The sequence below is a fragment of the Lynx canadensis genome, chromosome A2, assembly GCF_007474595.2.
Source record: "Lynx canadensis isolate LIC74 chromosome A2, mLynCan4.pri.v2, whole genome shotgun sequence".
Lineage (NCBI taxonomy): Eukaryota > Metazoa > Chordata > Mammalia > Carnivora > Felidae > Lynx > Lynx canadensis.
Genome location: NC_044304.2, coordinates 10,591,147 through 10,733,677, shown reverse-complemented (window position 1 = coordinate 10,733,677; position 142,531 = coordinate 10,591,147). Strand labels below are relative to the sequence as shown.

The 142,531-nt window shown below is 41.1% G+C and overlaps 8 protein-coding genes and 4 pseudogenes across 8 annotated transcripts; 6 read left to right on the top strand and 6 right to left on the bottom strand.

The window, feature by feature from the left end:
* Positions 1-11,623: 11,623 nt before the first annotated feature.
* LOC115505282 (putative olfactory receptor 7A2) lies at positions 11,624-12,565 on the bottom strand. Its single transcript, XM_030302800.1, has one exon. The coding sequence runs from the start codon at positions 12,554-12,556 to the stop codon at positions 11,624-11,626; it is 933 nt and encodes a 310-aa protein (XP_030158660.1). The 5' UTR covers positions 12,557-12,565.
* An 8,483-nt stretch (positions 12,566-21,048) lies between these two features.
* LOC115505304 lies at positions 21,049-21,278 on the top strand (annotated as a pseudogene).
* A 1,920-nt stretch (positions 21,279-23,198) lies between these two features.
* Positions 23,199-24,068, bottom strand: LOC115527803 (olfactory receptor 7A17-like). The gene is made up of 2 exons (XM_030335641.1): positions 23,714-24,068; positions 23,199-23,428 (listed from the first exon to the last, which is right to left on the bottom strand). The coding sequence occupies exons 1-2, from the start codon at positions 24,066-24,068 to the stop codon at positions 23,199-23,201; spliced, it is 585 nt and encodes a 194-aa protein (XP_030191501.1).
* Positions 24,069-41,113: 17,045 nt separating this feature from the next.
* LOC115527798 (olfactory receptor 7A17-like) lies at positions 41,114-42,124 on the bottom strand. The gene has a single exon (XM_030335631.1). The coding sequence runs from the start codon at positions 42,095-42,097 to the stop codon at positions 41,114-41,116; it is 984 nt and encodes a 327-aa protein (XP_030191491.1). The 5' UTR covers positions 42,098-42,124.
* An 11,263-nt stretch (positions 42,125-53,387) lies between these two features.
* LOC115505259 (olfactory receptor 7A17-like) lies at positions 53,388-54,372 on the bottom strand. The gene has a single exon (XM_030302764.1). It carries the CDS (start codon positions 54,318-54,320, stop codon positions 53,388-53,390), a length of 933 nt encoding a protein of 310 aa, XP_030158624.1. The 5' UTR covers positions 54,321-54,372.
* A 13,487-nt stretch (positions 54,373-67,859) lies between these two features.
* Positions 67,860-68,829, top strand: LOC115527793 (olfactory receptor 7C1-like). Its single transcript, XM_030335618.1, is given in 2 exon segments — positions 67,860-68,165; positions 68,167-68,829. Coding segments are annotated over 2 exon segments (966 nt in total). The 5' UTR covers positions 67,860-67,862.
* A 10,613-nt stretch (positions 68,830-79,442) lies between these two features.
* On the top strand, positions 79,443-80,375 carry LOC115505221 (olfactory receptor-like protein OLF4). Its single transcript, XM_030302681.1, has one exon. It carries the CDS (start codon positions 79,443-79,445, stop codon positions 80,373-80,375), a length of 933 nt encoding a protein of 310 aa, XP_030158541.1.
* An 18,638-nt stretch (positions 80,376-99,013) lies between these two features.
* On the top strand, positions 99,014-99,944 carry LOC115527789 (olfactory receptor-like protein OLF4). The gene is given in 2 exon segments (XM_030335611.1): positions 99,014-99,363; positions 99,365-99,944. Coding segments are annotated over 2 exon segments (930 nt in total).
* Positions 99,945-108,426: 8,482 nt separating this feature from the next.
* LOC115505253 lies at positions 108,427-109,423 on the bottom strand (annotated as a pseudogene).
* Positions 109,424-120,024: 10,601 nt separating this feature from the next.
* LOC115505297 lies at positions 120,025-120,254 on the top strand (annotated as a pseudogene).
* A 1,494-nt stretch (positions 120,255-121,748) lies between these two features.
* On the bottom strand, positions 121,749-122,680 carry LOC115527781 (annotated as a pseudogene).
* A 15,446-nt stretch (positions 122,681-138,126) lies between these two features.
* LOC115505217 (olfactory receptor-like protein OLF4) lies at positions 138,127-139,059 on the top strand. Its single transcript, XM_030302669.1, has one exon. It carries the CDS (start codon positions 138,127-138,129, stop codon positions 139,057-139,059), a length of 933 nt encoding a protein of 310 aa, XP_030158529.1.
* Positions 139,060-142,531: the final 3,472 nt, after the last annotated feature.

Here is a 142,531-nt window from a genome sequence, read left to right as displayed (position 1 = left end):
CTAGCTATGTTTGCCCTAAGATACCGTGGGGCAGTGAGTTCGTGACTTTTTACATGTTGTCTTGCCTAGGCCAGATCTTGGTAGAAGGGATAGGGGAGCGTTTTGCAACCTAAGTTATCCATTTAGCAAGCAGGCGAAGTTATGGAAGCGAGATAGGGCAGTTAGTAATTTCCTATAACCCTAATAGGGAGCTACATAAGCTTTTATCTCAATTATTCATGAAAGGTGAGTTTAAGCCAAACTTATATACAATAAGCTTTCTGATATCTTATAAGTTGACCTATTACAGGTATTTGGGCAAATTGTGCAACAAGGTGATATTGGAACACAGACCTTGATAAGACAGAGAGGTAGATGTGGGAGTATGGGGGAAATGTGCCCAGCAGAGGGAATGGCCAGTGCAAAGGCCCTGAGGAATGTACTTGTTTCAAGTGTTCAAATCAAAAAGGGAAGCCGGCGCTACAAGGGGAATGAGCCTGAGGGACACTGATGACAGATGCTGTCAGACATGTGATGAAGGAAGTGACCTCTCTGCTACTACTGTGACCTTAAGGCACAGGGCCGTTCTTGTCCACACTACCTCTCCCTCTGTATTCAGCATGCTGCAAAGCCATCCCATGAATTGACACAGATCCCCATCTTGGTGCCTGCTCTTGACTGAGTTCTGGCCCCTGTATTGTGTCACCTTGAGATTGGGAGTCCTGGCCCCTGCTGTGAGGACTGCTCACCCTCTACAAGTCACACACACACAGGACACCGTGGTCTTCTGGGTTGTGTAATCCCTGTCTTTACATCCCCCGCCATCCAGGTTACGCTGGGAATGGATACAACCCAAATAGACCAGATCAGCGATCTTTCCCCTGAAAAATGTAGAAGTGGTTCCTGGAAGTGTTAATTCCTAAGCCTCCCATGGGCAAATGAGGTTGAAGCTCCATGTTGGGATAGCCATCTCCTGTTGTGTATTTCACAAACTTATGTTTAATAAGTGGAAAGACAGAGGGATGGTGAATGAAATGGATGAGGCAGAGCGTGGAGAATAAGCTTAGGAGTTCCCTGAGCTTGCACCGATGAGTTAACAAGGCATAAAGAAAGAGAAGCCACAGGATGAAGGCATCCAACATTAGGTAAACAGGGCAAAGGTCCCAGTATAGGACAAAAGTATCGGAACAGGAAATCTCAGGATAGAAGCATCCAAAATGAGGTAAAAAGTTTAGGTATTCAGGGCAGAAACACCCCCCAACTGAATACAATAGCAGAAAGCTGCTTTCCCAGGAAGGAAGGACTAAAATTAGGTAAATGGATAAACAGGGCTGTAGACCTCAGCAAGGGGAAGTTGCCCCAAGGGGAGCTAATTAGCAAAAGAAAGGTGCCTTGTAGACCCTAAGGTAGCCTGCTCTGTCTGGCTTGCGCCCTAGGCCAGTTTAGGTAAACAGAGGTGGCACCTCATGTCTGTTGTAAACAACCATCTGCCTGGCACCAGGATTTGTTTTGCATTGACCCAAACCCCTAACACCACACGTCTTCAAACCCCAGCTTCCCCCACGCCCATGAGTTAATGTTGACGGTTCCATTGTCTCTGTGCCCACCCATCACACCTGTAAGCCTCCTGATCCTAATGAAACAGAGCAAGGACCCTTACTCGGGTCTCTTGTCTCCTCCTGGACATTTGCCTCTCTTGCATTACAATCCTGTGTCCCCTCTCTTGCTAGACAAGACCCAGAGTCTAGGACAACAGAACAAGGATGCAGTAAGCTCAGGGGGTCCCCGAGGGATTGTGACAAACAGTAACCTCCCTCGCTTCTGGAAGCTTTGCACCCGACCACCTCCCCCGATGCCCAGCAAAAACTATGTGAGAACACATTTAACTGCCCCCAAAGACGAAAGTGCTGATATCTTCCTAATGTCAAACACCTTACATATGGCGGGGCCAAGGGAAAAAATGAGCAAGGGGATAAGCCAACACTTCACAAAAGGAAGTGCACGTGATTGGATGCAAGTTGCGCAGTTACAAGGTCAATCACGGAAGACTTCGCTTTCACGTGCCTCTTGCATCATTACTTGGGCAATTTGTTTTCATGGGGGCTGACAGCAGGTGAGGGCAGCCCTGTTATCCCTTTCTCTTTTTAATGTTTTTTTTCTTTCAGAGAGAGAGAGGGAGCACAAGCAGGGGAGGGAGAGAGGGAGAGAGAGCAAGCACACAAGCAGGGGAGGGACAGAGAGAGTCCCAAGCAGGCACCATGCTGTCAGCACAGAGCCCAACAAGGGGCTGGATCTCACGAACAGTGAGATCTGAGCTGAGCCAAAATCAAGAAGAGATCTCTTAACCCACTGAGCCACCCAGGCGCTCATCTCCCATCCCTATGTGATGTCCTCTTGTCGATACTCTTGGACTCTGGGTATTGGTCTCTTTTTCACAAACCCAAGGGGCACCTGGAATCCTCATTCTATATGTCAGCCAGTGGACAGAGGCTTCCCCAGACCATGCTCTGTAAATGCTCCCGACACCATGACAGTCCAGTTTTGTACCAAATAACTTGTTTCATATGATTATGCTTGACCGCATGATGCCATCCGTATATTTATATTATTGTTCTCTGTCCTTGGTGCTACACAGAAACATACGCTAGCGAAGGGATTTCACCTTCTTTGTTCACTTTTGTTTTTGTCACAAATGTATGTCACTATGTGGTTAATATGAAAAACCCAAGGATATGAAAAATTATAGAATGAAAAAAATAAAGGGATGATGCAACCACGTTAAAATGAGTAGTTTGAAAACAACTGTCCACAGCAAAAGTATGTGAAACATAAAAACTAACTGAAATTGGCTATAGAAAAGAAATTATTAAGGATATCAACATGGATTCATAATTAAATTGTCAATGGCCTACACATGAAAAAATATATATAATGTTCCTAGAATGCTTAGTTTTTATTTGTTAAATGAGTCAGAAATTAGGTCTCAATGTATAAGGACATTGACCATATGGCAAGGTTTTATTTCGGTTTAGTTGGAAAAGGTTGAATTGCTATATAACAGCTAGAATAAATGAATATCTAAACCAGTGCTGGCAGCAATGGATATCTATCTGGAAGAATATGCAACTGGCCCCCTCCTCAGACACTTCACAAAAATTCAGAGGGATTATGACCTCAGTGTAAGTGTAACCATATAATATAGCAGAACATCAAGGAAACTACATATAACATTCACAGGTGAGCAAAACCACTAAATAAAGCCATAATCTCAGAAGTAAGAAGATAGATTTACTTAAATAAAATTAAAAATTTTTATGATCAAAATATGTTGCAAAAATCAATTGAGAAACAATGATCTCAGGAAATCATTTGAAATGCGGTAATGTTTTAAAAAGAGAGAGAGAGGGGCGCCTGGGTGGCGCAGTCGGTTGGGCGTCCGACTTCAGCCAGGTCACGATCTCGCGGTCCGTGAGTTCGAGCCCCACGTCAGGCTCTGGGCTGATGGCTCAGAGCCTGGAGCCTGTTTCGGATTCTGTGTCTCCCTCTCTCTCTGCCCCTCCCCCGTTCATGCTCTGTCTCTCTCTGTCCCAAAAATAAATAAACGTTGAAAAGGGAGAGAGAGAGAGAGAGAGAGACAGAGAGAGAGAGAGAGAGAGAGAGAGAATAACCTATGGGCATATAATAATAATAAAACCAATCAGACGGTCATCAAACATATGACCTTGGCTGAAACTGAGGGATAGTTTAAGGAAAATAACAAGAACTGTCTCCTTCACCCAGCAGCCTGGAAAAAAACTTACAGGGCTGTTACGTTGTTTGTGGTTGAAACTTTCAAAAAGGAGCCAAAGGGTTATTCTGAATTTGTTGGCCTAAGAGTAAGTGTTACAAGGTTGAAGGCAGAACCTGAAAGCAGCTGTATTACAGATACTGACATTCTGTCACCAGGAGCTTCCCAGTCTCTGCACCCATCCTGCCCAGAGCCTGCCCTGTGGTGGGGAGCGTCCTGTGCCCTGTAAGATGTTCAGAGCATCCCTGACCTCTGTGCACCCCTCTCCAGCGTGACAGACAAAGTGTCTCCAGACATTGATCAATGTCCCCCGGGGGACAAAATTACACCTGATTAGAACCACACATTGAATTTAACAATCTCAACATAGTTTTTCTAGCATGCCCATAATAGCAATTGAATGAAAAAGAATAAGAAAGCTCTTCAAGAGTGTGAATGGCACTCCCTCTGAAACTGACACAGCCAGTGAATAAATACATGAATTACTTAATTAAGCAAACAAACACAGTGACCACTTGCTCTGGGCTACGTTGGATTGGCTCTCAAGTGGTGACAGTTAATGATCTTGGCTTCCATTCTCTCTGACCCTCTCACCCACGGTCCACTGCGCTGTTGGACTCACCTGGCTGGGATGTCTGACGGGAAGGTCTCCTTGTGGAAGCCTGAATGCCTCCCTGGATAGCAGATGATAGGGACTAAAGCTCTGCCCTCACCCGAGACAGCAGGAGGCAGTGAAGCATCAGTCCTCAGCCAGAACTAGGATTCAGAACAAACAGAAAAGCATGCCCCTTCCTGTGCAAGGTTGCACGGGCTGACAGACAGGAGCCCAGGAGGTATTTACAGCTCCCTGTTGTCTGCTCATTAGGTATATGTTCCCTCTTCTTACTCCAGCACAGTTCCCAAGCGGAACACTTTTGCACACATAGGAAATTTCTCTAATGAACCATGTTCCCAAGAGACCAGTTTAGAAGTAGTGAATCCTCAGGGACACCAGGGTGGCTCAGTCGGTTGGGCGTCAGACTTTAGCTCAGGTCATGGTCTTGTGGTTTGTGAGTTCGAGCCCTGCGTTGGGTCTGTGCTGGCAGCTTGGAGTCTGGAGCCTGCTTCAGATTCTGTGTCTCCCTCTCTCTCTGCTCCTTCCCCACTCTCAGTGTCTGTCTCTCAAAACTAAACATTAAAAAAAAGTAGGGAATCCAGTTGGATGGGCTTGTTTTTGTTTTTGTTTTTGTTTTACTCCTTTTCCTTCAGCTTGCCTCCCTCCTGGTGAGTAAATCTCCCAGCACCTTATCTCAGCTCCCAGTTACGGTTTCCTCCAGGTCTGAGTCTGAGGGATCCTGCCTGGACTAGGTCTCTTTATCTTCAAAGCATTGACTTGCGGTGGGGACCCAGCTATCTCCAGACGTGTTTACTCTTCTCTTAAATGAGGTGGAGAACTCGGTTCTTCTGATAATAAACCTTGGGCACTATGCACATTGGGTTCAAGATACATTTGCCGTTACTATTAGGACTTTCTTACTTTATCTCAAGCTAAAAGCTGTCACTTAGTCCCACTTATAAAGGCCTTGTTAATTATAAGAGGTATACTTAGGTCTTTGCACATGCTATCACCTGTATCGAGCATTTACAGGGAATGTTTAATTCAATGTTCTGTGAACGTGTCGTCCCTGAGAAACTCCATTTCTAAACTCCATTCTCCAGGCGGGAATGTGCTCGGCGGCATCTAGTGATCTGCCCGAAGTCAGTGCTCGAGGATGTGGGCCTTGAGTGGGATTCTGTCGGGATGCTTCTGGTTCTCAAGCTTGGGGGCAGTGGTTCTCGACCAGAAATGAATTTTCCCCCGGGGATGTCTGGTGACGTCTGAAGGGATGCTGCTAAACACCTCGTCCACAAGAAGCAGCCTCCAAAAATAGGCTTAAACTGTCCCAAAGGTCTGGTGCAACAAGTGAGAAAACCTATTCCAGACCAGCCCTTCTCCAACCTCACATGGTCTACAAATGTTTATGAATCCACACGGATCCTGCTGCAAATGCAGCATCTGAGTGATAGTCCCCGGGTGGCCCAGAGCTTCTGCGTTTTTGACAAGCTCTCACTTGTTATTTATGTGCAAGGTCCAGTCCGTGTACCACTCTTTGGTTAGCAAGGGTGTGATCCTGTGTTAGAGACAGATGTAGGTAGTTTTAGAGATCTCCTATACAAAAAATCATCGTTGCATGTAATTTGGAGGGAATAGTGTATCCCTCCTTCTGGAGGCTGTGTCAATTCTGTGTTTGCTTCTTTTATAGGCAGGCACTAGTGTGGCACAAAATAATACACCCGGGTTTTGTTTTTTTCATGTATATTATTTTGTAATAGTTTTAGTACAGTTGACACACAAGGTTACAACAGTGGGAGGTGCGGGCTTCCAGTTATGGGACGAATAAGCCATGGGAATAAAAGGCCCAGCATAAGGAATGCGGTCAATTTATTGTAATGGTGCAGCCCGGGGACAGACAGTAGCTGCTCTCATGGTGACAGAGCATAATGTATAAACTAGTCAAATCACCTGAAAACAATACACTTTTGAAAAAGACTTTTTAGAAGACAGAGGAGGAGCCTCCCAAGCAGGTCCACATCCTAATCAGTGCTTACGAACATGGCATTTTCTAGAGCTCAGGGAATCAAGGTAGGCGATTGAACAGGGCTGCCAATCAGCTGCCATTCAGATACAACGATTAGCTGTGATTGTCCAGGTGGCACTAAGGTAGTCACGACAGTCCTCCAAATGTTGAGGAGGGAGTCAAAAGAGTTGGTGTCAGAGAGACTTTGAAACTGCTACCCTGTCGGCTCTGAAGGTGGAGGGAGAGCCATGACCAAAGAATGCAGGTGACTGGCGACAGAGACTGGAAATGGAAAGGAAACAGATTCTCCCCTGAGCCTCCAGTAAGAAGTCAACCCTGCAGACTTCCTGCTATTAGCCCGATGAGACTCCTTCCGAGCTCTGACTCCAGAACTGTAAGGGTGTGTATGTTTTAAGCAGCTAGTGTGGAGATATTTTACAGCAGCGGTAGGAATCTCATACTGGCACAGTCAATAAAATTATTTGAGACAACCAAATTTAAGCCTCTTGATTCACTCATTAGCTTCCCTTGGTTAAGGCCAATTTACATTTTAACAACCCACAATACGAGGTAAGCGATGAACCATGGGGATCTACCCCCAAAACCAAGAGCACACTTTACACACTGTATGTTAGCCAATTTGACAACAAATTATATTTTAAAGACCCCACAATATGTAGAAAAAAAATTAAAACAGTTTGGAGATATTCTGCCCAGTAGGTGGTAGAGTGAATTCCTGTGTGCATAAATGTGATGTGCTCTGACTATAATGTCCTTGAGGCAACAAAATAGGAAGGGAACTCGTGATCAAAATTACGGTCACTGGCATCTTTTTTATCCATTCATCAGTCAATGGATATTTGGGCTCTTTCCATAGTTTGGCTATTGTTGATAGTGCTGCTATAAACATTGGGGTACAGGTGCTCTTTAATGGATAAAGAAGATGTAATATATCCTTACAATGAAATATTAGTCAGCAATCAAAAAGAATGAGATCTTTTTGCAACAACATGTATGGAACTCAATGGTATTATACTCAGTGAAATAAGTCAGTCAGAGAAAGACAAATGTCATGGTTTTGCTCATATGTGGAATTTAAGAAACAAAACAGGTGAACACAGGGGAATGGAAGGAAAAATAAGATAAAAACGGAGAGAGGCAAACCATAAGAGACTCTTAAATAAAGAGAACAAATTGAGGGGTGCTGGAGAGGAGGTGTGTGTGTGTGTGGGGGGGGAATGGGCTAAATGGGTGAAGGGCATTAAGGAGGGCACTTGGGAAGAACACTGGGTGTCATGGCAAGCAACGAATCACTGGGCTCTACGCCTAAAACCCATAGTAAACTGTATGTGAGCTAACTTAATTTAAATACATAAATTTAAAAACAAAAGTTAAGTTCACTCATTGTAATTTAACGTTTTGTGTCTTTATCTCTGCTTCTTTTTATTTTAGGTTGATTCAACCATTCGTTCTTCCTCTCCAGTGCTATCCTCTCCAACTTTTTCTCAAGTCTCCTTTCAACGCAAAGATGAAATCATAAATCATCTGTGTGTGTACACATTATAAGAAAGAAAAATGTGTGCAAACACACACACACATAAGACACAACCACTACACTTGAATGGTTTCCTTGGAGTAAAAAATGTATATCCATGCATTTCATTCTTTCCTTACATTTCACTGGAAGTTATGTTGAGCATCCACTCTGCCTTCAGAAATAAGGAAAGAGAGGCTTAGGGAGTTTATAATCTTAAGAATTACCTAACAAAGCAGTTAAAGCTTAAATTATACACAAATGGAAACTTGCACTATGTGCTATGAATTTTCGTGTAGCTCATTTAATTCATCAAACTGTACCCTTTAAATATGTGGTGTATTGTGTGTAATTATACTCTGATTAATTAACTGGGAACATATCTATGGTGCAGGCTAAGGGTTGGATAGAGAGCACAGATAGATGATTCTCCTTTACAGGTTTGGGAGATAGCTCTTCTAACAGGGAAGGAAAACCAATGTTACATACGGGTGTAGGAATACTGGGATTCAATGCAAAGAATTCACATGATAATTCATTTTATTTAGAAATAGAAGAATACCCTGCACATAGAAATGTAGTAATAAGACCACAAATTGGCTGAGACAGTAGAGCACTACAACCACACACAGCATCATGGATGAGCCTTAGAAACACAACAGAGAGATTCGTACCAGACCACAGACACATGAGGAGCCCAGCAGAGATAAGAAATGCTTCCCGGAGGTCCTGGGTGGCTCAGTCCCTTAAACGTCTGACTTTGGCTCAGATCATCATCTCACGGCTTGAGGGTTCAAGCCCTGTATCAGGCTCTGTGCTGACAGCTCAGAGCCTGGAGCCTGCTTCAGATTCTGTGTCTCTGCCCCTCCCCCACTTGTGCTCTGTCTCTCTGTCTCTCAAAAATAAATAAATGTTAAAAAGAAAAAGAAAGAAATGCTTCCCGATATGATCCCGTTTGATGCTAAAGTTATCATCGATGAGGAGAACAAAAGCAAGAGAAATTTAGCTAAACATCAGTGTCCTTACAACTTGCAGCCCACTGACAAATCCCTGAGTCCAGGAACTCGAGGCTGCATTAATGTTAATGTTTTATTAGACAAGAAAAGCAACCTTATCTTGACAAGAGCCAAACCTCCATGGCCCCGTAAACCTCACTTTCAGCATAAAGGAATTCCTTAGAAACGTGCTATCTCTACTCCCCTCCTCCATAAACTTAAAAGTATATGATCAGTCATTCTTTACAATCCCAGTGTAGCTCTTTCTGCCCATGGGTCCTATCTCCAAGCTCTAATAAACGTACCTTTTTGCATCATAAAAAGTCTCAAGGGGCGCCTGGGTGGCGCAGTCGGTTAAGCGTCCGACTTCAGCCAGGTCACGATCTCGCGGTCCGTGAGTTCGAGCCCCGCGTCAGGCTCTGGGCTGATGGCTCGGAGCCTGGAGCCTGTTTCCGGTTCTGTGTCTCCCTGTCTCTCTGCCCCTCCCCCGTTCACGCTCTGTCTCTCTCTGTCCCAAAAATAAATAAAAACGTTGAGAAAAAAAAAAAATTTAAAAAAGTCTCAAGAATTCTTTCTTCACCATTGTGCTCGGCATCCCCACATCATTATGATATCCCATTTGATAAGAACAGCCTGTTTGTTATACAGCAACACCTGGTTGACACAATCACCCCAGCAAACAGACTTGAGGTGATCAGACATGTGCTGCTTTTTATTTGTGGCATATGGTCCGACAATTGAGGAGAGTGGTTGTCATCCTTCTGTGGTTCAAGTCTATTTCCCGTGATTTGATGAACAAGTGACTATATGTAGGCTCCCCTCAAGGTAACGGGGAGAGTTTGTAGGACATGCACGTTTGTGCAGAAGACCTGGGGACCCTGAACCACATGCCAGCAGGACATCCAGCTCTCCTATGAAGCATCCTCTGGTCATGCAGGTGGGAGAGATTTCAGAGCAAGACAGAGGTACGAAATGGATGGGGCTGATACTGTTCCTTTGCCAAGCCTTAGCATTTGTGACAAAAATTAAGAAAAGCGAGTTATTTTATGTATAATACCAGGAAGTGTCATATTAACAGGTAGCACTGGAAGTTCTCAAGTAGAAACAGGAAGAAAATTCCCTGATAAAGCATAGAAGACACTGAGCAATCCTTCACCTCAAAAACTAAGTCCCTTCAGCTGTGGACACAAATGTTCTATGCTTCAATAAGTAGATGCACAGGATCAACTGTTGAAAGAAAGAAAGGAAGGAAGGAAGGAAGGAAGGAAGGAAGGAAGGAAGGAAGGAAGGAAGAAAGAAAAAAGGAAAGAAAAAAAAGAAAGAAAGAAAGAAAGAAACTTGTGTAGTAACAGATAGTGTTTTGAAATTTTGCCTCCTCATATTTATGGTCGTCCCAACACTAAGAATATATCCAGTTGATGAACTTATTTAAGTTTGTCTTTCCATATAGACTCCACTGGGAGATACATTATGCTGAACAAGTTTTGTCTTGGGCTATGGTAGGCTTCCTGGACACCGCGCTGAATAACAGAGAAAAAACAGGAGACCGATTAGTAAATACAGTAGCATGTTTTTTAGAGTAAGTGCCTGACATTAAGCTTTTGATTATAATGTAAATGCCTGAAATTAAGCTTTGCATTTCTGGGGCATCCATTTGAAAACAGCCATGTTGAACAAACATATTGTCAGGTGTATGACACAATTACCAAATTAGCACTTGGACCGCCCCAGCCAGGAAGTTCCTGTTGACAAAGCCCTGGGTAACTAATATAACTGCCCTTGAGTGACCTTGCTTTTCCCCTTCAGCTGCTGAAATCTGCTCCTATAAAACTGTCCAGTAAGGTGTGAACCCGCAACCCCCTAGCCACTCTGGCCATGGTCCTCAATAAATCAGATCCCTCAGCGGTGCTCCCAGTGTCTGTCAATCTCTGTCTCCCTTTCTCAGACCTCTCCAAATGGCCTTTGGTCATCCCATGTGCCCTCCGGGATCTGTGAGTAACAGGCATTGCTTTTTTAGAGTTCTCTGATGGTGGTGCCGAGGTGTGTCTTCTGATCACAATAAGAACCCGAGGGCCAGTGAGTCACAGCATAAGCTCTGGGAATGTCCACAAGCACATGGGCATGGGTGAGTGCCGGGGCTTTCCTAGCCAGAGCATTGTGGTGTCAATAGCCAGAGGCTTAAAGGGAACACTGTTAGAGTCCATGTCATCAGTAGGAATGGTTAGGTTGTGATGTAAAAAGATTGACAGACACAAGGTGAAAACTTTGGTTTGTATGTTCATCTACGATAAAATTATGGAGAGGGCTTAGGGGCCAAGTGTAGCTTTTTTTCATATGAAGACTATAACTCGTGATTATGTTCTTGGAAAATCTAGGGGAGATATACTTCTCGTGGGGTAAGTCATTTGAAAAGAAATTATTTTTAAGAAATCCAACTTGTCCCATTAGATACAGAAATTTCCAGGCATTTATGTTCTAAGGCTGGGGAAAACATTGGGGACATATGAAAATGGACAAAGGGGAAACTATGTCAGACAGAGCAGAAGCTTGATAAAGTGAGTTCCTTAAATGTATAGAGAAGTTGAAAGCAAACAAGAGGAAATTCCAGGAGAAAAACAGAAGGAGCAGATTCTCCTGCCAAAGTCTATTCAAGGAAGAGCAGTTCTTGGTTCTGAGGCTCTGCCCTGCAATCATGGACACGTCTCCAACCCCAAGACGGTTCAGTTGGCCATTACATCACTTGAACCCCAACAATTCTTTTCAGAGCACTCTTTATGTCTCTGTTCCTCAGGCTGTAGATGAAGGGGTTCAGCATGGGCGTGACCACCGTGTACATCACTGAGGCTGTGGCACTTGAGTGGGAGCTCTGGGTAGCAGCAGAGCTAAGGTACACGCCAAGCATCGTACAGTAAAATAAACACACGACTGACAGGTGAGATGCACAGGTGGAAAACGTTTTGAACTTGCCCTTAGCTGATGCAATCCCACGTATAGAGGAAACTATCTTGGAATAAGAGTAAAGGATCCCAGCAAAAGGACCACCACCCAGCAGGACAGCTGCAAGATACATCACCACATTATTAAGAAAGGTGTCAGAACAGGCAAGCTGGAGCATCTCATTGAGTTCACAGAAAAAGTGGGGAATTTCTACCTGTGTACAGAACGACAGCCGCAACATCATTAAACTCTGTAACAGGGAATTCAGGACACACATGATCCAGGACACCAGAACCAACAGCCCACAAAGCTGGGGGTTCATGATGATCGTGTAGTGGAGGGGGTGGCAGATGGCCACAAACCTGTCATAGGCCATCACACTCAGGAGGAAGATGTCCAACACACCAAAGAGTATGAGAAAATAAATCTGTGTGATACAGCCTGCATAGGTTATGACTTTGCTCTGAGTCCGGATGTTCACCAGCATCTTTGGGATGGTGGTGGAGGTGAAGCAAATGTCTACAAAGGACAGGTTGGCCAGGAAGAAGTACATGGGGGTGTGGAGGCAGGAGTCAGAGCTGACAGCCAGGATGATGAGCAGGTTCCCAAACACAGTGATCAGGTACATGGAGAGGAAAAGCCCAAATATGAGGGGCTGCAGTTCTGGGTCTTCTGAAAATCCCATAAGAAGAAATTGTGAAGTTACTGTATCATTTCCTGGGTCCATGTGGTGGAGGTGACTACCAATAAAGGGGAAAATAACATGACAAAACTTCACATGGGCCTGGCCCACATTGTTCAAATGCTACCATGTATTTCCAGTCAATAAAATAATTTCAATATTTTGTGAATGGACCTGGGCCCCTTGAGGGGATCACCGTTTCCTCTCTGATTAGTAATTTTCATCCCAACATCAGTTGTTCCCCCAATGGCCAGATATCATAGAGTTAATAAGAAATTATTTCATGCATTTGAGGAATATATGGAGTGTCAACCATGCTGTCAGCATTTTCTTTTTTTTTTTTTTTTTTAAATTTTTTTTTTCAACGTTTATTTATTTTTGGGACAGAGAGAGACAGAGAATGAACGGGGGAGGGGCAGAGAGAGAGGGAGACACAGAATCGGAAACAGGCTCCAGGCTCTGAGCCATCAGCCCAGAGCCCGACGCGGGGCTCGAACTCACGGACCGCGAGATCGTGACCTGGCTGAAGTCGGACGCTTAACCGACTGCGCCACCCAGGCGCCCCATCATTTTCAAGTCGTAAGGTAGAGGGTGTTGAAGAGGAATGGTACCTTCAATTCAATGATGGTGACTGGATATACACACATATAGAAATGAGATAATTCTGAGATAGGAACAGAGGCTATGAAGAAAATGAAGGCAGGTGAAAAGAGAGAGTGGATGCAGTGTTATGTTGGTTGTTCGGTCAAGATTGGCTAAGTAGGTGACATTTAAGCAGAGACTTGAAGGAAGAAAAAAAACATCCTGGAAAGTGGAAAAGGGTCAGCCAGTGCAAAGGCCCTGAGGAGGCATTATTTTTTTTTTCCAGAAAATCAAGGCTCAGAAGGAAGCCAGTGTGTTGAGGGGAATGGACAAGAGGTAATTGTTGTGAATTTCATGAAGACATGTGGCCTCACAGCTGGTTAAGGTTCAAGACACAGGGAGCTCCTTGCCCACACTATGTACCTTTTGCACTTTATTCATCTGGTTACTGTAGTGTCCTGTCCGTGGAACATCTCTCCTCAGTATCACACCCAACATCCTGAGAAAACACTTCAGGGGCGGTCACATTGAAGGAGGTTGGAATTTTTAACAGGTAGCAAAGGGGCACTTTCTAATTTTGCTGTCAGAATTGTGAAGTGTTATAACACCCTGGGAGACTGTGCAGACATTTACAAATATTAAAATACATGGGGCACCTGGATGGCTCAGTCGGTTAAGGGTCTGACTTCAGCTCAGGTCATGATCTCACGGTCCGTGGGTTTGAGTCCCGTATTGGGCTCTGAGCTGACAGCTCAGAGCCTGCAGCCTGCTTCAGATTCTGTGTTCCCTCTCTCTCTGACCCTCCCCTACTAACGTTCTGTCTCTCTCAAATAAACATTAAAAAAATACAGATATTCTTAGGGCACCTGGCTGGATCAGTTAGTGGAACTCAAAAGTCTTGAGCTTGGGGTTGTAAGTTCAAGTCCCATGTTGGGTGTAGAGATTACTTAAAAAATAGTACTTGTTGGGATGAGCACTGGGTGTTGTATGTAAGCCAATTTGGCAATAAATTATATTCATAAAAAAGATAATAGTAACAATATGGCAGCCATTAGACTTTTAAAAAATTAAAAAGATAGTGTCTTAAAAAATACACATATTCTTTAACTCATGATTTCTCAGTCTCTGCAGTGTGGATATTCCGGACCAGATCCTTCTCTGTAGTGGGGTGTATCCTGTGCATTGTAGGACGTTTAGAGCATCCCTGGCCTCCGTGCACCCCTCCCCAGTGTGACAGCCCAAAATGTCTCTGAACATTGCTCGTTATCCCCTGGAGGACAAAAAACCCTTTGGTTAAGAAACATAGTTTATCCATTTTAAAATATTTTGTAACATTGATATAATAGTAATTTAATGAGAAAAAATATGTGACACTATCAAAAGTGTAAATGGCACAGCCACACCATGAAATGTCCTGCAGGTGTTGAAATCATGAATCGGGGGCACCTGGGTGGCTCAGTCGGTTGAGCGTCCGACTTCGGCTGAGGTGTGAGTTTGAGCCCGTGTCGTGCTCTGGGCTGATGGCTCAGAGCCAGGAGCCTGCTTCCGATTCTGTGTCTCCCTCTCTCTCTGCCCCTCTCCCGTTCATGCTCTGTCTCTCTCTGTCTCAAAAATAAATAAACGTTTTAAAAAAAAAATCATGAATCAGGCGCACCAGGCTGGCTCGGTCGGCAGAGTGTGCAAGGTGTATGTGTGCATCACATAGAAAAATTTCAAAAGAAATGAAGACTTTTGAAAGAAACAGAAAGAGTGAAAATGCACTTTGGGTAAGCAGAATGGCTCAAAACCACTGCATGAAACAAAATTGAGGGAAGACCCTAAACCAACTTCTGAAGAAAGCGAGTTAAAATGATCTAAATTAGATGGCCAAGGACTTGGGATAAAAGAGTATGAAAAAGTCTTTTCACGTGGAGAGAAAGCGATATCTAAAGTTTTAATTTTATCTCACATAAACATATGTGGACCAATCATGTTTATGGAGGGTAAAAGTGATTCATCAAATATAAAAAAAATGCCTTCCAAGTGATGTACTTTCAATTTTGGAAATGGATCCAATAATAAAGGGCCAAAAAGAACAATAGAGGAATACAGAGTTGTGAAAACTAGTTGGAAATATGTAGAAAGGGTATTTTAAGAGCATAAGTATGCAGAAAGACATTTACTGTCATTTTTGTGGAAAGCAGCTCTTCACAAGTGAAGAATGTTAAGGTGACAGTATACTTCTTTCAGAAAAAAAGAAAAAAAAAGAAAAAGAAAAAAAAAAGCAGCGGAGAGAGTATATTATGACTAAGTCACAGAGTTTACCACACAAAATTTACACACTCTCACACATTCTTCACAAGTAATTCTACACATCATAAAAAAGCAAAATGTCAAGGAGCCAAGTTGGTGAAAAAAATGGCAATTTTTTGTTTGAAAGAATGGAATAAAAACCAGGAATAAAACCACTCTGACCCCACTATGCAAACAGCAAGGATTCCCACAGACAATTTTCAATAGAGAAAGTGAGTGGCTAGCTAACCCAGAATATATTCGGACTCATAGGTATTGAGCTAATTGTAAAGGAAGCTCTTTAGCATATCCCTTTTCACACAATTCATTTAAATTTTTTTCTTTTTTAAAAAAGTATTTGTTTATTTTGATAGAGAGATAGACACAGAGAGAGAGAGAGATTGAGAGAGAGAGAGAGAGAGCTAGTGAGCACAAGCAGGGAATGGGCAGAGAGAGAGAGAAGGACAGAGAGGGGCTCTGTCAGGGCAGAGTCCAACTATGGGACTTCAATCCTATGACACCTGAGATCACGACCTGAGCCAAAATCAGGTCAGACACTCAACTGACTGAGCCACCCAGGTGCCCCTAAAAATTTTCATTTGAATACTCAAGAGACAGAAGGTGCTGTGATATGCCTGCTTCATGTAGGCATGATGTACCCCTTTTGCAGGATGTACTTGGGAGAATTCTTTCATCTAGATTTTTCTCATCAGTACGGAAATGTAATCTAATATGTCCTACCTTAAAAATGAAAAGACATGTCCTCACTCAGTGTATGTCCCTCCACAGCTCATACTTGACTTTTCTACTCTGGTTAATTGCAAAGATCCTTGGTCTTAGGTTCTACTTTTATGTTTCCCATGCCCGGTCTGGGTGGGTTTCCATTATTATCATTTAGTTGTTAATGTTGAACCTTGCATTTCTGAGTTTAATATTTACTTCTATTTATAGCATCATAAATACAACAATCAATCAATTTACTAATCAAGCCAGCAAACAACTACAGCAAAGTCTCAGCTCTGGCCAGGCTAGATTGGCTCTCAGGTGACCTCAGGAAAATGTTCTTGACTTTCATTCTCTTGACCTTCTCCTGCAGTACTTACTGGGATGTAAAACTCATCTAGATGGGGTCTCTGAGAGGAGGGTCTCTACATGCAACTCAAAACAGCTACCTCATTGGATGGTGGAGGATGAAGCTCTGTCCCAGACGCGACAGCAGGGATGGGTCAAACTTCCGTGTCCCATCCAGACTTAGGACTGCAAAAGAAACGACCATGTCTTGTCCAGCCCGAGGTTGTACACACTGTGGGGCTGCAACTGAGGAGGTATTTGCAGCCTCTTAATTCTGCTCATTAGGCACATTTCACTGTTGTTTCTCTCACCTTTAGGCACATGATTCCCCTGTGGGACACCTATGTGGACAGAGGTAATTATTCCTGTTGAATTTCTGTTCCTAGGAGACCAGGCGATAAGCCATCTGAAACCAGTCTTTCTTACTCTTTTTCTATCACTTCTTCTGCCTTTCAGAGATCTAAACTCCCAGCACCTTATCCCAATCCACAGTGAACATTTTCTCCTGTTGAAGACTGAGAAATAGGTCTTAACTAAGGTCTCTTGGATTCTTCAAAGCATTGATTGTGGTGGAGACACAGCCCCTGACATCTCTAGCAAGTAACTTTTCCTCTTTTCAACAGAGATGTTAAGTTTGTTCCTTTGATACAAAACCTCAGGCACTACACCCATGGGCTTCATGACAATTTTTCCCAAACAATTAGGGATTTCACACTTATATCACAAGTTCAGAGCCAGTACTTAAAATGCCATTATAAAATGTTTGTTTATTGTAAGAGATATATTCAGATCTTTTTATACACTATAATCTGGATTCAGAAGCTTCTAGGAATTGTCTGATTTAATTTTTATAAAAGTCTATTCTGTGAGGAAGTACTATTGTGAACTCCATTCCCCATGGGGAAATGGGGCTTGAAGAATTTAGTGATCTTCTCAAGGTTATGGTTGCAGAAAGGGGTTGGTGTTGATTGGATTCTGTCAGGGTGCTCCATTTTTCAAACTCTGTCCCATATTTCCCAGCCAGAGATGAGTTTTCCCCCTGGGCCTATTTGACAATGTCTGAGGGATGCTGCTAAACACCTGTGGTGAGCAGGACAGCTCCCAACACAAATAATCATCCTGCCTCAAAGGCCAAATTGAGAATGTGTGAAAACCTACTCTAGCCCAGCACTTCTGCAACTTCAAGGTGCGTATGAATCACCTAGGATCCTAGTTTAAATGCAGATTCTGATTTTGCAGGTGATGGTGGGCCCAGGATATGGTGTATCTAACAAGCTCCTGAATGATATTGGTACTGTAGGTCCTGGTCCGTGGACCACTCTTTGAGTAGCAAGGCTGCGGTCCTGGGATAGAGCAAGGTGCAGGTGGTTGTAGGTCTTCTTCATGAAATAAATTGTGTTTGTATAAAATTTGGAATGACAAGTGTATCTGGTCATTCTAGGCGCTGTGATAAATTCCGTGTTTGTTTCTTTTATATAAGGGCCGTCAAATGACACCAAATAAAATACTTTGGAAAAGACTTTCTAGCAGGCAGAATGAGAGCCTCCTGAAGTTGTCCACATTCCAATCCTTGGAAACTTTGAATAAGTTATTTTTTAGAGTAAAGGGGGAGAATAGAGTAGCAAATAGAGCAAGACTGGTAATGAGCTGACCTTAAACTAAGATTGACCAAGATTATGCAGGTGGAGCTAACATAATCACCATGGTCCTCCAAACACAGGAGAGGGAGGCAAAATAGTTGGGTCAGAGAGAGATGTGAGGATGCCATTTTGCTGGCTTTGAAGATGGAGAAAGGGCAATGAGCCAAAGGATGCTTGTTGTCCCTAAAAACCACAATAGGAAAGAAAACAGTCTCTCCTCGAGCATCCATGAAGGAACCAGGCTCTGCAGACATCTTGATTTTAGCTCGTGGAGACTTATTTCAGGCTTCTGACCTCTAAACTGTAAGATAATAAGTTTGTGTCTTTTGAGCCTCTAGTGTGTTATTTGTTAGAGCAGAAGTAAGAATGTAATATAGATATTCATGTAATAAAATTGTTTTGGAGGAAAGTGAATTTCATTCTCCCAGTTAATTCATTTTTATTCTCTTGGGTGAGGGAATTTCGTGTTGAAATCCAACCTTAACTGGAGGGAAAAAAGTCAATTTGGAGCTTCTGCTTCATTGCTTAAATGGAATGGAAAAAGTGAACTCCCCATTGGTAAAATATAAACATGACTCACTCACACATTCACTCACTCACTCACTCACTCACTCATTCACTCATTCACTCTATCTATCCATGCATCTATTTATTTATTTTAAACATAATTTCTATGTCCAATGTGATGTTTGAACTCATGACCCTGAGATAAGGAGTCACATGTCAAGGCACCAAGTTGACTCATCCATGAATCACGTGACTCTTGATCTCAAAGTTGTGAGATCAAGCCTTACGTTGTGTGTAGAGATTACTTAAAAATAAAATCTTATAAAAACGAGGTACATACCCCACAAACTGAACCAACCAGGCACCCCTCAACTTTAGTCTTAAATATGAATTCTCACTTTGAGACCTTTGTGCTTTAAGATAAGAAAAAGTAATTCATTACTAAAATTAAGTTCATCTATTCTAGTTAAAATTTTTTTTAATGTTTATTTATTTTCGAGAGAGAGAGAGAGCAAGTATGATCAGGGGAGGGGCAGAGGGAGAGAGGGAGACACAGAATCTGAAGCAGGCTCCAGGTTTGGAGCTGACAGCACAGAGCCTGATGTGGGGCTTGAACCCATGAACTGTGAGATCATGACCTGAGCTGAAGTCAGACCCTTAACCGACTGAGCCACCCAGATACCCCTCATCCATCTACTTTAAATTTTGTCTAAATTTCTACATTGTTTTAATTCCATGCTAATTCAAACATTCACTGTTTTGATTTCTATCCTCTCCAAATGTCCTTTCAATATAAAAGATAGGGTTATTGTGTCTGTGTCATATATACATGTATAAGAGTGTATTTGTATGAAGTAATGTACAAATGCATACATACGTACAGGTACATACACTCCCTACCTATGAAAGACTTGTTGGACGCACCAAATATTTCCAGATACTTATTTATTACTAACAACATCTACTTGAATTGGGTTTATAAACCCACGTCACCATCAGAAAGAAGAAAACAGAGGTTTCAGGTTGATGACAGTTTTTACAATTATGTAACAGAGCTTTAAACGTTTGGGCACTTTCTTAAATATATTTAAAAGGACTTATTCAGTATGTACTCTTAATTTTTGTATGATTCATTTAATTCAGAAAATTTTGCATTTGGTTATTATTTTTTTTGTGTTAAAAATGTTTACATTTTAGTTTGAAAGAGAGAGAGCAGGGGAGGGGCAAAGAGAGGAGACAGAAGATTTCAAGCAGGCTCTGTGCTGTCAGCACAGAACCCAATGCAATGTTAGGCTCGATCCCATGACCATGAGATCATGACCTGAGCCGAAATCAACAGCTGGTTACTTAACTGACTGAGCCACCTAGGTGTCCCCAGAAATTGCTGCATTTAAGTATGTTTAATTTATTGTATGTCATTGTATTTCAACAAATTATGAGAAAAAATCTGTTATAACCAATAAATGAATTCAGCAGGGCGCAAAGTCAACATACAAAAATTGGTTGCATTTCTGTACACTAATAACAAATGACCACAAAGAGAAATTAAGAAAACAATCCCATTTACTACTGCATCCACAAGAATAAAATATCTAAGAATAAACTTAACCAAGGAGGGAAAACACCTGTACACTGAAAAGTATATGACATTGCTGAAAGAAATTAAAGAAGACACACATAAATGAAAGGATAGGCCCTGTTCATTGATTGGAAAACTTACTACTGTTAAAATTTCCATATACCCACATTCATCTGTGGATTCAGTACAACCCCTGTCAAAATTCCAACATCACTTTTTAGAGAAATAGGACAAACACTTGTAAAATTTGTATGGAATCACGAAAGACCCCTAATATCGAAGCAAACTTGAAACAGAAGAGCAAAGCTGGAGGCATCATGGTCCCTGATTTCAAACTATATTACAAAGCTATGGTAACCAAAACAGAATGATATTGGCATAAAAAAAACACAGATCAGTGGAATAGAATAGAGAGCCCAGAAACAAACCCACATATATATCATTAATTTGTTTACGGCAAAGGAGGCAAGAATATTCAATAAGGAAAGAACAGGCTCTTCAGCAAATGGTGTTGGATAAACTGGAGAGCCTCATGCAAAAGAACGAAACTGGACCACTGTCTTACACCACAGGCAAAAAGTAACTCAAAATGGACTGAAGACTTAAATGTAAGACCTGAAGCCATAAAGCTCCTAGAAGAAAACATATTGGTCTTGGTAATGATCTTTAGGATTTGACATCAAAAGCAAGAGAACAAAAGCAAGAATAAACAGGGTCTACATCAAACTAAAAACTTGTGCTGGCACAGGAAACCATCAGCAAAATGGAAAGAAAACCTCCTGAATGGCAGAGAATATTTGCAAATCATATATCTGATAAGAGGTAACTATCCCAAGTATATAAAGAACTCAATAGCAAAGAACAAACAGGGAGCCTATCTCAGCAAGATGGCACCACCCATGCTGTTGTGTCCCTTCTCCAAGTTGCTGGATCTGGTCAGGCTCTTAAATGGCTCTTTAATACCATCAAAGTTCTATGTTCAGGAGCTGCCACAGGACAGACCTGACTGGCTGAAAGTTGGACTGACCTTGGGCACCTCCACCTCTTGTGGATCTATCTGATCAAACAACATAATAAAGATGTTTTAGAGTATAAAAGAAGATGTAGGTTGGAATAAGTGATTGAAACACTAGTACAATATACTCCGTATAGTGATGGCACCAGTCCTTTTGGATTCATCAACCTGTTGAGTTGTGAACACTAGAGAAAATGTTGCATGTGGACGAATATCCAATTAGCATTTGTGAATGAAGAATAATGAAGTGAAAAAATAAAAACAAAAACAAACAACCTGATTAAAAAAATGGGGAGAAGATCTGAATAGAAATTTTTCCTATGAAGACATACAGATGGCCAACAGGTACATGAAAAGATGCTGAACATCACTAATCCCCAGGGAAATAAAAATCAAAACTACAATAAGATATCAACCTCATGCCTCTTAGAATGGATAGTATCAAAAAAACAAGAAACAACAAGTGTTGTTGCGGCTGTGGAGAAGAGGAATCTCTCATGCCCTGTTGGTGGGAATGTAAACTGGTGCAGCCACTCTGGAAAACAGTGTGGAGGTTCCTTGAAAACTTAAAAATAGAACTACCATGTGATTGAGCGATTCTACTTCTGAGCATTTATCTGAAGAAAACAAAAACACAAATTTGAAAAGATATACACACCCCCATTTCATTGCAACATGGTTTACAATAGCCAAGACATGGAAACAAGCTACATGTTCATTGGTGGATGAATGGATAAAGAAAGTGTGCGGTAATGGGTAACGTATGGAAGTGTCACTAGACTGTATGCCTGAAAATAATATAACACTCTGTTAACTATACTGGAATTAAAATAAAAAAGAAACTAGAATAGAAATTGTGATACACACACACACACACACACATATTATTCAGCCATAAAAATTAGTGAAATCTTGGACAACTGATGGACCTTGAGGGTATTATGCTAAGTGAAATAAGTCAGACAGAAGAAGATAAATACCATATGATCTCACTTACATGTGGGATCTTAAAAATAAGACAAAACCAAATCAAGCTTATGGATACACAGAACCCATTGGTAGTAGCTTGAGGTGGGTGGTATCCTGGGGAGTGGATGAAAAGGGCACAAGAGTCACAAGGTACAAATTTCTAGGTATAAAATGAATAAGTCAAGGGGATGTCATTACAACCTGGTGACTATAGTCAACAAACTATTATATATTTGACAGTAGCTAGAAGAGGGGATCTTGAAAATGTTCATGATGAAAATAAGTTTGTAAGTAAATACTGTGATAGATGTTAACTGAGTTTATTGTGATCACTTTGCAATATATACAAATATTGAATGATTACATTGTACACCTGCAACTAATACAATGTGATGTCAATTACACTTTAACAAGATCAACAACAACAACAATGATGATGATGAGGGACAGTGCATCCATAACATTGGCGCAGGTATGAATCACAAGTATCACGGACCCAGATGTGTACTGAGGGCATTCTTAGCCTGTGGCATCATTGTCAATACATTGAGGCTTACGGGGACAATGATAAAACCAACGTTATCAGGAAGAGTGGTTAAGGAGTAAACAAGACTGATGACAGAGCCAAAGTGAAAATCGTGACTTCCTATTTTCCTCTATGGTGAAATTACATAAACGGCCTTAGATGCCAAGTGTAGTTTTATCCATCTGAATAAAACAACTCAGGATTGATTATTCCTTCAGGAAGTCTAGACAAATTGTACTTGGCATGATATATGTCATTTATGAAGTAACCGTTTTTCAGAAATCAAAGTTGTCCTGTAAAAGACACGGAAATTTTCAAATATGTCCAATCCAAAGTCAGAACTGTGGGAAGGTATGAAAATGGACCAAGGGAAAAACTTGTATGTGTCTTAGAGCAGAAAGCTTAGTAAACTGAGTTTTCTGAAATTGTATAGAGAAGCTGACTTCTAAGAAATGGAAATTTCAGGAAATACATAAGAGCAAATTCTGTGTCACAATGATCAAAGAATCATGGCTTTGACCCTGCAATCAAGGGCATTTCTTCACCAGCAGGACGATGGTCCCTTTTGTCCCTGCCATCCTGAAGGATCTCCTCAGAGCCCCCTTTATGTCTTTGTTCCTCAGGCTGTAGATGAAGGGGTTCAGCATGGGCGTGACCACCGTGTACATCACCGAGGCTGTGGCACTTGAGTGGAAGTTCTGGGTAGCAGAGGAGATAAGGTACCCTTCCAGGACCGTGCAATAAAATAAGGAGACAACTGAGAGGTGAGACGCACAGGTGGAAAATGCTTTATACTTGCCCTGAGCTGATGGGATTCTACGTAGAGAGGAAATAATCTTAGAGTAAGAGTAAAGGATCCCAACAAGGGGACCACCGGCCAGCAACACAGTTGAAATATACATCACTGTGTCGTTCAGAAAGGTATCAGAACAGGCAAGCTGGGTCATCTGATTGAGTTCACAGAAAAAGTGAGGGATTTCTGAGTTTGTACAGAAGGACAATCGCAGCACCATTAAGCTTTGTAACAAGGAATTCAGGACACTCGTGATCCAGGACACCAGAGCCAGCAGTCCACAGAGCCGGGGGTTCATGATGACTGTGTAGCGCAGGGGGTGACAGATGGCCACGAAGCGGTCATAGGCCATCACGGCCAGGAGAAAGTTGTCCCAGCCTGCAAAGAGTGTGGAAAAATAGATCTGGCTGATGCATCCTGTATAGGTTATAATTTTAGTCTGTGTCTGTATATTTACCAACATCTTTGGGATGATGGTAGAGGTGATACAAATGTCCACAAAGGACAGGATGGAGAGAAAGAAATACATAGGCGTGTGGAGGTGGGAGGCAGAGCTGACAGCCAGGATGATGAGCAGGTTTCCAAAGACACTGATCAAGTACATGGAGAAGAAAAGTCCAAATATGAGGGGCTGTAATTCTGGTTCATTTGATAATCCCAGAAGAAAAAATTCTGAAATTTGGGTATCATTGTTTGGTCCCATGTGGTGGTGGTGGTGGTGGTGGTGGTGGTGACTAGAAATCAGGGAAAAAAGATTAATGTTGGGGCGCCTGGGTGGCGCAGTCGGTTAAGCGTCCGACTTCAGCCAGGTCACGGTCTCGCGGTCCGTGAGTTCGAGCCCCGCGTCGGGCTCTGGGCTGACCGCTCAGAGCCTGGAGCCTGTTTCCCATTCTGTGTCTCCCTCTCTCTCTGCCCCTCCCCCGTTCATGCTCTGTCTCTCTCTGTCCGAAAAATAAATAAACGTTGAAAAAAAAAAAATTAAAAAAAAAAAAAAAAAAAAAAAGATTAATGTTAGCACAACCAGACACTAGTAACAGGGCAAAAAGGCTATAAATACAATGACATGTGGGAAAACAATCAGGCATAAAAGAAAGCGATGGGGTGTTTTCTTTACAGGGAGTTCAGAAAGATCTACGCACAAGGTGACATTTGAAGAGAGACCTCATTGAGAGAGACCATGTGGTTATCAGGCTTTTCCCACCTCCAGCTACAGTATTTAGGAAAGAAAGGGTATTAGTGAGGCTCTCGACATCAAGTTATCATTACTCTAAAGAAGATAGAAAAATATCCAAATTCCAATTGGTAAGATTCCTATGAACGTGTAAATGTGGCATTCTATTTTAATATGACCATTCTGTCCTGAATTTAGAGAAGTATAAAAAAGCTCAAAAGGAGACAGAGGAAAGGAAGAGGGGGCAGAGAGATCTCATAAGCCCAGGTGGTCCCTGAGAGATCTTGATGACGAAAAATCTTCCTTGGTTCTCGCTGCTTTGTAACCCTATCAATAGCCACTTGATGTCCAAGATAACTAATAAAGCAGCAAAAACCAATTTCTCTCAGAGAGAGATGAGTGATATACTGATGGTGTCAAGACACCTTTACGTATGAACATCCACTTGAAATTTGAATAAAAGGAATAAATCCCCAATGGACAATAGGAAATATACAGCATACAAATTAGTGGGGATTTATCAAGGTGAAATGGTGACAAACTTTCCTAAGTGATATTAGATGCACAATTTTGGAATCGGTAAATGAGCTTTGAATCTTGGATCTATCACGTTGGATTCAAACATTAGCTGTTTGAATTTGGGGAGACAACTAGTTCATTCTAAAATGTTGATATTCTCACTGAAATAGTGGGAGTACTGGTATCTGTCCTCTTAACGTGGTTGACAGATTGAGTGACTATAAATAAAAAGTTCAGCATAGATCTTTCCTGTTAGCATATGAATGGTTATTCTCTTTGTTCAGTTGTGTGTGTATGCATGTGTGTGTGTGTGTGTGCATCCACGTGGATTTGCATGTTTGCATGTGCACACATGTTTGATCATAATTCAAAGGCATGTCTATTGTGGACACTAAAAAAAATTGGAATCCACTGCTATAATGGGAAAAATAGAAGGCCATTGTCTGCTCATGTGGGAAAAAAGCAGTGTGAATGGAGAGCCCATTATAGGAGCCAGGTTGTTGAGAGAAAATGTAGTGAGTGTGGGTGCTGATGTTAAGTCAGACTCCAGGGAGCCCGGGCTGATGACTCCACTTGCCTCGTCATGGTATCCACCTCAGGCCCCTGACCTGATTGTTATTAATGTACCTATTCCCTGTCTATTTGACCACGCTTGTTTTTATGTGTCCCAACAGTGGATGTGGCTGGCCCTTTCCTCACTTTCCTTGGTGGTATTCTTTCTTTTGTTATCTCGGGATAACAACAATAAAACAACAATAAAAATACTCAGATCCCGGTACAGAAAAGCAACATACTTGCCCCAAAATTTGCATATAGGAAGTAAGTAGCTAACAAAGTCTAAAATCTATTCAGCCTCCTTGGTAATAAAATAATGGCTAAAATGTTCCTTGGCATAGCCCTTCATGCGTAGTAAGTCTATATTTTTTTTTCTGTTGAATATCAATGGGAGAGTTGATACTGTGATTATATGTCTCACAACCTGCTGTCACAAGGGAGTATTTACCTTCAGGAGCACATATCCTTCTGACAAATTCAGAACAAGCCAAATGCACCCCAAATGAAAAAAATTGTAAAATGCTCCCACTCCATGCTCATATCTCCAAGCCTATACTCCGTTTTGCTACCTTCGTAGCTACAAAACTCCTTGGATATGTTTTCATTTCGCTGGAACCACTTTATACCCCTCCCCCCATTCCTTCCTCAGTCTCATCCAACTGGACTTCTGCTCTCACCACTCATTGTCAACAACGATCCCTGTATTGCTGAGTCCAATGAACACTTATTTTTAAAAATCTTTTAAGTATAAAACATAAAAAGTAAAAATACAACAAAAATTAAAAAAGGGGGCTTCTGGGTGGCTCAGTTGGTTGAGTGCCCAACTCTTGGTTTCAGCTCAGATCATCAACTCAACAGTTTGTGAGTCAAGTCCTGTGTTGGCTCCACACTGACAAGTGTGGAGCCTGGTGGGAATTTTCTCTCTCTCTCTCTCTCTCTCTGCCCCTCCCTGGCTCACTCTCTCTGTATTTATCTCAAAATATATAAATAAATTTAAAAATTTTTAAAAATAAATTAAGTAAATTATTTTCAAATTTCGTAGTCAACCTAGTAAAGAAAAATCTCTCGGCTCTGGGACATGCTGGTTAGGCTCTCAGGTGACCTCAGGGAAAGGTCTCAGGTTCCATTCTCTCTGACGCTTTCCTGAAATACCTGCTGAGCTCTTGGACTCAAGAGTCTATAAGAAGAGCATCTCTGATTGGAGGTCTGGAATTTTCCCTGGATGGTAGATGATGGAAACCAAGGCTCTGTTCCCAGACAGGACAGCAGGAAGGAGTGAAGCATTGGTCCCCCAGCCAGACTTAGGAATCCGAGAGCAACAACCATGTCCTGTCCTGCACAAGGAGCACCATGGTTAGGACGGCAGAGGAGATATTTACAGCTCCCTGTGTCTGCTCATTAAGCGCTGTTTCCATTGTTAGTCCCACGCTGGAGCACCTTGTTTCCCTCTGGGCCACTGGTCTGGACAGAAAAGAATTTTTTTTCCTACTAATTCTCTGCTCCCAGGAGACCAGATTAGAAGTCAGGTGAATCTGGCTTTTGTTATTTCTTCTCCATGCTCTTGCCGGCCTTCCAGAGATCTAACCTCCTTACACCTTACCCCAATTTTGAGTTAACGTTTTTCTCCAAATCTAAGACTGAGGGACCTGCCTAACCAGGTCTCATGGACCTCCAAAGTATTGTCTTATGGCAGAGATGACTTCCCGGTTTCTCTAGAAAATTGCTATTCTCCTCTCAATAAGAGAGAGAGAGGTATGTTAATGTGCAATAAGCAAATGGGTACTGTGCTCTTGTGTTCATGATGTTTTTGACTAACCAATGAAGTGATTCATGCTGGTGACACAAATTGAGAGCTGCCATTTGGTGCTCCATGTAAAAAGTTTGTTAATTATATGATATATTTAGATTTTTTTATGCACCATACACTGAGCTCAGGAACCTATGGGGATTCCTTATTTCATTTTTACAAAATCCACTCTTCTTAAAAAAAAATTAGATTTTTTTTAGTTCACATACAGTGTAATACTGGTTTCAGGAATAGAATTTGGTGATTCTTCACTTACGTAAAACACCCACTGCTTATCTCAAAGCATCCTGCTTTATCCCTGTCACCCATCTAGCCCATCCCCCACTTTCTTCCCTCCTTCATCCCTCATTTGTTCTCTATAGTTAAGATTCTCTTCTGGTTTGTTTCCCTCTCTTCTCTCCCCAACCCAAATGTGGGTGGAGCTAGAATGCATTATGCTGAGCAAAATAAGCCAATCAGAGAAAGACAAATACTGTATCATTTCACTCATGTGGGATTAAAGAAAAGTCCACTCTTATTAAAGTACAGTTGTAAAAGTGGGGCCCAGAAGTGTGGAATGAGCTACCCAGAGCTATGAACTAGGGCAGAAAGATCTTTGACTGGAAATCCACAAAGATATTTCCAGTTCTCAAGCGCTAGGTCAGTGGCCCTCAACCAAGGGCGATTTTGCTTTCAGACAACACTTGACAAGATAAGGGAGAAATTTTTGGTTGTCATAACTAGGGAGATCCCACTGGCGTCTAGTGGGTTCAGGCCAGGGATGCTGCCCCATGTCATACAATGCACAGGACGGCCCCCACCACAGAGAATTATCTAGCACAGTGTCAACAGTGGAGAAGTTGAGAAACACCACTCTAGACCAGAACTTCTCCAACATTAATGTATTTATGAATCACTTGGGGATCCTGTTCAAATCTGGACTCTGATTTGGTGGGACATGGGTGGGGCTCAGAGATCCTGTAATTGTAACCATTTCTCAGTAGGTACTGATGCCACCCATCTGGTCTGTGGACCCATCTTTGAGTAGTAAGGCTGTGGTTCAGTGTTTGAGTCAGGGGTAGGTATTTTTAGACCTTTCCTACCAAGAACTGGAGCTCTACCTCAGGTCTGAGGTTAGGTGGTCCAATGATGGACTCAGTAGGTGAGCCTGTGCATGCTCAAGTTTATATGTGTCTCTTGAGTATTTCCCTCATGAGCTGTGCTGCCTTTGGGGAGGGATGACACCAGATAGAAGAGATACACAGGGCAAGGTATGGGGAGAGGGTGTAGAGCTTCCATTCCTTCTCCAGGCATGCCACTCTACCTGTCTCCATGTGTTCACCAACCTGAAAACTCTCTGAACCCTCCTTTTGGGTTTTATGGAAGCTTCATGATGTAGACACAACTGATTATATCATTGGCTATTGCTGCTTAGATTCAGTCTCCAGAGACTCTCCCATCCCTAGAGGTCAGGGGGTGGCATGTGAAGTTCATCTTCTAATCATATGATTAGTCCTCCTGGCAAGCAGCCCCTCTCCTTAGATGTTTTCCCAAAGCCACTCCATTATCCTGACAGAAGACATCTTTCTTTTAAAGTTTATTTATTTATTTTGATGGAGAGAGAGAGAGAGAGAGAGAGAGAAAGAGAGAGAGAAAACATCCTCATGTTAGAGGGGCAGGGGCAGAAAGGGAGAGGGCAAGGGAGAATCCCAAGCAAGCTCCACACTGTCAGAGCAGAACCCGATGTGAGGTTCCAACTCTTGAATGGTGAGATCTTGACCTGAGTCAAAATTATGAGTTGATGCTTCACTGACTGAGCCACCCAGGTGCCCCTCTGATGGAAGACGACTTTATAACTCTCATCACATGATATTGGAAGAATTTTAGGAGCTATGGATCAGAAATGGGGATGTAGACCATATATATGTATATATATACACATATATATTTTTTTTAATTTAAATCCGAGTTAGTCGACATATAGTATAAAAATGATCAGAAATAGAATTTAATGATTCATTACTTATATAGAACCCCAGGGCTCATCCCAGCATTGCCCTCCTTAATGCTCACCACCCATTGAGCCCATTGCATCACTCATCACCCCACCAGCAACCCTGTTTGTTCTCTGTATTTAAGACGGTCTTTAGTTTTGTCTTGCTCTCTGTTTTTATCTCATTTTTGCTTCCTTTCCCCTATGTTCACTCATTCCATATGAGTGAAGTTATATATTTGTCTTTCTCTGACTGACTTATTTTGCTTAGGATAATACCCTCTAGTTCCATCCACATTGTTGTAACTGGCAAGATTTCGTCCTTTTTGATTGACGAGTAATATTCCATTGTATATATACACCACATCTTTTTTTATCCATTCATCAGTCAGTGGGCATTTGGGCTCTTTCCATACTTTGGCTATTGTTGATAGTGTTGCTACAAACATTGGGGAGTGTGTGCCCCTGGCACTTTTGAACCCTTTGGATAAATGCCTAGTTGTGCAATTGCTGGGTCATAGGGTAGTTCTATTTTTAATTTTTTGAGGAATCTCCATCCTGTTTTCCAGAGGGGTTGCACCAGTTTGCATTCCCACCAGCAGTGCAAAAGTATTCCTCTTTCTCCACATCGTGGCCAACAACTGTTGTTGTCTGAGTTGTTAATGTTAGCCATTCTGACAGGTGTAAGGTGGTATCTCATTGTGGTTTTTATTTGTATTTCCCTGATGATGAGTGATGTTGAGAATTTTTTTCATGTGTCTGTTAGCCATCTGGATGTCTTCTTTGGAGGAGCGTCTATTCATGTCTTTTGCCCATCTCTTCACTGGATTATTTGTTTTTTGGGTGTCGAGTTTGATAAGTTCTTTATAGATTTTGGATACTAGCCCTTTATCTCATACGTCGTTTGCAAATATCTTCTCCCATTCCATCGGTTCCCTTTTAGTTTTGTTGTTTCCTTCACTGTGCAGAAGTTTTTTTATCTTGATGGGGTCCCAATAGTTCATTTTTTCTTTTGTTTCCCTTGCCTCCAGAGACATGTCAAGTAAGAAGTCGCTGCGGCTGAGGTCAAAGAGATTGTTGCTTGTTTTCTCCTCTATGACTTTGATGGCTTCCTGTCTTGTGTTTAGGTCTTTCATCCATTTTGAATTTATTAATGTGTATGGTGTAAGAAAGTGATACATGTTCATTCTTCTGCATGTCACTGTAGAGTTTTCCCAACCCCATTTGCTGAAGAGTCTCTCTTTTTTCCAATGGATATTCTTTCCTGCTTTGTCAAAGATTAGTTGGCCATACATTTTTGGGGCCATTTCTGGGTTCTCTGTTCTGTTCCATTGATCTATGTGTCTGTGTTTGTGCCAGAACCATACTGTCTTGATGATTATAGCTTTGTAATACAGCTTGAAGCCTGAAATTGTGATGCCTCCAGCTTTGATTTCCTTTTTCAGGATTGCTTTGGCTATTTGGGGTCTTTTCTGGTTCCATACAAATTTTAGAATGGTTTGTTCTAGGGCCACCTGGGCGGCTTAGTTGGTTAAGTATCTGACCTCGACTCAGGTCATGATCTTGCAGTTCATGGGTTTGAGCCCCACATTAGGCTCTGTGCTGACAGCTCAGAGCCTGGAGCCTGCTTCAGATTCTGTTTCTCTCTCTCTCTCTCTCTCTCTCTCTCTCTCTCTCTCTCTCACACACACACACACACACACACACACACACACACACACACTGTCTCTCTTTCAAAAATAAATAAACATTAAAAAAGGATTGTTTGTTTAACTCTATGAAGAATGCTGGTGCTATTTTGATTTGGATTGCATTGAATTTATAGATTGCTTTGGGTAGAATTGATATTTTAACAATATTTGTTCTTCCAATTCAGAGGCATGCAATTTTTTCAGGTTTTTTTTTTTTTTTGTGCCTTATTCAATTTCTTTCATAAGCTTTCTATAGTTTTCAGTGTATAGATTTTTTACTTCTTTGGTTAGGTTTATTCCTAGGTATTTTATGGTTTTTGGTGAAATTGTAAATGGGATCAATTCTTGATTTCTCTTTCTTTGGCTTTATTATTGGTGTATAGAAATGCAACTGATTTCTGTACATTGATTTTACATCCTGCGACTTTGCCGAATTCATGTATCAGTTCTAGCAGTATTTGGATTTTCCACATGGAGTATCATGTCATCTGGGAAGAGTGAAAGTTTGACTTCCTCCATGCCCATCTGGATGCCTTTTATTTCTTTGTGTTGTCTGATTGCTGAGGCTAGGACTTCCAACACTATTTTGAATAACAATGATGAGAGTGGACATCTCTGTCATGTTCCTGGTTGAGGGGGAAAGCTCTAAGTTTTTCCCCATTGAGGATGTTATTAGCAGGGAGTCTTTCCTGTATGGCCTTTATGATATTGAGGCATGATCCTTCTATCCCTACTTTCTTGAGGGTTTTTAACAAGAAAAATGCTGTAGTTTGTCAAATCTTTTTTTCTGCATCTATTGATAGGATTATGTTTTTTATCCTTTCTTTTATTAATGTGATGTAACACATTGATTGATTTGTGGATATTGAAGCAGCCCCGCATCCCAGGAATAAATCCTACTTGATCGTGGTGAATAATTCTTTTAATGCATAGTTGGATCCGGTTTGGTAGTATCTTGTTGATAATTTTTTCATTGATGTTCATCATGGAAATTGGTCTCTAGTTCTCCTTTTTAGTGGGGTCTTTGTCTGATTTTGGAATTAAGGTAATGCTGGCTTCATAGAAAGAGTTTGGAAGTTTTCCTTCCATTTCTATTTCTTGGAGCAACTTCAAAGGAATAGGTGGTAACTCTTCTTTAAATGTTTCATAGAATTCCCCTGGATAGCCATCTGGCCACGGACTCTTGTTTGTTAGTATATTTGTGATTACTGATTCAGTTTCTCTACTGGTTATGGGTGTGTTCAAATTTTCTATTTTTTCCTGTTTCAGATTTGGTAGTTTATATATTTCTAGGAATTTATCCATTTCTTCCAGATTTCCCAATTTGTTGGCATATAATTTCTCCTAATATTCTCTTATTATTGTTTGTATTTCAGCAGTATTGGTTGTGATCTCTCCTCTTTAATTCATGATTTTATTTATTTGGGTCCTTCCCTTTTTCTTTTTGATCAATCTGGTTAGGGGTTTATCCATTTTATTAATTCTTTCAAAGAACCAGCTCCTAGTTTCATTAATCTGTTCTACTGGTATTTTGATTTCTATGTCATTGATTTCTGCTCTAATCTTTATTATTTCCCTTCTTCTTCTGGTTTTGGGCTTTATTGGCTGTTTTTTTCTTCCCAGCTCTTTTAGGTATAAGGTTAGATTGTGTATTTGAGACCTTTCTTCCTTCTTTAGGAAGGCCTGGATTGCTATATACTTCTCTCTTATGACTGCCTTTGCTTCATCCCAGAGATTTTGGTCTGTGGTGTTTTCATTTTCATTGACTTTCATGTACTTTTTAATTTCCTCTTTAATTTCTTGGTTAATCCATTCATTCTTTAGTAGGATGTTCTTTCATCTCCAAGTATTCACGGTCTTTCCAAATTTTTTTCTTGTGGTTGATTTCGAGTTTCATAGCATTGTGGCATGAAAATATGCAATGTATGATCTGGATCTTTTTGTACTTGTTGAGGGCTGATTTGTGTCCTAGTATGTGACCTATTCAGGAGAATAGGTGTGTACTTGAGAAAAATGTGTATTCTGCTGCTCTAGAATGAAATGTTCTGAATATATCTGTTAAGCCCATCAGGTCCAGTGTGTCATTCAAAGCTATTGTTTCCTTGTTGATTTTCTGCTTACATGACCTGTCCATTGTTGTTATTGGGGTGTTGAAGTCCCCTACTATTATGGTATTCTTATCAATGAGTTTCTGTATGTTTGTGATGAACTGGTTTATACATTTGGGTGTCCACGATGGGGGCATAAATAGTTACAATCGTTAGATCTTCTAGGTGGACAGACCCCTTAATTATGGTATAATGCCTTTTTTTCAACTCTTGTTACAGTCTTTATTTTAAAATCTAGTTTGTCTCATGGAAGTATTGCTGCTTCAGCTTTCTTTTGACAGTCATTGGCATCATAGATTGTTCTCCATCCCCTTACTTTCAATCTGCAGGTGTCTTTAGGTCTAAAATGGGTCATTTGTGAGCATCATAAAGAGGGACCTTGCTTTCTTATCCATTCTGATACCCTATGTCTTTTGAATGGAGCATTTAGTCCATTGACATTTAGAGTGAGTACTGAAAGATATGAATTTAGTACCATGTGTTGCCTGTAGAGTTGGTGTTTCTGGTGATGTTCTCTGGTCCTTTCTAGTCTGTGTTGTTTTTGGTCTTTTTTTGTTTTGTTTTGTCTTTCTCCAGTCAAGGAGTCCCCCTTAAAGTTTCTTTCAGGGCTGATTTAGTGGTCATAAACTCCTTTGGTTTCTGTTTTTCTGGGAAACTCTTCATCTCTCCTATTTTCTTTTTTTAATTTTTTTTTCAACGTTTATTTATTTTTGCGACAGAGAGAGACAGAGCATGAACGGGGGAGGGGCAGAGAGAGAGGGAGACACAGAATCGGAAACAGGCTCCAGGCTCTGAGCCATCAGCCCAGAGCCCGACGCGGGGCTTGAACTCACGGACCGCGAGATCGTGACCTGGCTGAAGTCGGACGCTTAACCGACTGCGCCACCCAGGCGCCCCATCTCTCCTATTTTCAATGACAGCCTTGCTGAATAAAGAATTCTTGGCTGCATAGTTTTCCAATTCAGCACATCAAATATATCCTGCCATTCCTTTATGGACTGCCAAATTTCTGTGCATAGGCCTGATGTGAACCTGATCGGTCTTCCCTTATAGGTTAAGGACTTTTTCCCCTTGCTGCTTTTCTTTTCTGTGTATTCTGCAAATTAGACTATGGTATGCCTTGTTGATGGTCGGTTTTTGTTGAATCTAATGGGAATTCTCTAAGCCTCTTGGATTTTGATGTCTGTGTCTTTCCCCAGGTTAGGTAAGTTTTCCATTATAATTTGGTCACATAAACCTTCTGTCATTTTTCTCTCTCTTCATCTTTTGGGATTCCTGTGATTCGGATGTTATTCTCTTGTAATAAGTCACTGAGTCTTGTATTGTGATCTTTTGCCTTTGTTTCTCTCTTTTTTTCTGCTTCATTATTCTCCATAATTTTATCTTCTAAATAGCTGATTCCCACTTCTGCTTCATCCATCCTTGCCATCGTGGCATCCTTTTGAGATTACTTCTCATTATAGCTTTTAAAATTTTAGCCTGTCTAGATTTTGTTTCTTTTATCTCCACAGAAAAGGATTCTCTGGTGTCTTCTATGCTTTTTCCAACACCAACTAGTATTCTTATTGTGGTTCTAGATTGTAGTTCAGACATCTTTCTTATATCTGTATTGATTAAGTCCCTGGCTATCATTTCTTCCTGTTTTTTGTTTTGCGATGAATTCCTTCATTTTGGAGGTAGAAAAAAATTAAAAGATTAAAATGAAAAAATAAAAACAAAACAAAAAATCAAATAAAGAAAGTTAGATCCTAGTGTGTTTTGGTTTGCTTATTGAAATAAGCTTGATAGAATAGAGATAAGTGGGAAAGGAAGTGGAAAAAAAGGTAAGAAAAATGAAAAAATTAAAAACATTTATGTAATAGAATAGAATAAAGAAACGGAAATAGAATAAAAATTTTAAAAATAAAAAATAAAGTAAAAAATAATTTCCTTTCTTTATCCAAGTTATAGTTAGAAAAGAAAGAATAAAAAAACCAATTTAAACAAAAACAGAAACAAAGAAAATGAACAAATAAATGAACCAGCAAACAGAATGAAACCCAAATGGGGTTTCACCTAGTTTCCCCTAGAACTGAAACTAGGAAGTACTCTATAGTCTGTACACTAAGCAGGTGGAGTGACTGGGGGATGGGCTTGGAGGGTGCAGTTGGCAGAGCTTTTTGTAATGGCTTTGTTCTCCATTAGGTTGTGATGCTTGGCTTATTGTGGTGGATCCAGGTGTGAGAGATGGAAATTGTTTCCACCTGCTTCCCTAGTTTCTGTGGCAGGAACTTCGTGCTCTCATCCACCTGCGATCAAGAACCTCTCCTTTCTCAGGCCTCTGCCCACTCCTCCTCTCTACCCTGTCCCTGTCCAAGCTGCCTGCCTGTCAGGCAGCATCTCCCTCCAGAGTTTTGTCTCAGTTGGGGTTGTGTTTCAAAACTTCACACTTTAGAGACCCTTGTGCCTTTGACCCACTCTGACTCTCTGGGGGAGGATCTCACTGAACAATGACTGCGTGCTGGTTTGTCTCACAAAATGTTCATGTGACTGTGCAGTGATAGAGTTTCAGAGATTTTGGCAAAACACAACACACAGCCGGTGCCAGATGTCACTGCACTCTGGCGTCTTTGTCCCAGTACCAGCAAATGTGGCTGCTCTCCAGGTTCTGCTGGGACCTTTGCCTATGGGGAGGCCGTATGGCCTCTACCAAATGCACTCCAAGCAGGGGGATGACTTCTTCCTGTGTGTGACACCCCTCAGGCCCACTCCTGATCCTGGGGATTCATCTTGCTTCCTCACCAGAGCACCCTCAGACACTGAGCTCCAAAACTTCAGACTCTGCACTCCACTGTATACAGAATCCTGATGGTACCCAAACCCTCTCTTTTCTTTGTGTCAATAGTTCGATTGTCCATTCCCCTGAAAGTGTTTTCACTCTCTCTCTCTCTCTTTCTTTCCAGCTGCTTTTCTTGCACCATCCTGATATGCTGTTCTCTTCCCCTTTCCCTTTTTCTCTCTGTCTTCTCCCTGCAAATGGTTCCCTACCCTCTGCAGCTTTTTTTCTTCCCCGGTTCACCTCTCTGCCCCACGCACCTGCTGAGTTCTGTGGCTCAAGTCATGCAGACTGTTGTGTTAATCATCGGATCCATTTCCTAGGTGTTCAAAATGGTTTCGTGCTGATTTAGCTGCGTTTCAGGGATGAGACAAGCTCAGGGTCTCCATGCTGCTCTGCCATCTTAACTCCTCTCCCCAAATATATATTTTTATTACAAATCCTAAGACCACAGTTATAAATGTAATACTGGATGAATCCTTAATTGGATTTCTCTCATGATACTTCCAGTTCTCAAACCTCAGCACCATGGTTTTCAATCAGGCATGATTTTGCCTCTGTGGATATTTGGCCGTGTCTTAAGGGATGCTGTCAAACCTCTATAACCCAAAGGACAGCACCCAGCACAAATATTTACCCAGCTCCAAATGTCAACAGTGAGTAGGTGAAAAATACGGCTCTATCTTCATTGTGTGTACAAACCACCAAAGTTTGTAGTTAAAATGCCCTGACCTGATTCATCAGGTCTCCGGGATTCCAGGGAGTTTGTCCTTCTACAAACAACCAGGTGGTGATGATATTGCATGTTCTGATCTATGGACCACAGGTAGAGAGCAAGTCTGTGCTCCTGTGTTAGAGTCACATGTAGGTAGTTTTAGGTCTTCTCCACCAAGAATCTTCTGTGTTTGTCATTTTGAAAGAAAAATTGTTTTCTTTTAATATTTATCTTTATTTTGAGAGAGAGAGAGAGAGAGAGAGAGAGAGATTCTAGGCTGTCATCATAGAGACAGCTGTTGGGCTTGATTTCACTAACCATGAGATCATGACCTGAGCCAAGGTCAAGAGTTGGACAGTTAACTGACTGAGCCATCCAGGTGCCCCTGAAAGAAATGTTTTTCACACAATTCTATAGGGGTTGATGAATTCTATGGTCAATGAGTGACATCAATTATTTTATATTTGAAAAAAACACTTTGTAGGCTTCCAAAGGTGTCCCAATCCAAAGAACTTTTGAAAATACTTGTTTACAGAGCAAGGGGAATGTGGCCAGTAGATGGCATAAAGCTGCTAATCACTGATCTTTATATAAAAAAGATTGGCCTGGATTATCTGGATGGAACTAGTGTAATCACAGGTGTCCTCTAAATGTGGGAGGGGGAGGACAAAGATTTGGAATCAGAGAGACATTTTCAGACTCTACGCTGTTGGCTTTGACGTTGGAAGAAGGGCCATAAGACAAGAAATGCAGGTAGCCACTAAAAAGGGAAAAAGGAAATGGAGTGAATTCTTCTCTAGAGTGTCCAGAAGGATCACAGCCCTGCAGAGCTCTTGATATTAGCCCAATGAGACCCATTTCAGGCTTCTGACCTTCCACAAACTTTGGATAAATCTTTGTGTTAAGCCACGAGTGTGATCATTTGTTTCTGCAGCAACAGGAATTGATTACAGACATTTGTTTGGAAAAATATTGCTTGTAGGAACAGAGTTTGAGCATTTCAGCTCATTCAGTGAACTTTCCCTAGGGTCAAGGCATTTGGTATGGACATCCCACATTAAATGGAAAGAGAAAACTAGTTTTAGTTTGGAGATATATTGCCTCATTCGCTGGACAGTGATATCCCACTGCATAAATGTAAACGTGGTTTTGACTCGGAGGCCTTTGAAAATTTGAGATTGAAAACATTTCCCTATTAAAATTAAGGCCTTTCACTCTACTTTAAACTTTTGTGTCAAAATTCTACATTCTTTCTATTTTATGTTGATTCGAATGTTTATTCTTTTCATTTTTATCCCCTCCAACTTTCAGGTTTTCTTTCAACATAACAGATGGGATTTCAATAACTCTCTTATGTCTACTCGTATGTGTGTGGATACATTTATTTGACAGAAACATGTATACAAATGTACACACACATATACATACTCAGACTCCTAACCTTGAACATTTTCTTTGGACTCGACAAAGTGCTTCTACATGTTTCATTTATTTCTGACACCACCTGCCTGAAGTTAGGGTTCATTGCCCCACATTCCCTTCAGAAATAGGGAAATTGAGGCTCAGGGTGATGAAATGTTAACAATAACATGACAAAGCAGTTAAAACTTACTGTGCATCTTTTTGAATTATACCCAAAGGGAGTCATGTAGTATATAATCTTTTTTTTTTAACATTTCACCTTTTATTAAGGCAAGTGTGTGCAAATAATTTCATACAACCAGATCTCTTCATGAACTTTCAGCTTAAAACGTTTTTACAAAAAAAAGGTGTTTTATAAAAGTTTAAATTTTATTTGAATCCAAGTTAGTTAACATATAGGGTGATAATGATTTCAGGAGTGGAATTTAGTGATTCATCACTTATATATAACACCCAGTGCTCATCTGAACATGTGCCCTCCTTTATGCCCATCATTCATTTAGTCCACCCCCCCACCCACCTCCCCTCCAGCAACCCTCAGTTTGTTCTCTGTATTTAAGAATCTCTTATGGTTTGCCTCCTTCTCTCTTTTTATCTTCTTTTTCCTTCATTTCCCTTATGTTCATCTGTTTTGTTTCTTAAATTCTACATATGCGGAACCATAGGATATTTGTTTTCTTCTGAATTATTTTGCTTAGCATGGTACTTTCTGGTTCTGTCCATGTGTTGCAACTGGCAATATTTCATTCCTTTTGATCGCTGAGTAATATTCAATTATATATATATATATATATACACACACACACATATATACACACATATATGTATATATATAAGCATATATATATACATATAAACATATATATGTGTATATATATGTGTATATATATATATACACACACACACACATACGACACATCATCTTTATTCATTAAACAGTTGATGGACATTTGGGCTCTTTCCATAATTTGGCTATGGTTGGTAGTGCTGCTATGAACATTGGGATGCATGTGCCCCTTTTAATTAGCATTTTTGTGTCCTCTGGATAAATACCTCGTAGTGCCATTGCTGGGTTGTAGGGTAGCTCCAGTTCTTATTTTTGAGGAATCTTCATCTTATTTTCCAGAGTGGCTGCACCAGTTTGCATTCTCACTAGCAGTGCAAAAGCATGCCCCTTTCCAGGAAATCTCTTTCAAGAAGGCTTTGGGAGACACCTGGGTGGCTCAATCAGTTGAGCGTCCAACTCTAGCTTAGGTCATGATCTGACGGTTTGTGAGTTCGAGCCCCACATCGGGCTCTGTGCTGACAGCTCAGAGCCTGGAGCCTGCTTCGGATTCTGTGTCTCTTTCTCTCTCTCTCTCTGCCCCTCCCCTGCTTGCGCTGTCCCCCAAATAAATAGATATTAAAAAAAGAGAAGGTTTGGGATCACCACTGTCACCTCTCCTATATTGAAATGCAACTGGACTCAATTCCATGAAACTTTCATCTCCTTCATAAATAGTATGTTGCTCTTCTGTTCCATCTCCTGGTCCTACTTGGCACTCATCAAGTGGGTTGTGGGATGCCCCTCAGGAGGGCATCTGCAACAAGGACAAAGTGTGAGCAGTGGCACAGAGGCCAGGGTGTCCCCTTTCTGTGTCCTTCGCTGCAGGAGTCTCACCCCTTGCCCTGCAGAGACAGTCCCATGTTTCCCTATAAACTTAATTTTTGTATGCCTCCTGTAATTCAGGAAATTGTATACATTAAGTATATGCAGCTTATCATATTCAATTGTACTCCAGTGAATCATAGTTTTAGGGGAGACATGGACATTTTCAGGAAGAAACAGGAACACAAGGAAATAGGAAACATAAGTATGCAAATGATATTTGGCCCCAGTGATAGACCCCCGACACATGGATGCCAGTCTCACATCATCAATAAGCAAATGTGTAGCAGGAAAACATTCGTTCGCATAGTAACAGATGCATGACTGAAATTTTGCTTCATCTCTGACTCTGTGGCCATATTATGCCAAATTATTTCTTGGAATTTGTGTTTCCATGTAGACTACACCTGGAGACATGTATCTGATTATCACTTTTGCTAGTGATTACGTGAAAACTGAATAAGAAAACAGTATCCTAAGGAGGAGAATAAAGCCCAATGACTTGTTATAAAACACACCATAGGTTAAAGTCTACATTTTCAGGAAGAACAGATATCTAAAGGAATGATGGACACAGAAGTGGTGAGTTGTGCTTTCAGACTTTCGTCTCATGGAATTTTATGATTTGGTCCAAATGTGTTTTTTTCCATCGTGTAGTACAACTCATGATTATTTTTTAGTAAAACAAAAGAAAAATTGCTCAGGATGATATATTTCATTTAAGAAGAGGGTATTCTTTTTTTTTTTTTTCAACGTTTTTTATTTTTATTTTTGGGACAGAGAGAGACAGAGCATGAACGGGGGAGGGGCAGAGAGAGAGGGAGACACAGAATCGGAAACAGGCTCCAGGCTCTGAGCCATCAGCCCAGAGCCCGACGCGGGGCTCAAACTCACGGACCGCGAGATCGTGACCTGGCTGAAGTCGGACGCTTAACCGACTGCGCCACCCAGGCGCCCCTAAGAAGAGGGTATTCTTAACAAATCTATAGAATCTCACAGAATAAATGGGAATTTCCAATATCGTCCAAAATTGGGAATGAATTCAGAAGAGTAGGAAAACAACTAAGGGAAACACTATTAAACACCAGAGTGCAGAAAGGGTAATACAGTATGTTACCTAAAGTGTACAGAGAAGTTGATGTTGAAGAAAGAGATGTTCCAGGAAATCAATAGAAGTAGCAACTTCTACTTCCACAATCTGATCAAAGAATTGCCATTTCTGGCTCTCAAGCTTTGAGTTCTGCCATCAGGTGCAATTGCCCCAGGGCAATTGGTCCTTTCATAGTTTCCTTTCCAAAGGATTTTTTCAGAGCCCTCTTTATGTCTCTGTTCCTCAGGCTGTAGATGAAGGGGTTCAGCATGGGCGTGACCACCGTGTACATCACCGAGGCCGTGGCACCCGAGTAGGAGCTCTGGGTAGCAGTGGAGCTAAGGTACACACCTAGGCTTGTACAGTAAAATAAGAAGACCACAGAAAGGTGGGATGCACAGGTGGAAAATGCTTTATACTTGCCCTGAGTTGATGAGATGCCACATATGGAAGAAACTATCTTAGAGTAAGAGTAAAGGATCCCAGCAAGGGGGCCCCCACCCAGCAACCCAGCTCCAAAATACATCACCATGTCATTAAGAAAGGTGTCAGAACAGGCAAGTTGGACCACCTGTTTAATTTCACAGAAGAAGTGAGGGATTTCCAAGTCTGTACAGAAGGACAGTCGCAGCACCACTGAGGTTTGTAACAAGGAATGCAGGACACTCATGATCCAAGACACCAAAACCAGCAGCCCACAGAGCCGGGGGTTCATGCTGACCGTGTAGTGCAGGGGGTGACAGATGGCCAAAAATCGGTCATAGGCCATCACGGTCAGGATGTAGTTGTCCAATCCCGCGAAGAGTAGGAAAAAATACATCTGTGTGATGCAGTTCTCATAGGTTATGTGTTTGCTCTGTGTCTGGATGTTCCAAAGCATCTTCGGGACAGTGGTGGACGTGAAGCAGATGTCCACAAAGGACAGGTTGGCCAGGAAGAAGTACATGGGGGTGTGGAGGCAGGAGTCAGAGCTGACGGCCAGGATGATGAGCAGGTTCCCAAACACAGTGATCAGGTACATGGAGAGGAAAAGCCCAAATATGAGGGGCTGGAATGCTGGTTCCTCTGAAAATCCCAGAAGAAGAAATTCTGAAATGGCTGTAAGGTTCCTTGGCTCCATGTGTTGGAGATTACTACCAGGATACAGAGAAATAAATCACTAATTTTCACACAAGCTAGTAACCTAGCGTGAGAACTACCATTTATACTTTAGAGTCAGGAAATACGTTTCTTTTAAAAAATTTTTAAATATATTTTATCCTCAAATTGGTTTCCATACAGCACCCAGCGCTCATCCCAACAGGCGCCCTCCTCAATGCCCATCACCCACTTTCCCCTCTCTCCCACCCCTATCAACCCTGAGTTTGTTCTCTGTATTTAAGAGTCTCTTATGGTTTGCCTCCCTCCCTTTCTGTTTGTAACTACCCCCCCCCCCCCGCCTTCCCCTATCCCATGGTCTTCTGTTAAGTTTCTCAAGATCCACATATGAGTGAAAACAATATAGGTATATGGTCTCAACCCCATTAGGGCATCTCTAGCACCATTTCTTATTAAAAATTCCATTTCTACTCTCAATCGGCTCCTTGAGCATAATGTATGGTCTTGTTTTATGGAGAATATTTTTTACCCCTTTAAAGAGTACATACTGTTTATTGATCACATTCAAGGCACTGTATATGCAATGAATATAGGGTGCTGAAAAACAAAATTCCTTATCATCCTAGAATGGGGAAAGAATGATAAGCAAATAAAAATAATCAAATAACACATCAGATGGTGACAGGGGCTGTGAAGAAAAGGATGACATTTGAACAGGACCTCGAGGGAGATAGGAAGGAAGTTGAGGTGATCTCAGAAAGTGTGTGCCCAGCAGGGGCAAAGGTCTGTGCAAAGGGCCTGAGGAAGGGGCTTGTTTCAGAAAATCATGTGTCAAAAGAAAGCCAGGTGTCAAGGGGAAAGAGCCAGAAGGAGTGGGGTGAGAGGTGGTGGCAGTGTGTGTTGAGGAATGGAGAGGCTAGCCCACAACAGCTGACACTTAAAGACAGAGCAAATCCCTCACTTATGAGTTTTTTGAAGGACTTTATTAATTTTGTTATAAAAGTGTCTTGTGAGTTGAAATGGACATCCCCATTAATAACTTCTGTTGACTGAGTTCTGGCCCCTGTCAATAAGAATTACCTTGGAATATGCGAGCCCTGGCATCCCTGCTCTGAGGATTAACCTCAGTTCACAACACACACACACACACCATGACCCACTATGGCCTTGTGGGCTACTGACTGTCATGCCTTTATCACACCCAGCTACACTAGTTAGGCCAGCGATAGATACACCTCAAGCTGGCCAGATCTTGTTATCTGTCCCCTACAGAATGCGGAAATGGTACCCAGAAATTCCTACAGGCAAATAAACTTGGGGCTCCCCATCAGTATGCTCATTTTCTATTTCACATAAATTCAAAGAAAACATGGGCAATCTGTTCAGTAAACACAGAGAAAAGAGAGAAGTGAAATGGGCATGAGGAGGAAACCACAAAAGACTCTTAAATACAGAGGACAAACTGAGGGTTGCTGGAGGGGAGGTGGGTGATGGGATGGGCTAAATGGGTGAGGGGTATTGAGGGCGCTTGTTGGGATGAGTGCTGGGTGTTATATGTAAGTGACGAACCCGTAGTATCTACTTCTGAAACCAATACTACACTGTATGTTAACTAATTCAGAAGTTGGGCTATTTTGAAATCAAGGAGCTGAAGGCTTGCTTTCCTTCTGGCTGGTCTGCATGTATTTGACCGATTGATTTATACAGCCTGGTTTTGGATGAAGCAAGTTTCTTTCTCACTCTTCTTATGTGGCACCTTTTCTTTGTTATTCCCGTTCTTTGGGTTTTTATCTTTTTTGACAAGACACTGTAGAGCGTTTGAGAAAATAACAAGAAGGATTTACCTTTCCCACCCATCTCCCAGGAAAGCCTGAGATGGGCTGCCATGTTGATTGGGGATGGAACTTCTTAACTGTCAGTGAAAGGGGCACTCTCTAATCATGCTGGCAGAAATGGGAAGTGTGGAAAGATGGGGAAGCAATCTGAAGGCAGCTATAAATATTCAAAATACAGATTTTCTTCAGCTTAGGGTTTCTCAATCTGTGCTCTGCTTGACATTCTGGGCCACATCCTCCTCTGTGGTGGTGTCTACCTGGGAATTCTATGTTGTTTAGCAGCATCCTTGACGGCCACCTGCCCCTCCCAGCCTCACAGTGACAAATATCTGCATATCACTTCAGCGTTCCCTGGGGGACAAGATTGCCCCAGGTTGAGAAGCATGGTCTTAACTTAATAGTCCCCAAATATTTTGATAGCAGTGATATATTAAGAAAAAATATGAATGACCGTTGCATGTGTGAGTTGCACAGCAACGTCTTGAAGGTGACACAGATATTGAAATAAGGAGCCAGCATTATATTAGTGGATGGGAGGCAAGTCCACGAAGAATTATTAAGAAAGGAGGAAAAAGGGGGGGGGGTGCCTGGGTGGCTCAGTCAGTTAAGCGTCCAACTTCGGCTCAGGTCATGATCTCACGGTTTGGGAGTTCGAGCCCCGCGTGGGGCTCTGTGCTGACAGCTAGGAGCCTGGAGCCTGCTTCAGATTCTGTGTCTCTCCATCTCTCCGCCCCTCCCCTGCTCATGCTCTGTGTCTCTCTGTCTCTCAATAATAAATAAAAACGTTAAAAAAATTTAAAAAATAAAAAAAAAGAAAGAAGGAAAAAGGGACACAGGGTAGAAGAAAAGGCCGCACTGGAACATAAAGATGTGCATAGCATCTTATTGAAGCATTTGTATGCAAGTGTGTGAATATGTATACATGCATAAAGTGGAAAAGAAATTTTAAAAGAAACTAAGAACTTCTGGAACAAAGATTATCAGTGAGAATGACATTCTGTTAAGTCTATTGTTTCTTTTTCTTTTTCTTTTTTTTTTAAACACGTATTCATTTTTGAGAGACAGAGAGAGAGCACGAGTGGGGGAGGGACAGAAAGAGAGGGAGACACAGAATCCGAAGCAGGGTCCAGGCTCTGGGCTGTCAGCATGGAGCCCGATGTGGGGCTCAAACCCACGAACCGTGAGATCATGACCTGAGCCGAAGTTGGACGCTTAACCCACTGAGTCACCCAGGCGCCCCAAGTCTATTGTTTCTAAACAACTGTATTGAATGAAAACAACAAAATGGAATGAAAATCTACTACTAAGTTACAGAAAGACGTACAAGAGCAACAACGTAATGACCCCACCATGGGTCACTAATTCAAGATTAAATTGCCAAAGACTTGGAAATAAAAAGGTATATCAGAAGGGCATTTACCTTGTGGGAGGAAGCGGTAAGTTGTGATTTCATCTTACTTAAAGATACACGGATTCACATAGGCTTATAGAATGGAAAGGCAATCTTTAGTCAATTGGTAAAGAAAAATACCTTCCAGATGATGGCCAAAGGTGATGCAACCTTCAGAAATAGATCTAATCCCCAAAGGCCAAAAAGAGAGTGAAAAGATTTCACATCTCTTTTAGCAACAGAGATGTGAAAACAAGTCAGAAACATGCATAAAGGGTAATTTATTACCGCTAAGAATGAAGCACTTTCTTTCTCGTGTATAGCAAGTACTGACACATGAAGAATACTGACCAGCCTGCCCCACTTTGTTCATAAGGAAATGAAAAAGAGGGGCTCCTGGGTGGCTCAGTTGATTAAACATCCTACGCTTGACTTCAGCTCAGGTCATGATCTCATGGTTCTTGAGACCGAGCCCCATGTCTGGCTTTGCACTGACAGCACAGGGCCTACTTGAGATTCTCTCTCTCCTCTTTCTCTGCCTCTACCACTGCTCGTGCTTGCTCTCAAAATAAGTAAATAAACATTAAAAAAAAAAAAAGAAAAACAAAAAAGCAATGCCTGAGATGTAATGGACAGACTGATGATACAGTTAATAATAGTGTATCACGTGTTGGAAAGTCCCTAAGAGAGTAGATCTTACTTTTTTTTAATTTTTTTAAATGTTTTATTTATTTTTGAGACAGAGAGAGACAGAGCATGAACAGGGGAGGGGCAGAGAGAGAGGGAGACACAGAATGTGAAGCAGGCTCCAGGCTCTGAGCTGTCAGCACAGAGCCCGACATGGGGCTCGAACTCACGGACCATGAGATCATGACCTGAGCCGAAGTCGGATGCTTAACCAACTGAGCACCCAGGCGCCCCGAGAGTAGATCTTGAAAGTCCTCATCACAGAAAAATATTTTGTGACTATGCACAGTGACAGATGTGGTGATCATTTTGTGATATATACAAGTATGGGATCATTATGTTGTATGCCTGAAACTAATAGGATGTTGTATGTCAGTTATACCTCAAGAAAAATTTTTAAGCAATTGAGAGAGCCTGATATGACTGACTGATAGATTTGACCACACAAAATTCATAAACTTTCATACATTCCTCACAAATACATTTATACATACATAAAAGAACTAAATGGCCGACAGTTTGTATAAAAACTCCAATTCTTTGTTACGAGGTGTCAAATTTTTATTTTTGTTTTTCTCAAGCTCTTATTTTCAAGCAATCTCTACATCTAACGTGGGGCTCAACCTCACAGCTCCAATATCAAGAGCCACACACTCCATCGACTGAGCCGGCCAGGTGCCCCAAGGATTAAAAAGAAATCTAAACACTTGTAGAACACCATCCAAAGGGAAAGGATTTGCACAGACAATTTTTAACAGAGAAGCTGTCAAATGACTAACAAACCCACAAGTACATTCAGCCTCACAGGTTATAAAATAATGCAAAATAAAGCTCATTAGCAACCTATTTCCATGTATTAATCACAATTTTTTTCCAATACCCAGAATGAGAGAAGATGATGTGTGTATGTTTCGTGCACCACTATTGCAAGGATGTATTTGCAATTGTTCCTTGGTCTGGATCTTTTCATCTATATGGAAGCATAGTCTAAGATGTCCCATTAAAATAAAAAGAAATGCCCTTGCTTCACTGCATGTCTCTCCACAGCCAATACCCTGTTTGTGTACTCCCATTAATTAATAAGATCCTTGTACTTATGTTCTACTTTTCCTGGAAGCACTTTGTGCCTTCTTCTTTCCTTCAAATTGGGCTTCCATTAATATCATTTTAATTACCAACATGGATCCTTGCATTTCTGATTGCAATATCCACTTTTTAAAGCATCATAAATAAACAAAATAATTTTTTTGGTAAAGCCAGCCAACAATGACAGTAATCTCTGGCATCTGGGCTATGCTGGATTTTTCTCAGTGACCTCCAGTACGAGTTCTTGCCTTCCATTTGCTTTGATCCTTTCCTGCAGTGTCTGTTGGGCTCTTGAACTCACCTGCACATGAACTCACAAGGCAAGTTCTCCCTTTGGAAGTCAAAATTCCTCCCTGGATAGTTGACGATGGACATCAAACTCAGTCCCCAGACAAGGCACCAGGGAGGCATTGAGCATTGGTCTCCTGGCCAGATTTAGGACTCCAAGAGCAACAACCATGTTCTGTCCAGTGAAAACGCACATGCTGAGGTTCTGCAGCAGAAGAGATATTTACAGCTCCCCGCATGTGCTCATGAGGCATTTTTATCTCTTGGTGCTCCAGCCTTTAAGTGCATGATGTCTCCTTGGGATACTGGTCTGGACACAATGGAAATATTTCTGGCAGATTCTCTGTTCCTAGGAGACTACATTGCATGCCAGGTGAATTCAGTTTTTATTACATTGTCTCCATTAGTTTTCCTGTTTCTGGAGGTCTAAACCTCCCAGCACCTCATTACAACCCTGGCTTCAAGTTTTCTCGAAAATCTAACACAGAGGAATTCATCAGACGACTTCCCTTACATTGATCTGTGGTGGAGGCACACCCCTGATATCTTTAGAAAACTACTATTTCCTTCTTCAAGAAGGGGGAGAAATTTGTTCCTTTAGTGTATAACCTTGGGTACTACACTCCTTGGCTTCATGATAGTTTAGCCAAAACAATTAGGAATTTCATAGATCACAGGTTAAGAACTGCCATTTAGTCCCTCACTCTAAAGTGTTTATTAATTATTAGAGACACATTTACATTTCCTGCACCATAACCTAGCTTACTTAGCACATTATAGGGAGTGTCAATTTTTTTTTAAACGTGCTTTCTGTGAAGCTATACTTTTAGGGACGCCATTCTCGGTTGTAGAAATCAGGCTCAGAGAGATTTAATGTGCTGCTTTAATGTATAAAGCAAGTAGGGAATGGGGTTTTGATGAGAATTATGTTAGGGTGCTTTCAGTTCTGAAATTCTGGCCCAGTGGTTCTCAACCAGAGATGACTTCACCCTGGGATATTTGGCCATGTCTGAAGGGATGCTCTCAAACTCCTCAACCCACAGGACAGCACCCAACAAAAGTAATTTATCCAGCTGTCAAAAATGCAAATTTTGGGGGTGCCTGAGGGCTCGGTCGGTTAAGTGTCTGACTCCTGATTTCAGCTCAGGTCATGGTCTCATGGTTCGTGGTATGGAGCCCTGTGACGGGCTCTGTGCTGACAGCATGGATCTTGCTTGGGATTCTCTCTCTTCCTATCTCTGCCCCACTCCCCCTCCCCATGCACTCTCTGTCTCTGAAAAAAAAAATTAAAAAACAAATTCCAGGGGTGCCTGGGTGGTTCAGACGGTTGAGCGTCCTACTTCGGCTCAGGTCATGATCTCACAGTTCGCGAGTTCGAGCCCTGAGTCGGGCTCTGCGCTGACATCTCAGAACCTGGAGCCTCCTTCGGGTTCTGTGTCTCCCTCTCTCTCTACCCTTCCCCTGCTCGCCCTCTGTTTCTCTCTCTCTCTCTCAAAAATAAACATTAAAGAAGTTAAAAAAGAAAAGACGCCAATTCTGATTCATCAGGCCTCTAGTGGGCCCAGGGACTCCGCATTTCTAACAAGCTCCTGGGTGGGTGGTATTGACGCTGGGGATCCTGGTCTATGGGTCACAGTTAGGGAGCGAAGCTGATGTCCTGTGTGAGATCCACGTGTAGGTGCTTCTAGGTCTTATCCACCAGGAATCTATCTTCCTTGCACGTATTTTTGAAAGAGTAGTATTTCACTCACTCTTCGGGCGATGAAAGATTCTACGCTTGAGTTTTTAAATAGAAGGGCTCTTGAGGGATATTAAATAATATATGAAAAGGAAGATTTTGTGGTAGGCGGAATAAGGGCCTCCAAAAGATTCATCTTGAAGAACGTTTGAAAATGTTAGCTTACGTGGCAGGGTAATTAAGATAGCAGATGGAGTAAAGCTCTGAATCATTATCTGAGGATAAGAAGATCAGCCTGGTTGGGGGCGCCTGGGTGGCTAGGCTGGTTAAGTGTCTGACTCTTGGTTTTGGCTCAGGTCACAATCTCATGAACTGTGAGGTTGAGCCCTGCATCAGACTTCTTGCTGACATTGTGCAGCCTGCTTGGGATTCTCCCTTTCCCTCTCTCTCTGCCCCCACCCTCCACACTGCGCTCTCTGTCTCTCCCTCTCTTTCAAAATAAAGAAATAAACTTAAAAATAAAGAAGCTTAAAAAAAAAGGAAGAAGATAAGCCTGGATTATCCACACTGGTCTGGTGTAATCACAACGGTCCTCTAAATGTGGAAGAAAAGGAAGAAACATGGAGTCAGAGAGACATTGGAAAGTACTGTTCTGTTGGTTTCCAAGATGGAGGAAAGGCTGTGAGGTAAGAATTGTGGGCCCTGTAGACTGTGAAGCAAGGAAAAGGTCTGTTCTCCTCTGGAGCATCCATGAAGATCGCCACCCATGGACATCATTATTGTAGCCCAGTGAGATCCCTTTCATGCTTCTGATCTCTAGAACTTTCAGAGAATTATTTGTCTTGAGACATTAGTATGACAACAGCAAAAGGAATCTAATCCAGATATTTATCCAATAAGATATTGTTCACAGGAACTGCGTTTGAACTTCTCAAATCATTCAGTTAACTTTCCTTGGGCCAAGGTATCAAGTGTTGAAATCCCACATTGAGTAGAGACATAGAGTTCATTTGGAAGTATTTGGTCCACTGCATAAATGTAAATATGGTTCTGATTTTGAGGTCTTTGTGGCATTAAGATAGGAAGAGTGATTCATTATTTAAAAATAATTACCCAAGGGGTGCCTGGGTGGCTTAGTCAGTTAAGCGTTGGACTTCAGCTGAGGTCATGATCTCACGGTTTGTGAGTTCAAGCCCTGAGTCAGGCTCTGTGCTGACAGCTCAGAGCCTGGAGCCTGCCTTGGATTCTGTGTCTCCTTCTCTCTCTGCCCCTCCCATGCTCATGCTCTGTCTCTGTCTCTCAATAATAAGTAAATGTTAAAAAAATTAAAAAAAATAAATCACCCTAAGTTTTTTTTTAAATTAAGTCACTCATGCTACTTTAAAACTTTGTGTCCAGGGGGTCCTGGGTGGCTCAGTGAGTTAAGCGTCCGACTCTTGATTTTGGCTCAGCTCATGATCTCACGGTTTGTGGGACCGAGCCCCATGTTGGGCTCCACACTGACAGCAAAGGTTCTGCTTGGGATTCTCTCTCTCCCTTTTTCTCTTCCCCTCCCTCTCTCTCTCTAAATAAACTTTAAAAATAACTAAATAATTTTTTGTGTACAAAGTACTACGTTCTTTCAATTTCACATTGATGCAAACATTTCTTTTCATTTCAATATTCTGCAACTTTCTCTCAAGTTTCCTTTCAACATACTAGGTGGGCTTATAAATGAGTCTGTGTATATGTGCACATATGTGGGTGAGTGTGTTTATTTGAAAGATGTATGCGTGTGCACACACTCATGTACATACACAACCTCTTCACTCTTAAATGTTTTCTTTGTACTTGACCCGATGTATCCAACACTTTATTTTGTCTTACAACATTCATTTCGAGTTCCATGTTACCTTCAGAAATTGACCTTCAGATGAATTGCATTTTTAATAATAACATAAAAATGCAGATAAAGCTTACTGTGCATCTTCTCAAGTTCTTACAAATTGACCCATGCAGTATGCACTCTTAATTCAAGTATGGCTCCTTTAACTTAGCAAATTGTACATTTAAAATATGTGTAGTTTAGGGGCACCTGGGTGGCTCAGTTGGTTGGGCCTCTGACTCTTGATTTCTGCTTGGGTCATGATCCCAGGATTGTGGGATCAAGCCCCATGCTGGGCTTTATACTGAGTGTGGAGCCTGCTTAAAATTCTCTCTGTCTCTCTCCCTCTCTCTCTCTCTCTCTGTCCCCTCCGCCCTTTGCTCCCTGCTTGCATTCTCTTTCCTTTTAAAACAATAAACATTAAAAAATTAAAATATGTGTAGTTTATGGTATGTAATTATATTCCAATAAATTAGTTAGGATTTAAAATTCTAGTGGTATGTGACACACATTGGATCAAGAGTACATGTAGCTGAGTCCCACCTGACAGGTGGGACAAATGTCTTATAACTGGGAAGAAGGCAGAGTGTCATATATGGATATAGAAGTAGCAAAATTAAATTAAGGCAATTTACATTTGATAAACTATTTTTTCCATAAACGATAAGATTAACCTACATATACAAATGGAGTAAATATCATGTATTAGTTGAAGAAGGAAGTGAACTACAGCTCCACACACCTTTGTGGATGATCTTTAGAAATACAAAAGGGGCTCCTGGGTGGCTCAGTTGGTTGAGCATCTGATGCTTGATTTCTGTTCAGGTCGTGATCCCAGGGTCACGGGATCAAGCCCCACATTGGGCTTCATGCTAATCATGGAGTTTGCTTGGAATTCTCTCTCTCTCTCCCTCTGCCCCTCTCCCCTGCTTGCATGGTTTCTCTCTCTCTAAAATAAAAAGAAATTTCTTTTTATAAAAAAAAGAGAAAGAAATGCAATGTAGAAACTGTTAAGCAGTTCAGAATAGATCAGAACAACTCCCCACAAGACAATCCCATATTATTGCCAATTATAAAGGCATTATAGTAAAACATGTGTTTTCAAGAATGGCTTGTTTCACAATGGCTTGATACAATTGCTTGTATCCTAGCAAACAGGTATATAATTATAAAAGCCACCAGAACTGAGAGAAATTATAATAATCTACATCTTCCCATTCTAGGCATTTGTGCTGATATTTGGGGACAGAATTCATTAGCACTCTGCTATTAAAATTTCTTTCAATGACCTGATTAAAAAGAGACTTTATTAGGGTTCCATCCAGGTAACCAAGAGAGGTTGGAAGGGCATACTTCTTTGCACCAAAGTTGTGACCTGAATCATATGGCTGGACAGGAATTCAATCTCTTTAATGAGTCATCTTTTGATCATGAGGATATATATGTCTGATGTATAATGGATGATACTGATATCGTTCAACCAGAAGCCCATTTCATGGTTATGGCAAAATTTAGAAAAGAGGAGATATTTCATTCAGAGCAGTGGAAAGAGTCCTATTTGTATGTAGCAGAAAGAGGAAGGTGATTCAGTAAAAACACCATAAATATGCCAACCAATTCTTCACTCCAGTGGAAAAAACCCAAGTCTCGTACAAGGACACCAAACTCCATACTTCAATAGGTAGACGGGCTGTATGAAATGAAATATTTTGCTCAGTAATACAAAGTATAATTTCAATTTTTCTTCATTATATGTAAGATCTTCCCTGGATCAAAGACCATATGAAGTTTATTTATTGAAATATATGTTTCTGTGTAGATGCCACAGGGAGACGTGTATTTGGTAATATTTGTCAATCACTGTGGTAGCATATACCTGCATAGGACCACATGATTATAATAAGGAGAATGGAACCCAATGGCTTACTATAAGATGAACTATAAGTTAGTCTACGTTGTCAGAATGACAAGTCAAGACAGTGATGTACAAAATATTGATGTGCACAAGTGAAAAACTGCAGTCTCATACTTTCCTGTATTATAAAATTATACAAATAGCCTTGGTTATCAAAAGTAGTTTTTTCTCTATGAATAATATAACTCATGACTATCCTTGTAGTAAAACAGGAGAAAAATTACTTGGGATGGTATATGTTGTTTGAGTAGAAATTATTCTTCAGAAATCCATGTTACCCCATGACATAAATGGGAATTTACAAATATTTTTGATCAAGGCTAGAAAAAACTTTGAAAAAGTAGGGATTGGACAAAGAGGAAACTGTATGTCAGACAGAGCAGAAGCTTAATAAAAGGGGTTATTTAAATTGTATGGAGAAGCTGAATTCAAATAAATGGAAATGCCAGGAAATAAACAGGAGGAGCACATTCTACTTCCACAATCTTATCAAGGGATAACAATTCCTGGCTCTGAGGCTTTGAGCCCTGCAATCATGGGCACATCTTTAGCCCCAGAAAGATTGGTCCTTACATCGCTGGAATCCCAATGATTCTTTTCAGAGCCCTCTTTATGTCTCTGTTCCTCAGGCTGTAGATGAAGGGGTTCAGCATGGGCGTGACCACCGTGTACATCACCGAGGCTGTTGTACTTGAGTGGGAACTCTGGGTAGCAACAGAGCTAAGGTACACTCCTAGGCCTGTACAACAAAATAAGGAGACAACTGAGAGGTGAGATGCACAGGTGGAAAATGCCTTATACTTGCCCTGAGCTGATGAGATCCCATGTATGGAGGAGACTATCTTAGAGTAAGAGTAAAGGATCCCAGCCAAGGGAGCACCACCGAGGAGCACAGTTGCAAAATACATTACTGTGTCATTAAGAAAGGTCTCAGAACAGGCAAGCCTGAGGACCTGATTGAGTTCACAAAAAAAATGGGGGATTTCCATGCCTGTGCAGAAGGACAGTGGCAGCACCATTAAGGTTTGTAACAGTGAGTTCAGAACACTGATGATCCAGGATACCAGAACAAGCAATCCACAGAGCTGGGGGCTCATGATGATGGTGTATTGCAGGGGGTGACAGATGGCCACAAATCGGTCATAGGCCATTGCAGACAGGATAAGGTCATCCAACTCTGCACAAAGTATGAAAAAATACATCTGGCTGATGCAGCCTGCATAGGTTATGACCTTGCTGTGGGTCTGGATGTTCAGAAGCATCTTCGGGACGGTGGTGGAGGTGAAGCAGATGTCTACAAAGGACAGGTTGGCCAGGAAGAAGTACGTGGGCGTGTGGAGGTGGGAGTCAGAGCTGATGGCCAGGATGATGAGCAGGTTTCCAAACACAGTGATCAGGTACATGGAGAGAAAAAGCCCAAATATGAGGGACTGCAGTTCTGGTTCCTCTGAAAATCCCAGAAGAAGAAACTCTGAAATTTGTGTATCATTGCCTAGTTCCATGTGGTGGAGTTGACTACTATGGAAGAAAAAAAATAACGTGATTAATTTTCAAGCAAATAGGTTTTGTTAACTTATTGTCCTTTATTTCTTTTTTATTTTTTAAAGTTTTTATTTAAATTCCAGTGGGTGATGGGCATTGAGGAGGGCACCTGTTGGGATGAGCACTGGGTGTTGTATGGAAACCAACTTGACAATAAATTTCAGATTAAAAAAAAGAAAATAAAAATAAAAAAGTAAAAAAACAAAAACAAAAATAAATTCCAGTTAGTTAACATACAGTGTAATATTAGTTTCAGGTGTACAATACAGTGATTCAACACTTCTATACATCACCTAGTGCTCTATACATCAAGAGGGTGCTCCTTAATTACCCCCATCAACTATTTTACCCACACACCCCTACCTCCCCTCTGGTAAGTTTGTTCTCTATAAGAGAGTGTGTTTCTTGATTTGTCTCTCTCTCCCATTTTCACCTTTGCTCATTTGTTTTGTTTCTTAAATTCCACATACAAGTGAAATCATATGGTATTTGTTTTTCTCTGACATCTCACTTAGCATAATACGTCCTAGTTCCATCCATGTCATTGCAAATGGGCAAGTTTTCATTCTTCCTGATGGCTGTATTCCATTGTATATATATACCACAGCTTCTTTCTCTGTTCATCAGCCAATGGATACTTGGGCTATTTCCATAATTTGTAAATAATGCTGCTATAAACATCTGGGTACATGTATCCCTTTGAATTTTTATTTTTGTATTCTTTAGGTAAATACCTAGTAGTGTGACTGCTGGGCCATAGGGTAGTTCTTTTTTTTAACTTTTTGAGGAATCTTCATACTGTTTTCCATAGGACTGCACCAGTTTGCCTTCCCACCAATAGTGTGAAAGGGTTCCCCTTTCTCTACATCCCCACCAACATCTGCTGTTTCCTGTGTTAAGTTTAGCCATTCTGACAGGGGTAAAGTGTTTTGATTTGCATTTTCCTGATGATGAGTGATGTTGAGCATCTTTTCTTGTGTCTGTTAGCCATCTGGATGTCTTCTTTGCAAAAATGTCTATTCATGTCTTCTGCCCATTTTTAAACTAGATTATTTGTTTTTTGGCCAAATATCCATTGACTGATGAATGGATAAGGAAGATGTGGTACACACACACACACACACACACACACACACACGCGCGCGTGCACACACACACACACACTAATATTACTCAGCCATAAAAAAGAAGGAAAAGAATGAAATCTTGCCATTTGCAATGATGTGGATGGAGCTAGAGAGTATTATGCTGAACAAAATAAGTCAGAGAAAGACAAATATCATATGATTTCACTGATATGTGGAATTTATGAAATAAACTAAATGAACATGGAGGGGGGAGAGGCAAACCAAGAAACAGACTCTTAACTCTAGAGAACAAACTGAGTGTTGCTGGAGGGGTGGGGGGATGGGTTAAATAGGGGATGAGGACTGAGGAGGGCACCTGTGATGAGCAGGTATGTAAGTGTTGTATGTAAGTGTTGAATCACTAAATTCTACACCTCAAACTAGTATTACACTGTATGTTAACTAGCTGGAATTTGAATAAGAACTTGGAGAAAAAAAAAGAAAAATCCATACAATCCAAGTCCATACAGCCCCATGTCAGATGGTGACAGGTGCTGTGAAGGAAAAAAAGTGGGCATAAAAAGGAGTGGATGGGGAGGGCTCTTTTTTTAAATAGGTGTTTAGGAAGACTGAAAAGAAGGTGACACTTTAACAGAGGCTTCCAGAAAGATTTAGCAGGAGGCCAGACGATATTGGAGGAAGCGTGTGCCCTGCAGGGAAAACAGAACCAAGACCCTGGAGAAGGCGTTTAGTCCAGATATTCAAATCTCACAATGAAGTCAGTGTGGGGAGGGAATGAATAGGGATGAGAGGTGTTGGCAGAGAATGCTGAGGGGCAAGGTGGCTCTCCCACCACTGTTGAAACTTCAAGACACAGGGAGTCCTTCCTTCCATGGTGTGCTTGGCATTTTATTAATTTTGTTCTAAGGTATTCTGTGAATTGAGATAGATCCCTTCCTTATTTCCATCTATGCTTAACATCCTGGCATTTAAGGGTCACATAATGGAATATATGAACTCATTGCCCTGAGGACTGCTTGTACCCCACAACACACACTGCACACACACGAACACACAAAAATACAGAGTGCACTATGGCCTTCGGGCACTGCATTACTATCATGCTTTTGTCACCCCCAGCCATCATAATTCTAAAAGAAATGATACAAGGCAAACTCAACATAAGATTACCTTTACCCTAAAGAATGCGTAAATAATACCTAAATTCTAGTTAGTAAGCTTCCCATGGACATGTAAACATCAGGCTTCATTTTAATTTAATCATCATGTGTCCTGTATTTAAAGAAACATAAGGAAGCAGTTCCAAAAACACAGGGAGGAAAGAAATGGACACAGGGGAAAAAAAGATCTAATAAGCTCCAATTGTCCCTGAGAGACTGTGATGAGGAGAAAGCTTCCCTGATTCTGGCAGCATTCCAGCCCCAGTTACATACCCTTGATGCCAAGAATAATTAACAAAGCTGGAAAAAAAAAACCAGTGTGTCTTAACAAGAAATGGGTGTTTTTTTTTTTGTTTGTTTGTTTTTTTTACTATTTTTATGATTGAATATTCCTCTAGAAAAATGTGCAAAGGGAATAAACCTGAGTATGACAAAAGAAATTATACAATGTATAACAACCAAAGGGGATTTTTCAAAATGCAATAACAAAAGAGTTTTCCCAATGATCTTAAGTGCAAAACTTTTGGAATCAGAAAACCAGGTTTTGAATGTTAGACCTACCACATATAAGCTGTTTGAACTTGGGAAAGACAATGAATCCATTCCAGATGTGAAGATCCTTACTCAAATAGTGGGGATAGCACTGTCCATCCTCCTAAGGTGGTAGACAGTGTTAGTCAGTGTATGTAAAAAACTTACAATAGTTCCTTCTCGTTAGTAAATGAATGATTGCCACTGGTGAAGAGATTGGCTGAGTTTTTTCTTCTACCTTGAACAAATGTCTTCCTGGTTTCCACATCTCTCGGTATTGAAGAATCACAAAGTAAAGCTTGTTAGCATACCCCCTTTTGCATATTAAATATAATTTAATATGCGAATATTTGATGCAAAAGATGATGCTGAGAAATGCGTGTCTCAAGAAGTGCTGTTGCAAGGAAACAGCTACCACCATGGCTCTGGGTCTTTCTATAAATACAGAACATGCTCAAAAGCACCATGTCTTAAAAAGCTCATGGCACATGCCTCTAAGCCTAATACTTTGTTTTCCTACTCCCCTTAGCTGCAAAACTCCTTGGATATGTTCTAATTTCACTGGAACCATTTTATACCCCTCCCCTCATTCCTTCCTCAGTTTCATCCAACTGGACTTCTGTTCCCATCACTCATTGTCAACAATGATCCCTGTATTGCTGAGTCCAATGGACGCTTCTCTTTTGGACATATTACATAAATTAATTATAAATGAGTTTGCCTGGTCTCAGGGGACCTCAGGTAAAAAAGCTCAGGTTCCATTTTCTAGAACCTTTCTGGAAATACTTGCTGAGCTCTCAGACTCACCTGGAGGGAGCTATAAGATGAAAGTCTCCATGTGGAGGTCCAGATTCCTCCATGGATGGTTGATCATGGAGACCAAAGCTCTGTTCCCAGACAGGACAGCAGGAAGGAGTAAAGCATTAGTCCCTTCTCCCCCAGACTTGGGAGCCCCAAACCAACAACCATGTTCTGGCCAATCCAAGGTTTCACATGCTGAGGTTCTGCAGTGGAGGAGATATTTATAGCTCCCTATGTCTGCTCATTAGACACTGTTGCCATTGTTACTATCACCTGGGAGCACATCATTTCCCCATGGGCCACTGGAGTGGACAGAAAGGAAAAGTTTCCTGTTGATACTCTGTTCTTGGGAGATCAGATTAGAAGTCAGGTGAATCCAGTTTTGTATTACTTGCTCTCATGAACTTGCCTGCCTTCCAGAGATCTAACCAGCTTACACTTTACCTTCACCTTGAGCTGATTTTGAATTCATTGAATTGAGGATTTACTTTATCATTTATAGCTTTGAAGTAATTTTAATAAACAAGCCACATGATCCTCTTCATGTATAGTTTTGAAGAAAAAGTCTAAGGACTCACTCTAAAGTCTGAAATAAAGTCTGTGTTTGATTCCTTAATCCGAGAGACCCCTGAGTTGGCCTCAAATATAACCCTGAAAAAGACTTTTAGTAGGCAGAATAACATCCCCCCAAATATTTCCACATTTTAATTAAAGACTCTTGGGCTATGTCTTGTATCATCACAAGCGAGAATTATGTTTGAAAATGGTACCAACATTTCCAGTCAGCTGGCCTTAAGATAAACTTGTTCTGATTATCCAGGTGGGCTCAATAGATCACAAGGGGCCTCCAAATGTGGAAAAGGGAGGCAGAAGAGTTGGAATCAGAGAGATTTTGAGATGCTATGTTGCTGGCTTTGAAGATAAAGGGAGGGACTGTGAACCAGGGAATACAGGTAGCTTTATGTCTCCCAGACCTCCTTCTCTGCAGACAGAGTGCTTTTTAGCGCAGGAAGACTTATTTCAGACTTCTGACTTCCAGAACTATTAAAACATAAATTTAATTGTTTTAAGCCAGCAGCATGGTAATTTTTCACAACCACAAAAATGTCTATTTATATAGAAGTGCATATGTACTATCTACATTTAATAGGCACAGTTTAATGTATATAAGTATATTCCAATGATATAGTTAAAAGGAAAAAATTCTAGTAGAGCATGGCGGAGGGTAGGATCTAGAGTATTGGTAGCTGATTCACGTCAAACGGGGAGGGGGGGAGAAGATCTCTCTTCTAACTAAAAAGAAGGCAAAGTGTCTATATGGATACAGGACCAGTGAAATTAAGTTAAGGCAATTCACATTTGATATGCCTGCTCTAAGTCACTATCAGGTACTGATTTTATATTCAATGTACTCATTCCTAAAGAAAAAAAAGCCCAACATGAGTAGAATAAAGGAAATAATAAAGATCACAGCAGAAATAAATGACACAGAGACTAAAAAAAAATCAGTGGAGGGGCGCCTGGGTGGCGCAGTCGGTTAAGCGTCCGACTTCAGCCAGGTCACGATCTCGCGGTCCGTGAGTTCGAGCCCCGCGTCAGGCTCTGGGCTGATGGCTCAGAGCCTGGAGCCTGCTTCCGATTCTGTGTCTCCCTCTCTCTCTGCCCCTCCCATTCATGCTCTGTCTCTCTCTGTCCCCAAAATAAATAAACATTAAAAAAAAAATTAAAAAAAAAAATCAGTGGAACAAAGTCAGTGAAACAAGAGCTGGTTCTTTGAAAAAAATAAACAAAATTGACAAACTCTAGGCAAATTAATCAAGAAAAAAGAGAAAGGACCCAAATAAATAAAATCAGAAATGAGAGAGGAGAAGTAACAACTGACACCAGAGAAATACAGAGAATTGTAAGAAAACTATGAAAAATTATATGCCAACAAAGTGGACAACTTAGCAGAAATGAATGAAGTCCTAAAAAACTACAATTTTCCAAAAGGGAACAGGGAAGACATAGAAAATCTGAACAGACCAATTAACAGTAAGAAAATCGAAATGGTAATAAAAAAGCTACCAAAAACTAGAAGTTCAGGACCAGATGGATTCACAGGTGAATTCTACCAGACATTTAAAGAAGAGTTAATATCTATTCTCCTCAAACTCTTCCAAAGAATAGAAGAGGAAGGAAAGCTAAATACATTCTGTGAGGCCCGCATTATCCTGATACCAGAACCAGACAAAGACACCACAAAAAAAGAAAACTATAGGCCAATATCCTTGATGAAGATAGATGCAAAAATCCTCAAGAAAATATCAGCAAACTACCTACAACAATATATTAAAAAAATCATTCACCATGATCACATGTGATTTATTTCAGGGATACAAGGATGTTTCAATATTTGCAAATCAATCAATGTCATACACCACATCAACAAAATGAAGGATAAAAATCATATGATCATCTCGATAGATGCAGAAAAAGCATTTGACAAAATTCAATATTTGTTCATGATAAAAACTCTCAATGAAGTGGGGTTAGTGGGAATGTACCTCAACATAATAAAGGACATATATGAAAAATCCACAGCTAACAAACATCATACTTAATGGTGAAAGCTGAGAGGTTTCTCCCTAGTGTCAGGAACAAGACAAAGATGTCCACTCTCACATAGTATGGTATTCAACATAGTACTGGAAGTCCTAGCCTTAGCAATCAGACAAGAAAAGAAATAAAAGGCATCCACATTGGTAAAGAAGTTAAACTGTCACTATTTGCAGACAACATAATTCTATACACAGAAAATCCAGGAGCACCTGGGTGGCTCAGTTGGTTGAGTGTCTGACTTCCACTTAGGTCATGATCTCATGATTCATGAGTCCGAGCCTGGCATGGAGCTCTGTGATGACAGCTCAGAGTCTGAAGCCTGCTTTGGATTCTATGTCTGCCTCTCTCTCTCTGTCCATTCCCTGCTCACACTCTGTCTGTCTCTCTCAAAAATAAACATTAAAGAATAGAAAATTCAAAAAACTCTACCAAATAATTACTAGAATAAATGAGTTCATTATAGTGCAAGATACAAAACCAATACCCAGTAATCAGTAACATTTCTATACACTAAGAATGAAAGAAAAAAAATATAAAACACAATTGCACCAAAAAGAATAAAATACTTAGGAATAAACTTAACCAAAGAAGTGAAAGACCTATACTCCAAAAACTATAAAACACTGATAAAAGAAATTGAAGATAGCATAAAGAAATGGTAAGATACTCCATGCTCATGGTTGAAAGAATTAATATTGTGAAAATGTCCATATTACCCAAAGCAACCTACAGACTCAGTGCAATCTCTATCAAAATACAACAGTAGTTTTCACAAAACTAGAACAAATGATCTTAAATTTGTATGGAATTATGGAAGGCCCTGAGTATCCAAAGTAATCCTGAAAATGAAGAACAGAGCTGGAGGTATCACAATAGTAGATTTCAAGATATACTCCAAAGCTATAGTTATCAATGCAGTATGGTATTGGTGCAAAAATAGACACATAGGTCAATGGAACAGAATAGAGACTCCAGAAATAAACCCACGATTATATGGTCAATTAATCTATGACAAAAGAGGTGAGAATATGGGGAAAAGACAAGGTTTTTCAATAAATGGTGTTGGGAAAACTGGACAGCTATGTGTAAAACAATGAAATGGGACCACTTTCTTACACCATACACAAAAAGAAGCTAAAAATGGATTAAAGGCCTAAATGTGAGACCTGAAACTATAAAAATCCTAGAAAAGAACACAGGCATTAATTTCTCTGACATCAGCTACAGCAACATTTTCCAGGTAAGTCTCCTAAGACTAGGGAAACAAAAGTAAAAATAAACTGTTAGGACTAAATCAAAATTAGAAGCTTTTACATAGCAAAGGAAACAATAAAACAAAAAAAGGCAACCTAGTGAATGGGAGTGATAAGGGGTTAATATCTAAAATACATAAAGAACTCCTACAACTCAACACCAAAAAACCCAAACACTCCAATTAAAAAATGGGCAGAGGATATGAATAGACATTTCTCTAAAGAAGACATTCAGATAGCCAACAGACACATGAAAAGATGCTCAGCATCACTCATCATCAGGGAAACACAAATCAAAACCACAATGAGATATCACCTCACACCTGTCGGAATGGCTAAAATAAGAAAACACAAGAAACAACATTTGGTGAGAATGTGGAGAAAAGGCACCCTTAGGCACTGTTGGTGGGAATATGAACTTGTGCAGCCATTCTGGAAAACAGGATGGAGTTTCCTCAAAAAATAGAACTACCTTATGACACAGCAATTGCATTACTATGTATTTATCCAAATGATACAAAAATGCTGATTCAAAGGAGCACATGCACTCCAATATTTATAGCAGCACTATCAACAATAGCCAAATTATGGAAAAAGCCCAAATGTTCGTCAACTGATTAATAGTTAAAGATGTGGTATACATACAGAATGGAATACTACTCAGTGATGATAAAGAATGAAATCTTGCCATTTTCAGCGATGTGGGTGGAACTAGAGGGTATTATGCTAAGTGAAATAAGTCAGCCAGAGAAAGACAGGTATCATATGATTTCACTGCTGTGTGGAATTTGAGAAACACAACAGATGAACATAGAGGAAGGAAAGAAAAATAAGATAAAAACAGAGAGGGAGGCAAACCAGAAGAGATTCTTAAATGCAGAGAAGAAGCTGAGGGTTGCTTAAGGGGAGGTGGGTGGGAGAATGAGTTAAGTGGATGATGAGCATTAAGGAAGGTGCTTTTTGGGATGAGCACTGGGTGTCATGTAAGCAATGAATCACTGAGTTCTACTCCTGAAGCCAAGACTATACTGTATGTTAACTAACTTGAATTTAACTAATAATAATAAAAGAATAGAAGTTAGGATGAAGTTTCAGGGAGGATCTTATTTGGGATGGATGTGGTCAGGCAACATAGCCATATCTCTGAATTGGACAAGGGAGATCCAGTCACTCACAGCAGCTCAGAGGCTCACGGGATGGTGTATTTGATGTGCCCACATAAGAGGTTACATGCATGGGAGAGATGTCCACTCCAGGGGAGATGGATCCATTGGTGGAAAGGGAATATGCACCTGACTCCCAAGGTGGACACATGGGGACTGAAATGGCAGAAAAGTTTCCTTTATTTATGGTCCCTTGGCTTCTGATAAGCTAAATTGCTTAGAGAATTGAGCCCCACTAAGGGAATACAGGCAATATGGGGCTCTGAGAATTCAGCCTCTGCAGAGCTCACCTGCCGCTCAACAGCCATAGGCTGAAAGCATCCTCACCATGACCCTCCTAGATGTCCAACTAATCCAAAGAACCAGCTCCTGACCATCCATTTCTTGCCCTTTCTACATCAATTGTCCCTGGAAGGAAGGACCAGTAGAGCCAAATCCATTGAGTGATGCATCTGGGAAAGCCAGAGTAGTCCAGTAAGTACTCCAGAAAAGTGGTGTGGAAGGCAGGAAGGCTTTTCTTAACCATGCCTTTCTTAACCACTGATTCCAAATCCTTCTCATTTCAGTCTGAAGAAGACTCTTCATACCTTCTCAGATCCATTCTTCTCACTTCTCTTCTCCGAGCATCATTCCAGGGCCTCTCTCTTTCTGCAGCAGGAACTGTCCCTCCCTTATGTCTGTTCACCTGTCTCGGGTTCTGCTTTATTCCCAAGTTAGCCTTTCCTCTTGTTTGTGAAGCACTGAATGCGTGAGGCAGCCCCGCAGAGTGAGAAGGGCCTTGAGTTGGAGTCAGGCAGATGTGAGTTGGAATTTCCCCTTTCCATCCAGTGCCTGATAGACCTTGGAAATGTTTCTTCTATTCTGTGTATCTTTTTTCATCAGCACAAGAGAGAGTAGAAGGAGGTGTCACAGTATGCTTATGGGAGGACTGATAATGATGGATCAAGTGTCCAGGACATGGTGCCATCTGAAAAACACCATTTCTTTATTCACTTACTCATTCGCATGACACATTCCAAAAGAATTTTGGGGAAATTACACAATACTTAGGACAAAATGCCTTAAGTGTATATGACAAGAGAAATAACGTGGCCGAAGGAAAGGAGACCCAAACCCAGAGGAATAATTACATGAGTAAGTGAAATATCTACCATGAAATGTTACCATGGGTGCCAAAATTTGGCCCCTGATATGACTGAGAATTCCATTGAAGACAAACGACTCTTTTTGTGCTGTTAGGATTAAATTTGGCTGTATAAATGGAAAGACTAAGAATAAAAAGGGTTCATATTCAATTAGGGGTATTTGCCTCCCCTCTTCAAGAAGTGGCACGACGACTTTATGCTAACATGAGGAACAAGGGTTCATTCCATCTCTGCTTCCACATCTGTGGTGTGTGGTTTTCCAAGATATGTCAGCTGTGGGGTCATGTGTGAATTCTAGGCAAGGAAGAGATAGAAAAGAGAAAGTCTTCTAAAGAGCACTCCAATATTCCCACTCAATAACTTCTCATACTTTCCACCAACTATCCATGATTGAATGAGAAGGTGGGAAATATAGCATCTTAGCTGAGCGTATGACCGCCTCCAAATAGAGTCAGGTTCCAACAACAGGAAAGAAGAGAATAGATGTGTTACATAGGCAATCTCTGGCACAATGATTAATTACAAGATTCATATTATCCATAACATTAAAATAAAATTGTTGATAGAACCTGACCCTTCTTGATACTAAGGCAAAAAGACAGTGATCTCCCCAATTCTCATGAAAGTCACACTGTGTGATGGAAAGAGCAATGTCTCCAGCCAATTCAGGTTCTTGAAATGTTTCTGAATATAGGCTAGAAGCATCACACATGGTAATAGCCACACCGTAGGATAGGTGAGGCAGGAACATTGTTATCATGGCTCAAGTATTTCGTCCCTCACACTTGAAATGATTTCCAGTTTTTGGGTCCTCCCTCAGTGGATCAACAGAAGAGACATGGCGATGCTCTTGGGGTTGTCTTAGGTGATGTAGGGCACAGTCAGGGGGATATCCCCATATCGCTGAAGGAAGGTAGCAGAATTTCAATGGGCCTCAAAACAATAGATATCTCATTCCTTCTGAGTGTGGAGAATCTCCAACTCAGGGACTCTGGGATTATTTCTTTGGCCATCTTTCAGAGTGGAGGCCAAAGCTGAGGAAAGAAGTGCTCCTTCTAAGATAAAGAACCCCTGTGCTTATGGATTCACCTAAGTAGTGAGGGAATTTAATGAGTAACCAACTAAACCATCAACCACTTTTTAAAATTCCTGGTAAAGTTGATGCTGACAATATTCCTCAGTATTTTCAGTGCTTTTGTGAAGTGTTGGGCCTATGGAGTTCTCTGCTCCATCATTTTCTCTGACATCAATTATTTTGTAAGCTCTTTTTAAAGATTTTATTTATTTATCTATTTATGTATGTATGCATGTATTTATTTATTTAGAGAGACTGTGATTGGGGAAGGGGCAGGGGGAGAGAGACAGAATCCTAAGCAGGCTCAACACCCAGGGTAGAACCCAATATGGGGCTTGAAATCAGGAACTGTGAGATCATACCTAAGCCGGAATCAAGAGAGTTAGATGCTTGGGGCTCCTGGGTGGCTCAGTCAGTTAAGCATCCGACTTCAGCTCAGGTCATTATCTCATGGCTTGTGGGTTTGAGCCCCACGTTGGGCTCTGTGCTGACAGCTCGGAGCCTGGAGCCTGCCTCGGATTCTGTGTCTCCCTTTCTCTCTCTGCCCCTCCCCTGTTCATGTGTTCATGTTCTGTCTCTCTCTCTCTCTCTCAAGAATAAATAAACATTAAAACAATTTTAAAAAGAGGGCCACCTGGGTGGCTCAGTCGGTTGAGCGTCCGACTTCGGCTTAGGTCATGATCTCGAGCTCTGTGGGCTCGGGCCCCACATCGGGCTCTGTGCTGACAGCTCAGAGCCTGGAGCCTGTTTCAGATTCTGCGTCTCCCTCTCTCTCTGCCCCTTCCCTGTTCACGCTCTCTGTCTCAAAAATAAACATTAAAAAAATTTAAAAAATTTAAAAAAGAGTCAGATGCTTAACTGACTGAGCCACCCAAGCACCCCATTGTTTCAAATATTTTATTTTTTTTTATTTTTTTTTTATTTTTTTTTTCAACGTTTTTTATTTATTTTTGGGACAGAGAGAGACAGAGCATGAACGGGGGAGGGGCAGAGAGAGAGGGAGACACAGAATCAGAAACAGGCTCCAGGCTCCGAGCCATCAGCCCAGAGCCCGACGCGGGGCTCGAACTCCCGGACCGCGAGCTCGTGACCTGGCTGATGTCGGACGCTTAACCGACTGCGCCACCCAGGCGCCCCTCAAATATTTTAATTAATTAATTTGTTTGCTTATTTATCTGGAGAGAGAATTTTGTAGGTTCTCCTTAAAGTGCATGTGTATATATGTATGCGGGGAATAAGCTTAGGAATTCCCTGGGCTTGCAAGGATGGGTTAACGAGGCATCAAGAATTAGAAAGCCACAGGATGCTCACAACCAAGTTTGGGTAAACAAGATTAGGTACATAGGTGTAGAGAGGGCTGGGCAGAGACCCCAGTATAGAGAGGGCGGGACAAAGTCCCCAGTACAGAACAAAGGTATATGAGGTAAACAAGATTAGGTATTCAGGGAGGAAGCGCCCCCCCTCCCCCCAACTTAGTACAATAGCAGAAAGCTGCTTTCCCAGGAAGGAAGGACCAAATTAGGTAAACAGGTAAATAGGTCTATAGACCTCTGCTGGGTGAAGTTGCCCAGAGCAGAGCTAATTAACAAAAGAAAGGTGCCTTGTTGACCCTGAGGTAGCTTGTTCTGTCTTTCTTGTCCTCTAGGCCAATTTTGGTAAACAGAGGTGGTGCCTCATGTCTGTTGTAAACAACCTTCCACCCAGCCTCCTGGGGCCAGGGTTTTGTTTTGTATTAACCCAAGCCCCCTAACCCCACATATCTTCAAAACCCCCTTTCCCTCCTGTCCATGAGTTAATGTTCACAGTTTCGTTGTCTCTTTGTGCACGTCCATCACCATGTCTGTAAGCCTTCTGATCCTAGTAAAAACAGAGCAAGGACCCTTAATCAGGGCTCTTGTCTTCTCCCGGACATTAGCCATCTCTCCCATTTTAATCCTGCATCCCGCTTTCTTGCAAGACAAGAACTTTAGACCCACAGTCTACAACAAACATATGTATGTGTATAAAAGCTCTGAATCTTAACCTTAAAAACAAAAAATACCCAAATGTAACATCAGCCTAATATGCGGTGCCTGTATACCTTTCATAGATATTTGCATTGAAAAACTAAATCCAGGCTTCATAAGCAGTGTTTGGAATAGTTAAGGCCAATGAATGAAACTATGAACTCCACACGGATGGCAGAAAAAAGCTCTATTAATTGGGCTCCAATTTTTGCCTACATATTAAGTAAGGAGGCTTGACCCAAGATGTAGAAGAAAATAAAAGTGGGGAGATAAAAGTTGAAGGACCTGATGCCACAGAGGTTCTAGACCAACACTACGCAGTCATGAATGAACAGGTGAGACTCTGCGACCTTGTTGCAGTGTAGCTTCTGATTCGGTAAGAGTGAATGTGGCCTGGGACTCGGCATTCACATAAGCTCTTGGGCAACACACTCTGAGTAGCCAGGCGACGAAGGGGGACAGCTGCTCTGGAATGAGGATTACATTTCCAGCGAGTAGCGGTACAAAGGAAGGATGAAAGCATTTAAAACTCCCCAACTGAGGCAATGATATAAGGGGCAGTACTTTATTAATCCATTCACCTGAAATCGAAGGCAACCACATTTCTGTGCCATCAAAGTGATGGTAATTGAACGTTGATTTTTTTCCCCCTCTCTTTCCTGGTAGTGGTTTCATCCACATGGAATCAGGAAATCAAACACGTGCTTCGGAATTTCTCCTCTTGGGATTTTCAGCAAAGTCAGATATTCAATTTGTGCTCTTTGGGCTGTTCTTGTCCACGTACTTGGTCACGGTCACTGGGAACCTGCTCATCATCCTGGCCATCTGCTCTGACTCCCTTCTCCACACCCCCATGTACTTCTTCCTTTCCAACCTGTCCTTGGCTGACATCTGTTTTACCTCCACCACCGTCCCGAAGATGCTCTGGAACACCCAGACGCAGAGAAAACTTATCACCTGTGCAGGCTGCCTCAGCCAGATATTTTTTTTTCATTGTGTTTGGATGCCTGGACAACTTACTCCTGACCGCGATGGCCTATGACCGTTTTGTGGCCATCTGTCACCCCCTGCACTACTCAATCATCATGAACGGCCAGTTCTGTGGGCTGTTGGCATTGGGATCCTGGTGCCTCGGTATCATGGGCTCCCTGCTCGAGACCTTGACCCTTTTGAGGCTGTCCTTCTGCACAAACGTGGAAATCCCACACTTCTTTTGTGATCTTCCCGAAGTCCTGAAGCTTGCCTGTTCTGACACCTTCGTCAATACCGTGGTGGTGTATTCTGCAACTGGCATTCTGGCCGTGATTCCTTTCAACGGAATACTTTTGTCCTACTATCAAATTGTTTCCTCCATACTCAACGTTTCCTCAGCTACTGGCAAGTACAAAGCCTTTTCCACGTGTGGGTCTCACCTCTCAGTGGTCTCCTTGTTCTATGGAACAGGTCTTGGGGTCTACCTCAGTTCTGCAGCGACTTCATCCTCTAGGACAAGTCTGGTGGCCTCAGTGATGTACACGATTGTCACGCCCATGCTGAACCCCTTCATCTACAGTCTGAGGAATAGGGACATGAAGGGGGCTCTAAGGAGATTCCTCAGCAGGGTGGTGCCTCTCAGCAGTGGGGTCTCCGGAGGAGTCTTATGGTAACTGGGTGCACAATATGGAGGCCCAGAAATCTGGCTTGTTTCATCAAATATCTTTATTTTTTCCCCAGTTGTACCTGTTTTAAAGCAGTACTTTCCTGGGGTCTTCCCTGCCCTCTCGATTTTTCTTCAGGCTATATCTTGAGTTCTCTTTTTCACTTTATAACCAGTCATTTTAACTTGGTGTGAACAGAACCTGATATTTTCTCAGTTATATTTGGTAATGGTTTGGATTTCTTTAAAAAAAAATGAATCAAATCTCATGTATTTAATATCTATCCTCAGAGGGATGGGATGTGTGCCTATTTTGGAAATGTCCTGAAAACTCATTTACAGAGATGTTTTCTCAGGTCACATGAATAAAATGAACCCAAAGATTTGATCCCCTCCACGTTTTTTTCCTGATCTACTTTCCTTCCGGTCCCATCAACGTTATTAAATTTCTCAACTTGTCCACTTTACAGATTTCTTGAGTTTCAGAACTGTCTCTTACCTATCTTTACAGTGCCTGGTATAGGTCTAATGACGGAGTTTTAAATCCAAACCCTACACTGAGGTTTATTAAGTTTTCCTTAATATTATAATTTCACTTCATTTGATTGTTACAAAGTTTAGCACATTTTCAAGTTTGTATATTTATTTGCATGTTTTCTTCCTATATTTTTGGTTTGCATCTTTAGACCATTTCTCAGGTATTTTTATTCTAATTGGGTTAAAATAATTTTTTATACGTCTACACTTTATGCTTTGTAATATCCAACATGTTCTAAATATTTTCCCTAGTTTTACACTTGTTTGTAAATTTTCTTTATTGTTGGACCTACAGATTTCAAGGCACTGGAATCCATTGATTATGTTCTCAGTTCTTTGCTTTTTCTTCCATCTGGTTTATGCTCAGAGGATTAACCTAATCTTTCTTCTAGATGTCCACTGCTATGTTTTTTCTACAAGTTCACTTTATTCATTTTGCTTTTCTACATGTTCACTCTCTTTATGCCAACAAACGGTTGTCATTAAGATAGAAATTTAATGTTATTTTGCTTCTAACTAATAACAAATTGTCCAAACACCTCTTATTTCAAAAGCCTTGCTTCCCTCATTGTTTTTTTTTATTCCACTTTTATAATATGCCAGATTTTATGGGTCGCCTGGGTGGCTCAGTAGGCTAAGCATCCGGCTTTGGCTCAGGTCATGATCTCGCGGTTCATGGGTTCGAGCCCCACGTTGGGCTCTGTGCTGACAGCTCAGAGCCTGGAGCCTCCTTCAGATTCTGTGTCTCCCCCCTCTCTTCCCCTTCCCCAGCTCACACTCTGTCTCTCTCTCAAAAATAAATAAACATTAAAAAATTATAATATGACATATTTTATTTTATAGGATTTGTGTTTTCTTATTCTCCCGTCAATTTCACAGTTTGGTGAAATGGAAGTTTATTACAGGTTCTAATCAAGAACAGAGGCTATGTTGCCTTTCCAATATTGATTCTCCCCTTTTTCCTAGTAGCAGGATATTGATGGGGGTGGCAATATACTCAAAACATTAATAAAGGGGTCATCATGTGCTTTGGCTTACTGTTGCTGTTGTAACCAGCGATGGCAGACTTGGTGGCTTAAAAAGAACACAAAGGTATTAGCTTACAGTTCTGGAGATCAGAAGTCCAAAATGGGTCTCCCTGGGATAGAAATCAAGATGTCTTCACAGCTGCATTCCTTTCTAGAGATTCCAGGAGGATAACCCCCTTTCTTGCCTTCTCTAGCTTCTAGGGAACATCCTCCTCCCTTGTCCTATGGCTCCATCCTGTGTCTTCAATGCCAGCAGTGGCTGACTGAGTCTTTCCCTTCTCTCATTTCCTGGACCCTTAAGCTGCCTCCTTTTTCTCTTCATGGACCCTTGGGATTACAAGGGCTTCATCCAGTTAGTCCCAGATAACCTCTATCTTAAGATCAAGTGATGAGCAAACTTAATTCCTTCTGTAACTTTAATCCCTTTTCCCTTGTAACCTAACATTTTCACAGCTTCTGAGGATTGGGAAGCAGACATTTTTGGAAGGCCATCTATCTGCTGACCATACCATGTGACACAAGTGTGCCCAAACATATGTGAGCTGAAATCTGTTAGTGGAGCTTCTAGAAAACATGTATTTTCCCAATTAAAAAAACAGATCGTCAAAACGGTGAAATTGGAGTTTTCTCACATCTTTTCCCTAAGAAAAGACAGTAACTCATTGCTGAGAGTATCTTCATGGAAGTCCAGGGGCCTGATGAGGAAACTCAAGCCCAAAGTTGGAGCAAAAAACACTCAATATTGAACGCATTGAGGAGAGTAAGAGGAACAATTATACTTTACCCACATAAGCTCTATCCCAAGGCAGCACGCTTAGTGCCCCAGGAGATCTCAGCCAGGGACTTCACCCAGGGATGAATGTAAGAGTGTGCCAGTGAGTGCCTGGGCCCCCAGTTGTGTTGGATGCTGCCATCTACACCCACTGCATTCCCAACCCACCCAAAAAACTGCCCCTGAAGCAGAATAATCCTGGACTCACTTCCTGTCCCAAGAGACTTTTATGGAGGGGCGTGTCATCATCAACTTAGTCAATGTGGAACTTAGAAGGTCACAGTAGCCCCTGTGGACTGAGCACCTTCTCTGTGCCAGGTAATTCCCTGTGAGATCTAAAAAATTACTAACTTCTCAGGGTGCCTGCATGGCTCAGTTGGTTAAGCGTCCGACTTTGGCTCAGGTTATGATCTCACGGTTTGTAGGTTCAAGCCCTGCATCAAGCTCTGTGGTGACAGCTCAGAGCCTAGAGCCTGCTTTGGATTCTGTGTCTCCCTCTGCCCTCCTCTATTCATGCTCTCTCTCTCTCTCTCAAAAATAAATAAACATTAACTTTTTAAAAAAGATATTACTAACCAAAAGGATTCTCACACCAAATGCTTAGATGGAATTTCTCTAGTTTACAGATAAAGGAACAAAGGCTTGGAAGGTTCATTTCCTGTCATGAGGAAAAAGAGACACCTGCAAACTTGTGTATAAAGAAGCTGAACCACTGAGTCCCACATTTGACTGCCTAAGGTCAGACCTGAGGTAGGTAGGGGGGTTCTTATAGAAGAAAACCCCAAAATACTCACACTTGATTCTACCACTGGACCACATTCTTAATATGCAAAGGTTGTCTACAGACCAAGATCGTCAAAGTAACAACAGGGAGCTAGTTACAAGGCAGAATTTCTGGGCCACCCTGGGCATGTCAAATTAGCAGGAGCACTTCCTAAGCTATGACAAACAAAACCTTCTCCAGGTATTTTCAAGGGTCCTTTGGAGGCAAAATCATCCCTGGCTGAGGTCCACTGGTCTAGAGCAAGAGAACTCAGCATTCCAATAGAAGCACATCAGTTCATAATGGTCCAGTCCATAATTCTGGGGTAACCACTCAACCCTTCCAAGTCACATCTCTGCAAATGTGGAATGAGGCTCCTAACATTATGGCCCTCATAGAATGGCTTTTGAAAAAAATAAATGAGACAATACATATACAATTTCAAGCTCAGCCCATGGTGCCTGAAAAGATCTTTTTTTAAATGTTTTAAGCTTTTTTTAAAAAAAATGTTTATTTATTTTTGAGAGAGAGAGAGAGAGAGAGAGAGAGCGCACAAGTAGGGAAGGGGAAGAGAGAGAGGAAGACCCAGAATCTGAAGCAGGCTCCAGGCTCTGAGCTGTCAGCACAGAGCCCAACATGGGGCTTGAACTCAGAAACGGTGAGCTCATGACCCGAGCTGAAGTCAAATGCTCAACTGACTGAGCCACCCAGGCACCCCTCAAGTTTTTATTTAAATTCTTGTTAGTTAACATGCAGTGTGATATTTGTTTTAGGAGTAGAATTTAATGACTCATCGCTTACCTACAACACCCAGTGCTCATCACAACAAGTGTGCTCCTTAATCCCCATCACCCATTTAACCCCTCCCCTGCCCGCCTCCTCCCCAGCAACCCCTAGTTTGTTCTCTATAGCTAAGAGTCTCTTATGGTTTACCTCCCTCTCTCTCTTTTCTTCCTTCCCCTATGTTCATCTGTTTCATTTCTTAAATTCCACGTGTGAATGAAATCATATGGTATTTGTCTTTCTCTGGCTTATTTTGCTTAGCATAATGCACTCATTGCAAATGGAAAGATTTCAGTCTTTTTTATGCCTGAGTAATAGTCCGTTGTATACGTAAACCACATCTTCTTTATCCATTCATCACTCAATTGGCATTTGGGCTCTCTCCATGATTTGGCTCTTGTAGATAATGCTGCTATAAACATTGTAGTGCATGTGCCCCTTTGAATCATTACTTTTCTATCCTTTGGGTAAATATCTAGTAGTACATTTGCTGGATTGTAGGATAGTCCTATTTTTAATTTTTTGAGGAACTCCCATACTGTTTTCCAGAGTGGCTGCACCAGTTTGCATTCCCACTTACAGTGTAAGAGGGTTCCCCTTTATCCACATCCTGGCCAACACCTGTTGTTTCCTGCATTGTTAAATTTAGCCATCCTGACAGGTGTGAGGTGATATCTCATTGTGGTTTTGATTTGTATTTCCCTAACGATGAGTGACATTGAGCATCTTTTTGTGTGTCTGTCAGCCATCTGCATGTCTTTGGAAAAGTGTCTGTTCATGTCTTCTGCCCAAATCTTCACTGGATTATTAATTTTTCAGTGTGGAGTTTGAGAAGTTCTTTATAGATTTTGGACACTAACCTTATATCAGATATGTCATTTGTAAATATCTTCTCCCATTCTGTAGGCAGCCTTTTAGTTTTGTTGATTGTTTCCTTTGCTGTGCAGAAGCTTTTTATCTTGAAGAGGTCCCAATAGTTCATATTTGCTGTTGTTTCCCTTGCCTCCAGGTATCATGTCTAATAAGAAGTTGCTGCAGGGGAGCCTGGGTGGCTCAGTCAGTTAAGCGTCCGACTTCGGCTCAGGTCATGATCTCACAGCTTGTGAGTTCGAGCCCCTCATTGGGCTCTGTGCTGACAGCTCAGCCTGGAGTCTGCTTCAGATTCTGTGTCTCCCTCTCTCTCTGCCCCTCCTCTGCTTGTGCTCTCTCTCTCTCTCTCTCAAAAATAAATAAACATTAAAAAAAAAAGTTGCTGCAGCTGAGGGCAGAGAGATTGCTGCCTGTGTTCCCCACTGGGATTTTGATGGTCTCACATTGAGGTCTTTCACACATTTGGAATTTATTTTTGTGTTTGGTGTAAGAAAGTGGTCCAGTTTCATTCTGCATGTTGCTGTCCAATTTTTCAACACCATTGTTGAAGAGACTGTCTTTTTTCTATTGGATATTCTTTCCTACTCTGTCGAAGATTAGTTAATCATATAGTTGTGGGTCCATTTCTGGGATTTCTATTCTGTTCCATTAATCTATGTGTCTGTTTTTGTGCCAGTACATTACTATCCTGATGACTATGCTTTAAAATATCGCTTGAATTACCAAGTGTTTCATAAATGTCAACTTTTAACCTGTATTAAGGATACAAACTCTTAACTGATTTGTCAAAATAATTATGAAGCCAAGGATTGTTGTATCCATGACTGTATAGGAAAGGAACACACCTTTGCTTGTTGAAGAAGGAATAGGGATTTTTCTAGAGCTATCAGGAGCTGTGTTCCCACCACAAGTCATTGTTTTGGAGAACCAAGGGACATAGTCAAGACAAGTTCCTGAGTTTTAGATTTGGAAAAAAACCTTTCACTTAGGGCTGTGAAAACTTTCAATGTTAGAGCTCTGGAAGCCAGGAAAGTTCAAGGAAGGGTAATAAAAATTGGATATGCCTGATTCTAATCTGATCTCTTGGGAACAGAGAATCTACAGGAAAAAATTCCATTCTGTCCATATAAGTTCCCCTAGGGAGATGTGCTCAGGGGTTGGAGTAATAATGGGAAATGTGTCTAATGAGCAGGTATAGGGAGCAGATACAGCAAACATAAGGAGCTGTAAATATCTCCTCAGTTGCAGCCCCTGACCTCCTGCTCCAATCTTAAGCTGGAGGACACATGGTTTTTGCATTTGGATTCCTAAGTCTGGCTTGGGGACCAATGCTTCACTCCTTCCTGCGGTCTGGGAACAGAGCTTTGGTTTCCATCATCAACCAATGGGGAGGAATTTGGACTTCCACATGGAAACCTTCCTCTCAGAGACCCCATCCAGGTGGGTCTCAGATCTCAGCAGGTACTTCAGGAAAGGTTCAGAGAGAATGGAAGCTGAAAGCTTTTACCTGAGGTCACCTGAGAGCCTAACCAGCCTAGTCTGGAGACAAGCTGGTGTGGTGAATTCATTCATTTATAATCAATTTATTTAATATGTTTAAAAAAGAAATGTCTGGTGAACTTGGAGATGCAAGGACTATTTCCACAATTAGGTGGTGGGAATAAAAGTCCAGTTGGACGAGACTAAAGAAGGAATGGGGATACTGACTCCCAGGAAAATGTGAACACTTCCAAGGAGTTTTGCAGTTAAAGGGAATATGAAAAAACACTATTAGGTATGGAGAGCATTGAAGTGCAGTGAGGGAATTTAAAAAATATTTTTAAGATGGGGTATATTGGAGCATATTCTGTATCCATTAGAAAGATCCAGACCAACGGAGGGAGCCACGATCTTGCAACTGCAGTTCTGAAGACATACATTTCACAGAATCTTCTCTCACATTAGGTATTCATTTAAAATTTTTATTTCAAAGACAAACAGGCATATGCTAGAGGGCTTTATTTTCCACTTATTTCATTACCTGGAGCCGGAAAATATTTTTGGGTTCGTTAGCCATTTACTTTCTCTGTCGTAACTTATTTGGGAAAGTTCTTTGCCTTGTATCCTGGGGTCTGAACATTCTTGTTCCTGCTTTTGTTTGTTTGTTTGTTGTTCTTGCTGAATCATTTTCCTTTTGCTCTTTGATTGCATTCTTTCAACGAATAATTCTCCTCCTACAAACCGATATTAAACTATATGCTAACCAACTAGAATGTAAATAAAAACATGAAGCAACAAAAGAAATAATTGCAAAATTTTAAGCCAAGTTGCTATTTGCTGTTTAATTCTTGTATGTATGTACAGATATATTTTCTGGGTGGTGTGAGAGTTTATAAACTTGAGTGGTCAAGTCTATCAGTCATATTTGTCTCCCACCCATTGCTTTTTATGTGCCTTGTAGTAATAAACTGCCTTTTGTATGTATCGCCACCTTCCCTCACATCTGTAATTCCTCACTATCTTTTGCTTCTTGTGATTAGATCCGTTCTCAGAGCTAGCAATCATCCTTCTACCATCCTGTGGAAACATGAATTCCTCTTGCATTCAACTTATATCTTTCTCACAAGAATGTGTGACTCCACTTATGTTTATATAGGATGAAATTATAATTTTAGATAATGCTCCCTGCACTACTTTTAAATGAATGATGGTTATAAATTATATTTTCGTATCTGCTTTTGGTTGTTGCCCATTCTATTTTGATATAGAGACCTGTGTTAATGCGATGAAATTATTGTTATTTTTAATCTTTTCTTGCAGAAGACAGTCTTTTAAAATTCAATTTCAATTAACAAGGTTGTTTTGAATCCACTATGTTTATCCTGGTTTTCTTGTTCCTGCTGTTCTTTTTATTTTATAAACTCCACTTTCTTTTTTTTAATTAAATTAAATTAAATTAAATTAAATTAAATTTAATTTAATTTAATTGTCAAGTTGGTTAACATACAGTGTGTACAATGTGCTCTTGATTTTGGGGGTAGATTCCCATGATTCATCGCTTACGTATAACACCCAGTGCTCATCCCAACAAGTGCCTTCCTCAATGCCCATCACCCATTTTCCCCTCTACCCTGCCCTCCTACCTCCCCATCAACCTCAGTTTGTTCTCTGTATTTAAGAGTCTCTTATGGTTTGGCTTCCCTCCCTCTCAGTTTGTAACTATTTTTCCCCTTCCCTTCCCCCAAGGTCTTCTGTTAAGTTTCTCAAGTTCCACATACGAGTGAAAACATATGATACCTGTCTTTCTCTGACTGACTTGTTTCACTTAGCATAATACCCTCCAGTTCCATTCACGTTGCTGCAAATGGCAGGATTTCATTCTTTCTCATTGCCAAGTTGGATTCCATTGTATGTATCTTCTTTATCCATTCATCAGTTGATGGACATTTGGGCTCTTTCCATAATTTGGCTGCTGTCGATAGTGCTGTCGATAGTGTAAACATTGGGATACATGTGCCTGTATGAGCCAGCACTCCTGTATCCCTTGGATAAATTCCTAATAGTGCTATTGCTGGTTCGAGGATGTGGCAAAATGGGAACACTTTTGCACTGTTGGTGGGAACGCAAACTGGTGCAGCCACTCTGGAAAACAGTGTGGAGGTTCCTCAAAAAATAAATTCCATTTTCTAGAAGTGTGTTTCTATCTCAATGCACACCTTTATCAAATGGCAAAAATGAACAAAGGAGGTGAGGTCCTGCTCATTTGGATCTTACATTAAATGAAGAAAGTAGAGTGAGTGACGTGTGTGCGACATAATGTACTCAGGGATATACAGATGAAGAAAGGAAATAGGTTTTTGAGGCACGTACAGGATTTTATAGGGTAGACTGTAGGGATGCCTACACACGTTGGACAAAAATCAGAAACAGGAGGAGAGTTGCCCGATGAGTTTGCCAAAAAAGAGATTAAAACCCAAAGCCCAGGAATTACAAAGGAATGTGAGGAAAGGGCCAGCTTCATCTGTTCCTGGGCCATATGAGAATAGATTTGTTGCTATTCCAAGTTCAAAGAGCAAATATGTGTAGATTCCAAATTTGAAACCCAAGTTTCTGATTATACAAGTTTGGAATTATATATTTTTTAGAAAAAGTTTTTTTAAGCAAATAATCCTTGAAAATCTCCCATTTTTTTGTACTCTGTGCATTTCCTTTTGTGAATTGTTGGTGTCTTTCCTTGCTTGTTATTCTGGTGGGATGTCTTGATAACATGAAGACATTCATACTTTTTCTTTTGGATAAATTGTTTTTGCTGTTTTATTATTCTAGGCATCAAGGAGATGTGCCTGGGTTGGGGTGTCACCAGAACCAGGGACACCTTTCTCATCACCATCGCTAGGGGCCACCTGAGCTCATCAGATCTTTCTCCCCACTTTTCTTGCTCTCAGTTTTTGAATTTGATTTTTTAGTTTTCTTTAAACACTGGACATGAAATGATCTTATTAAAATCGAGACCCATGTCTACATGCTCACGGGAAACTTAACTACTAGAATTTGGATGTTTTTGCAACTTATAGGAAAGACAATCTGATATTGCACAGCTTGCCTTGTATCATTGTTTGCCTAATTATTGCGACTGGAGGTGAGAATAGTCTGGTTGTGACATGGTCCAAGGAGGCTATAGAGCGTGTGTGTGTGTGTGTGTGTGTGTGTGTATGTGATGAGCAGTTCTCAAGACAGAGGTCCTGGAACCCACATTTCCAGTACGCGACCCTTAAAATACAGGTGCCAGATTTCTACCAACATATGAAGCTAAGATGGCCCATTTCTATTCAACGATTCCTTGGAAATGAAATTAATAACGTGCAAGGACCACCATGTGAAGGAGGGGTTCCTTGTGCCGGGAAGTTTCATCAGTGTCAGGAAGGCCACCTCATTCCTCAACATTCCCTGCCACCACCTCTCATCAGTCTTCCTCTCGCTCCTTCCCCTGGACACACTGGCTTTCTTTTGAGCCTGGGTCTTTAACACAATATGCAAACAACAAAAGGCAGGATGGTGAAGGGGAGTGGGAGACACTGGCTTCCGGTTAAGGAATTCCTTCCATGTTCAGGAAGGGGAGACTCAGAGGAGGTAAAGGCCCAGCGGAGGGAATACTGTCAGTGATGCTGTCACAGGCTGTGTGGTGAAAGATGGCAGCCCGATGCCTGGTGAGCAGGGCGTGATGTTGACACTGTGTGGCGCCCTCCAAACTAACGTGACCTGGTGTGTCGACCACCATCATGCTTTAAAAAATTAATTTAGAAAAACCCACGTCTTTCCTCAGAGCCGTCGCACCCATAGTTCCCTCTGATGGGCACGCTTTTCCCCAGAGGACCTTGTGTTTCCTGTCTCCTCAAGGGCTCTGTTTACATGTGTGACGGTGTGCCGGAACAACCAGGAAGAACCATCCCTCCATCCACGCTTCCCTTTACATAGGCTTTGTTTTTCTTCACGGCACCTGTAACCTCCTGATATTTTATCTGGGTCTTTATTTGCTTATCCCCTTTCTCCATCACTGAACCCTCCAGGCTTTTGTTTCTAGACACTTATACACTTTGCGTGAAGGTTAGTCAGTGCTCAAGGTTATTCCTCAAACGCGTGACAGAATTTCTCATTAAAAGTAAAGAAAACATGAGCACTTGGGGAAAATGTTAAGTGTGGGAAGTGAATACCTATTCAGAGCTGGCATGGAGATGCTGAGAGGGGACAAGTTCCATACAAAAACGATGGATATTCACTTTTGAATGCAAAATAAGAAATGTAGCATTTGAATGATATTTGCAAATTCATTATTGAGAAAATTAGTCATGGTATTTTTTTTTTTTTTGTTCCCTGGTAGTCACCTCCAGGTCATGAAACCAGGAAATGATACACAAATTTCAGAATTTTTTCTTCTGGGATTTTCAGAGGGCCCAGAACTGCAGCCCCTCATATTTGGGCTTTTCCTCTCCATGTACCTGATCACTGTGTTTGGGAACCTCCTCATCATCCTGGCCGTCAGCTCTGACTCCCACCTCCACACGCCCATGTACTTCTTCCTGGCCAACCTGTCCTTTGTAGACATCTGCTTCACGTCCACTACTGTCCCAAAGATGCTGGTGAACATCCAGACTCAGAGAAAAGTCATAACTTATGCAGGCTGCATCACACAGATGTTTTTTTTCCTACTTTTTGCTGGATTGGACAACTTTCTACTGGCTGTGATGGCTTATGACAGATTCATGGCCATCTGTCACCCTTTGCACTACGCGATCATCATGAAACCCACCTACTGTGGACTGCTGGTTCTGGTGTCTTGGATGATGAGCACCCTGAACTCATTATTACAAACCTCAATGCTGTTGCGGCTGTCCTTCTGTATAGAGGTGGAAATCGCCCACTTTTTTTGTGAACTCAATCAGATGATCCAACTTGCCTGTTCTGACACCTTTCTTAACGACATGGTGATGCATTTTGCAGCTGGATTGTTGGGCGGTGCTTCCCTAGCTGGGATCCTTTACTCTTATTATAAGATAGTTTCCTCCATACGTGGGATCTCATCAGCTCAGGGCAAGTATAAGGCATTTTATACCTGTGCATCTCACCTCTCAGTTGTCTCCTTATTTTACTGTACAGTCCTAGGAGTGTACCTCAGCTCTGCTGCTACCCAGAGTTCATGGTCAAGTGCAACAGCCTCAGGGATGTACACGGTGGTCACACCCATGCTGAACCCCTTTATCTACAGCCTGAGGAACAAAGACATAAAGAAGGCTTTGAAAAGAATCATTGGGGTTCCAGTGATGTAAGGGCCCATTGTCCTGGGACTAAAGATGTGCCCATGATTGCAAGGCTCAGAGCCTCAGAGACTGGATGGATCTGCTGTTCCTTGATCAGACTGGGGAAGTAGAATCTGTTCCTTCTGTTTATTTCCTGAAATTTCCATTTGTTTGATTTCAACCTCTCTATGTATTTAAGTAACTCACTTTATTAAACTTCTGATCTTTTTGATATACAGTTTATCCTTTGTCCATTTTCATATGTTCCCAATGTTTTCCCCATCCTTGGGTCACAAAGGCCTAGAAATTTCTGTATCTTACAATGGGAAAGTTGGATTTCTTTTTCTTTTTCTTTTCAAGATTTTATTTAAATTCATGTTAGTTAACATATAGTGTAGTATTGGTTTCAGGAGCAGAACTTAGTGATTCATCATTTACATGCAACACCTACCACTCATTACAAGTGCCCTTCTTCATGCACATCACACATTTAACCCATCCCCCCACTCACCTCCCTCCAGCAACCCTCACTTTCTTCTCTATCATTAAGAGTCTCTTATGGTCTGCCTCTCCCTCATTTCTATTTTATTTTTCAGAAGTTGGATTTCTTAAAAATATTTTCATTTCAAATGACTTCTATCATGCCAAGTAGATTTCCCAAAAGAATAATCATTCCTCATATGGAAGAAAACTACACTTGGCCACTAAGCCCTTTACATAATTCTATTGTCTGGGAGAATACAACACCACAGTGTTCACCTTGAGTCTGTCAATCTTTTTATATCATTACCTTAACTACTCTTCCTGAGAATGTGGACTCTAACAGTGTTCATTTTAAGCCTCAGGTTATTGACATCGATGCCTAAGCTAGGAAAGCCCAGGCACTCTCCTATGCCCATGTGCTTATGAACATTCCCACAGACATTTCCCTGACCAGAGCCTATGCTGTGACTGCACTGGCCCTTGGGGTACTTACTGTGATTGCAAGGCACAACTCCACAACACCTATCAGAGAACTCTAAAAAAACAAGGCTTATTACTTATAGGCTCTGCAAGGAATAGGCAGAAAGGTCTGGAGGGACCGTATAGAAATTCAGAAGGAGAGAGAGAGAGGCCATAATGGCAGGCCCTGCCTTTATTGGGGTCTCTGGTCAGAGTGTCTAGGGGTTCGCAGGATCCCTCTTTGTTGACAAATTTAAAACAGAAATTCTGGCACAGAAAGGGAAAATCAGGGTCACTCATGTGTCAGTATGTAGGTTACCCATGGCTTTCTGAAGAGGTGCTTCAGGCTGGGTGTGTTCTGAGTAGTTCTCTGGTGAGTAGAAGCATTCACCAAGGTGTCTAGAATGCCACCATCACTGCTTGTTCATAAAGTCATTGGAAATAAACTAGAACAACAGAATGATCATGACTGCGCTCCTCAATTGTCAGATCATGTGCCACAAATAAAAAGCAGCATCTTCTGGGGCCACTGGGTGGCTCAGTTGGTTAAGCATGCAACACTTGGTTTCAGCTCAGGTCATGATCTCACAGTTGATGAGATCGAGCCCCGCATTGGGCTCTGCTGCTGACAGCATGGAACTTGCTTGGGATTCTCTCTCCCTCTCTCTCTGTGACTCCATCACTCTCCCCCACTCTCTGTCTCTCAAAATAAATAAATAAACTTTAAAAAAGCATCACATCTTCTAATTGCCTCAGGTCTGTTAGCTTGGGTTATTGTGTCAATCAGCTACTGCTGTATAACAGGCGGTCCTTGTCAAATGAGATATCATTATACCTTTACAATCAAATGGAATCATATGCGGGGGAGCGTTTCTGATCTCTGCTGGGCTCCTCGTGGGTCTGGGGTCAAGTGTGCATCTCTACCTTGTGTTTCTAAGGCTCATGTGTGGTATTGTGTTTGGCTGTAGTGCTCTTCTGTCTTCAGTCAATTTACGGGCTCTTGTTACTACATTTGTACACGGAGGTTAATCTTCTACTTATAGAAAAAATCTGTTTATTGTGGGAATTACTTAATGTAATTCCATAGTTCATAGACCCATATTAACACTTGGCTTTCTTCCTCATTAGAAGTGCTATCTCCCACCCCTCTTAAGTGAGAATCAGCTACCTGGTCTCCAGATCCTACCCTTAGCTATGCACCATTAGATTTTTTCCCACTGAATTAAATCTTTGGAGTATAATTGTACACACTAAACTGCATATGTAAAGTGTACACTTTGGTGAATTAAAGGAACTACACAAAAATGAAGAGTACTCAGTGCAAGTTTCTATTTGTGTATAACTTAAGACTGTTGCATAGGCTTTAACTGCTTTGTTAGGTAATTACTAAAAATTTAAGCATCCCGGGCATCATATTCCCTATTTTTGATGGTAATGTGGGATTTGAAACATACCTGCATATGGGCATTGCTGGGAATGATAAAATATGTGGAACTTCTTTTTTGACCTCAAAGAAAACATTTCAGGGTAATGGTTGTGTCTTGGGTATGTATGTGGTTGCATACATTTTTCTTGCAAGTAAGTTCAGTCGTCGCATATGCACACACACAGATGCATTTATGATTTCATCTTTTATGTTGGAAGGAAACCGAGAGAGAACTGGGGAAGATGGCACTGAAAAGAATCCACATGAAATGGTTGCATCAACATGAAATGAAAGGATGCAGAAATACAGACAAAGATTGAAATGACAAAGAATGACTTTAAGTTTGATCATGACTTCCTTCCTGTCTCACTGGCTCAAAGGCCTCATAGACCACACTCACATTTATGCCCTGAGGAATTAATTCACTCTACCAGCTAATGGGACAGAATATCTCCAACTCGATTTAATTTTTTCTTTCTACCTACTGTGTTTTTGATATCAATTGCCCTTATCCAACGGACTCTGATGAGAGAATTGAGTCTTAAACTCAGTTCCTGCAAAGAATTTTATTGACTATGTCCCTATGAGATTTCTACTGCTGCTGTAAACCATCCCCATGCTAGCTGCTTAAGATGAACACATACACACTCTTACAGTTTTGGAGTCAGGTCTTGGAGGGAGTCTCATCGGGCTAAAAGCAAGATGTCTGCAGTGTTGAGATCCTTCTGGAGGCTCAGAGGAGAATCTATTGCAGTCTCCGTTGCTGGCCACCTCTTCCTCCACCTTCAGAGCCAGCAGGGTAGCATTTTCAAAGTCTCTGTGACACCAACTTCTTGTCTCCCTCCGCAACATCTGGAGGACCGTTATGGTTACCTTAGTCCCACCTGGACAATCAGTTAACTTTTCTATCTTTTTGTCTTTTTAAAAAATATCTTTTCCCTAAAATATTTTTTAACCAAAGTGTAATTAACATACAGTGTTTTATTAGTTTCAGTGGTACAATATAATGATTCAACCATTCTATACATTTCTTAGTACTCATTAGGATAAGTGTACTTTCTTTTTAATGTTTTAATTTAAATTCCCTTTCATTAACATACAGTGCAATATTAGTTCCACGTGTACAATTTGGTGATTCAACACTTCCATTAAAATACCAGGTGCTCATCCCAACAAGTGCAATCTTCAATCCCCATCTCCTATCTCCCCCTACCTCCCTTCTGGTAACCATCAGATTGTACTCTATTATTAAGAGTCTGTTTCTTGGTTTGTCCCCCCCTTTCTCTCTCTCTCTTTTTCTCTCTCTCTCTTCCTTTGCTCGTTGTTTTCTTCCTTAAATTCCACATATGAGGGGCACCTGGGTGGCGCAGTCATTTGACGTTCCAACTCTTGTTATAGGCTTAGGTCATGATCCCAGGGTTGTGGGATTGAGCTTGCATTGTGTGCTGTGCTGAGTGTGGAGCCTGCTTAAGATCCACTCTGTTTCCTTGCCCCTCTCCACCTCTCATGCTCTCTCTCCCTCTCGCTCTCTCTCAAATAAAAAAATTCCACATATGAATGAAATCATATGGTATTTGTCTTTCTCTGACTGACTTATTTCACTTAGTGTTATCCTCTCTAGCTCCATCCAAGTCATTGCAAATGGAAACATTTCATTCTTTTCTATGCCTGAGTAATATTCCGTTACACACACACACACACACACACACACACACCCCTCTTCTTTATCCATTCATCAGTTGATGGACACTTGTGTTGCTTCCATAATTGGGATATTGTAGCTAATGCCGCTAAAAACACTGGGGTGCATGTATCCCTTTCAGTTAGTATTTTTGTATATTCTTTGAGTAAATACCTAGTAGTGTAATTGCTGGATCATAGGGTAGTTCTATTTATAACTCTTTTGAGGGCTCTCCATACTGTTTTCCATGGTGGCTGCAACAGTTAGCATTCCCACCAACAATGCAAGTGAGTTCCCCTCTCCCCACATCCTCACCAATGCCTGTTGTTTCTTGTGTTGATGAACTACAAAAGACCCCGAATGGTCAAAGTGGCCTTGAAAAAGAAAAGCACAGCTGGAGGCACCACAATTACAGACTTGAAGTTATATTACAAAGCTGTAGTGATCAATACAGTATGGTACTGGCACAAAAGCAGACACGTAGACAATGGGACAGCATAGAAAACCCAGAAACAGACCCACAACCTGTGGTCAGTCTTTGACACAGCAGGAAAGAAAATGCAATGGGAATGAGGGAGTCTCTTCAACAAATGTTGCTGTGAAAACTGGACAGCAACATGCTAAAGAATGAAACTGGACCACTTTCTTACACCACATGCAAAAGTAAATTCAAAATTGATGAGAGACCGATAAGTGAGACAGGAAACCATCAAAATCACAGAGGAGAACCCAGAGAGTAACCTCCTTTGACATCAGCCTTGGCAACTTCTTTCTAGATGTGTCTCCTGAGGCAAGGGAGAGAAAAGCGGAAATAAACTATTACGACTTCATTAAAAAAAAAGATAAGTGTCCCCTTAATCTCCTTTATCTTTCTCACCCAACCTCCTGCACGACTCTTCTGAGGAAGCCATCATTTATTCTCTATATTTCAAGAGTCTGTTTTTTTGTCTCTTTTTTTTTCTGTTTTGTTTTGTTTTTGAAATTCTACTTATCAGTGAGATCATGTGCTATTTGTCTTTCTGACTGGCTTATGTCAATTAGCCTTATACCTTCTAGGTCCATCTGTGAAAATGACATGATCTCAATCTTTTTTTTGTAAATGAGTAATACTCCATTGTATACTATATACCACATCCTCTTTATCCATTCATCTATTGATGGACACTGGGGTTGTTTGCATATCTCAGCTATTATAAATAATGCTGCAAAAAACACAGGGGTGCATATATCTTTTCCTATTAATGTTTATGTTTTCTTTGGGTGAATATCCAGTAGTGCAGTTACAGGATCATATGTTAGTTCTATTTTTAATCAATATTTCATTCCACGAGGCCTCACCAATATACATTTTCACCAACAGTACACAAGGGTTTCAATTTCTCCCACCATCACTAATCTTTCTATCTTACTGTAAGTTGATTAGCAATCCTGTTCAATCTGCCACCTTAATTCTCCCTCGCTGTAAAAAATAACATGTTGATAGGTTCCTGGGGATTAGGGTGTGCACATATTTGAGAGGCCCTAATTTTGCTTTCTAAGAAAGTGTTTTCAGAAGTGTATTAATTTGTGTCACCCAAGGATCTGTATATGAAAGAAGCAAACAGAATTTACACAGCCTCTAAAATGAGTGCGTACATTATTCCCTCAAAATGAGATGCAGTGATGATCTTTGGTGCGGAAGACCTAAAACTTCCTATGCCTATCTCTAACACAGGATCCCAGGCTTGCTCATCAAAGAGTGGTCTATAGACCAGGATTCATGCATCAATGTCACCTAGCAGCTTGTTCTAAAGGCAGAATCTCTGGGCCACCGGGACTTGTGATTCAACTCCTGCATTTGTAGTGGGATCGTGTAGAATCATGGACACCTTGCAGACAAGGTGAAGTTGGAGAAGTGTTGGTCTAGAATAGGTGTTCTCACTTATTAACTTTGACATCTGGGACAGCATAATTCTATTTGTGGAGGGTGTTTTCTTACGGACGTAGGTGTTGAGAGCATCAGGCATTACCAGCCATGCCCAGGGGAAAATTCATTTCTGGTTGAGGACCACTGTCCCCAAGCTTGAGAACTAGAAGCATCCTGACAGAATCACACTCATGGCCCATTGTGTACTTGAGCAACGACTTCGGGCAGATCGCTAGATGCCACCAAGCGCTATTCCTGCATGGAGAAGGGAGTTCAGAAATGTTGCTCCTCAGGGATAACATGTTTACAGAAAACTGAATCAAATAATCCCCATAAGGTGCTCAGTACAGGTGATAGCACATACAAAGACCTAAGAATATATCTTATAATTAACAAACACTTTATAAGTGGGACTGAGGGACAGCTTTTAGCTTGAGATAAAGTAAGAAATTCCTAACTGTAATGGCAAATGTATCTTGAACCCAATGTGCGTAGTGCCCAAGGTTTATTATCAGAAGAACCAAGTTCTCCACCTCATTTAAAAGAAGAATAAACATGTCTGGAGATCTCTGGGTCCCCACCACAAGTCAGTGCCTTGAAGATAAAGAGACCTAGCCCTAGTGGGTTCTTCAGTCTTAGACCTGGAGGAAACTAAAACTGGGAGCTGAGATAAGGTGCTAGGAGATTATGAGGAAGGAGGCAAGTTCAAAGAAAAGGAGTAAAAAAAAATCCACCTGGATTCACTACTTCTAAAGGAGTCTCTTGGGAACAGATTTCTTAGAGAAATTTTCTTTGGGCACAAAAGAATTTTCCACTTGGAGCCATGCTGGAGTTAGAAGAGGGAAAATGTGTCTAATGAGCAGATACAGAGAGTTATACATAAGGCCGGTCTCGTGTCTGTCAGCCTGTGCACCTTGGACGGGAAGGGGCATGGTCTTTGTCTGTTTGCTCTGAGTCCTAATTCTGGCTGGAGACCGATGCTTCCCTCCTTCCTGCTGTCTTGGCTGAAGACAGAGCTTTTGTCCCTATTATCTGCCATCCAGGGAGGAAATCAGATTTCCACAAGGAGACCTTTTCATCACACGCCCCAGTACCGCGGTGGGTCAGGGCAAGTATAAAGTGTTTTCTACCTGTGTGTCTCACCTCTCGGTTGTCTCCTTATTTTATTGTACCAGCCTCGGAGTGTACCTTAGCTCTGCTGCTACCCAGAGCTCCCACTCAAGTGCCACAGCCTCGGTGATGTACACGGTGGTCACGCCCATGCTGAACCCCTTCATCTACAGCCTGAGGAACAAAGACATAAAGAGGGCTCTGAAGAGAATCGTTGGGGTTCCAGCGATGTAAGGTCTAATCATTGTGGGGCTGAAGAAGTGCCCGTGATTGCAGGGCTCAAAGCTTCAGAGCCAAGAACTGCTGTTCCTAGATCAGACGGTGGAAGTAAATTTCTGCTCCTTCTATTTATTTCCTGGAATTTCCATTTGTTTGTATTCAACTTGTCTGTACATTTACGTAATTCACTTTATTAAGCTTTCTGCTGATACATAGACAGTTTCTCCTTTGTCCATTTTCATTGGTCCCCAGTGTTTTCTGCAACCTTGGACCACAAATACCTTAGAAATTTCTGTATCTTACATTGGGGAAGTTGGATTTCCTAAAAACAATTTCTTTCAAATGACTTATACCATGCCAAGTAAACTCCCCTAGATTTTCCATGAGCATCGTCATGAGTTATATTCTTCATATGGAATAAAGCTATGCCTGGCCAGTAAGCCCTCTCCATAATTTTATTGTACATGAACACACAAACCACAGTTTCGCCTTGAGACTATCGATCATTTTATATCACAACCTGCATCATTCCTCCTGAGGATGTGGACTCTAACAGTGTTCAGTTTCAGCCTCTGGCTATTGACACGGTGCTCTGGCTATTGAAAGCCCAGGCACTCACCTGTGCCCATGTGCCTGTGGACATTCCCATGCACATTCCCTGGCGGCCTATGCTGTGACTGCACTGGCCCTTGGGTTCTTATTGTAAGCGCAAGAAACACCTCAGGAACACCCATCAGAGAACTCTAAAAATGCAACGTTTATTACTCAGGGATCCTGGAGAGCCCGTGGGACACCCTAAGGCCATTTGGGGAGGTGTCAGTGGGAGAGGGAGACATTGAGAGGGAGGGAGGAAGAGAGAGAAAGAGAGAGAGAGAGAGAGAGAGAGAGAGAGAGAGAGAGATAGCACTGCTGAGGCTTCTGGTTTATTGAGGTCCATGGCCAGAGTGACTAGGGTTTTGTGTCTCACACCTTAGTGCACAATTATATATGAGTAGATTTTGACTACTGAAGGGGAAAAGCAGGGTGATTCATGGGAAGTTATTTGAGCTCGCCAGGGCTTTCTAAACAGGTACTTCATGGCAGGGGCAGTCTAAGTAGTTGTATCACACACCTGACAATATATTTATTCAACATGGTGGTCTTTGAAATGGATGGCTCAGAAATCAAAAGCTTAATTTCAGGCACTTACTCTTACCATGCTACTGTATTTCATAACCGGTTTTCTGGTTTATTCTGTTATTCAGCTCGGTGTCCAGAGAGCCTACCATAGCCACTGGCAAACCTGATTAGCATAAGGTAACTCCCAGTCGAGTCTTCGGGGAAAGACACACTTGAATAAACAGATCAACCTGTTATTTTCTTAGTGTCAGGATGACATAAATATGAGGCCAAATTTCAGAACATGCATTTTGTTACTAAACAAAATTTTTTCTTTTCTTTTTTCCTTTTCTCTTTTCTTCTTTTCTTTTTTCTTTTCTTTCTTTTTTCTTCCCTTCCCATCCCTTCCCTTCCCTTCCCTTTTCCCTCCCTTTCCTTTCCTTTCCTTTCCTTTACCATCAGTGTTCAGGCTGTGCATCTATGTATTGAAGATTCGTGTCCACAACTGAGGGGGCTTATTCATTGAGGTACAGGATTGCTTAATGTCTTCCTATGTTTTATCACTGAATTCTCTTCCTGTTCATACTTGAGAACTTCCAATGTTACCTGCTAATGTGACTCTTTATGGTGTTACATGAAATAACTTCTTTTCTTATATATTGTCATAAATGCTAAGGGATCCAAATGAACACCATCAACATCATCCATTTCGTACCTCCATGCTTGCCCTGAAATCATCTCCCACCTGCATGACCAGAGGATGCTTCACACTGAGAGCTGGATGTCCTGCTGGCAGTGTGGCTCAGGGTCCCCAGTTCTTCTGCACAAACAGTGCATGTCCTTCAAACTCTCCCAGTAACCCTGAGGGGAGCCCACATGTAGTCACTTGTTCATAAAGTCATGGGAAGTAAACTTGCATCTCAGGATGATCATGACTGCTCTCCTTGACTTGTCAAATCATATGTCACAAATAAAAAGCAGCACATGTTCTGATCGCCTCAGTCTGTTCACTTGGATTATTGTGTCAGTCAGCTATTCCTATATAACAGGCTGTCCTCGTCAAACAGGATATCATGATGATGCAAGGTCACCAAGCACAATGGTGAAGAAAGAATTCTTGAGACATTTTATGGTGCACAATTATGCTTTTATTATGGCTTGTGGACAGAATCTGTGGGCAGAAAGAGCTACGCTTGGATTGTGAAGAGTGACTGATGATATACTTTTAAGTTTGTGGAGAGGGGGAGTAGAGATAAGGAGGTTTCTAAGGAATTTCTGTAAGCTGAAAGTGAGGTTGACAGGACCTTGGTGGGCTGGCTCTTTTCAAGATAAGGTTGCTGTCAATCTCTAATAAAACATAAACATGAAGGCAGCCATGAGTTCCTGTAGAAGTGTCACACTTTACACGTCTTATGGATTTATCAGTGGGCTGCAAGTTGACATTGACTTTTAGCTACATTTCTCTTGCTTTTGTTCTTCTCATCAATAATAGCTTTACAGTCAAACGGCATTATATTCTTGGAAGCATTTCTGAACTCTGCCGGGCTCCTTATAAGTCTAGAGTCGGGTGTGAATCTCTCTGTTGTGTTTCTAAGGCTCATCCACGATGCTGTGTGTGGTTGTAGTGCTCTTCTGTCTTCAACCAATATAATCTTATTACTAAATTTTTAGTTTTATTTTTATTTTTTTAAATGTGAAATTTATTGTCAAATTGGTTTCCATACAACACCCAGTGATCATCCCAAAAGGTGCCCTCCTCAATGCCCACCCCACCCACCCTTCCTCCTACCCCCCATCTACCCTCAGTTTATTCTCAGTTTTTAAGAGTCTCTTATGGTTTGCCTCCCTCCTGCTCTAACTTTTTTCCCCCTTCCCCCCCCCCCCCCATAGTCTTCTGTTAAGTTTCTCAGGATCCACATAAGAATGAAAACATATGGTGTCTGTCTTTCTCTGTATGACTTATTTCACTTAGCATAACACTCTCCAGTTCCATCCATGTTGCTACAAAAGACCATATTTCATTCTTTCTCATTGCCATGTAGTATTCCATTGTGTGTATAAATTTACTACATTTTTATATGTAAGTTATTCTTCTATTTATAAATTAAGTGAAATTATCATGTGTATTCTTGTTTTTAATTTTATTTTTTATTTTTTAAAAATTTACATCCAAATTAGTATATAGTGCAACAATGATTTCAGGAGTAGATTCCTTAGTGCCCCTTACCCATTTAGTCCATCCCCTCTCCCATGACTCCTCCATTAACCCTCAGATTGTTCTCCACATTTATGAGTCTCTTCTGTTTTGTCCCCCTCCCTGTTTTTATATTATTTTTGTTTCCCTTCCCTTATGTTCATCTGTTTTGTCTCTTAAAGTCCTCATATGAGTGAAGTCATATGATTTTTGTCTTTCTCTGACTAATTTCACTTAGCATAATACCCTCCAGTTCCGTCCACGTAGTTGCAAATGGCAAGATTTTGTTCTTTTTGATTGCCAAGTAATACTCCATTGTATATATATACCACATCTTCTTTATCCATTTATCCATCAATGGACATTTGGGCTCTTTCCATACTTTGGCTGTTGTTGATAGTGTTGCTATAAACCTGGGGGTTCATGTGCCCCTTCGAAACAGCACACCTGTATCCCTTGGATAAATGCCTAGTAGTCCAATTGCTGGGTTGTAGGGTAGTTCTACTTGGTTTTTTGAGGAGCCTCCAGACTGTTTTCCAGAGTGGCTGCCCCAGCTTGCGTTCCCAATCATGTGTATTCTTTGAATTTAATTCCACTGCCTTAACACTTGTTTTCCTTCCTTGTTAGAAGCTATCTCCCAAACCTGTAATGGAGAGTCAGCTTCTGTGCTCTCAATCGTACCCATAGCCCTGCACCATAGAGATTTTCCCTATTAATTAAATTATTAGCATATAATGACGCTCAATAATCTGTATTAAAGTATACAGCTAAACATAACTTCCTATGAATCTTGTAAGGCGAGAATGAAATGCATGGAAGTTAATTTTTTACTCCAAAGAAAACATTGAAGTGTAGTGGTTGTGTCTTATGTGTTTGTGTGCATATACTTTTTTTTTCAAGTAAGCTCAATCACATGTGTACACCCACATATGATTTATGATTTTATCTTTTAAGTTGAAAGAAGACTTGAGAGAAAGAAGACTTGAGAGAGAGAGGATAGAGAAAAGAATGGATGCTTGAATAAACATAAGATAAAAGGATGCAGAAATAAAGGCAAAAGTTTCCATTGCAAGGCGCGACCTCAGTTTTTGTTTTTAAATGTATTTAATTCAAGCTAGTTAACATGCAGTGTAGTCTTGGTTTCAGGAGTAGAACCCAGTGATTCATCACTTACATATAACACCCAGTGCTCATCCCCAAAAGTGCCCTCCTTGATACATATCACCCATCTAACCCACCCCCCATCCACCTCCCCTCCAGCAACTTTCAGTTTGTTCTGTCTTTAAGAGTCTCTTATGGTTTGCCTCCTTCCCTATTTTTATGTTATTTTTCCTTCCCTTCCCCTATGATCATATTTTTTTTTATAATTTATTGTCAAATTGGTTTCCATACAACACCCAGTGCTCATCCCAACAGGTGCCCTCCTCAATGCCCACCACCCACTTTCCCCTCTCCCCACCCCCCATCAACCTTCAGTTTGTTCTCAGTATTTAAGAGTCTCTTAGAGTTTTCCTCCCCCCAGATGGCTATCCAGGGGAATTCTACCAAACATTAAAAAAGGGTTAACACCTATTCTTTTGAAGCTGTTCCAAAAAATAGAAATGGAAGGAAAACTTCCAAACTCATTCTATAAGGCCAGCATTACCTTCGTTCCAAAACCAGACAAAGAACCCACTAAAAAGGAGATTTACATACCAATCTCCCTGATGAACATGGATACAAAAATTCCCGATAAAATACTAAGGAACCAAATCCAACAACACATTAAAAGAATTATTCATCAGTATCAAGTGGGATTTATCCCGGGAGGCAGGGCTGGTTCAATATCCACAAATCAATCAGTGTAATGCATCACCTTAACGAAAGAACGGATAAGAACCACGCGATCCTCTCAATAGATGCCAAAACAACATTTGACAAAATAACTCATCCTTTTTCCTACGGATGGGTAATTCCCCAACCAAGGCCATTACCCCTTTGGAATGCATTATGCTTCATTTTCTTTTGCACAAAGGCTTGGCCCCAATACAAATTGGAAGAGGGAACCTGGCCACCAGAGGGAAATATCAATGACAATACTATCCTACAAGTGGACATGTTTTGCAAATGTGAAGGGAAATGGGGAGAATTCCCCTATGTTCATTGTTCCTGGGCCTTAAGGAAAAAATTGAGATATATGTAAGCAACGTAAGGTGGATCGTCATTTAATGGCAACCCTTTCTAGAGCCCAGCAATCAGGAGGGGACACAATTAAGGGCCCCTCACCTGTACCCAAAACAGACCTAGAGAAGGAGGAAGGGAAGCCTCCCTCCTCCTCCTCCCCCTCCCCCTCCTCTTCCTCCTCCTCAGGTCTTCAATCTACATATAATAATAATAATGCAATTCTGCTCCCTGCTACCCACCTTATCCAGGCCCTCCCCGTAATGTAACAGGCATGTTTCCCTTACAAGAAGCTAGAATGCCAGAAGAAAAAACCTTTACATTACAAGGTTTAAGACAGGTAAAAGGAGATCTAGGTACGTTTTCTGACTGAATAAGTATATAAAGGCTTTTCAGAATATTATGTATGTTTTTGACTTGACCTGGAAAGACATAATGCTTTTGTTAAACCAGACTCTTAGTGAGACAGATGCTTTATAAAAAAAAAAAAAACAAAAAACTAAGGAAATCTAGATTTGGCCCTTAAATTATGCTAAATTAGCCACTATTTTACAAACACAAAATGGGAACCCAGTGGCCTTCCTGGAGAGGTTGAGGGAGGCTCTCATTAAATATATGGCTATCTCCCCTGACACCCCTAAGGCCGAGATGATTAAAAGGACAAATTTGTCACTCACTGAGCCCTAGTATTCAGAGAAAATGCAAAAGTTGGCTGTTGGCCTTGAAGGGACCCTGGAGGAGCTCTTATGAGCTGCCAATTGGGTATATTACAACCAAGATCAAGAGGAGAATAAAAAAAAAAAAAAAAAACAGAAAAGGAGGCTTAAAAAAATCTGAGGCCTTAGTTGTGGCCTTAGGTACTATGTGAGATGGGGCTTCCCGAGGTCCTGGCACCAAGTGCCATTTATATGGCCACTGAGAGCACTAAAATGAGATGTCCTCAGAGGGGACAACCAAAATGAAAACCCCAAAAGCCATGCCCCTTATGTGGAGACAGTCACTGGAGATCTGAATACCCTGGGGGACCTCTGTCTGTGAGGGCTCAGATAACAATGTCCCTGGAAGGGACTAACCAGGGCCTGGGGCTCTTCACGGTGGCCCCCCCTAACCCAACTGTCTATCAGAAATCCAGAACCTCGAGTAACTCTAAATATAGAAGGGAAGGAAAACTGGTTGATTTCCTTCTCGACACCAGAGCGACCTTTTCTGTCCTCCTTTCCACTCCAGGCCAACTATCCAAATGCAGCAGGACGATTAGAGGCATCTTCGAGAAACTTCTAACTAAAATTTTCTCTTAGCCCTTGGGATGTATATGAAAAAACGTAATTTTTTCTCATTCTTTCCTGATAATGCCAGAGAGCCTTACTCCCTTGCTAGAAGGGGACATTAAAAGTAAATTAGATACTACGGTGCTACCAACTCCAGGACAGATAAACAATTATGTGAGTTTTTGAAAATGACTGGATATTGTAGGCTGCAGATACCAGGGTTCAGGAAAATAGTTTGCCTACTATATCAATTATTAAAGGAGACTCAAGCCGACCTACTGTCCCCCCAAAATAATAAACTGGGGTCTAACTCCTAGACACTGTCTCCAGCTGTTGGAATGGTTACAAACAGAGCAGGACAATTACTCTTACGAAGCTCTCAGAGCTAAGAGAGCATTAAAACACAGCATCAGGCCTTTCATTTAGGGAGGGACAAAACATCTCAAATGGCCCAAAGGATGTTTACCCAAATGATGTCTCCTCCCCAAAATTTGTCAAGGACGGTTCTGCAAGCAGGATCAGCCTGTGAAGTATGTCTTAGAAACACTCCTGCCAACCACAAACTTGTTATCCCAGGCAATCAAGAAACTGGAGGCTGTCCAGGAAAGACTGACGATTAGGTTTCACTCATATGCCAAGGTCAAAAAAAAATTCCAACATCTGTTGGTATGAGTTAATACTTTTACTAATTGGGCAAAGGCTTTCCCCTATGAGACAGAAAAGGCACAAAAAGTAATAAAACTTCTGCTTTATCAAATAATGCCTAGGTTTGACTTATCTAAATATTTACAAATTAATAATGGTCAATGGCTGCCTTGACTCTTTCTCTGGTAGCACTCCTGGCTCGTGGAAAAGTTTTACACCTCAAAATAAAGGAGACTGTCTGCTTATACTCAGCAAAACTCTAGGTAACACTTCACAAGCATTAGATGCTTTAAAAATTGTTTTTAAATTAAGTTAAGGCCAAACTCTTGGAAATAGAGCCACCGTTGATTACTTACCGCTCCTGCTTCTCCATCACCTGGGTCATGAGAGATTCCCTGACATGTGTTGTTTACAGAGGTTGTTTGACAGGTTTGGACACCATAGACATGATCTTCAGGTGCCATCTTGTCGGTCGGTATAATTTTTACTTTGTGTTTTTCTCTGTGTCTGCTAATGCCTGCCAGCCTTCCTGCAGAACCATACTATGGGCCACTCGACCGACCCCGTGGGTAGACTCCAACTGCTGTACCCCCACACCGTCCCTTATCAGCCTGAAGAAGCCAGAACAGTCATTGTCCCTGTTCCCTAACGGCGGTTCCAGGCCCTGTTCCAGCGGAGAAATAAATAGGGCAAGGGTTAACATTAGGCAGGGAGAGAGAAGGGACCTTCAGGGGGGCAGACGGCAGCTGCGGGTGCGAGGCTGAAGAAGCGCATGGGGTTCTCCCCTTATGAAATCCTTTATGGGCGCCCTTCCCCCATTATCAAGGGCATAGGGGGAGGGATCTAAATGAGATAGACCAACTAGCCCTGAGACAACAGATGCGAGCCCTTGGCTCTACCCTAACCACCTTACACCCCTGGGTCAGGGAGCGATTATCTGAATCTGACCACAGACGCTCATCCCTTTAAACCAGGAGATGCAACATGGATAAAGGAGTGAAATGTCCAACCGCTAAAACCCCTCGGGAGGGGCCCGTTCGCTGTCATTTTGTCCACCCCTACCGCATTTGTACCACCCACCTAAAGGTGGCCAACGTGGGTCCCTGGATTCACTACAGCAGAGTGAAGCCGGCATCTCAAAACTGGGAGTGCATTCCTGACCCGTCAACGCTGTGCAAACTGACCATACAGAAGATTCTGGACTCCGGAGTCTCCAGAAGACTGCAGCCCTGCTTTTGTCCCTCCAGAAACTGATCTACGCATGGCAGAAGCTTGAGGAATCGGCAGTCTGGAGAAACAAAAGACGGTCGTTATTTTCTGTATGTTTCCTTGCTGTGATGCACTGTCACGCCTCGTTTCTCACTATTATCATGATTCTTGCTCTACTCTTTGCCACAGGATTGGCCGAGGCCACCCCGGCCAGCTGGAAACGTGGTGAGAGGTTTCTGTGAACACTCACCCTCCCTTTGTGGATCGGATACTTCATTGGTACCAACACAGGGAAACAATGGCCATGAGAGACTAGAAAATTAGATCCCCACAAACCTTATAGTACAACAAAATACCCCAGTCCTACGACCAGGGTTTGGCTTCTCAGAAGCTCAATTATTGGGAAAAATTTTCTTGCCTGTTGGGGAAAAAGTTCATTGTCGTCTCTGTTGAAAACTTAACATGCGTAAGCCAAAGAGTGTATAACTCAGCTGCCCGGAAAACCCAGTGGTGGGGGACCCCAGATCACCTTGAGCCAGATCCCCACCCCTTGTCTAACTTCTCTCATCTCCGAGAGGCCTGGGACAAGGTCAACACAGCCGTCCAAGGGCGGGTCCCAGGTGGTCTAGCCTGGATATGTGGAAGGACAGCCTATAGAGTACTTCCCTCAGTCTGGTCAGGGTCATACACGCTGGGGACTCTTCATCCATCTTTCTCGTGCTCCCACTTGCCAGAAGGAAACATTTGGGACTCCGAGTGTATGGGGACAGGGAGATTCAAAGAAAGCGGTATGCTTTACAAACTGGCAACTAAAAAGATGATGAATGGCCTCCCGAGCGTATAATCCAATATTATGGCCCTGCCACCTGGACAGAGGACGGGTCCTGGGGCCACCGTGCTCCCATTTACATGCTAAACTGCATAATCAGACTACAAGCAGTTATTCAAAGTTATAACCAATGAAACTTCCAGAGCTCTTAACTTACTAGCTAAGCAACAAACCAAAATGCCCAATGCCCTTATCAAAATCACATGGCCTTAGATTACCTGCTTGCTTCTGAGAGAGATGTCTGTGGAAGATTTAACCTTAGCAACTGCTGCCTACAGATAGATGAGGAAAAAGTCATAGAGGAGATCACAGATCAAATAAAAACATTGCTAATGTCCCTGTCCAGACCCCGGAAAAGTTGGGACCCCGGGGAGTTATTTGGAGGATGTTTTTCAACTCTCAGTGTATTCAAAACCCTCGTGGGAATTATCCTCCTAATTTTGGGAGAATGCTTAATCTTACCCCTGGTTGTACGGATGCTTACCCCTGGATGCTTAGCTCCCCTGGTTGTACGGTCTGCCTCCAGTGTCATTGAGGCCATGATTTAGAAAGGACGGCCACTCATGTAATACTGTTATAAAAATATTAACCTGTAAACCAAGATGATGCTCTTTGTCCCAAAATAGGGGGGGTCTGAGCATCAAAGGGGGGGATGTGGTAGGGTCCCCTCCCTAAGGAGAGAAGAAAAAGAGAGAAAAGGAAAAAAACAAGATAGCCTGGCCATGTGCCTACGTGACAATATCCCTCATGACCTTGTGAACTGAGACTACTTGATCAGACTATATGTTTTTGTATGTTACCATATACAGGAGACAAAGAAATAAAAATATATTAAAAAAAAAACTATGCCATGGGACGTTGGGGCCTCAGTTCTTTGGGTACAAACCCAACTGAGCAGAGCCGGCCAGAATCGAGTTGCCTCCTGAAAAGAAAAGCCTCGGAGTCACGACTCTCTGTGCGAGAATCATGTTACGTTATGTCACTCAGTATAGCACCCTATATTCTCCATCCATATTGTTGCAAATGGCAAGGTCTCATTCCTTTTTACGGATGAGTAATATTCAATTTTTTGTATATAAATATATAAATATATTTGCCAAGCTACTTTACACATTCATCTGTCACTGGACGCTTCCAAAGAGTGGCTACAGTAAACAATGGTGTAATAAACATGGGGTGGGTGTATATTTTCGAATTAGTGTTTTTGTTGTCTTTGGGTAAATATCCAGCAACAGAATTACCTGATCATGTAATTGCTTTGAGGAGCCTCCGTACTGTTTTCTACAGTGGCCGCACCAGTTAGCATTCCCACCAACGTGGATGAGTGTTCCCTCTTCTCCACATCCTCACCAACATTTGTGTCTTGTCTCGTTATACTAGCCATTCTGACTGGTGTGAGGCGATAGTAATCTTCTTCTTTGGGGTGTCACACAAAGGGAATTGTTTTATTTCCTTTTCAGATCATTCATTCTTTGTATGTAAATATGCAATTGATTTTTTGAGGGTTGGCTGTGTACCCAGTTTCTTGGCTGAATTAATTTATTGGAGGTACTAGTTTTTTGGTGTTATCTTCAGGATTTTCTACATACAAGATCACATCATCTACACGCATAACTTTATTTCTTTCTAACCATTTTGGATACCTTTTCTTTCCTTTTCTTTCTTTAATTGCTCTGGCTAGAACTTCCAGTGTTGAGTAGAAGTTGTGAACGTGGGCATCCTTTCCTTGCTTCTGATCATACAGGAAAATGCTCACTGTATCACCCTTGAGCACGTGTTTGCTGTGGGGTTTTCATACAGGGCTTTATGTTGAGATAGTTTCCTTCTATTCCTAGATTTTAGTGTTTTTAACATGCTCCATTTACAAATGTAAAAATTAATTTCCTGACTGCAAAATATAAACAATGATGTATCTGCCAGATTAGCAATGCATGATCGTGTCATGCTTTTTTTCTCTTATTTTGATAGTCACATCGACTACATGGAACTAGGCAATGATACACGAAGTTCAAAATTTCTTCTTCTGGGATCTTTGGAGGAACCAGAATTGCAACCCTTCCTCTTTGGGCTGTTCCTGTCCATGTACCTGGTCACCATACTTGGGAATCTGTTCATCACCCTGGCTGTAAAGTCTGACTCCCACCTCCACACGCCCACGTACTTCTTCCTCGACCACCTGTCCTTCATAAACATCTATGTCGCCTTCACCACGGTCCCCCAGATGGGAATGTACAAACACAGAAAAGTCGTAAAAGTCATAACTTATGAAAGCTGTGTCATGCACATGTACTTTTTCATACTCTTTGTAGGTTTAGACAGCTTCCTCCTGACTGACGACTTATGACAGCTTTGTGGTCATCTGTCACCCATTACACTACCCAGTCACCATGAACCCCTGGCTCTGTGGACTGCTGGTTCTGGTGTCCTGGATCATGAACATCCTGCATTCCTTGATACAAACCTTAATGGTGTTGCAGCTGTCCTTCTGGACAGGCATGCAAATCCCCCGCTTTTTCTGTGAGCTCAATCAGATGATCCAACTTGCCTGCTCTGACACCTTTCTTAATGACACGGTGATATATCTTGCAGCTGTGCTGTTGGGTGGTGCTCCCCTGGCTGGGGTCCTGTACTCTTATTCTAAGATAGTTTCCTCCATACGTGGGATCTCATCAGCTCTGGGCAAGTATAAGGCATTTTCCACCTGTGCATCTCACCTCTCAGTTGTCTCCTTATTTTACTGTATGGGCCTCGGAGTGTACCTCAGCTCTGCTGCTACCCAGAGCTCCCACTCAAGTGCAATATCCTAAGTGATGTACACAGTGGTCACGCCCATGCTGAACCCCTTCATCTACAGCCTGAGGAACAGAGACATAAAGGAGGCTCTAAATGTATTTTTCAGAGGGAAGCCATAGAAGGGCCATTTTCCCAGAAGTACCTGTGACTGCTGGCTCAAAGCTTAACAGCCAGAGATTGTGATCCTTTAATCGGATCATGGAAGAACTTAATCCCTCTATTCATATCCTGGAATTTCAATTTTTCCAAAGTTCGACTGCTTTATTAAATTTAAATAAGTCCCTTTGTTTAACTTTATGCTCCTTTCATACCCAACAGTTTTTCCTTTTTTTTTGTTTTCTTGCTTTCCAAAGTTAGTCCAACCTTGAATCAGAAACAGTTTGGAGATTCCCGTTTGCCTCACATAGTGATGAACTGTACCAGTTTTATGGAATAAACTATATTTGGCAACTGAGGCCATTTATATAATTTTACTGAAGAGGAAATTCTGTGACTGCATATTCCTGTCTACATGACTACCTTGAATGCTTTTCCTGATAATGTAGACTTTAACATATTAGTTTGTTTTGTAGTTAGTCATGGGGTTTTGGGATCCTCGTTAGGATCCTGTTCTCTCTCTTATCAGCTCAGCATCCACAGTATCCCTGGCACAGAATAGTAAGGCAAAAATTCCTCATGAAAAACATGCTCTGCTCCAAGTGTAAAGTACAGAAAGACAAATTTGCATAAACCAAGTGACTAATATGGGGTTAGTATCCGAGAAGACCTGAAAAAATGATGACATAAAATTTTCAATCATGCCATATTTTATTGCAGAAAATATGTTTTTAATGATGTATATCTACTTATTGAGGTGTGAGATATTTGGTGTCCACGTTTAAAGGGTTTTATTAATTGGAGTGAAGAATTTAGTGGCAGATTTTATATTATTTAATTGGATGATTTTGTTGTTTCTACTTGAAAATTTCCAGTGTTGCCTACAAGTATTGTTTCCTCCATTGTCCTAAACTTAATATCTCATCTTTAAAAATGCTGTCATAAAAATTATAGTGTGAGTGAGTGAACCATATGTGTATTCTCTCTGGGATTAATTTTTTTTACCTTTTTTATGCTCTAAACTCTCTTCAATCCTCATGATCAGAGGATGGCGTGGACAGGAGCTTGAATTCCTGCCCAGGAATGCTCTGGGTATGGAGTCTTGTGACCAAGAGTCCCACAGATTATCCACACAAAAAACATATAGGTCTTTCCAATCTCTACCAGTTACCTAGAAGAGAACCTGAATGGTAGTCACTTTTTAGTACATTGATCTGAAATAAATGTGAATAACCAGGTCATTATAATGCCTCTGCAAATATCAGAACAAATGCCAAAAATAAAAAGCAGTAGATTATTCTTAATTGTCTCAGATTTTTTCATATTGGTTATTGTATCAGTAAGCTATTGGTGCATAACAAGCCTTGCCAAAGGTAAATGATTTAAGATAATGCTTTCTAAATTTTTAAAAATTTATATTTTAATTAGTTAATATGTGGTGTGCTATTGGTTTTAGAAGAAGAATTTAGTGATTCATCACTTACACACAACACCCAGTGCTCATCACAACAAGTGTACTCCTTAGTGCCCATCACCCATCTAGCCCATCACCCACTCACCTCCCTCCATCAACCTACACTTTCTTCTCTATCATTAAAAGCATCTTGTGGCTTTTTTCCCACTCTTCTCTCCCCCCATATGTTCATCTATTTGCATTGTTACATTCCACGTATCAGTGAACTCATATGATATTTCTCTCTCTCTGATCGACTCATTTCGGTTAGCATAACACATTCTATCTCCAACGATCACATGGGAATCTATGTTTGGGAAGTCTTCCTCTCTCTGTTGGTCTCCTCATGAGGTTGTGGTCAGCTGTGGGTCTACTGGAAGTGCTCTGTTAATCCTGGCTGCATTCTCACATCTGGGAACTTGCTGGTGATAGGCTAGGCTAGGTTGACCATCCTTAGAGCAACTCGGCTCTGCTCCACGTGATTTCTCCTCCTACAGTAGGCTTGCTTGGACTTGTTTCAATGGCAGAGGCAGGGTTCCAAGAGAGCAGCAGAAACACGCCAAAGACCCTTGAGGCACGTTGTCATTTTTACCAGATAGTATTAGCCAAGGCAAATAAAATACTAAATTCAACCCAGATTCAAAGGTGGAGAAATGGGAGGAGCTTCCCAGTCACATTGCAAAGTACATGGATACAGGGATAAGTGGTATTTGGGGCCATGTCTGCAAAAGGTGTACCACATGTGTAATTTTCAATTCAATAAAGTTGTATTGGTGCAGGGGAGAAAATCAACACACAGAACAATGTAGTTCAGTACAGCATAGTGATTCAGCAATTCTACATGTTACTTGGTGCTCATCATGGTGAGTGTGTTCTTAAGGGTTGAATCTAAAGGATTTCTATATTCAGTTCATATCATCTATAAATCAAGACAATTTTACTTCTTTCTTTCCGATTTAGAATCCAATGAAGAAATGAGCAGATGACATGAATAGACACTTTTCTAAGGAAAACATCAGGATGCATTTTTTTTTTTAACTTGCCTGAATGCTTTAGCGAGGTGGACACCGTTGTGTTGCTGATGATCTCGGAAGAGAAGTTTTCTAACCTTTCCATGATTGAGTACAGTGTTATTGTGGGTTTGTCATATACAGCCTTTTTCTTTCATGTTGAGGTATGTTCCCCCTATACCCAGTTTGTTGAAGATTTTTTTTTATAATCGTGAAAGAATGTTGTATTTTGTCAAAAGCTTTTTGCATGTATTGAGATGATATGATTGTTATATTTCATTCTATTAATGCGGTGTATCACCTTTATTGATTTGCTTGTGCTGAACCATCCTCGTATGCCAGGGATAAATCCCACTTGATCATGGTGTATAATTCGTTTAATGTGTTGTTTGATTCAGTTTCCTGATATTTTTGAAAAATTTTGTGTGTGTGTTCAGCAGGGATACTGGTCTATATTTTTCTTTTTTTGTACTGACCTTTTCTACCTTTGGTATAGGGTAATGCCAGCCTTGGAAAATGAGGTTGAAAATTTGTCTTCCTCTCGAAGTTTCTGGAAGAGTTTGAGAAGACTTATCATTAATTCTTCTTTATATGATTAGTAGAACTCACCTGTGACGCTCTCTGATTCTGGGCTTTTTTTTTGCCGGAAGATTTTTGATTACCAATTTAATATCCCTACTTATTATTGGTCTCTTCACATTTACTATTTATTCCTGATTCTGTTGTTACATTGTACATTTCTAGGGATTTATCTATTTCTTGTAGGTTGCCCAATTTGTTGCTGTGAGATAGTTCACGGTGGTCTCCCATGATTCTTTCTATTTCTGTGGTTTTGATTGTAAAGCATCACCATTTGCTATTGATTTGATTTATTTGGGTCTTCTCCCTGCCCACCCCCCCCCCCTTTTTGGTCAAACTAAAGGCTTGTCAATTTTGCCTAGCTTTTCAAAAAATTGGCTCCTCATTTTATTAATCTTTTCTACTGGTTTTCTGGTCTATGTATCATCTATGTCTGCTCTGGTATCTGTTATTTCTTTTCCTCCGCTGCTTTGGACTTAGTTGGCGCTTCTTTTCCTGGGTCTTTCAAAGATAAAGTTAGGTTATTTCCTTAAGGTCGTTTTTTTCTTAACGTAGGCACTTGTTACTATAAACTTCCCTCTGGGAACTGCTTTTGTAACATCCCATAAGTTGTGATATGCTACGTTAACATTTTCCTTTGATTTAAGATTTTAAATTTGCTTTTGATCTTTTTCTTTCACACGTGAGTCATTCACGAGTGCATGGTTTAATTCCCACGTACTCGTCAGCATCTCAGATATCTGTACTGCAGCATGATTCACAATAGCCAAGACATGGAAACAGCCCAGCATCCGTTGACAGATGAATTAACAGTGATGACATCTATACAGTGGAATTCACCAATTAAAAAGGAAGACATGCTTTCCTTTGCTCAAAGACGGATGCACCCTGGGGGCATTATGCTAAGTAGAAGAATCAGACAGAGAAAGACAAATACTTTATGATCTCATTTATATGTGAGATATAAAAATCTGAACCATAGAAACAGAGAGTGGGTTGATGTTTGCCAGTGGCTAGGGTTTGGGGAAATGAGAAGGTGCTAGTGGAAGCCTAAAAACTGTCTGTTATAAGATGAATAAGTTCTGGGAACTTAATGTACGACGTGGTCATTATACTTAACTATATTGTGTTGTATATTTCAATGTTGCTGACAGAGTACATAGTAAATGTTGTTCCAACAAAAAGAAATGGTACCTATGTGAAGTGATGGATGTATTCACTAACCTATTGTGATGATTATTTCACAACATATAAATATGTGAAATCACCAAGTTGTATGCTTAAACTTCCATAATTTTATTTGTCAGTGAAATTTCAATAGAGCTGGATAAACGAAGAAAATATGTTTCAATGTCTCTGTCTTTTATTTGCATTTCCAATGTAACCTCCTCCCAATGGAACCCTCCCAATAAACAAACAAACAAACAAACAGTACCAGGATGAAAACTTTTGTGAGTATGTCAATGGGAAGGTCAATCAATAGAAAAACAGTATCTACAGAAGGATGCCATGAAAATAGCATCAGTGATACAATAGTTGCTAACTCCATTAATCAACGAGTTAGATACAGGGTCCCCAGTCTCTTTGAGGCAACTGGAAAGAAAACCTTGGTTCCTTTGTCCTTTTCTTTTACTAAGAATGTTGATCTATAGGCAAGTGGTGAGGAGGAAACTTACATTTGGAGGAAAGCTTGACCATCTGGAGTAGAATTTCCATAACTGATCATTAGACACCTAATTAATTCTCACTCTCTTGTCAGATCATTGCACTGCTGAAGGTGGAAGTGGAGATGAAACCTACTGAATTGAAATTAACAGCCATGGTAGAATGTTTGCAGAGACGGCCCCAAATGCCGGTCTTTCTCGGTAGCCATATCTTTGGCAATGTGCACAGTACCTTACATCAGGAGGTGGAGACTATTCTTCCACCTTTGATTCTGGATGGATTAGGATTTTTCATTTACTGCAGCCAGCATAATATGATAGAAGTGACGGTGGAACTTAAAGGCCTTGTGCATTTCTGCTGCTCTCTCTTGGAACTATGGCTCTGCAAAGTGAATAAAATGAGATGGCCTGCAGAGGAAGTGTGGACATGTGGAGCACAGCCCAGTTGTCCAAGCCAAGGCCACCCTGGATCAGCCACAGATAGCTAGCCTAGCCCCAATTATATTAGAATGCCCTGGAAAGATCAGCAGAGCCTCCCCAGCTGACACACAGCTGACTCAAGACCCTTGAGGAGATCAACAGAGATTAGAACAACTCAGCACCATACAATTCCACTGAATTCTAAAGACATTCTACCAAGCCGTTTGCTTTCAGGATGGTTTGCTATGCAGCAACATTCATGATCATTCTGTTATTCAAGTTTATTTTGGATAATTATTAAAAAAATGATTCCTTTTCAGTTATCAGTAGAGGTTGGAAGGATTTGCATTTGGGTGGAAAAAATATGGTGTCTTGGGATCACATAACTGAGCAGGAATTCAAGCTCTCTTGTGCCCTGAAAAGACATCTTGATTTTAGCCCAATGAGACTCATTTTTGGCATTGACCTCCAGACCTGAAAGAGTGGAAATTTGTTTCTTTTAAACCTTTAATGTGATAATTGTATAAAGCAGCAGTTGGAAATGACAAAGACATTCATCCAAAAAATTCTCTTTGAAGAAATAGAACCCAAGACTCTCAACTCATTTATGTAGCTTCCTTGACTAAGGGCATTTTGTGTTGAAACACTACTTGAGTAGAAGAAACAAAACCTGAAGTCAGTTTGGAGATACTCAGCCTTCTGAGCTGGTACACAGGCTTTCTCCTTACATAAATGCAAATATGATACTGTTTCTGAGACCTCTGGGCATTAAGATAAGAAACATGATTCATTGTTAAAAATAAGGCCACCTGTTCTAGTCTAATTTTTTTGTCTAAATTTCTACATTCCTAGAATTCCAAGTTAAGGCAAACCTTCATTCTCTTCCTTTCTTTACCCTCAAGTTTCTCTCAAGGTTTCTTTCAACACAACATGTAAGTTATAATGAGTTACAATAAGGGTCATGAATTTCATGCATGTACATCTATGTATGTGAGTCAGTTTGTTTGAAAGAAAAATATACAAGTTAGAGATGGAGAGAGGCAAACCATAAGAGACTCTTAAAAACTGAGAATAAACCCTCTTAAAACTGAGGGTTAATGGGGGGTGGGAGGGAGGGGAAAGTGGGTGATGGGCATTGAGGAGGGCACCTGTTGGGATGAGCACTGGGTGTTGTATGGAAACCAATTTGACAATAAAGTTCAGATTTTAAAAAAGAAAAATATACATAAATACACATACATTTGCATGCACATTTGCATACACAACCCTTATTCTTGAACATTCTTTGGACTCAACAGTATTTCTACACATGTCATCTTTCCTCACCACATCTCTTGAAGTTATGTGTATCTTCCACATTGCCTTCAGAAGAAAGCAATGGATAGAGGGATCATAGCCTAGAAATTGCATAACAAAGCAGTTAAAACTTACTGTGAGCCTTCTTGAGTTCTAGATAAATGGAATCATGCAGTATGTACCCATGATTTTTCAATGACTCTTTCAATTTAAAGTTGTATACTTTAAATATGTGCAGTTTGTCGCATGTAATAATGCTCCAATAAGTTAATTAGAAATTAAAAATTCTAATGGTGCATGACTCAGGGTCAGATCTGGAGCACAGTGAGCTGAGTCACACCTAAGGGGGTGAGAGATCTCTCTACGAGCTGTGAAAAAGCAAAGGTTCACATGTAAATATTAAAATAGTGGAGCTAAATTAAGACAAATCACATTCAATAAACTCACGTTTTGTAGACTAGAAGATTAGCCCACATATAGAAAAGGAGTAAACTGACATAAGTCAGTTCAAGACAGAAAGACACTAGAACCACACACCTCATGGATGAGCCTTCGAAACACAATGTAGAGATTCACACCTGACTATGGACTCATGAGGAGCCCAGCAGAGATCTGAACAACTTCCTACCCTACAATCCCATTCAATAATAAAGATATGTAGTAAGCTATTTTATTTGAGGATGCTTTGGACACAGCAATAGCTACCTGATATAATAATCAAATTGGGCAGAAATGAGGCCATTTGTCATAATCTGATTCTTTTTATTCTAGGAGTTTGTAGGTAGCATAATTGAAGCACCAGGATTATTCTATTCTTCAAGTTTATTTCAGATAAACGTATTAAAAAATGACTCCGCTGAGCCCCTTTCAGGTAACACGGAAATTTTGGAAGGTCATGTATGTTTTCACAAAGCTTGTGACTCTGATTCACATACCTGGGCAGGAATCCACACTTGCTGGGGAGTCATCCAGCGATTAAGAAGGAGGAAGATGTAAAACAGACAATACGGATATTGTTTGTCTCCTCAGTGGTTTTGGCAAAGTTTTGAATAGTGGGAGATATTTCATTTAGAGAAATGCTTAGAGAAACTTATAAATGCTACATTTATAAGTAGCACTGGACATTTTCAGAAACCATAAAATAATTTAATAAAACCCAAAACATGCCACCAGCCTTTCATCTTAATGAATACACTTTACACACGAACCCTGATATTCCATAATTCAATGAGCAGATAAAGTGCCTGAGAAGGAAATGTTTTGCATAGTGATAAATGCATGACTTAATATTTTGCGCCATCATACTTAAAGTCAAGTTTGACTTAAAAGGCCATAGTATATCAATCTATTTTTTCCATGTTTCTCTTTCTTTGTAGATTCCACTTGGAGACATGCATTTTATTATCATTTTTTTTTTTTGCCAGTGACTATGGTAAGCATGATGGACACAAGCTGTGTGACAGAGCAGGTACCTAATGTGTAGGAAAAACACCCCATGATCAGCGATAACAACGAATACATAAAAGTCTGCCTTATCAGGAAGAGCAGTCAATGTAGTGATATAGAAAAGAATGATGTTCAAAGGAGTGAAGTCTGGTGGTCTCAGATCTTTCTCTGTTTTAAACTTATATCAATAGCTGTGGTAGCCAAGACTAGACTTTCCATAGGACTAGTATAAGTCATGAATGGTTGTTTTGTTGTTGTTATTGTCATTGTTTTTGTTGTTGTTGTTTTTGGTCAAACAAAAGAAAAAATACTCCCTATGATACATTTCACATGAGAAGAAATTATTCTTAATATATCCATGTTGTCCTTTGAAAAATAGGTAAGAATTTCCAAATATTTTAATCCAAAGTAAGGAATAACCTTGGGAGAGGAAGAAAATGACAACGGGAAAATCTCTTGGATGTAAGAGATATCAGAAAGCTTAATAAAGTGAGTTAAATAAATTGTGCAGAGAGGGTGAAAGAAAAAAATAGAAATTCCAGGAAAAAATAGAAGAGGCATCTTTCACCTCCACAATCTGATGAAACAATCTCAACCTTTGGCTCAGACTCTGGGCCCTGCAATCACGGGAACTTCTTCAGCCCAGGACAATTGTCCCTTTTGTAGCTACCATCCCAGAGAATCTCATCAGAGCCTCCTTTATGTCTCTGTTCCTCAAGCTGTAGATGAAGGGGTTCAGCATGGGTGTGACCGCCACATACATCACTGAGGATATTGCACTTGAGTGGGAGCTCTGGGTGACAGCAGAGCTGAGGTACACTCCTAGGCTTGTGCAATAAAATAAGGTGACAACTGAGAGGTGAGATGCAGGTGGAAAATGCTTTGTATTTGCCTTGAGCTGATGAGATTCCACATATGGAGGAAACTATTTTAGAGTAAGAGTAAAGTATTCCAATGAAGGGACCACCAGCCAGCAACATAGCTCCAAAATACAACACCATGTTATTGAGAAAGGTGTCCCGACAGGCAAGTTGGATCATCTGATTGAGTTCACAGAAAAAGTGGGGGATTTCCACCTCTGTACAGAAGGACAGCCTAAATGCCATTAAACTCTGTAACAGGGAATTCAGGACACACATGATCCAGGACACCAGAACCAACAGCCCACAAAGCTGGGGGTTCATGATGATCGTGTGGTGGAGGGGGTGGCAGATGGCCACAAACCTGACATAGGCCATCACACTCAGGAGGAAGATGTCCAACACACCAAAGAGTATGAGAAAATAAATCTATGTGATACAGCCTGCATAGGTTATGACTTTGCTCTGAGTCCGGATGTTCACCAGCATCTTTGGGATGGTGGTGGAGGTGACGCAGATGTCTACAAAGGACAGGTTGGCCAGGAAGAAGTACATGGGCGTGTGGAGGCGGGAGTCAGAGCTGACGGCCAGGAGGATGAGCAGGTTCCCAAACACAGTGATCAGGTACATGGAGAGGAAAAGCCCAAATATGAGGGGCTGCAGTTCTGGTTCTTCTGAAAATCCCATAAGAAGAAATTCTGAAATTCCTGTATCATTTCCTGGGTCCATGTGGTGGAGGTGACTACCAGTAAAGGGGAAAATAACATGACTAATTTTCACATAAATCGCTTGGCTCACGTGGTTCAAATGCTACAATTTATATTCCCCAGTCAAGAAAGTAATTTCGATATTTTGTGAATGGATCTGAGTCCTTTGAGGGGATCCCTATTTCCTCTCTTACTAGGAATTTTCATCCCAACGTCAGACATTTTCCAATAGGCTAGGTTTTGTACATTTAAGTTTTTTTTTTTCAGTTTATTTATTTTTAAGAGAGAGAGACAATGTGCGCATGTCAAGAAGGGGCAGAGAGAAGGAGAGGCGGAACTCCAAGCAGCCTCCACGCTGTCAGCGCAGAGCCAGACGTGAGGCCCCAACCCACAAACCGCGAGCTCATGATCTGAGCCGAGATCAAGAGTCAGAGGCCTAACTGACCGAGCCACCTAGGCGCCCTTGTACATTTTTAATAAGAAATCATTTAATGCATTTGAGGAGTGTATAGAGCGTCAATCGTGTTTTCAGCATTTCCAAGTCAGAAAGTAGAGGGTGCTGAACAGAAAAATTACCTACTATTCAGCGATGTGCATAGGATATATGCATACATAAAAATTAAATGATCTGGGGATGGAGATAGAGGTCATGAGGAAAATGAAGCAGGTACAGGAAGAGAGTGGTTGGGGTGTGATGTTGGGTGTTTAGTCAAGATTGGCTAAGAAGGTGACATTTGAACAGAGACCTGAAAGACTAGAGAAAACTGCCTGGAAACTGCCAGAGCGTCGGCTAAGGCACAGGCCTTGAGGAAGCGCTTTTTTCCCCCAGAAAATCAAGGCTCAGAAGGCAGCCAGTGTGTTAAGGACTAAAGGCAATGGCTGTGAATTTTGTAGAACCGTGTTGCCTCACAGCTGCCTAAGTTCGAGACACAGGGAGCTCCTCGTCCATACTATGTACCTCTTGCACTTTATTCATCTGGTTACTGTAGTGTCCTGTCCGTGGAACATCTCTTCCCAGTATCATCTATTGATTGAGTCTGGTCTGTGTATTATAGGGTCACCTTGGAATAGAGGAGCCCATGTACCCCTGCCTGGAGACCTGCTTTCACTGCACACACACACACACACACACGCACACACACACACACTTTCACATACACGCAACACAATGCATCATATCCTCCTGGTGTGTTACTTCTCTGTCCTTCTCACGTCCCCCTGCCTGCCTCAACACACTGTTTAGGATATGAACGCAAACACATCACAATACCTTTCCCAGACAGAAGGTAGAAATCGTACCCCGAAAGACCTATTCATAGCTTCCCAAGGACAAATAATCCCGGGGCTCCATTTTGGAATGGTCACTTTCTGACCTGTATGTAATGAAACAAAAAATTATGTGCGATGAGTACAGAGAGAGAAAATGATGCTGGTGGCACCCAATCCTGGTCGTATCCCATTTGTCTCCAGCAAAAATGATGAAAGGACAAAAATAAGTTTGTCCAAAGGACAGAAGTAATGCTATCTTTATGGTGTGAAACATCTTACATATTGAACATCACAGGAGAATAGAACACTTCTCACAGTTTGGGCATTTTTATGCCCAGAGAGCAGAGAGAAGAAGACTTGATTTTCCTGTGTCTATTCTATCTTCATTTGACTGATCAGTTTTTGTATGGCCCAATAGAGGATGAGGCAAGCCTGTTTAGCATTTTTCTTATGTGACATCTTTTTTCGTCTATTTGTTATTCTTACGCTTTGGGTTTAATCACTTTCTTCACAAGTCTGATGACCACAACTAGGGATGGTTTTGTTCCTTGTCCAACATGCAAAGACATCCCCAGACTCTATAAAACCCTACACACCCCATGACAATCTCTTCTCTTACTCTGAATAATCTGCATGTGACTTATCCGAGGACATTATTTCTCACTCACATTTATTGCGTTGCACTCCTGTCTGTCATCGTGATGTGATTACCAAAGGAGCAGGAACTTCTCTTCATCTTCTTCTTTACAAAAGTATGTGCATGTATATGCACTTACATGGAAACGAAGTCAAGAACATGAGACATTATGAAATACAAAGAGTGATAGAGGAAATAAAACCAGGTTAAAGAGAGCGGTTTCAGTACAACTGTATTAAACAAAATTCAATGGAGTTTTGAGATCTAACTGAAACATGATCTACAGGACCAGTAAGTCAACAAAATCAACCCAGATGAATCATAAAATTCCCCAAGACCTGGAAATAAAAGAGCATAACATATAAAGTTGTGAGAAATTTCTGGTACTAGCAGATGCACTTTTCGTATTGGTTGAATGAATCAGGAATTAGGTCTTATTATATATGCACTTTTAACGTGACAAAGCTGAATTTAAATGTGGTTAAAAGACCGGACTGTTGAGTGAAAGCTGGCACAAAGGCTTTCTACATGGAAGGAAGAGTGGTGCTTCCTTATTTCACACATCTCACAAAAAAATCCAAAAGAGTAAACCCTCAGTGTAAGAGTAACCACTGCATTTTAGATGCACATCTAGGAAACTACATGTAAAAAAAATCTACAGGTGGACAAACCATCATAATTAAGGCAAAAAAACAAACTCAGAAACAAGAAGATAAATACATTTCAATGAATAAAATTTAAAACTATTTTATGGCCCAAAATACCTAACTAAAAATCAATAGAGAAGTGTGATTTACAACAGGTATTTGAAATGCTGATAATTATAGATAAATAGGCATATAATATGTGGACATATAATAATGACAGACAAATGAACATAGTGATCAAATATATGAATCTTTACTGGAGCTCACTAATAGTTTAAAAAATCAACAAGAAATCTCTTTCACACCCATTTCCCTGAGAAATCACTCAAAGGGCTGTCACACTGAGTGGGGTCGGAAATTTTAACAAATTAACAAAGGGGCACTTTCTAATTTTGCTGTCATAATTGTGAAGCGTTATAACATCTTCGGAGGCTGTGAAGACAATTACAAATATTAAAAATACAGATCCTCTTGGGGCGCACAGCTGGCTCAGTTGGTAGAGCACACAACTCTTGAGCTTGGGGTTTGAAGTTCAAGTCCCATGTTGGGTGTAGAGATTTTTGAAAAAAAAATGTTTAAACAAAAATACAGATATTTTTTAACTCAGGATTTCTCAGTCTCTACTGTATGGACATTCCCAGCCAGATCCTTCCCTGTGGGGTGTGTCCTATATATTGTAGGATTAGAACATCCCTGGCCTCCACGCACCCCTCTCCAGTGTGACAGCCAAAAACGTCTTTGAACATTGCTCAATATCCTCTGGGGGACAAAATCACTTTTGGGTGAGAAACATAGTATTAAGTATTTAAAAATATTTTGAAGCATTGATATAATAGTAATTTAATGAGAAAAATATGAAAGACTATGAAAGGTGTAAATGGCACAGCCACACCATGATGAGTCATACCGGCCTTGAAATAATAAATCAGGGGCGCCTGGCTGGCTCAGTAGGTAGAGAGTGAGACTCTTGATCTTGAAGTTGTGAGTTCAAGCCCCATATTGGTTGTAGATATTGCTTAAAAATAAAATTTTTAAAAGAAAAAGAACTAATGAATCAGCATTATACTACTTGACTAGAGGGACATAGGTAAGGTACTACTGAGTTAGAAGGACGGGCAGAGAAAAGCTAGAAAGAACGATGGTGTCAGAACATAAAGAGTGCTTCCAATATGCATTGCTGTCTTTCTATACATTTGAATTGAAAGTGTGTGAATATGTATGTGTGCGTAACAGAAAAATTTTAAAAGCAATGAAGACTTTTAAGAAAGAGAAACAGCGAAAATGCACTTGGGTTAGGCAGAGTGGATCAAAAACCACCGCATGAAACAAAATTGAAGGAAGAACCAAAGCAACTTCTGAATAAAAAGATTTAAAAGAATAATAATTTAATGATAGTTTCATGGGTTCAAATCTAATTTAGATTGCTAGGGATTCAGGAATAAAAGAATATGAAAAAGTCTTTTCATGTGGAGAGAAAGTGATATCTAAGCTTTTAATTTCACGTCACATAAAGATAGATGGACCAGCTATGCTTATGGAAGATAACGGTTGATTCTTTTTTTTTAATTTTTTTTTTAACATTTATTTACTTATTTTTGAGAGACAGAGAGACAGAGCACAAGCCAGGGATGGGCAGAGAGGAAAGGAGACACACAATCTGAAGCAGGCTCCAGGCTCTGAGCCATCAGCACAGAGCCCAACATGGGGCTCGAACTCACAAACAGCGAGATCATAACCTGAGCCAAAGTTGGAAGCTTAACCGACTGAGCCCCCCAGGCACCCCAAAGATAAAGGTGATTCTTAGTGAAACATAAAAAAGAATGCCTTACAAGTGTTGGAATCCTGATTGTAGAAATAGATCCGATAAAAAAAGGCCAAAAGGAACAAACGAGGAATACAGAGAAGTGAAAATTAGTTGGAAATATGTAGAAAGGGTGATTTATGAGCACTAAGTAGCAGAAGGACATTGAATTTAATTTTGTGGACAGTAGGGTCTTCACAAGGGAAGAATATTAAGGTGACAGATCAATTCTTTCAGATCAATTCTTTCAGGAAAATATAAATAAATAAAAATAAAAAAAGCTGTGGAGGGAGTATGACTACGTCATAGACTACCACACAAAATTTACACACTCTCATACATTCTGCACAAACACATCTATACGTGCATTAAAAAATAAACAAAATGGCAAGTAGTTCACGAAATAAATGCCAATTCTTTTTCTGAAAAAAAAAAAAAAGGAGTAAAAAAACCCAGAAATAAAACCATTCCAACCCCACTATGCAAACCCCAAGGACTCCCACAGACAACTTTCAATAGAGAAAGTGGGTGGCTAGCTAACCCAGAATACATTCAGACTCACAGGCTGTGAGCTGATTGTGAAGGGAGCTCATTAGCATACCCCGTTTCACATAGTACACTTAAAAATTTTATTTTTTTAATGTTTATTTATGTATTTTGACAGAGAGAGAGCATGAGCGGGAGAGGGGCAGACAGAGAATGAGAGAATCCGCAGCAGGCCCCGTGCTGTCAGAGCAGAGCCCAAAGTCGGGCTCAATCTCATGACCCCTGATATGAATGGAGCTGAAATCAAGATTCGGACCCTCAACTGGCTGATTCAGCCGGGTGCCCCTAAAAAGTTTCATTCGAATACTCAAGGAGAGAAGGTGCTGTGATATGTATGTTTCAAGTACTGCTCTTGCAAGGATGCACTTGCAAGCATTCCTTCATCCGGGTTTTTCTCATCAGTATGGAATTGTAGTGTAATATGTCCCATCTTAAAAATGAAAGACATGTCCTCACTTCAATGTACATCCCTCAACAGGCAGTACGAGACTTTTCTACTCTGGTTAATTGCAAAGATCCTGGGTCTCAGGTTCTACTTTTGTGCTTCCCATCCCCCCTCTAAACGAGTTTCCATTATTATCACTTAGTTGTTAACGTTGAACCTTGCATTTCTGACTTCAATATTTACTTCTATTTAGAGCATCATAAATACATTAATCAATCAATCAATCAATCAACTTACTAATCAAGCCAGCAAACAACTACAGCAAACTCTCAGCTCTGGCTAGGCTAGATTGGCTCTCAGGTGACCTCAGGTAAATGTTCTTGACTTTCATTCTCTTGACCTTCTCTGGTAGTACTTACTGCGATGTAAAACTCATCTAGATGGGGTCTCTGGGAGGAAGGTCTCTACATGCAAATCAAAATACCCATCTCGTTGGTAGATGGTGGAGGATGAAGCTCTGTCCCAGACGCGACAGCCGGGATGGGTCAAACTTCAGTGTCCCATCCAGACTTAGGACTGCAAAAGAAACGACCATGTCTTGTCCAGCCCGAGGTTGTACACACTGTGGGGCTGCAACAGAGGAGGTATTTGCAGCCTCTTAATTCTGCTCATTAGGCACATTTCCCTCTTGTCTCTCCCACCTTTAGGCACGTGATTGCCCTACGGGACACCAGGGTGGACAGAAAGGAAATTTTCCCTGTTGAATTTCTGTTGCTAGGAGACCAGGTGATAAGGCAGCTGAAGTCCGTTTTCCTTACTCTTTTTCTATTACTTCTGTCTTTCAGAGATCTGAACTCCCAGCACGTTATCCCAATCCTGAATGAATGTTTTCTCCTGTTTAAGACTGAGAAATCAGTTTTGACTAGGTCCCTTGGACTCTTCAAAGCATTGACTTGGGTTAAAGACATAGCCCCTAATATCTTTCGAAAGTAACTTTTCTCTTTTTCAACAAAGATGTGAGGTTTGCTCCTTTGATATAAAACCTGGGGCACCACACTCGTGGGCTTCATGATAGTTTTGCCAAAACAATTAGGGATTTCATATTTACATCACAAGTTTAGAGGCATTACTTAAAATGCCATTATAGGGGTGCCTGGGTGGTTCAGTCGGTTAAGCGGCCGACTTTGGCTCAGGTCATGATCTCCCAGTCCGTGAGTTCGAGCCCCACATCAGGCTCTGTGCTGACAGCTCGGAGCCTGGAGCCTGTTTCAGATTCTGTGTCTCCTTCTCTCTGACCCTCCCCACTTCGTGCTCTGTCTCTCTCTGTCTCAAAAATAAATAAATGTTAAAAAAATAAAATAAAATAAAATAAAATGCCATTATAAAATGTTTGTTAATTGTCAGAGATATATTTACATCTTTTTATGCACTATAACCTGAGTTCAGCAGCTCTAGGAATAGCCTGATTTTTATAAAAGTATATTCTGTAAGAAAGTACTAGTGTGAGCTCTGTTCCCCATGGAGAAATGGGGCTTGAAGAAGTTAGTGATCTTCTCAAAGTTATCATTGCGGAAATAGATGGGTGTTCATTGGATCCTGTCAAGATGTTCCCAGTTTTCGAACTCTGTGCCCGTGGTTCCCTCCCAGAGATGAGTCTTTCCCCCTGGGGGTGTTTGACAATGTCTGAGGGATGCTGCTAAACACCTGTGGTGAGCAGGACAGCTCCCAACACAAATAATCATCCTGCCTCAAAGGCCAAATTGAAAATGTGAGAAAACCTACTCTAGCCCAGCACTTCTCCAACTTCAAGGTGCATACGAATCACCAGGATTCTAGCTTAAATGCAAATTATGACATTGCAGGTGCTGGTGGGCCAGGAGTTTGGTGTGTCTAACGACCCCCTGAATGATGTTGATACTGTAGGTCCTGGTCCATGGACCACTCTTTGAGTAGCAAGGTTGTGGTCCTGGGATAGAGCAAGGTACAGGTGGTCGTAGGTCTTCTTCACAAAGTAAATTGTGTTTACATAAATTTTGGAATGCCAAGCGTATCCAGTCATTCTAGGGGCTGTGATAAATTCTGTGTTTGTTTCTTTTACATAAGGGCCTTTGAGTGACATGAAATAAAATACTGTTGATGAAAGGCTTTCCAGTAGGCAGAATAAGAGCCTTCTGATGTCGTCCACATTCTAAACCCTAGAAACTTTCAATGTGTTTATTTTTATAGTAAGGGGGGGGGAGATTAAAGTAGCAAGTGGAACAAGGCTGGTAATGAGCTGACCTTAAACTAAGGTTGGCCAAGATTGTGCAGGTGGCACTAATGTAATCACCATGGGCCTCCAAATGTAGGAGAGTAGTTGGATCAGAGAGAGATGTGAGGACACCGCATTGCTGGCTTTCAAGATGCAGAAAGGGCAATGAGCCAAAGGATGCTTGTTGTCCCTAGAAACCACAATAGGAAAGAAGACGGTCTCTCCTGGAGCATCCATGAAGGAACCAGGCCCTGCAGACATCTCGATTTTAGCCCATGGAGACTTTCTTCAGGCTTCTGACCTCTAAATAGTAACAGCATAAATGTGTTTCTTGTGAGCTGCTAGTGTGGTAATCTGTTAATCAGAAATAGCAATGTAATATAGAAATTCATCCAATAAAATGGTTTTGGAGGAAAAGGCATTTTAGTCTCTCAGTTGATTCATTTCTCTTCTCTTGGTAAGGGCATTCCGTGTTGAAATCCAACCTCAACTGGAAGAAAAAAAATAAAGTCATTTTGGAGCTTCTGCTCCATTTCTTAAAAGGAATGGAAAAAGTGAACTCCCCATTGATAAAATATAAGTGTGACTCTAGCTATCTGTCTATCTATCTATCTATTTTATATAAATACGCCTAACATAGGGATTGAACTCATGACCCAGAGATCAAGTGTCACATGCGTGCAGCTCTTGGTTGGCTAGGTCCATGGAGGGTGGGAATCTTGATCTCAGGTTTGTGGGTTTAAGCCCAATTTGGGTGCAGAGATTACTTAAAAATAATACCTTTCCCCCAAAAAGTTTGCATGCTGTACCAACTGAGCCAACCAGGCACTCTGTGACTTTAGATGTAAACATAAGTTCTGCTTTTGAGGCCTTTATGCATTGATATAAAAAAAGTAATCTGGGGTGCTTCAGTAGCTCAGTCGGTTAAGCAACTGGTTCTTGATTTTGGCTAATATCATGATCTCATGGTTGTGGGATCAGCCCCACATCGGGCTCTGGTCTGACAGTGTGAAGCCTGCTTGGGATTCTCTCTCCCTCTCTCTCTCCCCAGTCCCCATCCACCTTCTCTTTCTCTCCTCTCTCTGTGTCTCAAAGTAAATAAATAAACATTGAAAAGAGGAGCAAAAACGTCATTTATTACGAAAATTAAGTTCACCCATTATACTTTAAGTATTTGAGTCTAAATTCCTACACTTTTAAAACTCCATATTAATTCAAACATTCATTGGTTTGATCTCTATCCTCTGCAAATATCCTTTCAACATCAAAGATGGGATTCTCGTGTCTGTGTCATACATACATCGATAAGAGCGTATTTGTATGAAATAATATACAAATGCGTAGATATGTGCACGTACATACACTCCCTACTTATGAAAGACTTCTTGGACTCACCCAGTGTTTCCAAACACTGTACTTATTCCTAAACACATCTGCCTGAATTAGACATATTAACCACATCACCATCAGAACTAAGGAAACAGAGGTTTCGGGTGGATAACAATGTTTACTATGATGTAACAAAGCTTTAAAGCTTTTGTGCACTTTCTTGAATTACGTTTAAATGGATTTAGGCAGTATGAACTCCGTTTTTGTATGATTCCTTTAATTCAGAATATTTTGCATTTTACTATTTTTTTTAATTTATTTATTTATTTATTTATTTATTGAGTGCAAGAGCAGGGGAAGGGAAGAGAGAGAGAAATGGAGAGGATCCCAAGCATGTTCCATGCTGTCAGTGTAGAGCTCAGTGTGGGGCTTGACCCCACAACTGTGAGATCGTGATGCGAGCCGAAATCAAGAGTCAGTTGTGTAACCGACTATGTGGCATTTTAAATATGTTTAGCTTATTGTGTGCCATTGTATTTCAATGGATTATGTAAAAGAAAAAAATCCCTTATAACTGAAAAATGAATTCAGCAGGCTTTAAAGTCAATATACAAAAATTGGCTGCCTTTCTTTTTTTTTTTTTTCAACGTTTTTATTTATTTTTGGGACAGAGAGAGACAGAGCATGAACGGGGGAGGGGCAGAGAGAGAGGGAGACACAGAATCGGAAACAGGCTCCAGGCTCTGAGCCATCAGCCCAGAGCCCGACGCGGGGCTCGAACTCACGGACCGCGAGATCGTGACCTGGCTGAAGTCGGCCGCTTAACAGACTGCGCCACCCAGGCGCCCCGGCTGCATTTCTACACACTAATCACAAAACTATCAGAAAGAAAAATGAAGAAAACAATCTCATTTACAACTGCATAAACAAGAATAAAATACCTGAGAACAAGGTTAATCAAGGCAGTGAAACACTAGTATACTGAAAACTATAAGACAATTGTTGAAAGAAATGAAGAAGTCACAAACAAATGAAAAAATAGGCCATGCTCATTGACTGGAAGAATGAATACTGTTGAAACGTCCATATACCCAAAGCAATCAGTGAACTCAGAGCACTCCCTGTCAAAATTCCAATGGCACTTTTTTTTTAATAGAAATAGAACAAGCACTTCTACGATATGTCTGGAACCACAAAAGAACCGAATAGCCAAGCAATCTTGAGAAAGAAGAGAAAAGCTGGAGATATCAAACTATGTTACAAAGCTATGGTAACCAACACGGCATGTTATTGGCATAAAAAACACACAGATCAATGCAACAGAATCGACAGCCCAGGAACAAATCCACTGTATATATGGTTAATTCGTTTATGACAAAGGAGGCAAACATATACAGTAAGGTAAGAACAGTCTCTTCAGCAAACGGTGTTGGGTAAACTGGAGAGCCACACGCCAAAGAATAAAACTGGACCACTGTCTTACACCACAGGCAAAAATAACTCAAAGTGGATTAAAGACTTGAACATAAGACCTGAAGCCATAAAACTCCTGGGGAAAAAAACATTTTGATTTTGGCAATGATTTTGGGATCTGACATCAAAAACAAGGGGACAAAAGCAAGAATAAGCAGGGTCTACATCAAAGTAAATCTTCTGCATGGCAAGGAAACCATCAACAAAATGAAAAGGCAACCTCTCGAGTGGCAGAGAATATTTGCAAATCATACATCTCATAAGAGGTAAATATCCCAAAGTATATCAAAAACTCAATAGCAAAACAAAAAGGGACCCCAGCCCAGGAAGATGGCTCTGACTTCATTGTTGCACCCCTTCTCCAAGCTTCTGGGTCTGGCCAGACTCCCAACTGGTCTTCAGTGCCATCAAGGTCCTACATTCAGGAGCTGCCACGTGACAGACCTGACTGGAGGAAAGTTGGACTGACCTCGGGCACCTCCAGCTTCTTGTGGATCTATCTGATCAAACAGCGTAATGAAGATGTTTTAGAGTATAAAAGAAGAAATGGGTCGGAATAAACGACTGAAACACTAATACAATATACTCCACACAGTAATGGCACCAGCTCCTTTGGATTCAGCAGTGTGTTGAGCTGTAGACATGAGAGAAAAGTTCTATGCGAACATATGTCAAATCAGCTTTCATGAATGAAAAATAATGAAATGAGAAAATACAAAGAAAAGCAAACAATATGATTCATACATGGGCAGAGGATCTGAATAAGCATTTTTCCACCAAAGACATACAGATGGCTAACAGATACATGAAAAAATGTTGCCATCACTAACCCCCAGGGAAATACAAATTAGCACTGCAATGAGATATCTCTTCATGCCTATTAAAATGGTTACTTTCAAAAAGACAAAAACAACATGAGTTGGTGAGGATGTGGTGAAAAGGGAACCCTTGCCTACTGTTGGTGGGAATGTAAACTGGTTCATTCTCTGTGGGAATCTGTGTGGAGGTTCCTTGAAAAATTAAAAATTGAACTACCATATGATTGAGCAATGAAACTTCTGAGCATTTATCTGAAGAAAACAGAAACACAGATTCGAAAAGATATACACACCTCCATTTCATTGCAGCATGATTTACAATAGCCAAGACATGGAAACAACCTAGATGTTCAAGTGGATGAATGAATAAATAAAGTGTTACTAATGTAACACTGTAGGTTAATGATACTGGAATTAAAACAAATTAAAATAAAATTAAAAAAGAAATTGTTATAGATGTATGATATATGTCATATATATATGTGACATATATCATTTGAGAAGAAACATTTCTAAGACATCATTAAAGCTGTCCTAGGGGCGCCTAGGTGGCTTGGTCGGTTAAGCGTCCGACTTCGGCTCAGGTCATGATCTCACGGTCCGTGAGTTCGAGCCCTGCGTTGGGCTCTGTGCTGACAGCTCAGAGCCTGGAGCCTGTTTCAGATTCTGTGTCTCCCTCTCTCTCTGCCCCTTCCCTGTTCATGCCCTGTCTCTCTCTGTCTCAAAAATAAATAAACGTTAAAAAAAATTAAAAAAAAAATAAAGCTGTTCTATAAAAGATATGGAAATTTATTTTTTTAAGGTTTAGTTATATTTTTTTTGAGAGAGAGAGAGAGCAGGTGAGGGGGAGATACAGAGAGAGAGTGGAACAGAGGATCCGAAGTGGTCTCTGTGCTGACAGCAGTGAGCCTGCTGTAGGGCTCAAACTCATGAACCACGAGACCATGACTTGAGCTGAAATTGGACACTCAACTGACCGAGCCACCCAGGTGCCACAAAAAGATGTGGAAATTTTCAAATATGTCTGACCCAAGGCCAGAAAGAATTGTGGGAACACCTGAAAACGGACAAAGGGAGAAACTTGTGTATATATCGGACAGAGCAGAAAGCTTAGTAAACTGAGTTTTCTGAAATTGTATAGAGAAGCTGACTTCTAAGAAATGGAAATTTCAGGAAATACATAACAGCAAATTCTATTTCACGATGTTCAAAGAATCGTGGCTTTGAGCCGTGCAATCAAGGGCACTTCTTCACTCGCAGGACAATGGTCCCTTTTACACTTGCCATCCCGAAGGATCTCATCAGAGCCTCCTTTATGTCTTTGTTCCTCATGCTGTAGATGACGGGGTTCAGCATAGGCATGATCACTGAGGCTGTTGCACTTGAGCGTGAACTCTGGGTAGCAGCAGAGCTAAAGTATACTCCGAGGACCGCACAATAAAGTAAGGAGACAACCAAGAGGTGAGACATACAGGTGGAAAATGCTTTATACTTACCCTGAGCTGATGGGATTCTATGTATGGAGGAAATAATCTTAGAATAAGAGTAAAGGATCCCAGCAAGGGGACCACCAGCCACCAACACGGTTAAAAAATACATCACTGTGTCATTAAGAAAGGTGTCAGAGCAGGCAAGTTGGATCATCTGATTAAATGACAGAAAAAGTGAGTGTGTGCAGAAGTACAGCTGTAGCACCATTAAACTTTGTGAAAAGGAATGCAGGACACTCATGATCCAGGACACCAGAGCCAGCAGCCCACAGAGCCGGGGGTTCATGATGCCCGTGTAGTGCAGAGGGGGTGACAGATGGCCAAAAATCGGTCATAGGCCATCACGGTCAGGATGTAGTTGTCCAGTCCCGTGAAGAGTAGGAAAAAATACATCTGGGTGATGAAGTCCTCATAGGTTATGACGTTACTCTGGGTCTGGACGTTCCAGAGCATCTTTGGGACGGTGGTGGAGGTGAAGCAGATGTCTACAAAGGACAGGTTGACCAGGAAGAAGTACATGGGGGTGTGGAGGCGGGAGTCAGAGCTGACGGCCAGGAGGATGAGCAGGTTGCCAAACACAGTGATCAGGTACATGGAGAGGAAAAGCCCAAATATGAGGGGCTGCAGTTCTGGTTCCTCTGAAAATCCCCAAAGAAAAAAAGGAAATTCGTGTATCATTGCTGAGTCCCATGTGGTGGAGTTGAATACTAGGAGAGAAAATAATAACATGAGTATTTTTCAAGCAAATGAGCTTTACTCGTGTATTACCATTTATTTATTTTTCATTTTTTAAAGTTTTGATTTAAATTCCAGTTAGTTAACATGCAGTGTAATATCAGTTTCAGGTGCACAGTATAGTGATTCAACATTTCCATAAAACAGCCGGTGCTCATCACAACAGGTGCACTCCTTAATCCCCATCACCTATTTTACCCATCCCCCCATAACCATCAGTGTGTTCTCTATAGTTAAGAGTGTGCTTCTTGATTTGTCTTATTTTTCTCCCTTTTCTTGTTCGTGTTGTTTCTTAAATTCCACATATGAGTGAAATTTTATGGTTTTTGTCTTTCTCTGACTTATTTTTCTGAGCATACTACTCTCTAGCTCCATCCATATCATTGCAAATGGCAAGATTTCATTCTTTTTGATGGCCGAGTGTGTGTGTGTGTGTGTGTGTGTGTGTGTGTGTGTGTAAACTCTTCTTCATCCATTCACCAATCGATTGACACTTGGGCTATTTCCCTAGGTTGGCTATTTGAGATAATATTGCTATAACATCCTTGTGCATGTATCCCTCTGAATTAGTATTTTTTTATCCTTTGGGCAAATACCTAGTAGTGCAACCTACGGAATGGGAGAAGATATTAGCAGAAGACCTATCTGACAAAGAGTTAGTATCCAAAATCTGTAAAGAACTTATCAAACTCAACACCCCCCAAAATAATCCAGTTAATAAAGGGACAGAAACTTCAAGACACAGGGAGTCCTTCCTTCCCATGGTTTTTGCATTTTATTAATTTTTTCCCAAGATATTCTGTGACTAGAGATATATCCCTTTCTTATTTCCATCTGTTGGTTGACATCCTGGCATTTAAGGGTCACATATTGGAGTATATGAACTCAGGTACAATTCATTGCCCTGAGGACAGCTCATACCCTACAACACACACATGCACACACACGCACACACACACACACACACACACACACACACACACACACAGAGTGCATTATGGCATCCTGGCACTGATTGCTATCAGGCTTTTCCCACCCTCAACCACCATACTTTTGAAAGAAATGGTACAAGGCAAGCTGTCAACATCAGATTACCTTTATCCTAGAGAATGTGTAAATAGTACTTAAATTTTGTTGAGTATGCCTCCAATGGACATGTAAACATGGGAGCCCTTTTAATATGATCATCTTGTGTCCTGTATTTTCTTTAAAGCATACTTATTTAAGGGACAGAGAGAGAGAGAGAGGGAGGGAGAGAGAGAATCCTCTGTGCTGGCAGCACAGAGCCCAACACGGGGCTTGAACCCCCAAACCAGGAAATCATGACCTGAGTTGAAACCAAGCACTGAGTGCTTAACAGACTGAGCAACTCAGGTGCCCCTTGTGTCCTGTATTTAAAGAAACATAAAAAAGCAGTTCCAAAAACACAGACAGGAAAGAAATGGACACAGGGGAAAAAAAGATCTAATAAGCTCCAATTGTCCCTGAGAGACTGTGATGAAAGAAAAGCTTCCCTGGTTCTGGCAGCATTCCAGCCCCAGTTACATCCATTTGATGCCCAGAATAATTAAGATAGCTGGGAAAAAATGTACCTAAACAAGAAAGGAGGGGTATTTTTTATGATGTCAGGATCTTTTACTGATCGCATGTCTCTCTAGAAAATGTGCTAAGGGAATAAACCTGCAATTTACAACAGAAAATATACACTGTACAACAACAGAAGGGGATTTTTCAAGATGCAATAATAAAAGGTTTTTCTGAATGATTTTAAATGCAAAGCTTTTGGAATCAGAAAACCAGGCCTCGAAGGTCAGATCTATCCTATTAAGCTATTTGAACTTGGGAAAGACAATGAATCCATTCCAAATGTGAATATCCTTACTCAAAGAGTGGTGAGAGCAGTGTCCATCCTCCTAGGGTGGTAGACAGCGTTAGTCAGTGTATGTAAAAGGCTTACAATGGTTCCTTCTCATTAGTAAGTGGATGATTATCACTGGTGAAGAGATTGGCTGAGTTTTTTCTTCTATGTTGAACAAATATCTTCCTAGTTTCTATACAACTTGGTAATGAAGTATTACGCAGTAAAGCTAGTTAGCATACACTCTTTTGCAAATTAAACACACATTTTTATGTGAATACTCACCGTGAAAGATGATGCCAAGAAGTGTGTGTCTCAAGAAGTGCTGTTACAAGGAAACCGCTACCTCTATGGCTCTGGGTCTTTCTATAAATACAGAGCGTGCTCAAAACCACCATTCCTTAAAAAGCTCAGGGCACATGCCTCTAAGCCTAACACTCTGTTTTCCTACTCTCCTTGGCTGCAAAACTCCTTGGACATGTTCTAATTTCACTGGAACCACTTTATGTCCCTCTATTCCTTCCTCAGTCTCATCCAACTGGACTTCCGTTCCCACCGCTCATTGTCAACATTGATCCCTGTATTCTGAGACCAATGGACGCTTCTCTTTTGAACATACTATGTAAATTAATTGTAAATGCATCTACCTAGTCTCAGGTAACCTCAGGTGAAAGCTCTCAGGTTCCAATCTCTCAGAACCTTGCTTGAAATACCTGCTGAGCTCTCAGACTCATCTGGATGGGGTCTAGAAGATGAAAGTCTCCATGTGGAGGTCTGACTTCCTCCCTGCATGATTGATCACGGAGACGGAAACTCTGTTCCCAGACAGGACAGCAGGAAGGAGTGAAACATTGGTCCCTCCTCCCCCAGACTTGGGACCACCAAAGCAACAACCATGTCCTGGCCATTCCAAGGTTTCATATGCTATGGTTTTGCAGTGAAGGAGACATTTCCAGCTCCTTACGTCTGCTCATTAGACACTGTTGCCATTGTTACTCCCACCTTGGAGCACATCATTTCTCCATGGGCCACTGGAGTGCACAGAAAGGAAAAGTTTCCTGCTGACACTCTGTTCCTGGGAGTTTAGAAGTCAGGTGAGTCCAGTTTTGTATTACTCACGCTCATGAACTTGCCTGCCTTCCAGAGGTCTAACCAGCTTGCACTTCACCTTTGCCTTGAGTTGATAGTGAATTCATTGAATTGAGGGTTTACTTTACCATTTATAGTTTTGAAGTAATTTTAATAAACGAGGCACGTGATCCTCTTCATGTATGGTTTTGAAAGAAAAGTCTAAGGACTCACCCTAGAGTCTGAAATAAAGTCTGTGTTTGATTCTTTAATCTGAGGGACCCTGAGCTGACCCCAAATATACCCCTGAAAAAGACTTTTAGTAGGCAGAATAATGTCCCCCAAATATGTCCACATCTTAATCTCCAGACTTTTCGAATATATCTTGTGTCATGGCAAGGGAGAATTAGGGTGACAAAGGTATTAACATTGTTAGTCCGCTGACCTGAAGATAAACTTGTTCTGATTATCCAGGTGGGCTCAATAGATTACAAGGTGCCTCCAGATATGGAAGACAGAGGCAGAAGAGTAGGAATCACAGAGAAATTTTGAGATGCTATGTTGCTGGCTTTGCAGATAAAGGGAGGGACCATGAACCGGGGAATAAAGGTGGTTTTCATTCCCCAGACCTCCAGAATGAACTCTTCTCTGCAGAGTGATTTTAGCCCAGGGAGACCTACTTCAGACTTCTGACTTCCAGAACTATCAGAACATAAATGTATTTGTTCTAAGCCTACAGCATGGAATTTGTCACAACCACAATAAATATCTATTCCAGATAGTTATCCAGTAACACTCTCTTCAAGGGAAATGAAATTCAGCCTTGGATATTATTCATTCATATTCTCTCAGATAAGGACATTTGGTGTCGAAATATCAGTTTATGTAGATTAAGAAATCTAAAGTCACTTTGGAGTGCTCAACCCCAACAGCTGGTAGAGAAAATCTCCCAAGCTATGAGCCATACTGACGTGCAGGCACTGAGGGACAAAACCTGAAATATTAAGGTCACTTGTTCCATCTTAAATTTGTATGTCCGAATCTTTACATACTTTTACTTTCATGTTAATCCAAGTTTTCATTCTTATCATTTTTATCCTCTCCCACTTTCTCTCCAGTTTATTTTTGACATGAAATCTTGCCTAGTAATGAGTCTGTGTGTATGCACATATGTTTACTTGAAAGAAAAATGTGTATAAACACACACGCACACACACACACACACTCACACACACCATACCCCTTGAACATTTTCTTAGGAATTGAAATAATACTACCACACATTTGTTTATTCCCCACAATGTTTACTTGAAAGAAAAATGTGTATAAACACACACACACACACACACACACACACACACCATACTCCATGAACATTTTCTTAGGAATCAAAATATTACCACACATTTGTTCATTCCCCACAATATCCCTCTGAAATTAGTTTTGTTACCCTGCATTACCTTCAGAAATAAGAAAACTGAGACTCAAGAAAATTAAATTTTAATAAGTTACAGAACAGGGGCACCTGGGTGGCTCAGTCTGTTAAGCGTCCGACTTCAGCTCAGGTCACGATTTCACACTTCATGGGTTTGAGCCCTGCATTGGGCTCTGTGCTGACAGCTCAGAGGCTGGAGTCTGTTTCAGATTCTGTGTCTCCCTCTCTCTCTGCCCCTTCCCCCACTCGCACTCTGTCTCCCTCTGTCTCAAAAATAAATAAACATTAAAAATTTTAATAAGTTACAGAACAAAGTAGTTAAAGCTTATTGTGCACTTTCTGGAATTACATATAAATGGAATCATTCACAATATGCTTCTAAATATTTATGACTCCTTTAATGGAGCAAACTGTACAATTTATTTTAAAAAAATTTATTGAAGTGTCATTGATAGTTTCAAGTGTACAACATAGTGATTTGACAGATGACTCTATGTTGGGCTCACCACAAGGGTCCAACTGTAAACTTTAAATGGGTGCAGTTTATTGTATATAATAATACCTCAGTGATAGGGTTAAAAGGAAAAAAGTCTAGTGGAGCATGGCTGATGGGAGGATCTAGAACATTAGTAGCTGATTCACATCGAACCAGGATGGAAGGTCTGTCCTCTAACTAGAAAGAACTAGAAAGAAAACAAAGTGTCTGTATGGATACAGGACCAATGAAATGAAGTTAAGGCCATTCATGTTTGATATGCCTGCTCTAAATTACTATCAGGTACTATTTTGTATTCAAAATATTCTTTCCTGAAGACTAAACAAGGTCAAATGTGAGCAAAAGAAAGGAAATAATAAAGATCAGGGCAGAAATAAATGACACAGAGACTAAAAAATGCAATGGAAAAATACCAGTGAAACCAAGAGCTGTTCCTTTGAAACGATAAACAAAATTGACAAACCCTGAGCCACATTCATCAAGAAAAAAGAGAAAGGACCTAATTAGCAAAATCAGAAACAAAAGAACAGAAGTAACAATTGACACTACAGAAATGCAGAGAATGGTAAAAGAATATTATGAAAAATTATATGCCAACAAAGTGGACAACCTAGAAGAAATGGATAAAGTCCTAGAAACATACAATCTTCCAAAATGGAACTGGGAAGAAATAGAAAATCTGAACAGACCAATTGTCAATAAAAAATGGGATTGGAAATAAAACATTAAAAAAAAATTTTAAAAAGGGGCGCCTGGGTGGCTCAGTCGGTTAAGCATCCGACTTCGGCTCAGGTCATGATCTCACGGTCCGTGATTTTCAAGCCCCGCGTCAGGCTCTGTGCTGACAGCTCAGAGCCTGGAGCCTGTTTCAGATTCTGTGTCTCCCTCTCTCTCTGACCCTCCCCTGTTCATGCTCTGTCTCTCTCTGTCTCATAAATAAATAAAACATTAAAAAAATTTTTTTAATGGAATTGGTAATCAGAAAACTACTCAAAACTAAAAGTCCAGGACCAGATGGATGATTTACAGGTGTATTCTACCAGACATTTAAAGAGTTAATATCTATTCTCCTCCAACTCTTCCAAAGTATAGAAGAAGAGGGAAGGCTTCCAAATCCATTCTATAAGGCCAGCATTACCCTGCTACCAGAACCAGAGACCCCACAAAAAAAGAAAACTATAGGCCACTATCCCTGATGAAGATTGATGCAAAAATCCTCACGAAAATACTAGCAAACCACATACAACAATATATTATAATAGTCATTCACCTTGATCAGGTGGCATTTATTTCAGGGATGCCAGGATGTTTCAATATTTGAAAATCAATGTCATATACTACATAAACAAAATGAAGGATAAAAAACATATGATCACATCAATAGATGCAGAAAAAGCATTTGACAAAATTCAGCATTCATTCATGACAAAAACTCTCAATAAAGAGGGAACATACCTGAAATTAATAAATGCCATAAGTGAAAAACTCACAGCCAGCATCATACTCAATGGGAAAAAACTGAGATCTTTCCCCTAATGTCAGGAACAAGACAAAGATGTGCACTCTCACAGTTTTATTCAACATAGTATTGGAAGTCCTAGCCTCAGCAATCAGACAAGAAAGAGAAATAAGGGGTATCCATATTGGTAAGAAGTAAGTTAAGCAGCCACTATTTTCAGATGACAGGACACTATACATAGAAATTCCAGAAAATTCTATCGACAAATTACTAGAAGTATGGATAAAGAAGATGTGGTATATAACATAGGGTAGAATATTACACAGCAATCAAAATGAGTGAAATCTTGCCTTTTGAAACAAAGTGGATGAAACTATAGTGTATTATGCTAAGAGAAATAAGTCAGTCAGAGAAAGATAAATGTGATGATTTCACTCATATGTGGAATTGAAGAAACAAAACAGATGAATATAGGGAAAGGGAAGGAAAAGTTCAATAAAAACAGAGAGGGAGAAAACCATAAGAGACTCTTGAATACAGAAAACAGGCTGGGGGTTGCTGGAGGGAAGGTGGGTGGGGGGATGGGCTAAACGGGTGATGGGTATTAAGGAGGGCACTTGTTGGGATGAACACTGGGTGTTATATGTAAGTGATGAATCCCTGGGTTCTACTCCTGCAACCAATACTACGCTGTATGTTAACTAACTTGAATTTCAATCAATCAATCAATCAATCAGTCAATAAAATTACTAGAAGTAATAAATTAATTCAGTAAAGTACAAGATACAAAATCAATACCCAGTAATAAGCAACATTCCTATACACTAACAGTGAAGTAGCTGAAAGAACAAAAAATGTTTTTAAACACCATTTACAATTGCACCAAGAAGAATAAAATCTTTAGGAATAACCTTAACCAAAGAAGTGAAAGACCTATACTCCAAAAACTATAAAACACTGATGAAGGAAATAGAAGATAAATAATTGGAAAGATATTCCATGCTCATGGACTGGAAGAATCAATATTGTGAAAACGTCCGTACTACCCAAAGCCATCTACAGATTCAATGCAATCGCTATTGAAATACCACCAGTAGTTTTCACAAAACTAGAACAAATAATGCTAAAATTTGTATGGAACTATAGAAGACCCTGCATAGCCAAAGCAATCCTGAGAAAGAAGACCAGACCTACCAAATTTCAAGATATACTACAAAGCTGTTGTAATTAAGACAGTATGGTATTGGTACAAAAGTAGACACATAGGTCAGTGAAACAGAATAGAGACTCCATGACCATGATTATATGGTCAATTAATCTATGACAAAAGAGGTGACAATATTGGGCAAAGACAGTCTTCTCAATAAATGGTGCTGGGAAAACTGGACAGCTACATGTAGAACAATGAAACAGAACCACTTTCTTATGCCACACACAAAGGCAAACTAAAAACGGATTAACGACCTAAATGTGAGACCTGAAACCATAAAAATCCTAGAAAAGAACACAGGCAGTAATTTCTCCGACATCAGCTATAGCAACATTTTTCTAGATAGGTCTCCCAGGCTAGGGAAACAGAAGTAAACATAAACTATTGGGACTGCATCAAAATTAAAGGCTTTTACACAGCAAAGGAAACAATAAAACAAAAAATCCCCTAGTAAATGGAAGAAGATATTTGCAAGTGATATATCTGACAAAGGGTTAATATCTAAAATACATAAAGAACTCATACAACTGAACACCAAAAAAACCCTCCACAATCAAATTAAAAAATGGGCACAGGATCTGAATAGACATTTCTCTAAAGAAGACATCTAGATGACTACAGACACATAAAAGATGCTCTGCGTCACTCATCATCAGGGAAATGCAAATCAAAACCACAATCGGATACCCCCTCACACCTGGCAGAATAGCTAAAATCAAATACACAGGAAAAAACAAATGTTGGTGAGGGTGTAGAGAAAAAGGAACCCTCATGCACTGTCGGTGGGAATGCAGCCACTGCGGATAACAGTATGGAGGTTCCTCAAAACTTAAAAATAGAACTATTCTATGATCCAATAATTCCACTACTGTTTCCAAAGAAAACAAAACTCTAAGTTGAAAAGATATATGCACCCCTATGTTTATTGCAGCATTACTTATTATAGAAAAAATGTGGAAGCAACCTAAGGGTCTATAAATAGATGGATAAGGAAAATGGGGTACGTACACACACACACACATGTACACATATGCATACACACAATGGAATATGTATCCCATATGTTAGTTGAAAATATCTTCTCCATTCCTGAGGCAGCCTTTTAGTTTTCTTGGTTGTTTATTTCACTGTGCAGAAGTTTCTCACATTGATAAAATCCCAACAGTTCATATTTTTTTGGTTGTCATTGTTATTTCCCTTGCCTCCAGACAACATGTCTAATAAGAAGTTGCTATGGCCAAGGTCAAAGACATATTTCGCCGTGTTCTCCTCTAGGTATTTTGGTTACTTCCTGTCTCACATTTAGGCCTTTCATCCATTTGGAATTTATTTTTGTGTATGGTATAAGAGAGTGGTCCATTTTCATTCTGCATGTTGCTGACCAATTTCCAACGCTATTTGTTGAACAGACTGCGTTTTTTTCCATTGGATATTCTTACCTTTTTTGTCAAAGATTTGACCATATCATTGTGGGTCCATTTCTGGGTTCTTTTGTGTTTCATTGATCTGTGTGTCTGTTTTTGTGCCAGTACCATACTGTCTTGATGACTACAGCTTTGTAATATAGCTTGAATAACCAAACGTCTAATAAATGTCAACTTAAAAATACATAACTCCTACTTGACTTGTCAAAAGAATTATGAATCCAAGGATTGTTGTACCCATGATTTCATAGCAAAGGAACCTACCTTTGCTTGTTGAAGAAGGAATATAAATTTTCTGGAGCTAGTAGGAGTTGTGTTGTCAACACAACTCAATGTTTTGGAGACCCAGGTTCCCGAGTCTTATATTTGGAAAAAACTTTCACTCCGGGCTGTGAAAAGTTTCAATGTTAGAGCTTTGGAAGCCAGGAAAGTTCAAGGAGGAATAATAAAAATTGGATACACCTGAATTGTTTTTTTTTTTAATTTTTAACATTTTACTTATTTTTGAGAGACAGAGACAGAGCATGAGTCAGGGGAGGGACAGAGAGAGAGGGAGACTTAAAATTTGAAGCAGGCTCCAGGCTCTGAGCTGTCGGCACAGAGCCCAATGCAGGGTTTGAACCCACCAACCATGAGATCATGACCTGAGCCAAAGCCGGACACTTAACTCCCTGAGCCACTCAGGCACCCTGGATACACCTGGATTCTAACCTGATCTCCTGGGAACAGAGAACCTATAGGAAAAAATTCCATTCTGTCCAGATAAGTTCCCATGGGGAGATGTGCTCAGAGGTTGGAGTAATAATGGGAAATGTGTCTAATGAGCAGTTATAGAGAACAGATACAGCAAACATAAGAGACTATAAATATCTCCTCTGCCGCAGACCCTGAACATGTTCTACCTGATGGTGTTTGCATTTGGGGTCCTAGCACTCCTTCCTGCTGTCTGGAAATAGAGCTTGCTCTCTATCATCAACCAACAGGGAGGAATTCTGACCTCCACTTGGAGACCTTCGTCTCAGAGACCCCAAGCAGGTGAGTCTCAGAGCTCAGCAAGTATTTCAGGAAAGGTTCAGGGAGAATGGATGAGGTCACCTGAGAGCCTAACCATCCTGTCCCAGATCTGAGAGACTGTTGTGTTTGTTGGTGTGGTGAACTCATTCATTCATAATCAATATATTTAAAATGTTTTTTAAAAAAGGAATGTCTGTTGAAATTGCTAATGCAAGGATTATTGTTGACAACTAAGTGGTGGGAATCAGAGTCCAGTTGGGTGAGACTAACGAAAGAGTGGGAGGTACTGTCTTCCTGGAAACTCTGAACACTTCCAAGGAGGTTGCAGTAAAAGGGAATAGGAAAATACACTATTAGGTATGGAGGGGGGTGCAGTGCAGTGAGGGAATTTAAAAAATATTTTTAAGATGGGGTATTTTGGAGCATATTCTGTATCCGTTAGAAAGATCCAGACCAATGGAGGGAGCCACGATCTTGCAACCACAGTTCTGGAGACGTACATTTCACAGAATCTTCTCTCCATTAGATATTCACTTAAACAGTTTATTTAAAACACAACAGGAATATGCTACAGGGCTTTACTTGACAATTTTTGTATTACCTAGAGACGGAATACAGGTTTGGGGTGTTAGCCATTTACTTTCTTTGCAGCAAATTATCTGCAAAAATTCTTTGCCTGGTTTCCTAGGTTCGGACCATTCTTATTCTTGTTTTTGTTTGTCATTCTTACTGAGTCATTTTCTTTCTTCTTTTTGATTGCATTGTTTCAAACGCGTGATTTGACTCCTGAAACCAGTATCACACTAAGTTAACCAACTAGAATTTAAACAAAAACGTGAAACAAACAAAAAACACAATTGCAAAATTTTAAGCCAAGTTTGCTATTTGCTGTTTAGTTCTTGTATGTATGTACAGATGTATTTGTTGAGAGCTTATAAATTGTGAGTGGCCAAACCTGTCAACTAGTCATATTTTGTCCCTCACCCATTGTTTTTTATGTGCCTTGTAGTAATAAACTGCCTTTTGTATGTATTGGCACCTACCTGTGCTTCTTCACTGCTACCTTTTTTTTGTGATTGGATCTATTTTCTAAACTAGCAATCGTCCTTTTGCCGTCCTGCGGAAACATGGACGTCCTCACATTCAATTTATATCTTTCTCACAAGGATGCGTGATTCCACCTATGTTTATTATATAGGGTGAAATTATAATTTTAGATACTGCTCTCTGTGCTATTTTAAAAATCAGTGATAATTATAAATGATATTTTCCTATTCTTTTTTATTAGCTTTTTTCCCCATTCCATTTTGATTTAGACACCTGTGGTAATGTCATGAACATATTATTGTCATTTTCTATCTTTTATGGCAGAAGACAGTCTTTTTAAAATTGGATTTGATTAGCAAGGTTGTTTGGAATCCACTGTGTGTATTCTGCTTGTCCTCTCCCTGCTATTCTTTTTATTTTATACATTCCATTTTCTAAAGATGTGTTTCTGCCTGAACGCACACCTTTATGAAACGGCAAAAAGGAACAATCAGGTGAGGTCCTGCTCATTTGGATCTGACATTAAATGAAGAAAGCAGAGGGGGTGATGTAAATGTGTGTGTGACATGACGTCTTCAGGGATATACAGACGAAGAAAGGAAATAGGTTTTGGGGGCACGTATAGGATTTTATAGAGCATATTGTAGGGACGCCTACACATGTTGGATTAAACTCAGGAAGAGTGGAGCCGCCCAATGAGTTTGTCAAAAAAGAGATTAAAACCCAGAGCTCAGGAATTACAAAGGAATGTGAGAGAAGGGCCAGCTGCGTCTGTTCCTGGGCCATATGAGAACAAGTGTGGTCCAATACATAGGAATAAATAGGGAATAAAAGCCAAACAAGGGCCCGATGTGGACACTGTATGAAGCGAACGGATGTTCGCTGAAGTGACGCCAGCACCCGCCCTGGCTGCCCACTGTCTCTGCAACCTAGCTTCTAGAATAGGCTCCTTATTCCTATTGCTTTCCCCTCCTTAGCAGGAACTACCCTTCTTTTGAAACTATTCTTGCATGTACTGCCACGGATAAGAGAACTTTGACTTTACCCCGGAGCAAAACATGCCATTTACATGTGACCCAGCACGTTGCAGGGGCAAACACAGAAACACGTTTGTGCACACGCACGCGCCCACGCCTACGGCTCTACAAGGAGAACCACGAAATGGCTGGGTTTGCAGCCTGACCACGTCTGATGCGCTCTGATATTTTCTACTGTGCCTTATTTTCCCTACTCTAGTTTATTCTTGCAGACCAAGCTTGACCCCACAAATGCTCCCATTCTAAGAACATGGACAACATTCTTCTCTTCGTCCTCTGTTCCTGTGCTAGTAGCTCCCTGATTCTGTTCTCTCTCTCATCACTGGCAACTTCTGTGCGCGCAGAGCCTCTCATTCCTTCATGCAATATGTATTTATTCCTGGTGATCCCAACTAAACTATGTCTGGGGGTAAAGGGTGGTGGTATGCATAATAGCCCCAGGGCGCCCACAGTCCAGCAGGGAAACCAATGGCATTAAATAAAAGTTACACATTGATAACCCGGACATCTAAATTATCACAAGAGAAAGTCTTTTTCTTCTGTGAGACTATTAAATAGGCTATTTAATATTCTGTGAGACTATTAAAAGGAACTACATCCATGAAGATTCGTGAGGGAGAGGACTCCTTGCTTCTGAAAGAGAAGATGGGATTTTCAGGATAGAGAAGAGGTGAAAAACTCCAAACGGACCAGGGGGGTGACTCCAAGCAGAGGGAAGCAGGGGTGTAGAGGCTCCGAGACCTGAGCCGGGCCTTCCGGGGAGGCTACAACTCAGGCTCGGTGTGTGTGAGATCGAAGGGGTGAGGCGGCGTGAGTGTGAATGAAGGCAGTGGGTCGGTCAGGGGAGGCAAGCCAAGTGTTGGAAGGTATGGAATTGGGGGTTCATTCTCTAAGGGGGAGTCACTGGGAAGGGGTTAAGGTGGACAGTCATATAATTGCAATATTAGAAAGACCTCTTGGGTAATTGTGACTATTGGCTAGAGAGGTGCCAGCCCATGATAGGTGGAGACAGGACAAGGAACTGAAATAAGGCGGTGGATTTGGGACCCCAGAGGTGGGGAAGCGATGGGGACTTTGAGAGAAGAAAAAAAATCAGCCAAATCTCCTCACCAGTGAGAAGCACTCATTGTCAACACAGGGAGCTGTGCTAAGCTCTATATGGCGTATTCACTAAATCTGCCAACTACCTGAGCAGGATAGATACCTCTAGCCCTACCATTTGGGGAAGGATATTAGCATTTACAATAGTTTGGTTGGGAAGGTGGGGGGAAAGAAGGGAGGGAAACAAACCAGAAGAGACTCATAACGATAGAGAACAAATTGGGGGTTGATGGAGGCAGGTGGATGGGGATGGGCTAGATGGGAGCCCATGAGCACTGGGTGGGGTAAGTGATGAATCACTGAATTCTGCTCCTGAGACCAATATTACACTCTGTGTTACCTGACTAGAATTTACAGGGGGGAGAAAAAGAATAGTTTGGCTGGTTCTCCAAGTCCAAATAGCAAACGTGTGGAGATCCCCAATTCAAAACCGGTTTCTGATTGTAAAAGTTTAGCATTTTATATCATTTAGAAAAGTTGTTCTTTAGCAAATAATTTTGCTAAAATCCCCCACTTTTCTTGTACCCTGTGTATTTCCTTTTGTGAATTGTGGGTGTCTTCCGTTGTTATTCTGGTGGGATGTCTTGATAACATGAAGACATTCCTACTTTTTCTTTTGGATAAATTGCTTTTTGCTGCTTTATTATTCTGGGCATCAAGGAGATGTACCTGGGGTTGGGGTGTCGCCAGAACCAGGGACACTTTCTCGTCATCCTCACCAGGGGCCACCTGATCTCATTAGATCATTCTCCCCACTTGTCTTGTTCTCAGTTTTTGAATTTGATTTTTGTTTCTGTAAATACTGGACACAAAATGATCACCTTAAAATCGAGACCCATGTCTACATGCTCACGGGAGACTTAACTACTAGAATTTGGATGTTTTTGCAACTTATAGGAAAGACAATCTGATATTGCACAGCTTGCCTTGTATCATTGTTTGCCTAATTATTGCGACTGGAGGTGAGAATAGTCTGGTTGTGACATGGTCCAAGGAGGCTATAGAGCATGTGTGTGTGTGTGTGTGTGTGTGTGTGTGTGATGAGCAGGTCTCAAGACAGAGGTCCTGGAACCCATACCTCCAATACGTGACCCTTAAAATACAGGTGCCAGGTTAGTACCGACAATGAATATAAGAAGGGTGCCTGTTTCTATTCAAAGATTCCTTGGAGAGGAAATTAATAAAGTGCAAGGAACACCATGTGAAGGAGGGGTTCCTTGTGCCAGGAAGTGTCATCAGTGTCCGGGAGGCCACCTCATTCCTCAACATTCCCTGCCACCACCTCTCATCAGTCTTCCTCTCGCTCCTTCCCCTGGACACACTGGCTTTCTTTTGAGCCTGGGTCTTTAACACAATATGCAAACAACAAAAGGCAGGATGGTGAAGGGGAGTGGGAGACACTGGCTTCTGGTTGAGGAATTCCTTCCATGTTCAGGAAGGGGAGACTCAGAGGAGGTAAAGGCCCAGTGGAGGGAATACTGTCAGTGATGCTGTCACAGGCTGTGTGGTGACAGATGGCAACTCCATGCATGGTGAGCAGGGCGTGATGTTGACACTTGTTGAATCACTGTGTGGTGCCCCCCAAACTAACGTGACCTGGTGTGTCGACCACCCTCATGCTTTAAAAACTTAATTTAGAAAACCCCACGTCTTTCCTCAGAGCTGTCACACTCATAGTTCCGTCTGATGGGCACGCTCTTCCCCAGAGGACCTTGTGTTTCCTGTCCCCTCGAGGGCTCTGTTTACATGTGTGCCGGTGTGCCCGAACAACCAGGAAGAGCCATCCCTCCATCCACGCTTCCCTTTACACAGGCTTTGTTTTTCTTCACGGCACCTGTCACCTCCTGATATTTTATCTGCTTTTTATTTGCTTATCCCCTTTCTCCATCACTGAACCCTCCAGGCTTTTGTTTCTAGACACTTACACACTTTGCGTGAAGGTGCACTGGCTAGTGCTCAAGGTTATTCCTCAAACACGTGACAGATTTCAGAATTTCTCATTAAAAATATATAATAGATGAGTAGATGGGGAAAAAGCTAACCGGGTGATGTGAAGTCTTAGAGCTGGCATGGGGAGGGGAGGAGATTTTTCCCTGAGAGGGGAAAAATTCTGTAAAAACTTATGGAAATTGATCTTTTGAATACAATGTAAAATTGTAGAATTTCAATTATATTTCAATGTTCATTTTGAGAAAATTACTCATGTTATTTCTTTGTTCCCCGGTAGTCACCTCCAGCATATGGAAACAGGAAATGATACACAAATTTCAGAATTTTTTCTTCTGGGATTTTCAGAGGAACCAGCATTACAGCCCCTCATATTTGGACTTTTCCTCTCCATGTACCTAATTGCTGTGTTTGGGAACCTGCTCATCATCCTGGCCGTCAGCTCTGACCCCCGCCTCCACACCCCCATGTACTTCTTCCTGGCCAACCTGTCCTTTTCGGACATCTGCTTCATCTCCACCACCGTCCCGAAGATGCTCTGGAACTTCCAGACCCAGACCAAAGTCATAACCTATGAGGACTGCATCACACAGATGTATTTTTTCATACACTTTTCAGGATTAGAAGTCTTTCTCTTGACCGTGATGGCCTATGACCGCTTCGTGGCCATCTGTCACCCCCTACACTACACGGTCATCATGAACCCCCGGTTCTGTGGGCTGCTGGTTCTGGTGTCCTGGATCATGTGTGTCCTGAATTCCTTGTTACAAAGTTTAATGATGTTGTGGCTGTCCTTCTGTACACATTTGCATGTCCCCCACTTTTTTTGTGAACTCAATGAGATGCTCCAGCTTGCCTGTTCTGACACCTTTCTTAATGACATGATGTTGTATTTTGCAACTGTGCTGCTGGGTGGTGCTCCCCTGGCTGGGGTCCTTTACTCTTATTCTAAGATAGTTTCCTCCATACGTAGGATCTCATCAGCTCTGGGCAAGTATAAGGCATTTTCCACCTGTGCGTCTCATCTCTCGGTTGTCTCCTTATTTTTTTTTACGAGCCTAGGAGTGTACCTCAGCTCTGCTGCTACCCAGAGTTCCCACTCAAGTACAACAGCCTCGGTGATGTACACGGTGGTCACGCCCATGCTGAACCCCTTCATCTACAGCCTGAGGAACAGAGACATAAAGAGGGCTCTGAAGAGAATCATTGGGGTTCCAGCAATGTAAGGGCCAATAGTCCTGGGGCTGGAGACATACCCATGATTGCAAGGCTCAGAGCCTCAGAGCTATTCCTTGATCAGACTATGGAAGTAGAATCTGTTCCTTCTATTTATTTCCTGGAATTCCCATTTGTTTGAATCCAACTTCTCCATATATTTAAGAAACTCCCTTTATCAACCTTCTGCTCTGTCTGATACACTATTTCACCTTTGTTCATTTTCATGTGTTCCCAATGTTTTCCCCAACCTTAGATCACAAATGCCTGGAAATTTCTGTATCTTACCATGGGCAAGTTGGTCTCCTTGAAAATAATTTCATTTCAAATGATTTAAACCATGCCATATACATTTTCCCCAAAGAATAATCACAAGGTGGGTTATTTATGTGGAAAAACACTACACTTGACCCTTAGGCCCTCTACATAATTTTATTGTAGATGGAAATACAAAATCATTGCTTTCACCTGGAATCTGTCAATCTCTTTTAAATCCCTTCCTTAAGAACTCTTTGATGATGTGGACTCTAGCAGGGGTCCATTTAAGCCTCAGGCTATTGACACCAATGCTTAGGTAGGAAAAGCCAGGCATTTGCATATGCCCTTGTGCTTGTGGACATTCCCACAAGTGTTTTCCTGACCAGAGCCTATGCTGTGACTGCCCTGGCCTTTGGGTCCTTATTTTGGTCACAAGACACACCTCAGCAACACCCACCGGAGGACTCTAAAAACACAAGGTTTATTTCTCATGTATGTTGAAGGGCACACGGGATGCCCAAAGGCCATTCGGGGAGGTTTCAGAGAGGGAGAGAGACTTTGACAGGGAGGGAGAGAGAACACTGTTGAAGGATCTGACTTTTATGGGGGGGGTCCATGGGTGCAGTGGCTATGGGTTTCTGGGCTTAGTTTTTATGGTTAATTTAAAACATGAGTGGAGTTGGAGGATGGGGCACATGGGGGAAAGAGAGGCGGAACAGAGTTATGGAATGATCAATAATGACAATGGAAGACACAGTGTATGGAATATAGTCATCGATGATGTACTAGCGGTATAATGGGACAGGTGTCAGTACACCTGTGTGAGCCCCGCATAATGTACAGAGAAGTTGAATCACTGTATTGCAGACCTGAAACTAAGGTAACATCAAGTGTCAACTACGCTCATGTAAACAGTTAAAGAAAAAGAAAAATAAAATATCCCCCAGTGCTCAAAAATAACAACAGCAAAAACCAGACAGAAAGCCCAGTAATGCAATGTGGACACCGAATGGGAAAAGCGGGGTCACTCACAGTTGTTACCTAGATTACCAGGGCTTTCTAATGGGGGGATTTGAGGGAGGGGGGGCCTGCATGTTTGTATAGTAACTGAATCATACGCCTGGCAATGTGTTAATATGAACGGTGGTCTTTGAAATGGGTGCCTCAGAAGTGAAAAGCCTAATGTCAGGCAATTACTGTACAAACACGCTTCTACGCTTCTGTGTCTCCTAACTGGACTCGTTGTTGTTGTTGTTGTTGTTGTTGTTTTTCTGTTATTCAGCCCGGCGTCCAGAGGCATATCATAGCCGCTGGCAAAAACTAATGAGCACATATGTACCTCCCCTGGAGTCAACATGGAAAGACAAATTGGAGTAAACAGATTGATCTAATATGTTCTTGGTGTCAGAGGAGACCATAAACCCGAGGAAGCAAAACACCCATTGTGTTCCTATGCAAAATATTTCTTTTTCATGCGCTGCCTCTATTTATTGAAGCATGGAGGCTTTTGTCCGCAGCTGAGGTGGTTTGTTCACTGAGGTAAGGGGTTGCTTAGTGTCTTCTGTTTTATCTCCGGATTCGCTTCCCGTTTCTTCTGAAAGCTTTGCAACGCTACCTACTATCATGAGTCTTCCTACCGTCGCATGAAATAGGTTCCTTTTCCCAGTATTTGTCACAAATGATGGCAAATGAACAGTATCAGCCCCACCCATTTTGTGCCTCCGTCCCGCTCGGAAATCGCTCCCACCTGCACGACCAGAGGATGCTTCACACGAGAGCTGGATGTCCTGCTGGCATGTGGCTCAGGGTCCCCAGTTGTTTTGCACAAACGTGCATGTCCTTCAAACTCTCCCAGTTACCCAGAAGGGAGCCCACTTGTTCATCAAGTCGTGGGAATAAACTTGAATCACAGAACGATCATGAGTGCTCTCCTCAACGTCAGATCATTTGCCACAAATAAAAATCAGCACATCTTCTAATTGTCTAAGGTCCGTTCGCTTGGGTTTTTGTGTCAGTCAGCTACTGCTGTATAACAGGCTGTCCTTGTCAAATGAGATATCATAATACCTTTACAATCAAATGGAATCATATGCAGGGGAGTGTTTCTGATCTCTGCTGGGCTCTTTGTGGGTCTGGGGTCAAGTGTGAATCTCTACATTGTGTTTCTCAGGCTCATGCGTGGTGTTGGGCTTGGCTGTAGTGCTCTTCTGTCTTCAACCAATTTATGGTCAGATACGGCTCCCATATGGAGGTTAATCTTCTTCTATTACAGAAACAAGTTTCTTTCTCATGTGGTTTACTTAAATTTAATTCCATTGTTTGTACATCCATACTAATGATTTCCTCCCCGTTAGAAGTGGTATCTCCTAATCCTCTTAAGTGAGAATCTGGTACCTGTGCTCTGGATCCTACCCTTTCCCATGCACCATCAGATTTTTTTTTCCACCGAATTAAATCATCGGAGTGTAATTACACACTATAACCTGCATATGTAAAGTGTATACTTTGGTGAATTAAAGGAGCCACATGCAAACGAACAGTAGATATTTCAAGTTTCTTGTTGTGTATAATTTAAGACTGTCACATAACCTTGAAGTGCTTTACTGGGTAATTTCTTTTTTTTTAATTTATTTATTTTGAGAGAGAGAGAAAGAGAGAAGGAGAGGGAGAGAGAAAGTGCAGGGGAGGGGCAGAGAATCTCAAGCAGGTTCCATGCTGTCAGCCCCGACGTGGGACTTGATCCCAAGATGTTAGGTACTTTCTAAAATTGAAGCATCCTGAGCCGCAGTCTCCTTATTTCTGAAGGCAGAATGGCATACTGAACCGTGTGGAGGTCGTGAGGGTGAATAACATGTGTGGAACTTCCTTTGTAACTCAGAGAAATCATTTGAGGGTGAAAGGTTTGTCATGTGTGTGTGTGTTTATATCCAATTTTCTTTCAAATAAGCACACTCACCACACATGTACACACACAGATGACTTGTGATTTCATCTTTTATGTTGAAAGGAGATGTGAGAGACCGTTGGAGAGGATAGCACTGAACAGATGAATGGTTGAATTAACATGAAATAAAAGGATGTAGAAATACAGACACAAAATCTTAAATTACAAAGGGTGACCTTAATTTTGATCATGGGTTCATTCCTTTTCCGGACCTGCAGCCTCAAAGGCCTTGTAGTCAGACGACACTCACATTTCTACCCCGAGGAAATCACTGTACCAGC

Bases quoted from the DNA above. Each gene is read 5' to 3' on its own strand.
- LOC115527803 (XM_030335641.1), bottom strand. From the start codon at position 24,068: ATGTACTTGATCAGTGTCTTTGGAAACCTGCTCATCATCCTGGCTGTC. The intron at 23,429-23,713 runs GTGTCCTGAATT...CTCACCTCTCAG, and splicing joins TCTGGTGTCCTGGATCACGA to TTGTCTCCTTATTTTATTGC.
- LOC115505221 (XM_030302681.1), top strand. From the start codon at position 79,443: ATGAAACCAGGAAATGATACACAAATTTCAGAATTTTTTCTTCTGGGA.
- LOC115505217 (XM_030302669.1), top strand. From the start codon at position 138,127: ATGGAAACAGGAAATGATACACAAATTTCAGAATTTTTTCTTCTGGGA.
- LOC115505259 (XM_030302764.1), bottom strand. From the start codon at position 54,320: ATGGAACTAGGCAATGATACACAAATTTCAGAGTTTCTTCTTCTGGGA.
- LOC115505282 (XM_030302800.1), bottom strand. From the start codon at position 12,556: ATGGACCCAGGAAATGATACAGTAACTTCACAATTTCTTCTTATGGGA.
- LOC115527798 (XM_030335631.1), bottom strand. From the start codon at position 42,097: ATGGAGCCAAGGAACCTTACAGCCATTTCAGAATTTCTTCTTCTGGGA.